The sequence below is a fragment of the Brachyistius frenatus genome, unplaced genomic scaffold (assembly GCF_029030835.1).
Source record: "Brachyistius frenatus isolate BFR_SWC_R1_liver_20210118 unplaced genomic scaffold, ASM2903083v1 Contig_94, whole genome shotgun sequence".
In the NCBI taxonomy this organism is placed as follows: Eukaryota; Metazoa; Chordata; class Actinopteri; family Embiotocidae; genus Brachyistius; species Brachyistius frenatus.
In genome coordinates this window covers 1,350,089-1,477,142 of record NW_027210693.1, presented here as the reverse complement: position 1 = coordinate 1,477,142, position 127,054 = coordinate 1,350,089, and the positions used below count along the sequence as shown (strand labels likewise).

General features: G+C 39.6%; 3 protein-coding genes across 6 annotated transcripts; all 3 read right to left on the bottom strand.

Annotated features, from left to right (window-relative positions):
* Positions 1-47,365: 47,365 nt before the first annotated feature.
* eng (endoglin) lies at positions 47,366-87,327 on the bottom strand. Its single transcript, XM_069710772.1, has 14 exons — positions 87,233-87,327; positions 85,904-86,066; positions 71,453-71,595; positions 63,974-64,084; positions 59,937-60,117; positions 56,760-56,934; positions 56,573-56,675; positions 56,080-56,290; positions 55,637-55,770; positions 55,275-55,505; positions 54,991-55,057; positions 51,517-51,627; positions 51,379-51,426; positions 47,366-51,290 (listed from the first exon to the last, which is right to left on the bottom strand). Exons 2-14 carry the CDS (start codon positions 85,956-85,958, stop codon positions 51,169-51,171), a joined length of 1,692 nt encoding a protein of 563 aa, XP_069566873.1. The 5' UTR covers positions 85,959-86,066; positions 87,233-87,327; the 3' UTR covers positions 47,366-51,168.
* A 7,386-nt stretch (positions 87,328-94,713) lies between these two features.
* Positions 94,714-99,822, bottom strand: ak1 (adenylate kinase 1). Its single transcript, XM_069710760.1, has 7 exons — positions 99,714-99,822; positions 96,444-96,478; positions 95,765-95,800; positions 95,518-95,681; positions 95,190-95,306; positions 94,895-95,086; positions 94,714-94,797 (listed from the first exon to the last, which is right to left on the bottom strand). Exons 2-7 carry the CDS (start codon positions 96,448-96,450, stop codon positions 94,732-94,734), a joined length of 582 nt encoding a protein of 193 aa, XP_069566861.1. The 5' UTR covers positions 96,451-96,478; positions 99,714-99,822; the 3' UTR covers positions 94,714-94,731.
* Positions 99,823-100,794: 972 nt separating this feature from the next.
* On the bottom strand, positions 100,795-122,977 carry gpsm1b (G protein signaling modulator 1b). 4 transcript variants are annotated; one of them, XM_069710765.1, is made up of 14 exons: positions 122,688-122,977; positions 115,085-115,306; positions 113,953-114,088; positions 113,716-113,858; positions 112,655-112,778; positions 111,229-111,344; positions 110,838-110,993; positions 110,651-110,759; positions 110,445-110,559; positions 108,698-108,768; positions 108,401-108,571; positions 103,286-103,445; positions 102,984-103,189; positions 100,795-102,821 (listed from the first exon to the last, which is right to left on the bottom strand). In XM_069710765.1, exons 1-14 carry the CDS (start codon positions 122,747-122,749, stop codon positions 102,621-102,623), a joined length of 1,992 nt encoding a protein of 663 aa, XP_069566866.1. In that variant the 5' UTR covers positions 122,750-122,977; the 3' UTR covers positions 100,795-102,620. The 4 variants fall into 4 exon arrangements, with proteins under 4 accessions (XP_069566866.1, XP_069566865.1, XP_069566868.1 ...); XM_069710764.1 differs by having other exon boundaries at positions 103,286-103,448; positions 122,688-122,976; XM_069710767.1 differs by lacking the exon at positions 122,688-122,977 and adding an exon at positions 121,906-121,954 and having other exon boundaries at positions 103,286-103,448.
* Between the last annotated feature and the right edge of the window lie 4,077 nt (positions 122,978-127,054).

The window sequence follows — 127,054 nt, the reverse complement described above, 5'->3', positions numbered from 1 at the left end:
AAGGGTGTTTGTTTATAAATGTAGTTCCATCAATGGCACAAATGGTAGAACTAGATGAAGCTACGCTAGCAAACATTGAGGAATTGAAGCCAAAGCAAGAACAATGCTCCTTGTATCCATAAATTTACCTTACAAAGTCGGCAATGGTCATTCACGGACATGGTGCTGCACTCTGCCAACAGTGAGGGATGGTCCGTGTTGTTTACAGCTTGCAGTGACTGGAAACAATCCCCACTGGAGCATGGCCAGATCTATCTATACAATAAATGAATTTGGGGTCTGGAAATGCTAGGCTAAGTCAACATCTGATCACGAAGGAGTCTCTGCATTGTTCACGCCCCCCCAAACACATTAAGGTTCATTTGCCAGAACTGTCGATACCATCGCCCTCCCACACAGCATCATGTCTGGCCAGGTGGCAGAATGCTTCTCCACTGACAGCTTTGAAAACATGTCTGAATCTGGTCCTCCTGTGTATTAACTAGAAACGCCTGAACAGAGCACCATGCTGTGGCACATAGATCATTTACAATGATAATATCGCTTTTGCATATTTCATGCAGCCCCATTAAATATATCTGTAATTGCACTTGCTAATCTCTAACCTACAGTATCTGCACGGCCTTATTTAGATGAAGTTAATATCTTAGTGGTAATAAAGAGAGTTGCAGCTCACTGTGCCGACATGCTGACCTTCTCTGCCGTTTCACACACTCAACATGGAATCCCTCACATCATCTGTGGCTATACACCAGACCAGTTGCCCCCTCCCTGACTTAAGTGGCAGTAGCATATGACTGATATGATATATCCCGTTCACATGCCTCACTGCAGAACCGGGCTTCATCATCCAGAGGTGCACGTTCTGGGCTCATGCATGACAGATGAAACTGCAGGATCTCTGCAGAAATTGCTGCGCCGTTGCACCATATCCACAACCTCCATTTGAAATGAGAAAATTACAAAGGTGATTCATGAGACAAAATTATCGTTGTTGCATTACTTCCATTATATGTTGCATCTTCATTTCAATTGTCTTACATGTAACTGCAAAACCGACCAGGCGGTCCCTGTTTTACTGCAGCAGCTTTGGTGTTGTCAGTGTGTCGGGGCATATACTGCGTCTAGATTCTTTTCAATCCTTTTGCTATTTGTCACTTATCGACTGCAGGAAAATCTGTTTTGACAAAGTAAACTTTAGCATCATGTTGCTCAACAAATAAAACAAGATACATCAAAAAAAAAACTTTAACCTAATTTTACATGGTGTAATTACTGCATGCCTCTCTTTCCTTTATGAGCATTCAGCCCAAGATATATAAATATGAGTACCTACGTGATGAGAGTGACTGTGTTGATGAGTATTAGAAGGTAATAATGATCTGTCTGTTTACCTACTTGAGGATAATTTCCTTTTGGACCTCAACAAGAGCATCCGCAAGCTGCTCCAAATGTACAACAGGAGTTGCACCGTTGCATCTGGCATAAAAACAGTGGGCCATGTGCTCCATAGTGAAGCCATCGCCACAGCAGAGAACAGGCTGCCGAACATTATGGACGACCAGCATGACTCCCTGGCTTCAATGTATGATTTTCAGAGCTGGGGTTTTGAAAATAACACACTGAGGCTTTTCTGTTCAGGGAGGAAAGGCCAGTGTGACTAAGCTACCACAAGAAAGGAAAAAAACCTTGTGTTTCTTCAGGGTTGACAACTTTTCAAAAGGATCCATCTTCTGCAGCTCAGCCATTTAATGTATAAAAAAAAAAACACAGAGTCCTTCAACCGATGCAACCATGTCAGTCAGTTCTTTCTATCCTCAAATATGACTCACGGGAGCGTTTCCTAAATTAGCAGCCCTGTTTAGGTTTAGGCACAAAAAAATTATTAACAAATAATGATTAACTGTTGTGCATTAAATCTACTACTTCCTTAAAGTTATGAAACCTTTGTCGTCATGGTAAAGGTAAAATCAGTTTTAAAAAACTGCCCTGACTTGTGGTTGGAAACAGGAAGGGAGCAGCAGTCTCCTGCATCCAAGTCCAAAGTTGTATCAAACCATCCACAGATCCCCTTCATCTAAACTGCATCACTTCTCCAGGACACTAGATGAAAATGCATCAGTGGTGCTTCACGAATAAAAAAAAATTCTGTCACAGTTACAACAGTTTTGTTTTTCATAATTCAGTGTTTTTTGGTTTATCTCTTTATCTCAGGAGAAGAGGCTCAGCTGGAAAATGTCAAAATCTGATAACCCCTCAAGCATATTGGTTGAGTTTTGGCTTATAACCATGTATTCCCAAACATTTCAACTTTAACAGTTGCTCATTTAGTCAGGAATATTAAATATCACTTAAAATTTCTTCAGATATTAAACCAAGTTTTAAAAATAGTGCTGTTTTCAGTGAAAGCTTCCACTACGGAGTTTTGCGACGTGACAAAAACAGCATACTGTTTCCAACTTTACTTCTAACAGACATTATTTGTACAACCACAAGAGACTCTTGTCAACATAATATTAAAAAAAAAAAAAAACATACAGAGGATGTTTTAAGAGGCTGCAGAAATATCCAGTGCTGATGTTTGTCTGGTGAGGACATTTTCCCTCTGAGGTATTTTAGGACAGTATATCCTTCTCTAAATGTGTGTGTGTGCTTTTACTGAGTAATCAAGTTAAACTTAGCACCCCTGCTTTGGCTGAACCAGATCTGGAATCGCAGCTAGGCTGACCTTAAACAACTCCTTAATTACAGCCTTTGATCAATTTGTATAGTCACAATCAGATTAATTAGCCAGGGTGACTGAGAGATCGACTTCCTGTTGTGTTAAAAGCCAATGAAGTCTTCTAACTCAGCATATTAGAATATTTGAAACACTAACTGACACAGTGTTAACCTCATTATGAGACTATTCTCATGGTACAAACCCATTAGTTGACTAAATGATTGTTTGTTTCACATCAGATTTTCTAAAAAAAACAATAATAATTATCTGAATTCTACTGCCTACAACGTATCAAAAACTACAGTATTTGTGGAACTTCTCATGTGTTTTTCTTTCCGTTTTCTTTTAATATTTTGAACACATAAAATTTTTTAGGAAAAAAGCCTGAGTAAATAAAAGGGGAGACAAAACGCAAACAGTCTTTGTGTTAAATAGTACAGAACAAATCCGTCCTGCAGACTCTGCTTCAGGGCCGCTTTGCAACACAGGAAAAAGACTTGTATATATATAATATATAATATTTCTGACTACAACTGTGGGGACTATACAACAATATTAATACTTAGTGGATGGGTTTGGGTGGAGACATCACAGTGCAGATATACGTGTACATGTCTGTCTCTGGATATGACAGGGTAAACATTTGTGTGCAGGAATTGTGAAAGCTTTTCTTGTTCGGTATTGTCTTCAACACCTGGGAGAACTTGGATGGTTTTAAGCTCACTGTGATGGTAATGCATTTCCAAGAGAAACATCTGTCATAAGCAATACATCTCTCTGTGACTGCGGCCCATTGAGCAACACCTCTGCACCACAGCTTGATCCATGGACATCCCGCTCCCCTTTATGCTCTCAGTCCATCTCCCCCCCCCCCCCTGTTCTCCACATATACTCCTCCAATGATCGTGGCGCATGGTGACTTCACCAAGGCCACTATCAAATGCATTATTCTTCGGGATCAGAGCCAGGGGAGTCTTGGTTGGACAGATATCGGGGTTTCAAGTAATATAGTGTGTCTTACAGCACGACAGCTTCTCAAAAAGCAGAAGACTTTGCAGTTGTTCATGGATGATAGCAGATTTTTAAAGCTGAAAGGTAATGTAAGTGGCGGATCCACTGTGACATTTCATTATCTCTTTGAGAAATACCACAGTAATGGAAACACTTTCTCCTGACAGGATAACATGGCTGGTGCAGTTTTATATTTCATATTATAAATACATTCACCTAATGCTTGGATTTGAGACCACATTCCTATTATTCATAATTTTCAGGCATACCCTTTACATAATACGGAACGACCTTTAGCATGCAAGCCTTACTCTCTGGGTAATCTACCCCATCAACATTAAAATCATTTACCAGGTGGGGGGCTGATAAAGCTTACCTGGCTTTGATGATACCACAAGGGCAGCAGCAATTTGCAGATACAAATCAGAAAATGATTCTGCATTGGCAATCATCTCTGGATAGGTGCAATTACCCTGGAGAATGCAGAGGAAAAATATGATTATATGCCATTTTCTACACTTCAGTCAGTTTTTAATTGAGGTAAAACTGGCATTTAATTAACAATTGACCAAAAGGAAATGAGTTTTATTGATTTGTTTGCTAAGGGACAACATTCATCTATGCATTGTGCAGCTCTGTGGTTCACTCCTTGGAGGAAACAGACAGAGACTGAGGTGTTTATCAGCAAATATTGCAGCAAACACTTCATGGTGAACACCCACGGTGTGAACATGTGCCCTCAGGGAAGGGAAGCCATCTGAATAATACTAAAATTACAACAAATTTATATTTTGAATGTTACACAAAGAAAACCAAGTCTTACAAATGTAATTCCTGCTCTTATTGAAAATGTATACAAATTCTGTGTCGAGAGGATTTCTGCAGGCTTTTGGTCATATTCAATAAATATGTTTATTGTGGGCATTGTGCAATTTAAAATGATCTAACATGATGTAAAAAAAACAAACAAACAAAAAAAACGATCTATATCACAATGTGGATTAAAAGCATGACCGTGGCCCACATGCTCATCATTTTAGTGTGTTATTGCTCTTGCTCTTCATCATCAGTGTCAAATATAGAAACCACACGGTCAGCAATAGCTCGAAGGACTCAAGGTCACACAGGTCCCGGTAAGCTTGCTCTATTTTGACAATTTATCCTGTTTCTATGTAAACTGGGGTCACAGCAATAATGTGTTTATGCATTAAAAGGGGAATTATTTATTTATTTTGTGGTTGTTGTTTTTTTTTCAACCTCTACCTGAAACATATGCATTTTAGATAGACTTGTGAGGCAACCCAGCAACAGTAAAAGAGAGAAAATGATATTGTTTGAGTGAATAAAACAATGAAAATTCCTCTGCCTGTGTTTGTTTTTCAATTTTAAAACGTGGTGTAAAGGGAATATAAGCAACATACCCGTAATTTAGGTCTGTTGAATGTGTTTTATACATATTACATGCAATGTTTATGTATAAATCATTCAAAAATTCAGGCAAATAAAAAATAAATGCACAATGCTTATCATTGTAAGGTTAGAGTAGTGTGTAAAAAAAAAAAAAAAAAAAAAATATCGGCACAAAAGAAGCTGCAACTGAAACACAAACATCAGGTAAAACAGCTGCAATTCCAACTTTTGGAGCAAAAGGGTGTGACAGTGCAGAAAGCCACTTTGATACTTTATTGCTATGCTTTATTAATACACACACACACACAAAGACACACACACACTACACATCTACTTGTTAAAAGGTTGCTGGGTGGGTGGTAGGGATGGTTCATTCCAGATCTCCTCACCAGCAGAACTGCGTGGGTGGAGGAGCATGTCTGGAGTATAAAAACTGTGCCAAGGTTGTAGCTCATAACACTGGGTAAACACATGGCAGTGACACACAACAGCTCATGCACACACACACACATACTCATAGGGACACAAACTGCCCCTCGACATGAAAACAGACATTTGCTCGCGCACACGCCGTGCCTTGTTCGTGTTTGTGCGCTGACAGGATGCCTGCCTTTAGAAAATGGGCAACAGCATTTTTTACCACCAGCCAGCCTCAGGTCGGATCATTGCATTCGAAATTAACTTGCCACCCCTCGGCCCAGAACCTCCTGCTTATCCTGCCTTTAATGTCTTTTACCACATGTCTATCTCTCTTCTGTCGGAAAGGCTTTGAGCCACACCGACGTAAAGGTTGTGGACTAGAATAGAGGTAAAGTGATAACAAAACTCGACTCAATAGCCACATTTCGTGACATTAATATGTTGTCTGCTGTACAGGATTAAGTTGGAAAAAAAACATCAACAAAAAAACAACCCATGGAGAGTGAGAATATACACAGAACATTAAAAGCAAGTAAAAATGACTGATCTCTTGGCTCTTTCTTGAGCTGGTGTTGACTGCTGATTAGACCAACAGAGCCATTCTGACTCGGACTCACTGAGCTGGTTTCAAAGGAGCCTACAGTATGTGTGCGCTAGGCTGCTTGTCTTTTTTATGTATGTATGTTTGCATAAATGAGCTGTCCAGTCATTCATCATGGCTTCATTTCTCAGCTTCATGAATAACATCAGTGTGCATGCATCTATTTGATGTGTGCCAGTATAGGACTGCAGTGCAGCTTAGAGGATGGCTATTCATTGTAAATCCAAATTAATCAATTAAACTGAATCGACTCACTGCACCACATGCCATGTTTATTTTGTTTAACTGTGCATCCCACTAATATGGAAATTATCGAGCCAGTGTTTGAACACGTATTAATAAAGCAGGAAGACTGTTGCCAAAATATGAATTTATCTTTTACTCATACTCATGTCGGGGTAATGGGACGAGAAAGTAATGAAACTTTCAACTGAATTTTAAGTGAAGAATAGAGCAGTTTTCATAGCAATGTGATAATAGTTGGGAGTAAATAAACAAGACTGGCCATAACAGGAAAAAGTCAGTGGCTTTACACACATTATATCCTGGTTTTAAATCTTATTTTGGTTTTGATAATACTCAGTTTAAGGTGTTTACATAAAACATGAGAAACCAGGTTTCACAAAACCTAGAAAAGGGATTAAACCGGGATTTTCCAGGTATCCTGTTTTAATTAAGTCTTGGTTCGGTTTCACAAAAGCAGTGGTATATAAGTTGCCATGGAGATTTATTCTGTGAAACTAGCCTGGTCCAGACCAGGCTAACAGCCAGGCTTACTTAATCCTGGTGCCTTTCAGTCCGTGTTTACTCTGATCAGAAACCAATTTCTTACAGTCATTCCCTGTCAAAGAGAAGCTTCTCCATAAAATAAATAATAAAAGAAGTTTCCCTTTGTGAAGACTACTATTCATATTATCACTTGAGGTTTGATTAATATTGTATTGCAGTTACTGAGATGATTAGAAACAGACAATAAAGTTACAATGGTGTTTTAAATGAAGTCATGAAGGCAATAAAGTATTAAAGATGGCTGTTTCTCCCTTTACAATCGCGTGTCCTTGATGACGTCATCGATGATAACACTCATACGGGCTTTCTGATGGAAAAAGGTGTTTCGGGACAGGTTGGACCCCTCGGATTTTCTTAATGACTGCCTGCATGAGTGTTCCCAAGATTGAGCCCCGCAGAGCACGAAGCCCTGACCGTCCCACTGATGATCTCGGGGATTAATAGAGTACAATAAAAAAAAATTAAAAAAATCTGTACCGGGCTGAAAAAACTTCAAGTGACATTTTTTCTCTTTATGCAGCAGGAGATGTTGAAAATCCGAGCAAAGCCAATTTGTCTCCGTTAGAAGGTATGTTTAGCGTCAAAACACTATTCTCACATCTTTATTATCTTCCCACAGAAGTATGTGTTTTATTGAGAAGGAATTTTATTAAATTGCAGGTACAATGAATTACAGATTATGTGTGTGTATATACGTGTGTGCACACACATACACACAAACAGATGAAGCCAGGATGCACTGACTGGGCATCCGTGTGCAGTTTGTCTGAATATATCACCCTCTTATCCTTTTTGTCATGTACCCACAAAGAATATTCAGAAACCTGAATGTGCTTACATGACACAGTTTTTGTTTTTTTTATCTGAGTACTGAAGGTAGTGTATCCAAGTAATCAAACTGGGATAAGTGCTAAATCCAGTTTTCTAAAACCAGAAAAACAAGACTGTCACATCTAAAAATCCAATCATACCCAGGTTACCAGAGTGCATAAATAACAGGCATATATAACATGTGGTGTAATAGAAATATCTTGAAGATCCAGTCCAAATGTGCCCAGCACTAAAAATATACTCCTAAATAAATATCATTCAAGAAGGAAAATATATAACTGACAATTTGGTGAATATGCCCCAATTAAAACATTTCAATATTAAAACAAAACTATAATTATACTAAAAGGTAGAGGCTAAATAAATTAGTGACTGTAGCCAATGAAGGGGGTGTGGAGTGTGGGTTACCTCCACATATGGTGGTTCCCTCACCATACACCCATGCCTGTGTCCTACACAGTGTGAAGGAAGTGCACAAATTAGTCAAATGCATAATTAAAGGACTGCAGGGCTGGCAAAGGGAACCTCCAAACACCCCCTCTTGGAAGACGCTCGCTTATAGCATATATAAGACGATAAGAACACAAAAAGTAGTCAGAACCCAATCGATCAATAATATCACAAAAGATGCACAGACAATCTTCTATGCGACAAAATGTGTGTTGGGGAAGGGCAGTTTAATTAAATAGCACAATGAACGGCCGACCCGGAATACCAGAAGAAATATTATGCTTCGACCTCACTGAAAAATTCACGACATGAAACAAAAGAAAGCAATCAAAGGAAATTGTGCAAAACAAGTAGAGTAAACAAACAGGAACGTGGAAGAATAAAATAAAACAAAGCCAAACAAAACAGCAGAGGCAGGCCGTCTTGGTTTTTGTCGTGAATTGCAGAATAGCCTGACTCGTCTCAGCGGGGTCAGGACGTGGAAACAAAACAGAACTATGGAGTAGGACCAGAGCAGTTGAACATTAGCCCATCAAAAGCAGCGGTCACACCAGGAGCGAAAGCACTAAACAACAGGCCTCCCCACTACATGAATTTAATGAAAAGAAAGTGGTAAGTACTACTAACTCTCTAGTTGTACTGTAGCCCTGTGGAGACATTTCACGGCAGGATACGTTGGCAAAATTCATTTATAACCTGCTTAAAAAGGTATTTTTACTTCAGCAAATTTATAGATTTGATTGACGTGAATTTGTCAACGTTACCTTCGCGTTGCACTGCAGTCATTCGAGACGCAGCTCGGGCTCGGTTCTGAACTTTGATACTTTTGCAGCACTCGCTGAATTGCTTTGATACCATCGAGTATTAAAAATACCTTTTCATTCGGTACTAAATTTCACTTTCCAGGATACGTCCACACTAATGTATTTCTGTTAAAGAAGTAGAAGAAGTACATTTCATCAGCATCAGTGAGCCAATACAGCATTATTAATACATAGGCTCTCCTTGGGCGGCTGCACAGGTACATAAAATCACTCCGTTTCAACTTCGATAAATCTTAAATTAGAACGTCTTAGTTCACACTTTTCACTCTTGGGACTGGAGACTTTTCTATGGTACCTGATCTACTGGTAGCCTCTTCAGGAACATTTGAATTATTTAAGCCACTTGTGATAACTTGTGTGGCGTTTAAGGGACATCTGTAAATTGTAGCAACAGGAAATGGCCTTGGTTATATTGCCCCACTCTAAACTGCATGAAAACTAAAGTAATTTTGCTTTTGTTAAAATTAACTTTATAAAAATGTTATAGAAAACAAAAAGTCAAGGTATATTTTGGATAATAGCCAGACCGAGACACAGCTAGCCAAATGTATACGAAGTATGAAAATAAGAACTCCCCATTTTCCTAATGACACAGGTGTCTGTCACCACTGAGTGTCTGGATAAAGATCACGAGTATTTGAAAGAGGCAGCGTCTATATATCCTCAGCAAAGAACAACACCTCAACTTTGAGAACAACCCTCAGAACATCATTCGCGCAAAAGACTGAAAAACATGACAAGCAATGTTGATGTAATATCAAGATAAAGGAATGGCAGATGGATGACAGCCTTCAGCTGTCTTCAAATCCCAGTTCCAACAGTAAATCCTTGGGTTTGAATCCAAAAACAAGACAAGAAAAGATGTATGGAGTTCAAGGATGGCTGACAGATGGACTGTATGCAGGGTTAGCCCCTAGCAGTCGTAATTAAGTTGCGTAATTGAACAGATAATGAGTCAGGCTGCCTTTAAGTCCAAATGCTGCATGACACACAGCAGAGAAGTCTTTGCCATGTTCCAGCCGAACTGCAAATGTCATTCTGCAAGAAGATGTTTCTGTGTTGTCTGCTACCAGTGAATGAAGACTCTACCGAAGCGGTGGCAGGCTTTACTGTTGGTGGATGATACAGTCACCCCGGTTACCGTTGGCTTTTCGCAAGAGAAATGTATCCACGAGAAGTTTATAACTCTGCCTGTAACTCAGGATTAGTGGTGAAGGACATGGGCCATTATAAAAAACAGCCCCCTAAATCTTATGGTGTGTAGTCACAGAGAGAAAAGGCTGTTTTATAGACACTTGGCCTACAAGACGGGAAAAAGGCTTCACATAACAGGCAACCACCATAAAGCACATAAGGAAGAAAGGTCAAACAGAAATCCACAGGATAGAAAAACTAAATGTGTTCGTTCTCTGAATCCACGGGCGAGGCAGGTGCAAGCTGACAAGGAAAAATATATGTATGCACAGTAAATCTTTTCTGAATTCTGAATTTGTAGTTTATTAAACAAGACAGAACGGCACAGTGGAAAAATCTCAGCTCATGACATTATTATCGATGATGTCCAGGAGGAGATGCGTGCGGTGGAGAGTAATGTGTTGAGGTCATTAGCACACTGTCTGCATCAAACCTAGAGGCTGCAGAGTAACTGTAGATCCATCAAAGCCGATGCCTGTGCCAAGATAACCTGGCAATGAACTCCACAAATATGACTGGGGGCGACCCGATAGCCCAGTAGTTAGTGTGGCTAGACCAGGGTTCAATTCCCCACCGGCTGGAACCTTTCCCCTCCTCTCCACCGTGTCATTTCTTGTCAGTCTCCACTGTCAAACAGTCATAAAGTGCATTAAAAAGTGAATATGGCTGGCCATAAAATGTTAATGGAGATGGTCAGTTTCCCAGAAGACAGACAACTAACAGAAGCCATGTGTATACCGTGCTGTGGTGAAGGTATCCACTAAAACATGGAAGCCCTCTTTCTCAAATCTTAAAAGCATTCAACTCAGAGCACCACATCACATGTTGCCCGTCTCATTCTTCTTGCCTTCAAAAAGGCATTCGCACACAAGTTAAAAGATGAATGGGCATTTTGATAAAAATTCAATGCCGAGCAGCACAGCCTTCAGCTTTCTTGATGCACAGAGTGGGAACGAGTCCACAACTAAGTTTAGGTTTCTTATTACTGTGAATGTTTTGTTGACTGAAGCTTTGCCTACATCCCCGAGTTTTATTTTTAACGGCATTAATGCCATCTCGTTTGCAAGCACACCTGTTGAGGTAAATTCTTTTTGGACAGTTTGTTCAATTTTCAACCCAAACTATAATACTATCGATGCCATCTGCATTAGCTAGTCTCATGCCACAGAAACAATGAGTTTTTACTTCACTGTTAAACAGTCAGTTTACCATTTTATGTGGTGAACAAGAGAAATGACATCTTACATTGCTGTTATACGATAATAAGAAAAAAACAGAAGAAAAATTGCTTCACATTCTTCAGTCTTGAATTTTTTAGCATCCGATAACTTGATCCAAAATGTATGAAGTGCATAAATGTGATCTAACAAGCATTGAAACTGACATCTACGACAGTGGCCATGCATTTTCCCTCTCTGTAAAGACCTAGAAAGACGCCGGGGAGTTCTCAGAGGACGCGTTTGTTGTTTATGCTTCAGACTGAGCATGTATCAGGATAAAAGATAATTATGTCTTACAAGACATTCTGCATGTGTTTACCATATGCTGGAGGTAGACAACATAATGCATGAGCGTTGAGTAGGTCTGTAACTTTCTCTGCGCTCATCTTACTGGAGATTTGAATGTTTGTTTCCATGTGATTAATGTGGAGGCTTCAGCTCTGTCAGCAAACTCATAGCAGCTACAAGATGGAAAAACAGGTCTACTCAGTGTCCTCATCACTAAAAGTGATGCAACCCTCAAAGGATTCCGTTGTTTCAAATGAGTCATGGAGCACGACTACAGAGAACACATGATTGGGGCTAAACAGATATACTGTATATGCAGAGCAAAAATAAAAACAAGGCACCGTATGGAGACATGAATGTGAAAATATGGATTTTGCAAACAGACTTTATTGGGAACTATTTGTGAACAGAAACAGTGGGTACTGGGCCACGGCATGAGTGAGTGCTGACATGGGGTTATACTAATGATGCAATGCCTGAGGCATACTGACAGGTCTGCTGTAAGGGGTCAGGCCTGAACTGCAGGTTGCTGATGCTTACTGCTGACAGATATTGACTTCTTCTGAAGAAAGGCTTTGTGCGGTTGTTGACGATTTCCATGTACTGCCCGTTGACATGTGAATGCGCGTCAGGCATATTCAGAAGTTTGGGGCCCCACACCACGTCACTCGGAAGTAGTCTTATGGGGTAAATAAGCTTCGGCTAGAAATTGGTTTTCCTTTTTATAAATGTTTTTTCACCAACATAATTCCAATTATGTTCTCATTTCCTTCAGAGCAAAACAGTGTTGACTCTCTTACACATCCTGTGCTCTTTTATTCTCAATGTTTTGAGGTTGGAATAAATTTCAGATTTCCATCTTTACTTTATTTCCTATTTAAAGGAACCAACATCAAACCAACTTGCACATCTTCGCTAAATGTTGTGTATGCAGTGGTTAAATGTTTTCGGTGGTTCAATTGGGGCTGTAGGACATTTAAAATTAAATCAACTTATCACATGCATATATATATATATATATATATATATATTTTCATTTTATTTTATTTTTTTAATTAAAAACACAGATTGTTAAAACATTGATGGTTGCCATGGCTGCCTTGATTCACCGTAAACTGTGATGTGAACAGCTGCAGTCTATACAGACCTGCTGCACATTATGTGGCCAGGTGCTCAGCCAACACCGGCTATCTTGTAATGAATCTGGATGTCGCATCCATGAGTGGGACAGACTGACTGCACAGTGATCAGAGCCCTTCGTTTTTGGTCGAAAAACGAAAGCCAGGACGCCAGTCTGAGACATGTCTGACAAATAAGTGAAGTTAAGAGCAGACTCGAATTCCCAAAAGGGACGCATGAACTTGGATTTGCTCCCATCATAATTGTCATAGCCATTAGAGGGTGCTGTCACAAAGAAATGTAGTGCAACTATAAATTGTTATAATTCAGCAGTAACACAAATTACAGCTTCACAATGACCGTATAATAACATTACATTACCACAACTCCACGCACTCAATAAAAAATGACCCTACTAAGCAGGCCTAATCTATAGAGGAGATTTAGCCACCTTTATTTAGTAAAAGGGAAACTCTGTCTCATAGACTTGCAGCAAACTGAACCGTTTTTAAAGATAGAAAAACTACCATCACATTCCTGAAATAATATCATCCAAATGTGTATTCAAATTTTTAAATCTGAAATTTTCGAGAATGCTGAAATGACCTTTGACAATTTTCCACTAACTTTCAAAATGAATTTGGCCCTCACAACAATAGGCAGGTACTATAAATATGCTCATTATGTGATGAACCTGCCTCGGGTTTCATGCCTCTAATACTTATGCAGTGATAACAGGCAAGAGGAATTAATGGGATTTTTTTATGCAAAGGAGGGATGAAAGATATCTTTTTTAGAAAGATACACAAGGAGCATTAAATGATAAGAGGCGAGATACTGAAGCCTAATATAATATCCAGCTAAAGATTCCAAGGAATCAATCTGTAGTTTGAGCTCCATTCCCTGTTGTTGCTAAATGACACTTAGAGACTGACACCGGTGTAGTGAACCATGAATGAAAGGGGCTCTTTGTAACGGTGACCATGAAAACTCAAGGCTTTCTTACCTAAGTGCCGTATAGGTGTATACTGACAACATTTATTCTTGGTCACTGTATACAGTGATAAAAAAAAAAGCTTTATCATACTGATACAACAAAACTATATGTTTAGCCACCATAAAGAAAGACACAATAAAAATCGCAAATTAAATTTCACTCACATAAAAAAAAGAGTGATAAGCAGTTCAGTTGAGGATTACGAGAAAATACAGTATTGATGGCAAAGGTCAGCTGTAGCAGAGATTCAATTTCTCTGCGGGAAAACCTATAAAGTGGAACCAATGTGCAGTACAGTATGTGACTGCACTGCTCACTGTCGAGCAGCAGGATCTGATTGAGAGGGGCAAAAGCTCCAGAAGTACACAAAAACACACAAAACTCAGGAGTTTTTTTTCTTTCAAGTTCCCACTTCAGAGAGAATTTTGTGTCGAGCATCTCGGCTCACCTCAGGGAATACAATAGTGTGCAGTCTATGTAAACAAGTGCACTGTAGCATCTTGGATCTCAGACAGACATAAACTGCAAACAGGACGGAAGGGAGGAAATAAAGAGAGAAGGAAGGATAGTACATAGATGCATAGATAGATATACCTGCACCCAGTTATGCTGTCGTATGGTGTGAGACAATGTTAGAGAATAAAACACATTATAAATGTCCTTTATGAATCTATGTAAAACCGCCTGTCCAAGACTGTCAAGTTTGCAATTTCTTATCTGAAACTCAACACAAAATAAAAGAACTGTGAAGGGTAAATACAGAACTGTATGTAGGACAGAAGCGACAGATAGGAAGAAATGACAGATAATAGCCTTGAAAAAGAAAGTTGACACATTTATCTTCAGTTCATAAATAAATAAAAGTAGTGTCTGAAATGAAATAAGCAGCTACAAGGGTCTAGAACTTTGCACACAGCAGTGGAAAAAATTGCATTTTCAGCTCTGTGATTAGTTTTTAATGTGAGGAATGACGGTGGCACAAAAACCTCATCAGAGAGAGAAGTTGCTTGAGGAATGTATGCAGGGCCTTTGTCATCATATCATTTCTGTGCATAGAAGTCCTGATCTGGAGCATTGTCACGTCTCATCAGTATGAACTGATCTTATCACTTTCCACCGCTTGAAGATAATACACAACAGTTCAGATTAGCGGTTTAAAAAAAATTCTAATTAATCAGGAGTTTAGCGGGAAAGAGTTTCATTTTAATCTCCCAAAGGAGGAGGCTTCATGTACCTTATTGAAGCATGTCAGAGTTCAGGGGTTTAAGGGATTGTGGCACAGGCTTACCGCGTCTGGACAGGGACAGTTATTGAGTGCACTTGTCCTTGGGGTCGGACAAGGGCTTACTTGCGAGTGATGAGAGTGACAATGGCAGTTGTCCCTGATTGTGTCCTATAGTGTTTGGTTTTGCAAAGAAAATCAAAGGAAACAAAAGAAGAGAAGGACGAGTATGGAACAATCATTCCAACTAATGTCACAACATTTAGCATTCATCAAATTCTATTAATCTATTAGACAGAAAATAGAAAGACAACAAATAGTTTAAGGAATTTTTCAAGCCAAAATGGTATACATCTTCAATTTGCAGTTTTTCTGTTTCATGTTGTTAATTAAATATCTTCTCACTATAAATGGCAAAGTAATTAAGCAAGTGGTGTAACCTTACCATGAATTAAACCTATAATTAAACTATATTAATCCAAGTGATATGGAATAGGGATGAGATATGGTTTTCAAATATTTCAATAATCATTCAAATTAAAAAAAAATCTATCAGTATATGCGACTATCGTCCTTCCCTCTTTACCATCTTTGGGCAGTAATGCACCTAAAAGCTGTTTGCCAGCCACCATTAAACAACATAAGGAGCAGAAGAACAGGTTGCCGCCAGGCTCCGGAGTTTTGCCAGATGAAACTGTGCAGCGCTGAGATTAGATGTGACAGTGCGAACAGGACAAACACGCAAAGACGACTACAGCTGTAAAAGGTTCTTTGTGGACTTCCTTCAAAACATAAATGAAGATGAGCAACAATGCAGGTGAAGCTAGCAGATTGTCAGTCTACCACAGTTGTGCACAGTCATCAGAGAGTGAAGCATCAAACAAGGGTCCATCCATTGATTAATAATTAATGGTCAGGCACCGATAGTCTGTTCTTGTTTGACTAAAGGGTTATAAGACTGTAAATATAATAGGTGTAGTCTCTGGGTCAGAAAAGTGAAGCCAATGCAGAAGTTGTGTGAAGTTTAAACTGCAATATCCCTAAAGGCTGCTGGGAGCTGGCTCCAATAGACTCCCATTCAAAAATAATACCTTCTGTAATGAAATAGTAAGTGAATAATTTTTTTCCACAAGTCCTTATGGGGTCATTCACTAAATGTAATCCTTCTGATCAGTGCTCTGGTGGTCCTTCTGAAAATACATTTCTAATTAAATAGATAATAGGGCTCCAAACGAAGTATGTTTGGTGGCCAGAGTGGTTTGATTGACATGCCTGGTGTGAGGTCTGGGTTTCAATGTCAGCTCACTAACCTGTGGGTGTCGTCAGGATGGGTTACCACTTAGCATAAAATCAAGTGTCTTCTCTGTGCCTTCTTTGAGTGGTTTGTAGTCCGTGGTGTGAGGTCATGGGCCACAGCATGCTGCCAGCAAAAAGGTGCATTGCCTCCAGCTCGATGCCATGGGAGTGAGTTGTTGCTTCACATGAGGAATTAATAGAACTCAGGGTGTTGCTCACCAGTAAGATTGACTGATGAAAGAAAATATTTTTGCCTTTCAGACAGCACACAGTTGCTTGGCCGGACTCCTGGTTGCGTTGATTAAAGATACAACATTCATGCATATGTTTTCTCATGGTTTAAATCTTCAGTGCATTATTACTTTTCTCTCTATGGCTTTCACAGCTGGCAGCATGCTGTGGCCCATGTCCTTCACGGACACAGCTCTGAACATCTGTTACTAAAATTAATATGGTAAATGGAACCAAGTACATTCCACTACGTACCATTCATTTCCGATTGCTTTTCACATATTTATTACTACAGTTCGATGTGGCAAATGGGCAAAGTCGGTGACACCAAAATTTCCCTTCACACTTTAACATGTGCAGAAAGTAGCAATATAAATTTGTTTGACATTTAGTGTATATGCAGTGGCTTCTGGTAAACAATATAACATGCTCTTTCACATCCTGTATTTTGTACTGCATGTATAAGTCATTCCATTTTGGAAAACAATGGAGTGACTCTGATTTATTATGTTTTAGTTTTTCAAACTGACAAGCAGACTTTCAAAAGTTACCGGTGTTGTGGTTTATTAAAAAAAAAAAAAAAAGTATCCCACAATAGTTGATTCGTTGTGTTTGGTTGAACAAATATCATCATCCGCCAACCCAAACAGGTCAGACCCTCTCCCTCGCTTCTCTCACCTACACTCCATTATATGCTGTTCTGTGCAGAGGTTCAGGTTCAGTTGTTAAATCTGCCACAGCTACTCTCCTGCAACAATATTATCTTAGAGTTGATTATTCTCAGTATGTTTCACAGATTTACAATCAGAATGCAAATCTGTACTTTTGTGCAACTCATTTTCTCACTTCATTGTCTTTTTACTATTGAACTTTTCTTTTGCTTTTACACTTGATACTAAGAACTTCCACTCCCGCATTTTTCTGTGTATCATCTTTGTGCTCTATAAACACATTCGTGTTATGGAAGAAGCCTAGAAGTGTTTGTATCTCATGCAGGTACAGCTCATATGGACAAACATTACTACAGTGTAGGCTGAGATGGTGCTTTGGGACTTTCTATCACCTGTAAAAATGCACCATTGCTACGTATGCATGCACACATATTTGCATTCCATGTGTAATATATGTGCCTGTTTTTGTTTGAAAAACTGAAGGGGGCTTGGGACCCTGCATTTTCAAATGAGGGATTTGTGCTGGCGCTGCAGAAGGCACACAGTCATGATTGAGTGTTTTTTCTTGGATCAATAATGCTGGACTATGCGGTATCAAGGACAACAACAGATTCCTAGATCTCCCTCATCCTTCTTCAACACCTACACCAAGCCCCTCATTGTGAAGACAGGGTGCCATGGTTAAACAATGGACATGATGAGCAGTCACGATTAAGCGCTACACCCAGAGAGTCGAGGCAACGGTGGTCAAACAAGTTCTCATTAGTCACCCATTCCCTATTCTGCTATCTTGCATGGAGCTACTCTCACTGCACATGCTTTGAATATATTCACACCTCGCATATACACCAGCATACTGACTTTCAACCTGTTCAAATCCCATTTCAAAAACATATTTGAATTATATTTGATTTATTTTAATGGAATGCTTTATCAGACTACTGGACATCTCCTGAATAATTACTCAGAGCTGTATCATATTAATACTTATCTATAATCTGCTTTGGTGGAGCCCTTAGCTGGTAACCCTGACTGGCTGACTGGCTGGTTTGAATGAGTTTTGTGCAGGCAGCGTGGGAGGTTTACATATTATCAAACTGCCTTCATGGCCTGCAGTTCATCTGCTAGGTTGTTTATCTGTTTATCCCTTGCCATTACTGTAATTAGATCTTTGTACTGGAAGCCACAGCAGTCGTAACAAGAGCTCAGAACAGCATGTGAAGACAGAATGATGGTAAATAGGACAAAAGCAAAATGGACTATGTGTGCAGCACACTCTCTGAAAAGAAATAAGTCAGGGCCCTGGCAAAAGTGAATGCTGTAATTGCTTCCTTCAAAGAACCCCTGCCATGCCAGGACACAATGGAATGACCTTTTAGTGATTGCGAACCTCTATTAGTGGTGAACCAGGGTGGTCAAAGCCATGGCCTTCTCCTTCACACTGTCCTGGGCTGCTGTTGTCATTCTAATCATGTAACTCAAGTGTTTTTACAGCATCACTATTTTCTCATTTATTTTAAGGGGCAGCAATCTACGTTATTTCAATTGAAACAAGACTCAGTTTTGTTCCTCGCTGTTCCTGCTGTGTCCTTGAGTCATTTTGTTGTAGAAGAACAAACTCCCTGCCCGTCAGCTTGCACATTCACCATCTGGCTGTTCTTTGAAAGAGTGACAGTTTTTGACACGGTTCTTTGAATTACTAATTTGCAGTGGAAGTCCTTGTGTGATGTAAGGGTGTGCAGTAAATGAAATTTTAATGCATAACTGCAGCATCTACTGTGAAGGTTTGCTACTTTGTTTGAACTATTGTATGTGCTCAATGCCTCACTAATCAATGAACCATTACAAAAATGTAAGTAATGAGGCTAATACACTTGCTGCCTGTTCCACTAATATATCTCTTCTCTTAGAAAACACTACAGAAAGATGCCAGACTAGTAGTCTTGTTTTGAGCACTTTGATTCTAAAAAAACTAACATCAAGTAGACACCTTTACTGTATTATTATCAGTTTTCATGCCGAGCATGCAGACACTGCTGCAGCAAGGTTGAGACAGTGTTACTCTTACACTTTCACTCCTCTTTTTCCCAGCCAGTGCAAGAACAGCCAATACTCTGAGACTGTTGTGTTCTACCTTTGCCAACATGCCTTGGACTACACAGGATGGTGTTTTGCCACCTGGAAAAACTACTAAATCAATGACGTGGTGGGCTTAACTGGGCTAAAATTGGAGGGAAAGTGTTGTTTGCCGACAGATAACAAACTTTACAGGACAGCGCAAGAAATATTTCACACGATGACTTGATATCTCAATTCAGATGAATCTTCAAGTTCTGCTCTCATCTGGATACATCAACAAGTCAACAAGGCAGTTTCATAGGTTTCCCCAAGCCTGGTGTTATGAGAGCCATAATTTCACGGCGTGAACCGCAACCACTCTACATAAAGAATTGTTTTTGGTCAGAAAGGGTTGACCGCGGGTTACTTTGAAACTACCGGAGCAGCCTTTAACCAATCGGCAAAAAATCTGCGTTATCTATCATATGTTGAGGGAGCTAAAACATTTCTGATATTTCTCCTAATGTGCCAAGTTGGAACAAGAACAAATGTTAACTGGATAGTACGTCCTCTAAAACACACTGGATTACATAATTTTTGCAGATAACAAAGGTGCACTGAGTCCAACTTGCCCTCTGAAACTTATCCCAGATGGCCCAGATAAGATAGCTGAGTTCAGCTTCCATGGGCTGAAGGGGTCCTAAATGAAGACAATGTGTTACATAGAATTACTTAGTACATTATTAAGTACATACTGCACTTCCAACAAAAACTTCCGTCATTTGTGAAGTTTGCCAAACACCATCAACTCCTCCTGAGCTCCTCTTACCAACAGTGTTATCAAACAAATCTTTGAATCATAATGGGCTACAGTTTGTGAAGAAGATAAATCAAAAAAATAAAGGTTGAAAATTCCAATTAATAATCCACATCAATTCCTGGGAAAACTAGGCAGATATTTAAAGCAGAAAACGATATAGCTGGGGTTTCTGACATTGCAAGTGTTTCCAATTATGCGATTAAAATATTGTTCCCTGTGCAGGTTGAAGTAACTTCTTTTCACTAAGAAAACCAAAGCTTTTATATAAAAAGATATTTCCTGAGCTCCTCTGTACCTGTATGTGTATTGTGCAGTCTTTGTATGCCTTCCTTTTGCAGCTGCTGCTTATTGTGCATCAATGGATTTAATTCAAATAGCACCGCTCTCCCCTACCGCCAGTCACACCTCTATTTTCAGAATGTTACGTGAGTTGCATTGATGTAACATCCCCAGACATTGCCCTGAGTTTCTTATTCAGGAGGTATAGGGCCCCTAAGTAGCCATCTATCAGAAAATCAGTACCCTAAAACCAGTTCTAATTGTGCTCAGACTCTCTGGTGGCCACTGCCAATGCTGCATCAGATTAACTGTGTATGACCAACCCATTAAATCCCAATCCATTGTTTTGTGAGAGCTGTAGCCCCGGTGAACGTGAGTCTTGTTTGTTTTCAACCGTTCATCCTCACTTTGTGTCTTTCTCTCCTTTGTTTTCTCTATAACTTTGTTTGGTATCCCTACTTTTAACTTTTTCTCCATCCATTTCTTATTCCTTCTTGAACTTGGATACATGAAAGGAGGGCAGCTAGCCAGTTCCAGCCAAGCTGGAGGACATGCTTGTTTGTCATGGATGCCTCTCAATGGGTGAAGAGAAGAATCAGCAGACGGTGTTGCTCAGGGCAACACGGCTCTCCTTGGGTATGGTGACTCAAGGCACTGGGTACATCCGTCTTTATGTCTGTTATAAGTGCTTTCAAGTGTCATTAGAGATGTCTGTGGCTACACGGACAGAATAATCACATTTACCTGATATGGGGCATTAAATTAATAATTACAAATGCAGGTTGAGTGGTCAACCATTTTTTTTTGTTTTTAAACCAATGTACCTAACTGAGAACACTTTCAAGATCATGAAATAAAAAAATAAAAAAAACTCATGTTTACAGGAAAGTTATACCAACAAAAGGCTCAGTATATTATAATTTTCCACTTCATACAAATCATTGGGTTTTGGCATTGTTTCCTGCATAGAGAGCTTTTCTGCCCATTTCTAAGAATTGTTGATCACTAGAGGAGAGACAGATTCCAAAACAATGACACAGCAAAATAGGCCTGGCAAAGTTTAGGCTATTCAAGGTCGTATGGCACACAATATCAAAGTAATTATAAAGAGAAGTCGCTGACACTCAAGAGAGTCGATAAGGAACAACTACAGAGTGAACATTGACAAAGAACGTAAACAGTTACAGAAGCTTGGGATTGATTCTCAGTGGATTTGCCGTTGACGACAAGCAACCTTTACCACATTATTCAGTGTAATTACACGGACATTTACTAAATGTTAATATCACTTAATGGAACATTAATTGTACCTCTCCCATACCAGTTAATCTTAATGTGTACAAGGTTGTAGCTACCTTCGTCTCCTGTTTTTCTATTGATGTCTCTTTGCCTCTGTCACTCTGCCCTGCTTCCTTTTACCTCTTTGAAGCTTACCTTCCACTGTGTCTCCCCCTTGGATCTCTCCAGCGATTTTATACGCATCTTTGTACCTCCCACTTTACATCTTTTAGCTGTTCCTTTGCCTCGGCTTGGCTATTCCCTGTCTTTGAGTGGTGGCTGTCACGAGATGAAAAGCTAATTTTTTGTTTCTCCCCGTCTCCCCGTTTCCCTTTACTCCATACGTCACCTGTCTATTTGACTGCCTTTTTCCCTTCTGCTTTCCTTGCCCCATCTCACTTCTATCCTGAATCAAGCAGAGACACAGCCAGGAACTGTTCAAACAAAATGCTAATGGTCTGCTAATGGATCCCACTTTCCATAGCTTTGACTGATAGCTGGCAAAACTGTGGAGTCTACACAGGCATTTAGACATGACCCAACCTAAAGATGTGAAACCATAGCTTTATAGGCACACCGGCTTTATCTGGAGTGAACAGATTCTGTTACTCTTTAACTAAACATTTAATGACATATGAACACTGGGTGGTTTCAGTTTGGGATGGGACATGATTTGTGAGCATTCAAATAAACAGTATATGTGACTATTGTCCTTCCCAGCGCCTGGTTGTAATGTGTTACTCCCATCAGAAGGTGGTGTTAATGAACCTTAAAGCTGTCCATCAACCGCCATTAAACAGCAGAAGGAAAAAAAATAAATGTTGATTTCAAACTCCGCAGCTTTGCCTGGTAAAACTTTGTGTTGTTGTGAGATTATATGCTGCAGTGTGGACAGAAGAAAACTACAGCTGTCAGAAACTCTGCAACTATTTGAAAAGAAAAATCAATGAAGATGAGGTGAAGTGCAAACTCTCCCCGGCAAAGCTAACAGATCATCATCCTATCCAGACTCGTATCCATCCACTTCTTTTTTTTTTTTTTTTTTTTTTTTTTTTTTTTCTTAAATCATCATTTTAGAACAAATTCAGTTAAATTCGGAAAACGATTCATATTTTGAATATCATAAAATGTTTCTGCAGCAGCAACAGAAAAGTCACAATAAACTCAACAACATCTCACAAGAAAGAAATCTAAAACTCTCTAAAAGTCAGACATTTCTCAGCTCTCTGATATGTAGTGATTGTGAGAATAGCTGGTCCAACTTGAAGGTCAGTCCACCTTGAGTGAGGTGTTGCTAACCTCCCTCACTTTAATCATCAGGGAGGAAGGTGGCTTTGAGAAGTTGTAGCATTTATTCCACACGTTGCTCTACTGTGTTCTTATAGCCATCATGCTAAGTTCATACTCTGCTCGAGAGAGAGAGAGAGACAAATAAACTGCATTCATTACAATTGTTATGACCAATAAAGTAGGCGGAAGAATAGTTAAACAGGAGACATGCTGAGCGACGGACAGACAGGGAGGGAGAGGGACATGTTTGCTGAGCTCGAGATCAATTTTCATCTGCGATGGTGGTTGTCTAACGATGAAGACAAAACTCCCATGACCCCACGGTACTTCACAACATTGTCAGATTGTCCTTTTCAACTGCTTTAAAATGAGAGACTCGTAGCGACAATTTCGTGGTGGGAAAGCCAAGAAAATGAATAGAGAGACAGTTAATTCCCAAAAGCATTTCCACTAAAATTCAGTACATTTCTGGCTCAAGGTACTTTGACCAGGAAAATGCCCCTTTTCAAGAAAGGTATCTGACTAAGCATTACTTGCTCTTCAGCAGTCCTCCAGCACATACTTTGTCTGCACTGAGGCTCACTTAATATTTCTTGAGTGCCCAAACAATCTTTTCTAACCCGTCTCGCCGTTGTAATGGCTTCAGTCCAAGGTCCTTCCACATCACTACTGTCCTCACCCATTTCTTTTGTCACACCTTTGGATGCTGCAATACATTTGATTACAATAACTGAACTAATAAATTCAACAAAACTACATCAAAATACTAGAAAACTAGAATCAAATGAATATGTTTTCATAATTATCTGGTTATATGAAAATAAGTGGCATAGGATTATTTTTCAGACGTTATTGAAAAAAAAATTTGAAAAAAAAATGGTTAAATACATCCACAAATGTGATCATTTGTATGCACCATGGTGTCTATGCCATCTGTAATTGTGTGTGTGTGTGTGTGTGTGTGTGTGTGTGTGTGTGTGTGTGTGTGTGTGTGTGTGTGTGTGTGTGTGTGTGTGTGTGTGTGTGTGTGTGTGTGTGTTAGACTAGCAAAAAGAATGTAAAAGAGAACAAAAAAATGCATGAAGATAGATTTTGAGCGCATATGCTGAATACTGTATACAGCATCTGCGTACAAGTATACAAAGACTGTAAGTGCTTTGATGTGCCTGAAAGTAAATAGAGACTATACCAATTTGTTTGCTCAGCTCTACTCAGTGAATGCATTACACAAAGATGAGAATGCAAATTTATCGTCAGTAGCAAGACCACTCGGGCCGACCTTTCACACGACCAAACAGCAAGACATTTTCTGAAGTGCTGCACAGTTAACATCACGAGAGGAGATGTCAAGAATGAGGCAGAAGGTACTGTGATTCTTGATTAACCTGTTGTAATATACATAAGCATGCAGGCCCAGGTTGCACTGTAAACAGAAGAAACCTCTCACCCAAGGTGGGCACTCAGTCCTTTGAAAGCCATTTCTCAGCATTATCGATTCATTCCCTGCTCGGTGAACTGAATTACATTCGATCCAATTTGGTTTCCCACCTTTTCTCCTCTGCAGGACAGGAGACTTATTTGCATGAGGCTGCACTTGAAGTATAGTGGGTAGAGACAGCCGAGCAGGGGAGAGGAGGTTAGCTACAGCCATAAAGCCAAAAACTGAATCATGGATATTTATAATGCTAATCAGTATTTTTATATAACCTCATCAAATAAATAAAAACATCAGTTGTACTTTAAATATTTAAAGTTTTACTGAGGCACTGTGAAGACATTGTAAACTACATTATTGTAGTTAAATGTTTTAGCCATTACAGCAACTTTGATTACAACTACAACAGAACTTGGTTTCAAACATTAACGGTTGTCCTTGGCAGTCATCGACTGTATGAGAGGGGGTTGTCTTGGTAACCTGACATAAAAGCTTTACATTAGACGCTCCTAGGTGGATAAGAAGCTCTGCGGCATCCGGTCCCTCAGTCACACAGGTCGCACGTGTAGCTAACCACAGTCAATATGCCAATTATCAAATGCAGTACAGTTTCTTGTGTCATAAATCACACTTCAGGACTGTTGATTGTCTGTTTAAGACGGTCCAACAGTCTCATTATGATGTAAGGATACTCATTCCGTAGGTCCTCCCTTTGAGCAGAACACATCTGGTAAAGTCTGTGGCAGCTGACAGGACAGCAGGCTTATTAATGATTACCTTCAGCAGGTGCCACATCGTATTGTATCCTCTGACCTTTCCCTCTGAAGAAAACAGTCAATGGACTGCAACAGCGCCCAGTCAGATGCCCTCCCTCCTCCTTCTTCTGCCCCATCAAACATATTAGGAACCTAAACAGGCTCAAGCGTGGAAGGAGAATAATAAGTGGTACTTTGAAATCATTCTCCATTTTTCTATGGTTTTAAAAATTGACTGTTAGTTTATTTGAAGGGCATCATTACTCTCTGGGAAAAACACGTTTGGTGAGGTTATAATTTGGAGTGTGAACTTATGCTTTTGTTTCTCCAAATCTATCTGTCTCCCTTGCCGTTTCTTCTCCCTACAGAGGTACTTTTTAAAAATGCTGAATTTAGTATTTTCAGCCATACAATTATGCACAAATGGGTCAACAAATCCCAGGGATGAAAACTAAATTGATTAGATGTCTGGACAAGAACTCCAGCTTTGCCATTATCAAGTATTGCCTTGAATCCCGAAGCAGCGCTTAAGGGAGAGTGAATAAATTCACCTTTCATTTTAAAAGACAGTCAAATGATTTGGCTATCCCCACATCACCTTTATTTTATGCTGACAAAAGCAAATTAGTGACAGGTCTTAACGATGTCTCATCTGTTTTGTACAAGTGTGAAAAGTGAGGTGTTATCTCACACTGGGCTCCCCACTGAAGAGCATTGCATTAGTCCAAGAGTATTTTTTTTTTTTTTTTTTTGTATTATCATTTCTTGTGCTGTCTGTTCCAAATAGATATCACGGGGAGCCACTAGCTGCAATGCTTCTGTCTCTGTTCCTGTTTGAAGATCATGACAGGCAACGTAGCCTGAATCTTCCTTCTGGGAAACCAGCAGGACATTTCTCAGATAGAGACCCTTTAAAGGGTTCCAGTGGTTTGAGCTCTGTGAGAACAGAAGCTCCTATTACTATTTCTATTTCACTCAGACTCCATTTGAGCTCTGGCTAATTAACAGGCTTTGCCTGTTGTGACTGAAAAAGCAGAATTGTTTCCTTGCTAATTGGATAAACATCTTTGTCTTGATTTATGCAGTGTCTTTTTTTTGTTTGTTTTTTTGAATACCCCATACCCCTTAAATATCCAGTGCACTCCAGCCATTCTCTGAACAATGCAAAATATGGTCCCAAATTGTAGTTTTGACTCTACAACACACAATGGGATCTTTTAAGAATACACATTTTTGGTTATAATAGGAAAGGGTAATCAATAATAAATGTGTAATTAATAACATTGACGATGGCTACGTTCCATTTGGATATACTTTTTTCAGGATCCTGTTATTGTGCATGTTTGTTTAGTTGTATAGCTCAACAGGACACTCTGAACTGAATGAAAGATTTGTTAATGTACTCATGCCTGAGCTTTTCAGTCAAAATTCTGCTGTATAAACTGTAAAATTTACAGAGAACGTGAAAAGGATTTCTCATTTTAGGCATGTACATTAGGCATGTAAGTTTAAATCAAAGCTTTATGCTGTATATAAGGATTCGTTGTGAAGACAACTGTGAATTTAAGGCACCTTGTTTGCATAAAAATAATTCTGATATAAAATTTCCAAAAGCAAATATGTTTGAAGGAAATGTAATCCCACCTGGATAAAAAACAATAATGAGAAAATGTGCTCAATTTAAAAGTCTAGCTAGCCACCGAAATGTTGACTGCACCAGTAAAATGTTTTCTGCCAGACTGTCCAATCTTGCAATAAAAATAATACACAAAAGATCAGAGCGACTTCAGCAACACAACACAAGATGATCAAACCAAAATCTTTCCCTAAAGTTTCCCTTTGTTGACTTGCCTTAAGCACAGACCCTGTATCGGTCATTCATTTTCCAATATTCATTAAAGAATAAAAACAATTGGTATAGTTTAGTGATTATCATCTCATGTCTTATTTGTCTTGTTTTTACTGGCACCTGGTAGTAATGTGTTAATAGTGCCAGATGGTTTCAATAATACACCTGAAAGCTGTTTGCCAACTGCAATTTAACAACAAAAGAAGAACATAACATTGCTACCAGGCACCGGTAAAACCGTGTAGTGCTGTGAGATTAGATGTGAAGAGAGAAACATGCAAAGACAACTATAGCCGTCAAAAAACGTTGTTTGGAGCTCCTTCAAAAAAAAAAAAAAAAAAGGATAGCATTTCATAAGACTACCACCGCTAGGCACAGTCATTTAAGAGCCAAGCACCAAGCAGACTGTTCAAAGACAGATCACCAACCAATGGCTGCTAGATTTGTCACCAGACAAACCAAGTTTGATTTTATACGTTCAAACAAAGACCCTCATCTCAAACGTGATGGCCAAAGATATGCTTCTCACCAGCCTTGACCAAACCAAAGGTTTTGAAATTTGATGAGACATTTGTTGAGGCGGCAATGGATCGGCGGGGTGGTCTTTGAATCACAGTCGGATAGTTCCTGGTGAATATCAAATCATATTTTTGCTTGAAATACCACTCCCCACCACAAAACAGAGCCAGAAAGTGGTCTCTGGAGTCCCGTGCTTTGAATGGCTTACCGTCCACTTGGACCAGTTAAACCACACGGAAAAATTTTTTGCTTTGTGGACATAAAGCGAGGATCAGTGATCAAAACATAAACTGGAAAAAAGTTCAGTTTTATATGACTATAATTTCTATGTCAGAAGAGTTTATTTCAAGGCCATATTGTACAACTTCTAGTATGTTTCTCTTCTTTTCCCTATTGTTGGATCACCCGTCTCGACCACTAAAAAAATGTGTGGAGTGCCAGACACAGAACACAGACCAACAACACCCACGCTGACTGAAGGACACTTAGTGTTGCATTCACTTATCAGCACCACAAACTCCGGCTTCATAATTTCCCAGCATTGAATCAACATCTCCCAGACACAGTGAGCACCACCAACAACGTGAGCATTTTAAGTTTCACCTCGATTGTATTGTCGTCTTATTGCTCGGCAATATATTACAATGCAATGTGTTCTCGTTACTTCATCCACCCCATGTATGTGCATCCCTGTCTTGAGGGAGTCTACACTGCGCCTGTCATCCAATTAGGGCTAAATCTGATTTCACTAAAAGGCTGCATCATTTAGGAGGTCTTTTAGGGAGCAGACACTGAGATGCATTACAACTGGGCAATTGTTTGCATTCATTTTCACCACAGTTAGCACATTCTGCTTGAGCTCTTAAGCAAATGCATTTTTGCTCGAGGCAGCTGGCAGATACTGACAGATATGTCTGAAGTAGGAACATCAATATGTTGAATACGGTGGAGCAGGAGTGGACAAAATATTTGAATACAGGATACTCAGAATACGGAACAAAAGCCCTCGCCTAATAGAAACGTATGTTACAGTGTTAAATGTCAAGTCTCACCCGCATGAGGTTCTCTATTCTAATGTAATTATTCCACATTACCAATATTACTGTAAGTGGAAACATTCAGTGTTTTTTAGAATATAAAGGGAGAAGAAATTATGTGATTTTTGGGGTAAGGGCTAAGATGGTGAATAGCATTTATTTCTCAACAGTATGTCTCATCATGTTATCTAACCATTACTCTGTAACCTTAAGTTGTTGACGTTGACTAACAATTAAGCTGTATCTCTTCAATATCAATAGTTCGAGTGTGGTTTCAACTATAAAAGAAGCAGGTGTTTTATAGGGACAAATTCTGTTGTCTCAGAAAATAATGATTCAGTGCTAATCTTTCTTAAATGTAGCCTTTTCAAAATGACAGGCCGACAATTTCAAAGTGAACAGAACTTATCATAAATTGACTGAACTTTAGGAAAGGCAAATTCTCTGAAAAAAAAAAAAAGAGCTATAATTTAGCTTTTACAACCAGCTCTAGTGGTAAAGCCAGTGCCGAGATAAAGTGTAGAGGTAGGCAAGGAAATACAGCTTTATAATACTGCATTTTAAATATATAGACTGTTCAAAGTGCTTTAAATTTAAATAAAAATAATTCAGGAAAAAAAAAATCCGATTTATAGATCAACTGAATGAGATACAAAAGAAGAATGTAATAATAAACTAAATATGTAGATTGAAAAAAATTCCCCTTTGTGCAGTATGGTAGCTGAAAGCAGCATCACCCTGTTAGGTTCTGGTTCAGGGTGCTACGTGCTGAGTGGTTCTTCAAGGAGATCAGAAATGTAATTCGGGCCATGACTATTCAGTGATTTATGAACTAGTAGCAGCACTCGAACTGGGAATTTATTCTATAATCAACTGGGAGTCAGTGTAATGTTTTGAGAAGTGGAATAATGTGCTCAGTTTTCTTGGTTCTATTAAGAACTCTTTCTGAATGATATGAAGTTGTCAGCTGTACGCTCCGTTACAATAGTACGCCCTGCTGGAAATGACTGCATGGAGGAGTTTCTCTATATTTTGTCTGGCTATGAAACCTCTAACTCATGTAATTTATTTTGAGATGATAAAATGCTGATTTAGTTGCAGCCTTGATGCGGATGCTGAAGTTCAAATTTGACTCAAGGTATACCATTTCTGTCTTGTCATTTTTACATAGAGGAAATGTAATTGCATCCCTCTATTTAGCATTAATAGAGTGATTGCATGGGGACATACATGGTGGAAAAGGTATGTAAACCTGAGTGTCGCAAATGTTGGCCAGAGATGAGTTTGAGCTCAGGACCTTTTGGTGAAATGGCAGCTGATCTAACAGCTGAGCTACAGTATCTGTCAGGGAAGCTGATTTGCACAGGCCTAAGGTTTCCTGAAGATGAGTCTAATTAGCCAGACACCTGCATGAGCTGAACATCAAAGCACAAAGTTGTGTCAAAACAACCAGCTTCAAATCTCAGGACAATGACACCAAACAGCAAACACAGGAAAAAGAATAAGTGAAGTCTTTTCAGTGTAGCACGTCCACAAAGCCAATCCCTCCTTTGGTACCTTTCAGAGAGGAAAAAGCATGAGGAAGTTTCTGTCCCTTCCTTTCTTAAAGATCCCTGGTATCAGGCAATTTTCCTCAAAGGAATGTCATGAAAAGGGTTTTTCGCTGAAATATCAGTGTCATCTTGCCAGTGACCCCACTCGAACTTGCTAGACAGATGAAGGAGCGAGAAGATGTGCGAGTTTCAATTCACAAAGCACAGTGTGGCTGAGTTACATTTTGAGGCGGCGTAGCAATGTGTTATCTTACATACCAAAAAAAAAGGTATACGAGAACTTACTATGGATACGACGATCCATGATGGAAACCTACCGCCTCCCACACAGGCAAAGTTAGCGTGCAGCCTCTGCCTACCTGGAGGTTTGCAATACTAAGTCATTTTTGTTAGGCTATGAGAAGCACTGAATGCTGCCACACTAATATCACCTGAAAAATTTAATTTGTTGATAGCCATGGGAGGCCGTGTCTACCCTGCCGGTGGAGTCAGCAGAGAAGGCTAATTAGCCAAATCTCATATGAGTTGACAGATGAAGTTGGAGACATGCAAAATAAAGCCCTCATCCAGATATTACCTCCCCAACAGATATAATTTTCAGCTGTATTATTTTACAATGAAACTGTGAAACTGGTAAAGAAAGTTCATTTGATTTTGCAGTTTTTAAATTAGGCGAAAATTCTAAGTTTGAAAAGTGTGTGCGTTTAACACAAGAACATTACAGCTCAAAGAATATAATTCCTGTGGGGTTTTGTATTTTGAGAGAAGAGGAGGCTTGTAGGGAAAATTTGGAATTATTTGAGCGTGAAACATGAAAACTGAGTGTATTTATCTTAAATACTATGGATTCTCACGCCTGGAACCAGTTTGATATCTTAAATAATAAAAAAAAATAAAAAATAAAAAAAGTACACAAAATGCCCTGTAGAAGTTGAACTTTTCAAAATGTCAATTGGGTTTCTCGGTGAAAGTATGTGGGACTAGTAAGGCACGAAGTTTATGGCCAAAGAATCCAAAAATATGTCTGGGAAAAGGAATGTGCTTTGCTGACGAGCGCATAGGTTGCCATCTGTGAAAGATTTTATTATTTGTACTGTAGTATTCAACTCTTGCTTAATGGCTTCTATTGCTGAAACAACACCCCATTTAAGCACAAATGCATCAGTTTGATTGAGTGAAGTTTGGAGTGACAGCTTGACAGGAAGTCAGTCTGACAGCACATCATTCCAGTCTATTGAATGAAAGAGACCATATCAATCTACCACTTTGTCATGGTTTTATATTCTAAGAACTTTTGAGGACACTGCCGAGCTGTCTTCATCTAAAAAAGAGCCCCACGCAAAAGCCTAAAAAGCCCCATTTCATCTAGAAAGCTGCCTTTTCCTGTGATTCAAGAATCACAAGCATCAATCACAAGCTGTTAGTCCTGATCTATAGATTTTACCTTTGAATTGCACTGAAAGGGCAGAACAATTACCCACTCTTTTGTCACACATGGAGTTATTTTCATACATTTTCATCAAATGTGACATATAATGACATATGTGTCTGTGACTCAGTCATTACATTCTGATAAACAAACCTGACTCCTTTTCACCAACAAAAAGGTCCAAAAGAATCACTGACACTTTTGTAAGCTACAAACCATTATCCAAATTGATTTGGATTTGCAAAAAGGCCAAAAATGCCAATGTGTATCAGCTGCATTGAAAAGGTGAATTCAGGTGAACATTTTGAGTGTCACAATGGACCAAAAAAAAAATCTATGATATTTTTTGACAGTGAAACACAAAAAGATATCTTCTTGTACCAGGAGCTGGCAGCTCAAGGAAGACACTGGCAAAGGAGGCAGCTTCACCATCATATCTTATAGGATTCTATCTCAGTGGCACAGTATCAACTATTACTATCATAAGCCCTCAGTGAACAGGAAATTTAAAACATGATTCATTGTAGTATTTCCAGCTTTATTATGACTTGCAGAACAAATCCAGTTGTGTGTAATGCCCCCCCCCAAAAAAAATGGGCATTATGTATAAGGCATGGAAAAAATGCTGCGACAGTATGCAAGACTATACTTTAATATCTCAGAAGTACACCTGAGCTATCTATGCAGATATAATTACAGCTGCAATATGTTCAGGAACAACAACCATTGCCTGTGGGCTAATATGAATCACAACTCAATATCAGCAGAGCGAATTGTTGCAGAGTGGCTGTTTCAGATACAAGCTTTGAGAGGAGAAAATAGGCCGGAGCAAAGCACCTCAAGAAGAAGTTATACAAAATGTACTTTTGCTTTTCAAATATATGTCTCGAAGCCTGACTTGCGGGTCTGTTTTGGTGGATTTGGTAACACTTTTTTAGCAACAATTTTCCATTTTCATCCAGCAAAAACATGACAATGATGTGAGCATCATGTTCATTAGGACTCATAGAAATATAAATATATTAGTTGAACATCTTTCTTGTGTGTTGTTTACTTGTTGTTACAGTGGTGCAAAAAAATCTATAGCACATCTCAAAATGAGCCAAGGACTCAGCTTCGGTGCTCGGCTTTCTTCACTATTTTTCAGTCATGTGCACTCACAGTGCACTCACCTATCAAGTTGTTGGAGGCAGCTGGTTTTTGGGGCCACAGAGTATTTTCCACTGACTGGATTTTTGAGACTGTATTCAAGGATTTTCCAACTTATAACATGACATTCTGTGACAGCATGTTTCTTGGCCGGACCATATCTGCGGTGAAGACGTCGGGAGACACTTTTCTACTTATTGGGAATTCTAGACAAGGAGTTTGAGTTTAAAGCCTTTCTAATTAAACACTGGCTGAAACCTGAAACTGCCAGAAATTAAGTGCTCTGAAATTTGACATTACTGTCTGTCGTGCTAAACATTTTATTTGTGTATACATGTATTTGTCCATGCATAGCCTAACAGTTTAAAGTTTCATAATCCTTAAAAATAAGATTGAGATCAATGGTAGTGATAGATTCAGAAAAACTGAAACAGAGTATGGAGATAGATCTTTTGGTTTGGCTACACTGGAGAAGCTTATGCTTGAAGATCTGAACACCTGCCAGAACCCTAGGACGCAGCCTGACTTATGCCCTCATATTTTATTACCTCTTGATGAGTAGGCCTGTGGTGCCATTAATCAAACACGGCATGGCAGACATATCCTCTTAAGCCTGGGCTCAGGCTGAGCTCCATCTTCTATCTCTCCGAAGCACCAGCCTCCACTCTGCATTTTACATTTGGAATTACTCCACAGAAATGCAAAGTAATTTCTGCATTAAATTACTTTACAAGTGAGTCCATTAATAGGACAGCTACCAAAGCCAAGCATGGTAATCAATGCCTTGGCCCATCAACACGCAATACTCATCTTCCTATTCCTTGCTACTGTTGAAAGGTTTTCAACGGTAGAAGTGAAAAAATGTAGTCACATACTTTCATAAGCATAACTGTACAAAACTATGAATTCAGAAAACAGCTTTTTACAAGACAATACGACAGTGCAGTTATAGAATTACTGAAGATTAATGCATTTTTTTTGTACAGGAAAGGAAAGGCATGAAAGTATAATGGAATTCCTATGAATGTGTTGTCATTGCCTCACCTGAAGCCAACCAGAAAGATCAACCTGTCCGAGATGCACATTCCCCTAGCAAAGCATGGCTACATTACATCATACAAAACACACTTTTTCCTATATATACGACCACTGGCCTTCATTGGTGAACTCCTCATGCATCTAAATCACATCTTAACATTGACATTTATGTCCAAAAGCAGGTTTTTTTGTTTGTTTTTTCACTACAACATCAGACACAGCACTCTGATGCAGAATGGTCTCTCCACAGTCACTTTCCCTGCTGCCTCTGCTCTTGTCAATACATCTTGATGACCTCCATACAGTGGCATCTCCTCCCCATCTCATTAAAGACCCCCATTCTTCTCTTTCACAATCCAACACGAATAAGCTCCGAACTGGTACATCCTGAGACCTTGGACATGTCTTGAAGTAAACAGGCATTGCAAATTTTAGGTAAATATTTTTGTTTAAAATATGCAAAATACTATGTAATACTAAATCGGAGTTACTAACTATGGATGGTAATGTTGTAATTGTTTCCCGTTTATTCCTTGTTCCTTTGCAACGGCCAGTCAGTTCAAAAACATAACCATGTATATAGACAGTTATATAAATTTGATGAGAAAACCAGACAAAGAAACTGCTTGGTGAAAAACTGCAAGTAAAATCATAATAATATACATCGTAATTCAAATGTAAGTTATGATAAATCTTCAGGTGTTTATGGAGTTGTTTTTTGTGTAGAAATTTTTTTTTTCTTTATAAACACTGCACCAAATAATTAATCAAATTATAAAGCACTTGTGATAATTCTGCATTTATTTGATACCTTGCACAGCCACCAAGAATTTACTCCAAACACTACAATCTGCCTTAGCTTCATTTAAGATGTAAGGTGCTCTGAAAAAAAGCTAATTCCAAAGGAAATAATGAGAAACCCTGACAAGAGGAACCAATAACAGCAAAGCTGTTGCGACAGGTGTTGGCTGTCCATGTGATTTCATGAAACCAGAGTGGTTGTAGCAAATCAAGTGGGACATGTAGCACTCTTGTTGAGTTCCCAGCAGGTTTCACTTTCTGGTTGCTTTGTTTGATTTCACCAAAGTGCCAAAATGCTTTGTTGGACTAGTGTTTCCACAAAGGCAATCCTGCATGCTGACTGGGGCTCGGAGCAGTCCATGTGGGGAGAAGTGCATTGTCAAGATAAATAGTCATGGAACAGTCACTCAAATATTGACTCATCCTGATTTAAGTGTCATCTCTGACTTCTCTCATTTAGTCTAACTCAGGACATGCGAAGCTGTGTGAATCCCTCCCCTTCAAAGCGCTGTGATAGATATAAATGAATATAGATTTATACATTCTGCAAGTCCACTCAACACTCATTGATTCTTCCTGAGAAACATCTGCATGAACCTCAGCCTTCAGTACGCATAGTGTATGTCTTGTTTTACATCATTACAAATGTATTAAATCCCTGTTTAGATCAAATGGTGCATGAACAGAATTTTGTATAGTGTTTTCCAATGACCAACGAAACAGCATAAGAAGTCCAGCGTGAAAGTTGCAAATCAATAGTGAAACATATCACTATAATTTTTTTTTCTCACTATTTATTCATTGAATCGTTCGTTTAGCCCTAATGTTGTCAGACATACATTTCAAAATCAGCCTAAACAAGCAGGACACACGTAACTGAGGCATCATCTTCTATCCATTATAAAGACATGGTAAATTGCTCTTGATCCCTAAATAACTAGGAATAGATCGGACCTCTATGTTCCGAACTAGGCCATAGAAACCTTTTTCTATCAGTGCTCACAAAGATGTCCAATATAATGGAAAGGTACAAAAGGGCACCTTTGAGCTAGCCTCTTCCCAGACCTCAATTATGACTCATTATCTGTGATATACAAGTACAATAGTGTTATTCATTGAAATGGCAGTGATATCTAAAATATGAAGACTCTTAATGCTGTTGCGCTCTCCTTTGTCGACAGGTGCAAGCATTCATTTTATTTTTGATAATTAATGTGCAATTACGATCAAGTATAGCCAGTAATTCATTTTTGTCACATTATAGGAGCAAACCTAAGTTGCAAACACAATTCTATGCTAATTTAAGTTGATGGATGCTAGTTGGTTAATATAGTGTTCTGTGAGGTTTTGGGGTGTTAACATATACAGTAGTTGCTAGGCCCATTCTGCATGGTTGCCAAGAAGTACTGTGAAGTTGGTTGGGTGCTCTGTGTTTCTAGTAGTAACTGTATTCACAGAATAACACTGGTTTTAGGAATGGAGAGAAAATTTGACTTCAGCACCATGGACAGAGACAGAGGAGAGTAAAGCTGAAAGAGATGCCCTTCAAATGGCCGTAACTCAAAAGTATATACAGCAGACATAACTGAACGTAGTGGCCAAAAATCTAAACTGTATCCAGTCAAGTATGAGATTTGTGGCTCAGTGCTGTATGCGGCAGTTGCTGGTTAAGGGTACATCAACCGAGTGCCTTTCTGACGGAAGGAATAGGCTGACACCTTCATGATTATGTTCCGTCTCTTTCTTCACCACCACAAAAGGTCAAGGACAGAAATACTTCAAAGACTCACGATACAATGTTTCCCACTGAATAAGAATCTCTTTGTAGTCGTGTGTGTATCTGGAAGCACGTACACCCCCAACTGAATCGATCATTAATTATTAAAATGTTCAATTCATTATTTAATAATAAATTAACATACAAGGTGAAATACAGTCATGAACAATTGCTTTATTGCTACACTTTGTCAAATAATTAATATAGAAATAATAAAAATGTATAAAGTGCTCCCTTGCCAACATTTTGTGTCAAATAACTACGCTGAAGTGACAACTCCACAACCTACTTGTTGCAAAATTTGCACCCTTTGGTCAAACGTCTCATCAATACTGGGCTTTCTGAAAAAAAATATTCAGAGATCCACCCCGAACGTTATGGCAGTGGACTAGTTGCTTTTTATCAGCTACAGCATGATAGCAGTATTAGCTTTAACAGCTGGGCACATACTGTGCCAATTTTATTGAACATGTACGATGTGTTAACTTGTACTGCAAGTTGAGTTTGAATGTAAATGGACCTTAATGTGTGTCCGGAAACAACCTCTCTGCTCTTTGGTGACCTGACCCTGCGACTTCTTGGCAAGGAAAAGCCACGACAGTTCTTCCTCCCACACGTGATCACTATTTTATTCAGAGCGCAGAGTCGGTTTTCATGCGTTTGTGAGCAAGAGAAAAAAAAACAGTGACAGCAGGGCAAGGAGGCCTCAGCAAACCAACGTGCTTTATAGTGAAATGCGATTTTAAATACAAAAAAAAAAAAAAAAAGAAAGAAAAGAAAATCAATGTGTACGGTTCAATGGTGATAGAGACAGGAAGCCAAAAAATTAATTAATGTATGGGAAACAGCTGGGCGACATGAGCAGTCCCTGGGCGAGGTGCCAAAGCAGAGTCTATGTTCAGGAAATGCTGGTATAACGGTGTGAGTGCAAGTTTGAGCATGCAGTTATCTGAAATGACAAATAAATATACATACAAAACTAATTCATTCAAAGAAACTCAACTAAGTAATTGTGATACTAACCCAGTTGAGATCAAACAACCACCTTGTAACATTAGTACAGACGAATATGCAGGATTTAAATCCACCACAAGAGGGCACAGCGCCCAGATAATAAACAGTCCACAGTTCACCGTAAAGCCCAGATCAGCAACACTTAACTTTAAAGCTGGACTACCAATAATAATCACCGCAAAATATAAATGACGGAAACTAAATATGAACGCTTAACACAGAGATATCCTGCCTGAGCTTCTGGGCTTTAAACATTAGCATCATTCTAATTATGAATTCAATCAACAGCACGGCCAGATAACATGCTCTCTTACAATAAGACAGATGAACTATTACTATTCTGCTACTTGTTAAACATCGCTGGCATTCACAGGTACTTACACACTGACACTGCAAATTCTTCAAACAGCGAAACTACTCAACGATACATCATAAAATACCTCACAAGCTGCAGCACCAGGCTGCTGCTACATCCTTTGATACATGGCAAATAAAACACTGCATAGAAACTCCTTTTTTCATTTTTGTGTTTTGACTCCGAGTGGATCCAAACCTTTATGTTTGGATCACAGAGAGCAACTTTAAAAAGCAGTCAGGGAGCATTGTGGTCGAGTTGAACAGTGGGGAAAGTGTGACATGATGGATGCTTGGGGCCAGCGTTGTGGAAAACCTGATTCCACTTCACACCTAATGGACTGGCGAGCCATCACCGAGGCTGCTGGAGATTTCAAAATAAAAGGCCTAGACATTCGGCCGAGCTGACAACACTACTGACGTCAAATTAAAGCTTTACTTCTCGCCGCTGGGAAGATGGTGAGACAATGACTACGAGTAATGTTGTACAACAAAAGTATGAAGTGATGAAATCAGGGTCCCTTTGTTGCAAAAATTTGAATCACAAAAGCATATTTTAGAAATTTATATAACCCATTCAGAAATCTGGCAAAGCGACATTATCTTGATGTAGTTACTTAATTGTTGCAAACAAAACGACAGCAAATACAGTATCTGGTGTTCCCTCTGTTTGAGAATGGTAACAGCACGAAGCCTTTCAAACAGAGCCACATTTCATATCTTATCTCTATGCAGCGAGCTTTGCAGAAGCCCACATGGCCGCAGAGAGAGAAACAGACATATAGGCAGACAAACAGTGAAACAAAACAACATGCTGCTTCTAACCTTTTCTTGCCGCTCGCCTGCCCCGGGTATTTAGGCATCACAAACATAGAAGAGAGCAGCGGGCAAACAGGGAGGCTGCCCCGGTCTGACCTCACTAGTAATGGGATGACTTTGATATTCCCTGGGCACACGACACAAGGTACTCAGATTAAAAGGCTTTTATTCACCGTGACCTTTCCATCGGCGTCTTTCCTCAGAGAAATCTTCCCTCCTTCTACTGCCATCGCAGTGACAGGCCATCCCCACCAAAACAAAAGGCCAAGTGGTGGGGTGACACAAAGTCAATATGAGAGACTTGTTGACGTTTGAACACATCACTGTGTATCCTCCGTGTTCTTGTTGTTTCTATCTAACTTACAGGGGAGAGGACGCAAACTCAGATTGTAGATGTTGATAAATCGTCATTGTTCAGGACCTTATGCATTTCAAACAAAAGGTAGATTAACTGTATTCATTAATGTCAAAACTTTTAAACTTTGTATTTATCAGATTACTCATCTGAATTTAAAAAAAAAAAAAAAAAAAAAAAAAAAAGTTATATTTCCAGTCTTTTGATTCTTGGCTTTGTTTAAATCATTTACATTTAACCAGAGGCACTTTATCATCCAGCGATGCGGCTGATGAGACTCAGTGTGACACATACCTGATTGGGGTCCGGTCTCCATCTTTGTCCCAAACATCGGCTATTATCACCTTCTCCATGTCGCCGTGGCCCCGCGCCCCTCCATGTGTCACGTCTGTGGGTGGACAAGGAATTGATGGATTTCTTAATCGTGTATTTTGACACATTATGGTGCAACTACAGCTCCCGTGAAGTTTTGACAGCCCACCCACCCAAAGGTGGGTCAGAGGTATCGTTGCTGCACAGAACTATCAGCAGTCACTTTAACTTAACTGGAAAGTCGGTGGGTGAAAGTGATCACTGTTAATCACTCTCTGGAGCTGTGTGTTATAAACTGGAGGGTTTTTTGAAATAAATAAACGTGTTCCCCAGAGTGATGGTGCAGCTCAGTGATGTGATTTCAATCATTTTTTTGAAAACAATGGAGCTCTATGGTAAAGAGGAATAAGCTTAATCAGACACAAAGACATTTCTGTGTAAATAGCATCGAACACAATACATCACTTAATTTGTTTTTTACTTGCATTATTTATGAATAGATTCCACTCAGCACATTTGCACTTGAGTGGTACCTTACAGATTTGGAGCTGTGCTGATGACCTCTTGCTCTCACTTTACAACTTTACCACAAAATAACTGCTTTGACCCCCCCCTCCCCTCCCCCCCAGCTCAGCACACACCCACAACAAATCAATTGTAGCAAACAGGCAGTGGTATGTGCAGCACGTTCATGCACGTAATGACAAGTGACAAGAGTGAAACAGCATACAGTGAAAGTTGAGTTGCTCTGGTGCAAATACGCCGATCAGTCATAACACCAAAACCAGTGGCAGGAGAAGCATTACGTATTAAAAAACAATCCAGCAATAAATCCACCCTTCGGGAGGATTATAATGTTATTCAAACTGATTGAGAGGTGTTGATTTTCTCCCGCCTGTTTAAATGAATTAGGCTGGCAAAATATTAGGAACACCTCTCAGTAAAACCCAATGCGCTTCAACGGCACCACAAATTACAGTCTCCACATTACCCTTAAAATAAATCAACAGCTCTCTCAATCAGACTGAATAACAACTAAACATAATAATGCTAATGAAGGGAGGATTTATCGCTAGGCTGTTGCATTACACTTAGCCTAATGCTTCACCTGTCAGTGGTTTTAATGCTTGTGGCTGATTGGTGAATATGTAACATAACAGAAACACAACAGAATTTTATCATTCAGCCCCCAAGAAAAAAAAATTCTCCTCAATATCGATGCAAGACTTTTTTTTATGAATCTGTTGTTTTTAGTGAGCACAAAGTGATTTCACAGGTTTGTATTCTTCTGGCCTTGTTCACTGCCTGGTAAAAGGTGATTTTCTTTTCATGACGTAATCTGCACTACACTGGCATTCAAAATTATTCTAAACAGCATTATTTTCCCCTTGTTGTAATGCACTGAAATGCTAAGTATTAGTGTGCAAAAGCAAACACACAAACACAAATAAAACCATCTTCTCTCTCAAACGCACACACACTTCACCTCTTCTTGCTGTAGGGCTGAAATATGGAATATAATCATAGTAATTTGATTTGAACGCACATTAACATGTATGTTGTTGCCCTAAATTCATTACGGTTATGCTTTTGGCTTGAGGCTCTGTTTGTCATTGTCCAATTGGTCCATGCCACCCGCAAGTAACTTTATCTCTCAGTCCAGCTTTCCATCCACCGTGGCCAAGTTCTCTCTCCCTACACCCACAAAAAACTGTCCTCTTTGCACAAGGCCCCCTCATTCATTCTAATTAAGCCAACTGAAACTAAATAGTAGAAGCTTTGTTTACAAGCGGCTAGCTGTGCTCAGTAGTCTGTGCACGGAGGCACTTGTCTTTACAGCCAGTCAGGGGTTTATCTAGAGCTACACTTACTGCTTACACTAATTTACATTTGTGTTTTCCTTTCCACTTATTTCCATATCTGCCACTGCGGGACTAGGATGCCTTCGCCGAGGAAATTTATCAATCCCATTTAAGCTATAACTAACGAAAGGCTGTTGTTTGCATCACAAAAACAAAGGCATCCAGAAAAATGAATGGTGATGCAATAATCACAGTCAAGAAAAACAGCAATACCAGACAAGGTCAAATAATAGTTTCGGTCATACAAAATGAGCAAAATAATATTGCAGTGAGAAAAAAATCATAACATTCTGCAAATCTCTTCGACTAGAAGGAAATTCAGAAAATACCAAATACTTCTTGGAGAAACTGGACAAAAAAAAAAAAAAGCTGTGGGATGGCAAGTGCTGCTGCAGCTACAGGTCAGAAGAAGCAATTATAAACCTACAGACATTTTTTTCCAACAGTGAACCGTTATTGAGGTTTATGAAACATTTATACTGTGCAGGGTTTAAAACAGGTAGTTAATACCATAAGCCAACCAAACCATGCATGAAAGGTTGGGCTTTAATATTAAACGTTTACATTATGTAGTTTGTAATGAAAACACAATCAAATATTGAGAACAAAAATGCGAGTATTCATTTCAGTATCAATACACGGACCCCATATCTGCTGTGTAGACGGCAAGAACCAGGAAACACCAACGCTGAGTTATCTAACAAGGTCGGCTGGTCAATAGTATCCCAACGCCAAACCGGAAATAAACAATATGCTTCAGAGTTCTTACCCGACTTGTCCGGACATTTGCTCGTGCGTCCATCTTTTGCTTTGGTGGCATCGTGACTTCGCAATTATGATTTGCGTTTCGTTTTCGAAGTGACACAAACATTGTTTAAAAAAAAAAAAAAAAAAACATTTAAAAAAAAACCATTTAGCGCTTTGCGTACCTGTGAAGTCAGGTGGTCCCGGGTTGGAGTACTTCCGATATTTTTCCCCAAAAACACTGATTGACGTCAGCGGGTGCGCGCGCAGCCTGTTATAATCCAGGATCAAACAGTCATAATGTGCAAATACACCTAACTTTATGGTGGTAGCAAAAATACATATCTTCGTAAAACTTAAACATTTCTTCAAAGTCAGTAATCACAAAGAAAGGTTTACAATTCATGGAATAATCATTTACCTGATTATACAGTTGTAGTTGTTGTTTATTGGTCTGCCGATTATCCTTCTTTACAGTAGGAAGTTGGATTGTTGTTACCATGCTTCACAGATTGGTGCATAGGTTATAATTAAGATTGAGAAGTGGTCCTTTTGACTGTGCAGCATTTTACTCTGCTCTGTGCCCTACATCAGGCTATAACCAATCAGGTCCTGTTTTGCAGTTCAAATATCGTCAAAGTGGCAACAGGCCCACAACCCATAAAATACTGTTTTGCGCTGGCAAAAAAAGTGATTGCAACATCCCCCTCGTCACTGAAAGATTATAGATGCCTCACTTGATTTCATCCATGAGGGTTTTTTTTTTTTTTTAAGATTATAGTTTTCTAGGTCCTTTTTACCAATTGGAAATCCTTTAAAGGGCTAATACAACCCACAAAATGCACTTCTGCACTTTCAAAATAGTGATTGCAGCTCCTTACTGCTGAAAGGCTGTTTCAACCAGGAGGCTGGCCACCTGAACCTTTGCAAAGATAAGTGTGGAGGTGAGCAAAAACTGGCACGCCAACTGCATGACTGACTAGTATATTCTGAATATTCTCTTTCTCTCATGGTACACACAGCATACTGATGTTACTCTGTTAGGTTTTAGTTGTGTGACTCTGCCAGTTCATGATATATGCTTGAGTGTGATTGTGTTTTGGGTCTGCGCTGACTGTCCATCATTCCTCTGAACAACACATTGTCACAGAGTCATGGATCAGTTTCAGTGGTGTCTGTCTAAGGTTACTTAGATCAATTTGCACATGACAAGCAGAAACAAGCCATCAGCTGTGCACTTTATCAGCCTTACCTAGGTCAGCCCGTTTTCCGTGAGAGTGGTAAACATAAACAGTGCTCGCTCATACACCAGCATTAGCGGTTAAAGGAGAGTGCAACAGGATGAAAAAACTGTAATATGTTGTGGCAGCAAGAAGAGAGAGCCATACCAAAAGTGAAACAAAACCCAATGCCTGTAGAGCATTTCGCTGTGGCCAATTACACATCAGCTGGATCACCAGGCAAGAGGGGAAAACGTTCAGCACCCACTGAGTCGATTTGTAAAGCAAAGACATTACACAGTGAAGGAAAGCCATTGAAAACAAAGGTGGGGTGAAGTTTGTAGAACAGCAATAGTTACCTCGCTCATGCAGCAATGATAGCTTTATTGTGAAGAAAAAAAAATCAGCCCAATACTTACCCAAAGGTGTACTGTCAGTTGATGATGAAGTGAGGAAGACAGCAATCTACTCCAGTGCATGAGCAATTCCATAGATTTCGTTTTTTATAAAACTTTTTCAAACATCAACTGTAAAAGGAAAAAGCAGGCGTAAGACAGGTGAGGTAACTGGTAAATTGTGGCTGAATATACACAATAACGACACCTCCTTTTACATCATTAGTTTAAAAAATCTGCATGTAGTTGTAAGAGAAAATTATTTTTATATATACTCAATGAACACACATGCCTTGGGTGTGTGTGTGTGTGTGTGTGTGTGTGTGTGTGTGTGTGTGTGTGTGTGTGTGTGTGTGTGTGTGTGTGTGTGTGTGTGTGTGTGGGGGGAGGGTGGGGGTTGTACCTGTCTCAGCAGGTGTCCAAACAACAAAGGATACCCAGTTTGGTAATTGGATGAATGGACAGTAAATTTCCAGGAAGCAAAAAGTGTTGTGTTATGACGCTAACCAGAATATATTCATTAAATGACAACGTGTCTAACAGTTATTTGCATGTTGGTGAGCAATGTGTGGAGCAAAAATGAAAGAAGAAGGTTTCTGCATTTTTGAAGGAATCGGATTCGCTTCGAGCACACTGCACTGCCTGTAAGTTGGAGGATTACCCTGGACCAGGCAGGGATACTCAGTGAGGTGTGGGCAAGTGTATGGGTGCTTGTGGGAGAGTGAGAGTGAGAGATGGGGAGAGAGGCTGAGGCTGAACAGAGTCCTGAAGAGTGTAAACAACCTTGTGTGCAGCACAGCGCCTCAGGGTGTGAAAGTCAGACGGCTTACTCCGAGTAGCTTCAGTTGTGCTCAGATGTGGCTTCCTGAATTCAACGGGCTCCTAAGGCGTTATGGGCTTCAAGTCAGGATCAGACACAGATTTGTTAACCTGATTCCAAGAAAAGTATTGAAATGCAGAAACATGATAATGTGAAATTCAACCGTGTGTAGTCCAAATCAGATTCTGCAGGCAGCAGCATGATGTCACATCGCTTCTGCACTGCATTGCTGAAGCGGTGTTGACTTCATTCAAGTATTTCTCAGTATATTTGCTTTGTACTTCCCTTCATAAGAAGGCTCGTTGTCTTCTTCTGTTCAGAGGCAGTACAATCTGTGCACTCAGAGGAAAATACAAAATATTGCACCATCTGGTGGTGGCCAGCAGAAATCCATTAATCAGGGTAATTAAATGAAATGGGACATTTCCCTGCAGCCACTCATTATACAGTGTTACCAGCAAATTTAACACTATTATCAAAGCTATAGTGGGATAGCTTATCTTTTAAATTTTGCCGTGGTCGCTAGTTGCCTCTACACAATGGACAGTTTGTTGAGTGCTAAGGCAGTGCTCAGGGACATACGATTAAAGACATGACCTTTATATTACCATATTATAGTCATTGCAAAGATCAGAAAATGTTAAAGTCCTCATGTGGCCAATTTCTCCCATGCTTACTTACTGATTCATTTTTATTCTATTTGCATTGCATATTTTCAGGTTTTTAATGTCTGTGAAGCTTTATGTGAACTGGTCCTTTAGAAAAAAATTAAAAAGTGCCTTATAAATACCACATACTGTACTTTATTTGCATTTGTTCAATATTTGACTGATCATTTGCAATTTTATTTCAAATATTTGCTACCACAGTGGACATGATGTATATTACATTTTATATGTTGGAATTACATAACAGATGGTAGTAGGTAGTAGCTTAAGAGTAAATGTTATCTCATTGGCTGTTAAAGCAATTTAATATGTTAATGGTGAAAAAAGAGGTAACTACTAAATAAATACTATACCGAGAATTTCATACCACTTAATAAATCTAAAAGGTTTTGAGTAACATGTTCACATAAAAGAAGATGGTGAGATTTTCTACAATGCAACTTGTTAAGTAATCTCAATTAAAATGTCCTATTATCAGGTAGGGCCTCTAACAATGACTGTCTCCAGAACATTAATTATTAACGTCATCTTTGACTGAACAAGAAATCATTTTCTGTTGGTCTATTCCAAAACACTGCAGTGTTCCTGCTGCCTTTAAGCACCTAGCAACCTTGCAACGCACTATGAAGAATATACCTGAGAAGCAACTCATTGGCAACGATAACTTTTCTTTTTTTTCCTGTTTCTTCTGCAAATATATCCTCGGAGCTCCCAGCGCCATAACCATATACCACTGACATTCTGTTTATTTATTTACATATAAACACACCAGCTGCATGATGCTGTCAAGAAAAAAGGAAAATCTTCCTCTCTTACCTACTCGCACCTTAATTTTATAGAAAAGAGCTGTGACAACTGGTTTTTGCCCCGAGGCCCTTGTTGCATACTTTATACATAGATAACACATTTCACCAGGCACACTTTTACAGAAAAGAACCGATTTTGTCCTGTGATGCAAACAATTTGGTAAGCAAACACACACACACACACACACACACACACACACACACACACATGTGTCAAAAAAATGTATTCTGTGCAAGGCCAAATTGTTCATATTTAAAGATGAAAGCTATCCATAAACATGTATTGTGTGCCTTCCTTGGCTCCGGTCCTGAACACTCTGACCAAACTGAATATAGTGCATGAAAAGGAAGACTTGAAACCTAAAGAAAGGCCACACAAGGAGAAAAACACCCTTATTTTATTTATTTTACCCAACAATAAAGGTTATACATATATGACTCGTGACATCATTAGAGTATGATGTTTTTCATTCCTCAAGCTCACGGTGTTTCAGGTCAGTTGTGAGTCAAACTGTCCTGAATCAGGAAATAAACAAAAATGACCTCCTTCTTGCAGTCAAATGGGATTTTTCAGGCAGGACTTTGATTTGTAATGAAGTATTAGTACTTTTACTTAAGTAAAGGATCTGAGTACTTCTATCACCACAAGCCTTCTTGAGTCTGGTGGAAGTAACACATACACTTCATTAAAATATAACTTTAAGTTTGAGTCCTCTACACTAATAAATATGTATTTCAATCATACATAGCTTTAAAATTCTACTCCACAACAGTTCACAGTGAAATATTAGACTTTAACATTTATTGAACAGGTGCAATTACTTTACAGATGTTACAGTATAGAATTAACACCAAATCAAAAAGACAATATCCATACTGTACATCCCTGATAAGTGAGCTTTTTCGGTACTTCAAATACTTTTACATAAAAGTTGCAATGATAAGTTTGGAGTCTTTGATAAGTTTTTAAGTTTCACACTTGAAATATGAAAGAAATTCTTGTGATCCAGGTTTTAATCTTGTTTGCTGAAGGCTACACAGCAGGCTGCATGCTTATGACACAGCACTGGGATTTAATGTGTTCAGACTGGGGTAAGCTCCGAGATTCCCTGTTATTAGGATTAAGCCAAACCATGTCCATTTCTTAGGTTGAGAGTAACTGAAGTGTGTGATGATACTTAATGTTATAGTCTCCATACATTCCAGTGCTAATGTGAATGTGGCGTCAAATCAAGAACGAAGCCTTCAACGGAAGAAGCTCTCACTTGAATGCAAACATAAGAAAATATCACAGCAGTTGTAGCAAAGAGGAGTCAAATAAATGTGCATTTTTACTGCCTACAACATATTAAACAATATTTTCCACCAAACTCTCAGGCAAGTACACTATATCTGTCATTGTTCCCATGTTTACACTGGTGTTATGTATGTTAGAGGGAGCAGCATGTTTGCCTCCTTATTCCATGTCAGTGCTCTACAAACTCTGCTGCATTATTGTTCTCTGATATTGCTTGTCCTGGGAGATCCTTGATATCCTGAGAGTTTGCTGCTCCCAACACTACATAATGCTCTAGGTTTATCCACCACAATGCCATGAGGCTATAAGAAAGTCCCCAGAAAATAAAAAGACATTTTGTCAAATTCACTTTATTGAGATAATTTTAGACAAAACATATATTTCTCTGAGACAACATAGCATCAGTAAAGTACTCTCAACAAATGGACCAATTTTAAATGGTAAAAGGCTGCCCACTCTAGCACAAAAATAACATTGGATCTTATACTTTATAAAATGAAAGCAGACAGTTTGACATGTTGTTACAACTTCTGACTTTTTTGATAAGAATTCAGAATTTGGATGTGGAGTCTGGGGAAAGAATCTGTTGTCGGAGGTAAGGAAGGTATTTCCAGGGGGGGTTAACGAGAGCATTAACTGGCAGCCTGTTGGATTTTACTGTCAGTGTTCAGACAGTCACCGGAGCTGGTTGACCACGGGTCAATAAAAACAAAAAGAAGAATATGTCCAATACATCGACCATATAAAATGAAAAAAAGCTGAACTTATACTGTTCAGTCCGATATCACACCAAAGCATGTAATACACCCGTCACTCCACTAGAAGATACCGCGTCGGTGTCACATTTTTTCCTCTCCAGGACGTACAAAGTACACTCAAGTATGACCCAACCTGCTCTCAATTGCAGGGATACAAAAAATTGCTAAAGTCCATGTAGGGAAGAGGTCGCTACATGGAGCTCTTCCTGAACTTTACCAAGTAGTTTTGTTCCCAAACGTGACACTGACACGGTATTCTCTACTGGGCCGGCGGGTGGCTTGCACACTTTGGCAGGTTGTAAAGTTTTAACTGGGAAACTCCTGATAACTGAGTGCTGAATATTTAACTTGGATGCTACTCTGGGGTGAGACATCCCGTCTTCTAAATGTACACTGCACTTCCCCATCACACCCACTGCAGATTGTACAATGAACACAACACAATGTCGGGATGTCAGTCAGCAGAAATACGCCGTGTTTTTGGACTGCAGGGGAAGCTTCGGGTGAGGGCAAAGGTCAAACAGGGAACAACCAATAAACCAAATGTGCCGTCTTAGACATGTTGTGACACACACTGTCTGTGACTACAGTGTAATTCAAAAGTATATGTAGGAGTAAAAAAAGATAGATTACTATACAAAACAAAAGTGCCTTGATTAGGAATAGTCCCAGTTCTTCAAATACATAAAAGAACAAATCAGGTTACGAAATGGCACCATTGAAAAGAAAAAAAAAAAAAAGACATGATAAAAATGACATACAGACATTACATACAAGTTTACCTCATCATATTGCACAAATACTCAAGTGGCAATTTTTACTGGCCCTCTTTGTTCTCTGTCTCCACAAAAATACACAAGGAAAATCCGGCATGAACATAAACGTCCATGAACAAACACTGAGTGAGAGAGACGGGGAATACGCTACATAGCTCACATACAGTAAGGAGACGTTTTACAAATGAAGTTGGTCTGGAACATTTTATTACGTATGAAGGTGAATAAATTATTCTAAAAAACCGAATCAGAAGGTGAATAACTAGTTGGAATTGTGAATATATATTGTGGGTGGCCCTCCCCACCCGCAATTACAACTTCTTTCAAAAGGTAAAGGTTTCTGAAAGGTAAATCAGTGTGTCACATGTATAGAGTTTTAACATCACAGTTTTGGTGCTTGTGTCGATGCCATGTATATTGATGTGTGGTGGGAGTATTATTAAAGAGGTAAAAGAGTGGCAATAAAAAATATTCAAAACATTTACATTTCTACATTGAAATAAAATGTGGGTTCACGGATCAACCGTCACTCTGCAGTTGTAGCCCTCCTTAAAGTCCCCATCTTGCAATGATGCAGCTTATGTCTAGCATTTAGCACTGCAGTGGCTGATGCAGCCTATCAAATGTACAAAGCAGAAGTTAATCATTTTAACAACAAACTCTCTCTCTCTCAAATGTGACAGATGGAAAGGAAGCCAGATTTGAAGCTTTAAAATGGTTTTGGAAGCACAAAAGACAAATACTCCGTGGCAGAACAAACAAATGTGGTCTATTACTCATGTTACTATTAATGGAGTCCAAATAGGCTGTATTCAGAGCTGACTCGGAAAGACAGTTTAAGTTCAAAGTTCAAAGTCAAAAGACAAGTGGGGATATCTTTAAAGGAGGAAATTTAGATACAAATACCTTCTAGTTGATTCATTTAAAAAAAAAAAACTTTGCATTAAATTGTACAGATATAATTTCTGTCCGCTTAACAAACACAAATTAAAGGTGACTAGATCATAATATTCCTTATAGAATAATACAATCTACTCTTTACCTTTACCTCCCCCTGAAGGAAAAAGTCTGGAGGAGTACAGTAACATGGAGTTGGCACATCTCCACTGCGTATCTGGCATCAAAGATGACTTGCTTTTCAAAGCAAAATCTTTGAATGTACTGCTGACCCTTAACATCTGTTAAAGAACTAAAAATTGTTTCCCTCCTCTTCAATCATCTCCAATCACAAAACAGAGCAACACTGAAAACGAGGAAATATGCTGGACTTAATGTCAAGTCTTTAACTGCAAGCATGATATAACATAGCTGTCTGTACCTTGGAAGATGGTTTTACAGCCCTGAAAACACACAAAGGTCTTTTTATGTCTCCACACTCGTAAAAACAATTTGAGTTAAAAGTAACTTGTCAGGCAGTAGTGTTGAACTTTGTAATTCTGCTGAGAATAAATACCGTGCAAAGAAAAATTACTGGAATTCATCCTCTGCACAGACTATTTTTGGGGAAGCTCCACCCTGTGGTCATCACTGTATGAGTGACTCAATATGGGTGTGATGTCTGAAAAGTAACTCCACATCATTGAGGCACATTATTCAGCTCTGAATACAGCCATACACATCTCTGCATCTCTGAGTAATTAGGAAGTGAGGTATTTTTGTTAACAACGAACATGATGAGGGGGGGGGGGTAATTTGATATTAATGGGGCAGTTCTGATACACCTATTTGATAGCCTGCAAATGGCACCATGAGTTTGTTGTGAGCTACAAGTGAACCCAGAGGGTCGTTATAAGATTCAGCTAAAGTGACACAGAATTTTAAAAGAATTTAAAAAGAAGGAAAAAAGAAAAAAATGCAGAAAATAATCAATTCACCAGAGAAATCTAGTTTTAAGTTTAAACTTAGCTCCAGACTTCTAAATAATAGGAGGTAGCTGTTAACCATTAACCTTGAACTCCAATTAAGACAAATAGCCCTTAAAGTGAGCCTTTCATTGACTGGTCTAAGATCCTAAAGAGATATTTTCAGCCCCAAAGATGTTGCCGATACATTTTTTTGGACTGACCGAGCTAACAGCCCTTCATATTTTTGTAGCTTAGATGTGAATGCAAAACAGCTTTTCATCTGTTTTTCAAAGTCTATCTTTTGATTGATTTGTCTCCTGTGTAACTATTATTGTGCTGCCATGACACGAGCACAATTCATTGAAAGGAATGCAGTGAATTTCCTGTTAGCTCTTGGGGGATATGGTTTGTTTTTCCTGTTGCTGGGAGCAAATTTATTTTTTCTTCCTCTTGCCCTCTTTAACTTCCTGTCTACGAGCTTGACTTTACAGAGAGGCTGTAAAGGTGAGCATCAGAAGCCATTGACTAGACTTTGGTTATTGTGGGTGGCCCTCCTCACCCGCAATTACAAACTCCCAGATCACATCTATTTCAGATGTGGTACATCAAAGACATGGGTTGTGCGTTTCTAATACAAATTGAGAGGGGACACGGAGGGGTGAAATGCTTTACCAGCATGAATAAAGAAAGCAAAAGCACAAAACCCACATAGGTGACTTTGAAGGGAGATGGTGGCCCTGCTGGTGGAAAATACCATAATCTCATGCCATGCTGCTGGTCGGTGTGCTTTGGGTGCTTCCAATGCTGGCGTTGGCGCTGCTGTTCTCAGAGGGGGAAGGGTTAGTGGAAACAGGTTGTCGCTTTGCTCCTGAGCAGGGACATCCTGAAAAAGGAGAAGATAAAAGCCGATAAGATAAATCCTGATGAAAAAAAAACAAAAAAGGGATGAAAAGAAAATTAAAATCTCTTACTGGGAAGACTGGCTGCAGTCGAACTTATGTCCAGTCCAGTTGGGTACCCTGAATTAAGCACAGGAAGACAATTTGAAATCCAGACATATATCTGTTCAGATCTATATTCAATCAGAAAAACATTATCCTCAGTCATACCCGTTTTAATTTTGATAAACCACAGTGCTCCAATTAGTAAGACTCCAATCAGGAATCCTCCAAATGCAATGCCCAGAACACCAGGAAGGCCGAAGTCAAAGCACGGCGGGGCTGAAATGTAAGCATAAAACAACAATGTATTCAAGTTTCACTTAAAACAAAATAAAACAGCAACCACGAGTCAAAACTAACCGTTACCATTATTTCCAGCCGAGTACAAGGAGTATGTAGAGATTTGAGATATCCTTGTCTGTAAGTGTCATAAATGTCATGTGGTGATCTAGTTGCAAGTTCGGCGATAGTGATTTATAATCAGTATAAATTATGGCAACAGCAAAAAGATCAAAGAGTCTCTCTTTTTTTTTTTAATTTACAAAGAACCCCTAAAAACATGACGTTAAAGTGCCATTTGTGGTTCATAATGTTCTGCTTCTTTACCATTTGTCTACAATTTCCAGCGTCATTTCCAGTATTAAACTAGTAAAATCACATCATCAGCATAAAATAGTATACTAACTACTTTAACTACAAGCTTATGACGATTTCATATGAAAAGTTTAAATTATTTCCATAAACAGAGAACAGTCTCCTTGTTTCACACACCTGAACACTGACAACAGGTGCTCAATAAAGCAACTTAACGTCATTATAAAGCTTTCCATTAATTCCATTAAGTCAAGTGTCTCCTGAAAATCAATAGAACACACATTCATCATTACTTTTGTAAAATTAGACCTCAGCCCAACTGAAAAAAAAAAAAGTAAATGTGTACTCAACCGTTTGCTTTGTTCTAATGTAACAATACAAATTTAAATGTACACACAAGTTTTCCATTTGTAATGTCCCTCGGAGAGGCGGCGGGTTGGCTCGAAACACACGACGTGTTTCACAGCTAACAAACTTCATAGACAACATAAATGTCTGAGCTGGCAACTATAAAAAAAAAAAAAAAAAAAAAAAAATCACTTTCCCTAAAAGCAGCAGTGAAAGAGTAACAAAAGATGCAAACACTTCAACTCACTCAAGCCTATAACAGAGTTCTGTGGCACAAATATGATATACTACCCTGGCAAGGCCATCTCAGCGTTTTGCTTCACTCATTATGGTCTGGCAAGGCCACGAATGGATTACCTTGAGACAAACATTATCATAAAAAGACTGTACAATAGACCATTGACAGTTTTCTCATTCACTCAGACTCTTGAGACATCTGAATGTACAAATGAACTGTTGATCTATGCCTCTTATAAAAAATTAAAAACATAAAATCTTTTAAGATTCTTGAAAAACTTCCCATGTTTTAAACTTCCACCGGTTCAGTACACTCTGGATACACATTTGTTTCCAGACATAAATGTTTTATCAAAATCTCAACTTGAAGATGTAGGGTGGCACTGCAAGGCAACGTAAACAGAAATTTTGTCTGAAACCAAGTACACTTTTTTTGGAGTGCCCACCGGAGACGAGCAGGAAACCAGTTTTTAAACACATGCTTTGTTTTCTCCCCTTCTTCTGCCACCTGTAGAGATGTTCCAACAAGTATGCAGAACATTTGGGAGAAACTAATCATCACCTTTGCGTGAGTTTCTCTCACCTGCCTCTGCTGCCTCCGGCCTCCTGGTGCAACATGCTAAGCTAAGCACTATAACTGGGCGTCATGAGATTCAGCTCTTCTGCCCCGAAGTACATTTAAAAAAAAAAAGAAAGGACGGGAAGGACAGAAAATACCAAATTTGTTTTGTAGAGACTTGACACTAATTAACACGTTCTGTACATTTGAATAACAGCTGCGTGAGGTGCCAGTCAGTCTGCAGTGAGCCAACATCAAATCATTTGAATGTGGTATCAGAACATACAACATTTAAACTGAACTGTGTGGACATTATGAAAGTACAAACGCTTATTCAGTACATAAGACTCCATAGGGTTAATTTAACATTTGGAATTGCCTACTGCTGTTTTGATATTTGATTTAAAAAAAAAAAAATACAAAACATCAGCTGAAATAAACCAGAGCACTGAAATAGTGACATCTTGTGGGCCTTCGGGCTGACTGCATTTCAGACAGTCAACCCAGTTTGTTGATCTAACAGCGAGGAACATTCCTTGACCCCGAAAGGCCACAAAAACATCACAGAAACTTGAGCGGCTTTTCTCTAGAGACTTATTTTCTGCAATCAGTTGCCGTGTTAGTTTGTACAAGTGTTGCTTTGACAGCAAAGCTGAATAAACAGGAGCAGGAAGCAGAAGCTCCAGTGCAGGTGGAGAGGAGGAGAGAGACAGCAGGCCAGTGCTGCGACTCCCTGTTAACACCCCCCAGGATGAAAACTACACAACAGGAAGGATTGCAGAATGAAGGTTTTACAACATGAATGCAGTCTGCTCGTCCTGTTGATCCACCACACTAACCCTTCTCCCTCTCATACCGGCTGATGAACTGAAACCCTGTGAACAGACCGACCAAACCAGCGTGTTGCTTTCTAACTAGATCCATTTCTGCGTTTCAGTAGGTTTTGCTATCCTGAAGGGGAAAAAAACATCTGCCATTACGTAAGCCGAAGAAAAACAGCAAAGAGGAGGACAAACAGGACATACAAAAGCATGGATGAGTAGTTTAGTCAGCTTCCGCACCACGTACACTGCAACCCTGGCATACCAACTTTTATCTTTCTCCTCTAGAAGGAAAGGGAGCATAAAGGAAGCTTAAGGCATAAACAAATCCATTATCAGTTTCACAGAGATGCTCCATATGTCCCCCCCATTTAATCAGCATCTACTTACTTGTGTTTTCTTGCTCGTGAATTGAATCATCCGAGTTTTCCTAAAAATGTCATCATCATGTGTGGACACTATTCTATCTATTAATAAAGACATCTTTCCTTCTTTGACTCAAACGTGTTGATTGGTCTGACAATAGCACAAGGCCGATGCCCGTGTTTGGACAGCCACACAGACAGATCCCCTGGAAACACAAAGGCCTTCCCCCTCCCTCCCCCGAGGGCCATTACTTCCGATTGTGGTCACAAGGTCAGCCTGCAGACCTTCCTAAAGGACGAGGCCCCGCCCCGCAGCCCCTCACTGGCTTCACTGCATATCCTGACTTCACTGCTATGACAACCGCCTGTGCAGCATTTGATGTGCACTGAAAGCAATAATAGTAATGACAATTATTGCAGCGAGCACCACTCTGACCAAGTAGCAGACTAGCAATTAAGTCCTCAAGGCATAAAAGGTAATTTAAAAGTTTTGTTTTTCCTTCTGACAGTTCAGAGTGTATTGTTAGAGAATTAAAATGAAAAGTTTGTCATCTTAGAACATGTCTGTCAAAAAACTAAATTTTAAACCCAGAGTCACCGTCAGGACAACTTCCCCCACAAAAAAAAAAAGCAAGGGTCGTTTAAAAAACTTGAATTTTGAAGCCTGGAATCCCCAAAAATGAATTGATCCACATTTTGGAGTTAAAACTGAACTCACTTGGTGGTTGCAGACATGGCTGAGAAACCTCCAGATTCCTCTTCACTCTTCCTCCAGCTCCACAATGCTGGGGAAGAGGTCAAAGAAAACAGCTGATCAGCACCCAAAAGGTCACAATCTTACAAATTTCATCATCAACTGCATTTAATATTCTGTAAATCCTACAATGCTAATAATACCCAATACAAAATATATATTAAAATGACTTAATGTTGCTGAGATGTTTCAAAACTAATGTACATGTACTTCACGTTTTATTTCAAAAGTGGTTAATAAATACGTACTTTACTGGAGCACAGTTCGACAACGCATTCAAGGTCCCACGTGGTGGATGTGAGCTCTTGGAGCTGATCTAAGGAGAAGCTCAGTCGAGTGCTGTTGGGGCAGGAATCGAAGGAGCAGGACTCTGTAATGAAGTTCAGCGGTTTCTCCACAGGGCATGAGCCTTTGGACTGCACAAAGCACCTGATCACCTTGATAGTCAGAACAAAACCCCCTAAAGTGTGTCCTGAAATCTACAGGAAAAAGGGAAGAAATAAAATAAACAGCAATTGAAAGGGAAAAAAAAGCACAACAACATTTGATTCAAGCACAAGTTCATGTGTGGGACATTAAATACAAACAAAAGGGAGGAATGGATTTTTACCTCTGCATAAATTCTCTTGTCACTCTGCACCTTTGTGTTGGGGTCCAGGGGTGAAATGTAGTCTGGGGAGGTGTATAGCTGCATCAGCAGAGGCATCGGAATTGTCGCACTGGGGTCTGGTTTTGGAACTTCACCTATAAAAAAAAAAAATTAAAAAAAATCAGGAGTTTTAATATCCGTCTTGGACTTATTCTGAAATAGAAATAGTTGTGTTACCGAGAAGTTTAAAAAAAAAAAAAAACTGCAAACGGTCATTCAAACTGCTGCATCGCAGACTGCAGTGCAATAACAAGGTAACTTTTATTATTACCATCGTAGCAGTTATTATCCTCCTAGCATCTTATTTCTGCTGGTTTTGCGTAACATTATGTGATTCATGGTATTTTGCAGGACTTTTTGCAAAAATGTTCTTTAAAGTAAAAAAAAAGAAAAAACTTTCTTACTTGTCATTGCCTTGTTTAGGATGTTGTCTTTTTGTCCAAGAACCAACTGAATCATGGTGTCCGCCAGTCGGATTTCAGTGTAGCTGGTGAAGGTAGCGGCTTTAAAATGATCCAGAGTCTTCCTTTGCACATCTTCTGCATTGTCGCTACTCAGTGTAAATAACGGTGGGATTCTCTGTGTGAAGGCGGGCAGCAGGATGTCATTGTTAGACTGGAGAGGAGAGAAAGTGGAGAAGTTCAAATAAATCAGTAATAATTTAGAGACTCTCGTGTACAAGTATTAACTCAATAATGAGCACAATCTCCCAGGCACGGGAAAGCTAATTATGTGTACAAAACCATTTACCTGTGTTATTAAGCGAGCTGTGCTACACTGTTGACAACAATGTGCTCGCACAGAGTGGAATCTTTGTCCTCTTAATAAACTGTATCTCACATGTGGTCTGTGTTTTATCTACTTCTTGGACTAATGGAGTTGTATATGTGGACTTACACTAAACTTGGCGTGTTGTGGATTGAGGAAGGTCCACGTGGTGCCCTGAGGTCCTCTCAGGAACACGCTGGTCTCCTTCGTGTCCACACGCAGCAATACATTGCTGTGACATGAAGAGCGAATTATTACGAGAGAAATTATGCCAACAAAGATCGCAAAGAAATACATCAAATGTTTCGAGGTTTACCGAATGCTGGAATTCTCTGGGATGTTAATGATGTGGAGCTCGGCGTCCTCACTGCGGTTTTGGTGAGATGGGGAGCAAGATTTGAACGAAGACGAGATCTTTTCAATATTTATAAATTGCTTCTCTGACGCATCTTCATTTTCAAGTGTACAGTCAGGAGAGCCAGGTTTGATGCCTATAAAACCACAAACATTCATTTTCCATCAGCATACTTTCATTTGTTTTGTGCGTGAAACAAAATTTCACATCACCGTAGATATTACATACACGTTATAAAATTCTTTCCAAATGCATAACACCATGAAACAAGTGGCAGCAGTGCTCCAAAATTTTCACACATTTTGTTTCAAAACACTTTGCCAGAAATGTGGATGGATATAGGTTTTCTAAAGTACCTCACGAAGCACCATCACATCACATCACATCAAAAAACCCACATAAACTCAACATTGTGAAAAACACATCAGTATATCTGAGCCAAGAGTGTTTGGAGCAAAGAGAGTCCATGTGGAGAAGAAGCAGCTTATCTTACAGGAAGGGTTTTTGATTTATTTTGTTTTCCACTCTAAAAAAAAAAAAAAAAATGGCACCATCGAAGTACACGAACTGAATTCAAGCTGGCTGCTACGGTGCCGCCAGGGTCCAGTCACACTCCACGCTGGTTCTGGTCACTACAATTCGTCTCTGGCTTTTATTTGGGTAACTAGATTTTGGAAGTGATTTCCTTAACATTGCTTAACGCTTGTCTTTTGCACAATAACTTGGCAGGAATTTGAAACCACACGAAGACGCTGAAGAAACTTGAGGGAAATGCACATATTTTCTATTCAGCTGCTCAGCGAGCCTTGAAATGGAGAACACACTTTTGCGTGTGGAGACTTTTTCACCACCTACAAACAAGGCCTACGCAAGTTGACCTCACACCTCGATGCAGGCCAAAGGGTATATAACACAAATAACGATGTAAGCTGTTCCAGAGCCTGAGTAATTACAACATCCTGGTGGACTATGAGTCATCTAAAACATTAGCTAAAACTAAAAGTAGTTAAAAAAAAAAAAAAAAACCATTATTTTCCTTAGAATTTAAACAAGACATTTAAAACTGAAAAAGAACAATAGGCCAGTGTCTCACAGGAAACTTGACCTATCACTGACTGTAACTCCCTGTAGTTGATAAACCTGCAGAAGGATGGTGAGTCATGAAAAGAGAAGTTAAATCTAAATTTCTTAAAAATACTGAAAAAGACATAAAAGCAGCCTCCACTATTTCACCGCTGCCCATTTCCTTTTAAACCCATGTCAGAGCTCTGCTTTGGCTCAGACTGCCTCAAGGAGGCTTTTCGAGGAAATAATTGCGCTTGCACCGAGCATCCCACCGCGACTGCTGTTGGCAATACCGTCCCAAAATATCATTAATGTCCAGCCTTCACTCAGCCATGAATGTTCACTTTAAATCATAGTGTTTTTGTGCCTCCATCTTCAGCATCAGCGGCCATTTGTCCTTTCCTTCCCTTTCCAAATGTTCTGTCGTATGCAATGACATCTTGTCAATACTGAAAATGGTGATTTAAGTCCCCAGCACTTTACTTTACCAAAGCCAAATATTTTCACTGACTACTTGAGATTTACTGTAATAGAAAGCTTGTATCGAGTTAAAAAAAAAAAAAAAAAAAAAACCTTCAGCAGTTTTAAGTGTTTCCGGAGCTTTTAAATCAGTAGCTGCTGATTTAAGCTTTAAACTCCTCCGGCTTGTTTTCCTACAAATGCTCAAGAAAGTATTGGAAATGAATGCATTGATGGCATTTAGTGATAGAAAATCCTGTCTATGAAAGATAAACTGTAAAAACCCCAAAAGCTCTATGGTGCGTGGTGCAGTGCTTCATCTCAGTACAGCAGTGGTACATTTACTCAAGTGCAGCACTTCAGCACAATTTTGAGGTACTTGTACTTCACTGTATTATTTATTGTATTTCCATTTGATGCTACTTTAAACTTGTATTTTCTGCTCCACTACATTTATTTGGCAGCTGAAGTTACTTTTACGATGACGATTTGACACAATTGATAATATAACTTTTAGCTTTTAAAACAGGCGACAAAACATGGTTAAAGATTCAACCACTTTTTTAGCCTCTGATGTCTTACAAAAAGCAGTTTGTGGTTGAGGACACATTTCAGATGTGTCCAAGTGGTTAAGAGCGCCACCAAACTGTGATTACTCCTTCTGAACTTCTCTCATGGCTTCATTTCAATAGATGTTCAAATGATCCAATATCTCGCCAAAAAAATCTAAGATGAGAGAAAAAGTCCAAAAACTAAAAACTGATTTTTGGATCAGAACTTTGTTTATTCTTCTTTCAGTACCGGTAATCATCTGACGACCCTTCAGATTAGTCTGCTTTCCCTTTATATAAAACTGAGTATAAAGTAGTTCAAGCTGCAACAGCAACATGCTGCTTGCACACTGATACTTTAGTATTAATAATCTAATGATTTCATATTTAACAATATTCCAGTCGGAGGGACCAAACCAGCACTTGTACTTTAACACCGTGACTACATTTTGCTGAAAATACTTGTGCACTTGTATCCTTAAGTAGGACTTTACTTGTAATGGATTATCTTTACATTGCTGCATGGACACTTAAGTAAAGGATCTGAATGCTTCTTCTTAGTCTGCATTACAGGTTGTTGTTTTTCAGTGGTTTCATCAGAAAGGGTTTTTATGCACACTTCAGATAAGAGAAGATTAGAGATGAATATTACCAAGAGAGCTCTGGAAGCAGCACTGCATCCATCCTTGATTACTATACTGCAGACTCTCTCCTGAGTTATGTAAGCTAGAGCTGCATGGTGTGTAATTACTTTGTTCTCTTCAGCACCAAACACCCTGTTTCAGAACCAAACCAAGAGGCAGATAGCATTCGCTAGATAACGACCATTGTCTCAAGGTTTATAAATCTGGAACACTTTTAAGCATGTAGAAAGTGGTTTACAGTACTGCTGTGATGTGATGGAACTCTATAACACTCTCGTGCATTTTCATTTCATGTGTATGGCACGATACCAGCAATTATCTCTGCACAGCCTGCCAGATACAGCCAACAAGATGCTTAACAGGAGGAATCCTGGTGATGCAATGCACACATGAAGAGAAGTTAAACAATTACATCTCACCTCGTGTTCCTGTCAATGTGATGGTTATCGGATTTCGGATCGTCGTGAACGAAGTCACACCCCCAAATTTCTGTTTCGCCCATTTGACCAGCTCCTCATTTTGAGTGGGGATGTGTAGTATGTGGACATTGCTTCCCAAGTTGCCATTAGTAAGTAGGTCAATTGTGGAATTACTGCTTACCTGGGGGGGGAAAAGAGCCAAAACATACCTATTAGTTTAATTAAATACAACTTGAATAAAGAACAGAATCAGAATCAGGTCCCAAGAGGCACAAGTGTGTGTCACACATTACCACAACAACACAGAGCAAAGTGAGTCATCTTCATATGTATTTATAATTACCTCACACCTGCTTAGAGTTTGTGTTTTCTATTCAACACGAATGCCCATCTTTCTCCTTCTCCTCTAGTACTTTTTCTTACCCCCCCCCCCCAACACTCCCCCTATTCTCTCAGCAGTGCCCAGTTAAAAAGAAATGTTTATTATGGTTAAGTGTCCACGAGCCCAGTTGCACAACCCTGTTGGAGCCAAGGTCTTTCCTTTGCTTCCTGAGTGGGGCCAGGAAATGGGACCTTTTTTAGCTCTGTGCGTCACCACAGTCGGCTGGAATCTGGCTCCATACACAGTATAAATATATACATCTATCCCATCGACTAGACACTGCTGTTTCCTCGTCTGGGCCAATGGGAAATAATGGAGTTTACATTAAGCTATACAGAAACAAGAAGGCAGGAGAAGGACTCGGGAGTAGTGAGCAGGAATTGTCTACAGTAGGCTTCTACACAGTAAAAACATATAAAAATGTCTTTAAATAATAGCAATCAAAGAAGAAAAAAACTTGTGCTCCAGTTATATTTTGGGCTCAAAGTTCAGTGAGGTTTTTTTCTATGCCGATTCGTTTTCTTTTCTTCTTTGGTGTTCCAAAGGCTGAAAAGGAGAATAAAGTGCTGTACAAGCACTGCACCTCTTCATACCATGAACACTTGTACCCAATGATGCTTAAGAACATCTACTTTCACCAAAAGAGCCAGTACTTTACCAGAAAAGCAGGATCAACGATAAAGAAATGTTTTTGTTTATCGCATTTATTTCATTATTCATTATTTATGTTATTTGGTCAGAACCTTTTTGTACTTTGTTTTAAATAAGTGATTTATTTATTTTTGAGCTTCAGGAAGCGTAACACATGGACAGTGCGATACATCCTTACTGGATTCTGACTCAGCGACTACTCAGCCTCCTTTGTCTCATCAGTGTTCCCGTCACTACTGTGCCGATGGTTATCCGGAACAGGAGTGAAAACGGGCAACAGATGTTTTATACCTCAAAACATTTCAGCTAAATGATGTTGCAATGAAAACAGTGATCTTTTTTGTGAGAACTGTAGCTACTTTAAATCAACCTGTTAGTGATTATCAAGAGTGACTATTGTTTTAAAATAAAAGGAGAAAAAAAGAATCCCTCTCAACCTGTCTAGTATGCGTGACTATTTGTGTGCAGGCCCGTGCGTCACAAAGCAAGACAACAAAAATGGTGAAAGCCGAGTAAGCCTGAGGGAGTCATCGGCCTTCCTGCATGAATAAATGATTGACGAAGGATCAAAAATAGTGTGAAGGGAAACCACAAAAATAAAAGCAGGAAAGCCAGTTATGAAAGAAACAGGCAGACCAGGAAGGACTCAAAAGCAGGACGGGAAGATCTTTTTAATGACTACGGAGGAATTTAACTCAAATTAGTATCTGTGGAATCAGTTCGAAATGCTGAAGGCTCCCAGTAACGTTCAAGGAGCCTTCCTTTTGAGAGAAATGTCGACTGGGGATTACAGAACTTTCTGATTTCTGTCTTCTTTCCCCAACAGTCACTGCTGTTATACTGTAGCTGTAAAATGCCAGGTCCATAAACGGGGCTCCACCTCATCAATAACTTAGGCTCCATAAAAGGTGATCTATGCAAAAATGATGTATATTAGGTATCTCTATATAGTTAAATCAGTATTATATACTTACTTCTGGACTTTTATTTATCATACTTTTTATGTGGCATATTTGCAGCTTTATGGTTGTTTATTTCAAAAGTGCTAAAATAAACAAAACAAAAATGAAATAAACATATCGTATATATTGCTCGATGTATAAAATGTAAAAAAAATTTAAAAAAACTGTTACATTATACATTGACAAAATATTGACACTCAAAAGACTTTATAGGCAAAAAAAGTTGCTGTTCCAGTGTGTTTTTATAACGATAACCCCGTGTATTCAGGTCAGCACTGGGAGGCCCACAAGTGCCGTGACACGGAGCCAAGCTGTCAAGCTGGTGACGTACTTTCTCAGATGCTGAACAGATGCTGATTCTCTTCCACTGCAATCTGCAGTAAAGCACTATTATCCCCCAGTGATACAGCTCATCCCACAAAAACATCCTGCAGTCACAGGCAATGTTGTCAAGCCTCTCGACAGGACATGATACAAGATGTGGTGTCTCACTGCTGTCAGCATATCACTAACTGTTGACATCCTTATAAACATATTGTCATTGTGACTTGATTTCGTGTATGCGTTTTTTGCATGTTTTTACAGTTTGGGCCACCGACTGGCAAATTTTGAATTGTTTCTTCAGTTCAACTTTTGAGAACAATCCAAGAGTGTAAAAACTTTAGAGCAGATAATTTAAGTTTGTGGAAAGAAATAAAAATGATAAAATATCCGCTGTGCTTCTTCCTCCCAAGGAAGTTTCAAATCTCATTCGAGGACATGAGCTGACACTGACTACCTCTAAAGTAGGAAAAACATATCCATCCGTCCAAGGGGACACAACAGTCATTTGTACAAAAAAATAAAAAAAACATCCTTGGAAATGAAAATATGTAATGTGTGTTGACACTGGTGCACCGAAACAGCACATTTTCATATTTTACATGTTCAGTCTGAAAGTGCATTGAGCAATAAGATTTGGAAAATGAAGAGCAGTCATGAGCTTATACAAGATTTGCAGTGAGTGGGACAAGGTCTTTACCAACAGGAGATGCTGAAAAAGGCTTTAATATTGGTTTAATCAATGGTATTATAAGCTTTGAAGAGGATAAGTGTCCTGTATCTACAGTTACTGCCGTTCAGGTCTTGAACAAACTGAAACAATCTTCATTCAGAAATGAGCCCTTTCATCAGTAACATATTTAGATATAATACCCCAGTTTGAGGCAATCTCGTTTATTTGGACAACTCAATCCTTTTTGATTAACTTTATTTAATTATTATCTTTTTTTTCTTTTTTTTTTTAAAGTAACCTCTGCAACACTTTGTCCTCATAACAGTATTAACACACCATTTAAAACAAGCAGCCAAATAAAAGTTTTGTGGGCTTCCTGGCTTCCATTCACAGATATAGAAGAGTGTATAAAAGTCAGGATCTCCAGTTTCATTGGAACATTAATTTTACAGCCGACGCCATCAGCCCTTCTCGTTACTGACCACCCTAAAACTTCTCTTTCCAATTTTATAGTATGGATAGTAAAAAAACTAAACATAAACTGCCTCTTACGGAGAAGCCAATGGGGAATATCCATAGAAAATCAACGTGGCTCACTGTCTCCCCAAACAGACCCAGAGAGCCGCCCAGCTGTGTCAGTTTGACTGTATGTAAAACAGCTGGCACCAGTCAGGAGCTCAGTACATCTGGAGAGATGTGAAAATGATACATTATTGAAAACCTACTTACACTGGTGTCCTCACAACCTTATAATTGATCATGATTAGGTTAGGTAGTTACTTTATTAATCCCCGAGGGGAATTTTTTTTTCGCTACAGCAGCATACAGAAGCAATAAGATAAGAACAATAGTTCGTAATTGTTTAACAACCTAGTAGCCAGTTGATACAGTATGTGAAATCCCATATTGTAAAAGAGACTAACAAAGTCACATTTTAATTACCTTTAACAACAAGTGCTGTGCACACATCTGCGCAATACACACCCAGAATGATAGGTGTGAGCAGAAGCCTGAAAGTTCATATGGAAACACAGAGATCATTACTCACGTAAATGTGAACTTCTTTGTTGATGTTGCATAGACCGTAAGCCTTGTCCAGCGATGTCACGATAAGGTTCATTGGCTTCACGTTGGTCATGTTGATGGAGAACATGTAATGCTGTGTAGGAAAAAAAATAGGACGGTTACTAAAATGTTACCTCTTTCCAAGATAAGAATGAAACATGGCACCGTTTCGTTTAAGTTGTATTCACTGTACATTTACATACGTATGGTGCCTCTAACAACTTCTGTCTGAAAGAAAAAAATATTTGGAGTGTTTGAAAGTGTTGCAGGTATTAAGAGTCTCCAGGTGGAACATTAGGACTGATTAGAAGACAAAGCAATCAAGTTTTATGATTATTTACTCACACTGTAAAGCCATATGGGGGCTGCTGTGCTGTCTGTAATAAGTTTTCTGATAAGTGTACCACACCGATGTCTCTGATGTGTTATACAGACAAAGTAGTAAAAACAAAATGCAAAAAAAGCCTATAAAATCTTTCAAGTGATTCAGACAACACATCTAGCTGCTATTACATATTTTTTTAATTGTGCTATCATACAGCACAGCATGAGGAGAAATCTGCAGGATTCTTTAGGATGAATAAAGTAGACAATGACAAATATCCAGCGATGAAGTGCACACATTGTAAAAGTCGTGACCATGTGATTTAAGGAATTTATAAATTGTATGAGAAGTTTGGAGACTCCATCTATCATGAATATGGTCAAGAAAATGACCATTTTACACAGAATCCAAATCTGCCAATATACCAACTTTGAGACATTTTGTTGTAAAGCTAATCACCAATTTGCAAACCTCCCCCGTCGGTCATTTCATTAACAGACCTCAAGTTGACAGAGCAGGAACACATTTCGCTTGCAACACCAAGTTTAAAAATAGTTTCAACTGCAGTTTAAATGTGCTAAAGTTTGATTCTTCACTGTTGCACAAATCAGTGAAACTTTGTGACAATTCTCCTTGTTTTTGCAACTGTGAAATGTCAACACATGCATCTCTGGAAAAAGCTGTGCCAGTCATTTGCGGAGGGTTCATACAAGAGGTAGGCAGAAAGGAAGCGGTCTTTGCTGTCTGCCTTCGTATTGACACAGACATTAATGAGGTAATGCAGCTTGCTTCTATTATTACATTTCTATTCAGTGCAAAAGGGGGAAACAAGTCGAAAGCAAATGAAAAGCTATTCATTAGAATCATTTACCTGACATACAAAGAGCTGCATTTTTTTGTTTTATTCTTGTTGTATGTCTTTGTAGTATTAACACTATTGGAAACAGTCTATTGGGAAAACCAATGTCACTCAAAATTACTACTAAAAAAAAAACAGTTTATTTATTATAATGTTTTGTGTTTCTTCTAACTGGCAACCAACTATCTCACATATGATTAACATTGGTGAATGTTATACAGCTTCCTGTATATAAAACCCCACTAACATAATTTAGCACATACTGTAATATCTCACCAACCATACTTCAACCCGTGTAACACAACAGTGATGTGATTTTCTAAATCACCACCACAGTCACTATGAATCAGCCTTAATGCTCAACATGTGCGTGGGGTAAAGCTGGTGCCGTGGAATTTTATTGTTGTAAGTGGTGGTGAGTAAGCCTTTTCACTGTGCAATAATAAGTCTGAGTTTAGACACTTTATTTTTTTTTCCAAGACTGAGTTAATTCCAATAAATTCCAGTTCTAATTACTTGTACTTCTGTAAGAGTCCCAAGATAATTGGGCTTAGAAAAGTGAAAGAGTCATGGATTTGCAATCTGTTCAATTTTATGACTCAATGCATTAGAAACGAACAACAGCTTTAAAATGTAAAAAAAAACAAAAAAACAAAACATGGGAGGCTTTCTCCAGTGAGGCTTTTATAGGAAGTTAAGATTCATGAATGCAAATTTCTGCTTCATTCCATCTGTGATGCATTTTGACACCAAATATTCTGTTATATCGTGTTTATTCGGCGGAAGGCTGTTTTCAGACGAGGCCTGTTGGGGAGACAATGAGCATGCTGGGGAAACAGTGTGAATCCCTAATATTAAATTCATTTACTTGCTACCTGATGTTGCCGGAGCGTGATCCAAAAGAATTGTGATGAGCTCAGGACTGAGCTATGGAAATTTTCAGGCGCGCACAGAGCAAATTAGGTCTAAGGAGACCATGGACAAATTGCCTATGAGCCAAACACAGATGCATTTTAAAAGAGAGACTTGCACACCGAGTGCAATCGACAGAGGGATCTTTCTCTCTCTCTCTCACACACACACACACACACACACACACACACACACACACACACACACACACACACACACACACACACACACACACACACACACACACACACACACACACACACACATTATCATCAGTGTCTAGGACATCCTGGATTTTGCATAATGACTTTTGCACCACATAAATGTGTTCATGCCCTTCTTTGAAAAACAATGGCCAAAAGGGTCAGTGCACTCCCAGGTGAAAAGATGGTGACATTTGTCAGTGGAAAGACCAGAAGTCAGGATCATTTGTAAAAGTGACATGTTCGCTGCACGTTTTTGCCACAAGAACGAAGAAGCAGTATCTAAAGCTTTTACATATTCAAGCCCTCTGCTCTGTCCATCATAATAACATCACACGTATTTTTTGTCTTCGATGCAAAGACTCTACATTGATTAGTCTGGATATTCTGAATTCCTGCGACAGGAAAAATGAAAGAACTGGGAAAGACACAGGGAGTGAAACAATAATATAACAAAATAAAAAATATATGAGGGAAGGGTGTTGAAAAATAATGGGCTGACAGATATATAATGCAAGTTATCGGGGACACTGGAGGAGGCGAGTGTAAAATATGAGATACTGCTGTATATGTTCACCATGAGTCTGTGCCTGCACATGTATAATGTGTGTGATACTGTGTGAAAGAGACAGAGGTAACGGCATTTTGATAAGACACTCACTTTCCATTTTCTGTGCTGAACATTTATTATAGAAACAAAACAAAAAAAATAGAATAGCGATAGACACCTGACAGACAAAACTAGAAGGGACATGATTTCCAACTTTTCAGATTTAAAATGTAGAAATAGAGCATCTTCCCAAAAACACCACTCGGTTTATAAATCAATTGTGTTGCCTGTACCAACAGCGACTGAATGAATAGCATTTCCTGCTGACTTTCATACAAAGATAACTCAGTGGTGCTTTCCTTAAATACTCCTTTCTAATGAGCCTCATTGTGTCTGTGTGTAGTTTCCCTTCATCCTTTTGTCACTCTCATTCTTCCATTTTGAACTCTGACCCTGATCACTCACCTTAGCCACTTTTCTTCCTGTGCTTTCAAGATACAATTGTTTTCCTTTTCAGACATTTTTCTTTTCTTTTCTCGAGAGCATTTTTTTTTTTTTTGCAGGGCCTTTGCTGATGCAGTTTCCAGTTATTCTTTTGCCTCACTCCCTTAACTTGAATTGGCTCCGTTGGTCTAGTCTCGGCCTCGTGCCAAGACCCTGACTACCAAAGCCAGCGTGTGACATCAATGGGCCCCAAACAAGCAGCTCCTCCCAATGAATTCTCTTGGCCTGCGCAGCCCCTTGATGTTCCCCCTATAATTCTTTGTGCGGTCAAACTGTGAGAGTCAACTGTCCCTGGCAGGTTGTAAATCAGTATGAAAATAAAGGGCTGGGGAAGAAGGTGATAAGAAAATTTAAAGGACAAAGAAAGGTGGCGGCAAGAGCAAGCCTCCCTTCTGAGTGGACGGTTCGGCAAGAGATGAATATGTTCCCCTTCCACTGTGTTTACAAGAAACTCTTTTTCTAAACAGACAGTCAAGAGCAGATAAGGGGTCTGCGTTAAGAGATCTGGTGTTCACTTTCGTCTTTTCATTTGATGTGATAAAGCATCCACTCAGTCCCGCAAGAGAACAGGACACATCTTGCATATTGTCCATTGCATCACAAAGAACCCAAAGCCAAATTCCTTTAGTGAACTCCCACAAACCCCAGGGAGAGGTCAACTACATGCATCTTCATAAGAGAGCATGCACCAGTCTGTCTACATACTGCAATTGCCTTCCTGGAAAGTAATTTTCCTTTTTTCCTACGGAACATAATGTGTCTGATTTTACTCTTCAGGCCTAATAAAAGGCCAATTCCTGCCTAATATGCTTTAAATCTGTTTTGTCATCAAACTGCACTTTCTTATGATTTATAGTCCATTAAATGACACTAAAGACTTGGCAAAGGAGTTCAGCAACATTTAAGCCAGTAACCCAGTCTCCGAGGCAAAGACAATGATCTGCTGCCACAATGTAAGCAATCTTACTTAAAACTGAGTAAGGAAATGCACCTCATACAAACCTGGGGATCAGAGAGGCTTACCTGCATAAAATATTAATAATCAGTATGCTAATCTGCCTTTTTGTGTCATAAAACCTTAACTAGATATCCTTGAAAATCACATTTAGTCAGTTTAGTTTACTGGTGAAGATTTCCCTGAAGAGGAAAAATATGACAGGATTCACTGCAGCTCTTCTAGAAGTGGCTGAAGGGAAGGACCTTGGGTGCTCTTATTAATTTGAAAGAGGTGATGGATGGGCAGGCAGACATCGTATTGCGCCATCCTGTGACAGTGTTTTACCTAGACGGCCCACACCTGCTTCTGCTCCTCATAATCTCCTCCAAATGAGGAAGAATAACCAATAGAGGAAAAAAAAGAAGAAAAAAAAAAGATCATCCATAAACAGCAGTTGCTCAACAAAAGTTATGTGAAAGTACTACATAAAGAACTCTAAGTGAGAACAAACAGACGAAGCAAATAAAGAGAGCACACTGATAAAGAAATGAGTAATGTGAGCTGACCGACAATGTTGGACAGTGAAAAATGAGGTCTGGCACGGCAATAACAACATAAAGATAAAAAGTTTTCTGGAGTTACTTTCCGGTGTCATTTCCCAAAGCTAAAAGTTTGAAAATCAAAATGAGCCAATACACTATCAGCAATTATGTGTGTTTGTTTAGCTGGAAAAAACGAATGATCTAAAACACACAGCCAAATTCATGGGCTGTTACAGAAGTCTGAAAAAACTATGACATATTGGGAAATTTTATCTTTCTGTCTTGTTTGGCATGTGTTAATGGTTAGCGAGTTATCTGTCTGATAGAAGTTGGACATGGGGAGTGTGTGGGTGTGTTCAAATTTGGTATTGTGGGATTATTTACTTTAGAGCCAGGTTTAGTTTGTACAAAACTAGTAAAATGTATACTGACAAAATCATATTCCCATATCAGTTGCGCTATTCTTCCTTCCAGACGTTTCTGCCAGTAGTTCATCTGATAACTGTTCAGGTGGTGCATACTGATATCTTGTTAAGGTGTTCTCAACCTGTTATTTTTCTTCTGCCTGCCTGCCAACCGTCACTATTGAGTTTCCCCATCTTAGCTCATCACATGACCCGCTCACCTACTGACCCAGCTGCTGCTCATTTGAAATCCGCCCGTGTACACACAGGAGAGCTACAATCCATCTCTGCCAGGTCATTCGCATGGTTTTAGGATTCAGTCTTTACACAGTACGTCTTTCTCACAGCAGAGATTTTATCTTTTCAGAGTAGGACACAGATTATGACATGTTAAAATATATTTTGTCACAAAGGCCTGCTCTTTTCTACCCTTTCCTGCTCTACAGACAATCGTAAGACATAGTTTGACAATTTGGGAATTACATTTATTTGACTTACTACAGCATAATGTCTGGATGCAGGGGGAAACCGCTGTTTCCACTAGATGACGGAGCGTGTTGCCCACTAATCATAAGGTTGGCGGATCAATCCCAATTTCCTTCTATATGCATGCCAAAGTGTTCTGGGGCCAGACACTGAACCCCGAGTTGCTCCCGATGTATACAAAATAGAAGACAGTTGGGAAGTAAGACACTACAGACCTATCAGGACACTCTTTGATTCTTACAGAAGTTACAGGAAAAGTAATTGCTAGAATATCTAAAAAAAAATATTTCCTTAAAGTCATCATGGCTAATTTTGGGCAACAGCAGGTATTGAGAGATGCGCCTTTTGGCCTACGTAAGGCCTTCTACACGGTTAATCATTCCACATTTCTTACTAAGCAAACAAAAAGAATCTCTAAACAACATACTAAATTGGATAAAATCGTCATTGTCATTCGTCAAAACCATGGGAGTCCCACAAGGCTAAATACTAGGGCCATTGATGTTTAGTTTGTACATCAATGATCTACAATCTGTGTGTGATGGGGTTGAAATCCTCATGTATGCAGATGACAGAGATATATACACTGATGGGAGAGACACTGAACAAGTGTCCCAAATACTTAGGAAAATAGTCAAGGAATGCAAAATGTAAATTAGGTTGAATGCTTGAGTGTAATTTTGAATCCTACTTTTGGGTTCAAAAGCATAAAAAAAAAAATGAGCCATACACCGAAGTATGTAAGTAAGTCGTGAAAACCTTTGGAGAAGAAGATACAACAGCATCATCACATATAAATCAAAAACACTTGATGTTGAAAATTTTGTTTGAGGATTTCAGGTTTTAGTCCGTTTAAAAAAAAATAAAAAAAAAAAAAAAAAAAAACTTTTCCTCCAATATTGTAAAGCTTTGCACAACTTTATTCAGAACAAATGATCATAGCTTCAAGGTCAACTGCTAGGAGTGATTTTAAAATCCCTGAAGAAGCTCTTTCTTTTTATTTAAGGACATTAATAAATGGAACAAGCTCCCTCATACTTCTGTAGAACATTTTTAGATTTCAACTTCCACAAAAAATTGATTTTAGGGTGCTGGGAGAAATGATATATTTAGGAATTTCTCAATACCAAATTCTGCAGCTGGGCAGTTTTAATACTTGCACACCTTCTTGAACTTCCACAGTTGGCTTTACTTGAATTTAATGCTGTGCCACAGACTCTGTAAATAAGAGTAAAATTTAATTCAGCATTAAGCTCCAAACGGATTCCCTGTGTTTCTAACAATGACTGACAGATTTCATTATCAGAAAGGTGTGAAATGCGAGGTAAACATGTGTGCACTGCTCCTTTCTTATCAGCATGACTGGACTTGACATACTGTTCTCTCAACTAAAAAGTATGATTAATGAGCAGACGAAAACATACCCATGTCAAACAATGGCATATTGGATTTAAATGACAAGAAAGCTGTGCATGACAGATAGCGGTAGCGTTGATTTTTGACATTCTGTTGAAGTGTGGCATTGCAATTACCTGATTTACTCAGAAGGTTTCATTTGCTGGCTTAATTTTACTGCAACTATAGAAGTTAAGAAAGTATTTTGTAAGTATTTCTTTCCATTGAAATATAGCTCAGTGTTTTACATTTTCCTGCCCGTCAAGCAGATTTTTTACTTGTTCACATTTGCACTATTAGTTCTGGTTGCTCAGCATCTCATTTGTGTAACCTTGACATGCTCACCAGGGTGGCAAAGTTCAGGTTGAGGATGTGGACCTCTGCCGTGTCATCTCTGACAAAGCTGGTCCAGCAGCCAATTGCCATCTCACTCGCGTACACCCATGGGTTGTCATTAACCTCCTTCGGCTCGCATGTCTGAGTTGAATCTGAAAGAAATCAAATACAAATAGTTAAGCAAAGTCAGCAGTGTATAATCAAGATACAGTTTAAAAAAAGAAAAAAATATGCTGCCTCCAACACCAATGCAGAAATCATCGTACTATCCAGTCTTATGTGTCACATGATAAGTAATGCAAGATTTCAACTCTATCTGTAACAATTCTGGTCACATTTTGACATGAACAGGCTGTGAATGGAAACCTACAGAGTATGCGTGAAAGCCAAAAAGCCTTCACTTAACAGATAGATAAACCCAGTAATGTTATGGATTCCTTGACTGCACGAGGCTAAATTTGTTATTAATCATTTTGAAAGCTTTTCCCTGGTCTCAGAGTAGGGATGCTAAATGTGCAGGTAGGACTGCATTGTTTAAAAACAGATCTGCCGGTTCACGTTTATCAGACATGTCAGGACGCCGGGCTGCAGTCATCCATCAAGCCCACTCATTCTGCTCTGTGCTATGAGCCTGCTGTTTAACCTGGGGATCGGTGTCTCTGGAGCCTGAATTAATTGAGCCGAGGCTGCACGGTCATGGGTGAGGTTGGGTATAAATGACTGGCATTTGACCTGGTTGATGGGTGATGTGTGTGTGTTCTATTGTGTTGGATTAGATTGAATGTGCGCTTGCGCATGCTTCCTCTTAACTTGTCTGAAGTTGCCCAGGACAAAATATTCCCCAGCAAACTTCCTCTTTCATCAAGAAGAACTCTGGAGTTTGAATATGGTGTAAAAGGTCAGATGTCTTTTCCAACTCAATCAAGGACCTCTTTCCTGTCTCACCTCCTTCCTTTTGCAGACTAGAGATGAAAGAGTCCGACTGAGGCACAGTGCAGGTTCTGCACATTCACAGCCACCAGACTTAGACTAGTCTAGTCTGGATTTACTCCTCAGGACAAAGCTCAACTCCAACCCAGCTTTACTCGGGAATGACCTCTCGTGGGATCGGCAGAAGTCAGTCCCGCACCCAAACATTTGAAATGCATATCCAGAGTAAGATAAATATAAGCAATATACGCCCAAGCATCCATTATGCATGCTTCAATCCCCCCAAAAACAGCTGATGTTGAAGCATATAAGCGAGCAAGTGTGATATCAGAACAGAAACAACTAATTTAGTGAGCAAATGCTGCATGACATGCCGCTCCACTGACTTTTATGATGTATTTGGTCTGTTTACTCAGCGGGCCATCATCCAACAGAGAGAGGAAATGTGGGGTAAAGCAAGGGAGATGAGAAAGAAGGGGGAATAGAGACAAAGGGGTTTATGGTAACTTGCAAAGATTGGAAAAGTTAACCGGATGTGCCTTATTTAGAGGGGGCACTAATCAAAGGCCTTGGTTAAGGTGATGTCATCACTACCGGTGGGGGAACAGTGGACAGAGACGGAGATAAAATGGGATAGAAAGCGATGAATGCCAAGAACAACAGCAAAGCAGAAGGGGCTAGAACACGTTACATAACCAGCTCTTTCTTCTGCTTTTGGTGCCGCCACAATGAAACTGGGTTTGTATTTTGGACTCCGAGTCATTGGTTCGATTCAGTTATTTGTTTATAACATCTGTGAGCCACAATATCACAGATGAAAAGAGGGCTGGGGTTAATTTGATCAGTTACGTAATTTTTTGAATTTCTTTGTCTCACACAAAATTAGAGGCTATTTATGGAAATTGTATGCATCTTTTGTACGTGTCCCATGACGTCTCGATTTTTTTTTTGTCAAATTGAGAACATATTTCGAACTAATTAGTGGATTGAGGGGGCTGTACCATTTGTGGAAAAACACTGCCCTTTAGGTGTGCTCATTTTTTTGAACTGCAACTTTTCTTGCAGATCATGATGGAGAGCCATCCATTCTCCTTGCCCCCCCCCTTGTGTCTCGCCCCAGAGGTCGAGGCTGGTTTCCTGTTATTCTGGCCCCCCTCTGTTAATGTGTGTTGCTCCATATCCACATCCATAAAGTTATTCCTCTCTTGTTCTTCTGTGACAGAGTCAACTGCCCATGACTGTCGCTCGAGAGGTCCCGGTATAAATCACAATGACTGCGTAAGAATGCGCACGTGTTTTTGTGCGTACATACGTGTCACTAGTCTCCTTTTTTTTTTTTTTAAAGAGTGACCATAGGATATGAAGAACATTAATTTTGCCCTCTTGACCCAGGAAATGCCAATGGCCCCGCTAAGTGGTTTGCTGGGAAATGAGCTATAGAAGAGCCATTCCATTCCCTGTCATCTTTATCTTATTATATCAGTCCCCTCCATTTCCCATTTCATGAGAAGACATGTTTATGAATGCTGATGATTTCTATTTAGATGCAAGGAAAAATAAAGATAAAATGAGCTTTAACTCTTAATGACATACCAATGAATGTACGTCCCTGAACTGACTACTGCCAATTGTCATATTATAAACACAGACTTAAAAAGGTATGTTTGTTTAACTGGAGGCATATTAAATATAATTTCAGACTTATAAAATTAACACCAACACAGCAAAAATGCATAATCAATTTGTTGTCAGCCTTTGAAGAGAGCACATTTTTGTGGACTGAGACAATATCTGCAAGCAATAATAACAAACCATGTGTTGCACTGGCCTAAGGCACCCAGGAGTCGTAAATAACAAGGTGAACAAACAAAAAAAATCCCATCTGATCCCTTCATGTGTCCAGGTTCAATCTGCTCTTCCTTTCCTAACCTCCAGGGCATTGCAGAAGAAGATAGGAGACCGATTCACCAAATGACAAACATCCGTTTTCCATGTGTTCAATTGTGCATGGTACCATTAAGCCAGTACTTCAACTGTGGCCATTTTAGGACATCTTAGGATCAGCTTGATGTTAACTGTTCTGCTTTATGCAGTCTATAAGGCATACTTCGTAATGTTTATCTCAACATAATGCATTTCATGTCGTTACACTCATTTTCAGTTTCAATCTGTCAGCTTTAGCTCAGGACCGAGCTGCAGATATGTTGTGCTAACATTAGCCTTTTTAGCAAAAAGTGTGGATTGCATCGGAGTTGAATGGATGCGGCGGTAAAAGCCTCACAAACTAGAGCTCAGACTTTCATTAGTAAAGTCCAGTCTATATGGGGTGTACACAACATCTTATATTGTTGAATTAATCATGTTAATTTCCATGTTTTTTAAGACTACAACAAACTTTGTAATAATCAAAAGTAAAAAAAAATGAAAGTGTTACCTCTATGACTGGCAACTATATATAATAAAACCACCAGTAATCTAAGCATGTAGATTGTCAATGTGTAAAAGAACAGGGAGAGTGGACCAAATGACATTATGTCGTTACGATTTTGTTTTTATAATTCGGACACCCATGGTGGCATTAGCTTGGCTAAATAGCCACTGTAATGTACAGTATATGTTCCTGCAGTACCACAGGCATTACCTCATGCTAATATTCCACCATACAACCTGCTTGGTATTACAACAGAGAAGTAGAGAGCTGCAAGTGGAAAACATAATGTCTTACGCAAGGAAATGAAATGTTGTTGCTTTAAGTCCATTTATACCAGAAGCATCAAAGCATATTGAAGTTTCCAAAATGTATACACTCTGCATCTCATCAATCATTCTTATATATATATATATATATATATATATATATATATATATCTTAAATATATATTTCTGCTGTCATTCAAATCATTTTGATCAAGTCCCGCTTCAATCCACCATTAGTCAAGCATCACTCTCGTACAGTACAGCGTATTTTAGTATAAATGCTTTGCTTGTATCACGCCTTGGAAATGCAAAACTGTGCCTCCTGACTGTATGTAACTACAAAGAAAAGCAGAAGTATCTACATATTTTAAGTGCAGTTCATTTAGTTCAATTAACTTCTTGTTTTGTACATGTTCTCGGGTGTCAGCATCCAATTGGTCAGCAGAAATAAAAATGACAAAATGCTGGTCATAGCAGTAAAAACCATGAAGAGGAAAACAACTCACTTCATGGAAACATTGAATATGGGTGAAGTTTCAAAAATGAAAGTATCATTAATGTCATTTGATAGACTCTGACAAATATTTCTCTTTTTCTTTTTTTGCAGATTGATGTTTTCCATATTTATAGAGTTTTCTAAGTGCAGTATATGTAAAAAATGGCCTCGACATAAAAATAATTATTCAATTGCATTCAGCACCACAAATAAATATTATTTGTGAAATTTTCATACATTTAAATTTTAGAGAAAGGCTTTTTGACGGGTCATTAAAGAAAGGCCCGAGTCCGACAGTGTGTAACACTGTTGCTCCAATTTCTATCGTCCGCACATTGAGTATTTACAGCCAGTGGCGAGCCCTAGATTTCCATCACACCTTAACTAAATGCTGATTTACATTCAAGGGATTGAGCCCAATAACTAGCTGTCTTTTCATCCACCTCAGGAAGGCAAGCTGGCAGGCTTGATTTCATGCCCTGTCTTTCATGCCCTCCTTCATTGTAAGTCACTGTGGAGTGGAGGATCAGCCACTCGCCTCCAGTTTGGATGTAAAATGAAGATTTTGCAGCCGGATGGTGTGGCTGCATTTCAAAGAGAGAAAGACAAGGAGAGGGAAGAAAAACCAAGAAGGGAAACCCTGACAGCAAACAATGTTAAGACCAACTGTCTCCCATGGTCCCTCGGGGTAGAGTAAACTGTTTGTGTCCAGGGTCGGGCGACAGAGTCATGATGGGGAAGAGGGAGGGAGGGAGGGAGGGTCAGCAGTCCTCAGTTAGTCGGAGAGGAAAAGGGGAGCTTCAAGGCTGGCTCAAGTTTCTCTCGACTCCCCACACACACACACACCTATTGTCCCGGCGTTTCCGCGACTGTAGATTGAGGCCTGACCATCCACAGGAAGGTAAACAAGCTCTTATCAGTGCTCTGCAGGGGCCAGCACTGTCCCCTGGCCTCTCACCCCGACATACTACACATTACACACGCCATACGACACACCAGCTTCCTGACCATCTCATCCACCTCCTCGAAAGTCCTGGAATTCTATCCAAAAGAATTTGCTGATTAGTCTTGTCAGTTTAATAGCTTAAGACTCGTGTGCCAAGTCCTGCTTCCAGTGTTTGCTGGAGAGGAACTGAGGATGTGATAGCGGGTCTGGAGACAGCCTGTCTTCACACTAGCTCTGTTTACACCTCCGGGAGCCATTCGTCCGTCGTCTCGTCGTTGTCGGAAGCCGGCAGAACAACAAGTCCGGCGGTGACGTTGTTCACCGCCTCACTTTATGTCACATCCATATTCTTTGCAGCAAATTAACTTGATCATATGGATTTAGTGGTCCTTTTTAAGAAAGCAGCATCTGGAGGCTGGAATAATATATCATAATTTTTACGCTGATGCTCATATGTACCCTCGGGTGATCCATTATATTCCAGACACCATCATTTACCGGGTACAGTGCTTCTTTTCCATTTCTTTATGCGGTTAGATTTTCCTCCAGTAAACTGAAAGAGCACTAGCAAAACACAATTAATCATCCGAGTGTTAATTGGTGGATAGACAGACTAATTTAGCAAGTTTCATGCTAACTGCGTGCAGCTGAAGCAGACTGGAGCGTTAAGAGATTCATTGCACAGTGGCTGCTCCCAATCATTTGAGATTGATGTAGCTTTGCACAACATATGCTTCCTGTACAACCGAGAGAGATTAGCTTGTTTTTCTTGACTGATTTTTGCCAGTAAACATTAATGCTTTCCGTTATGAGGGCGGCATAGTAATGAAGGCTCTGACACCTTTTTAAACATAAAGTGGGTAAAGTCAAAGGTATGGTCCACTATCTATGTGTGAACAAAAGGGTCAATAAAACTACAAACAATTGGCGAGGCGATCACTTCCGAATTTATGAAGAGCTCTTTTAACACTCACACTTTAGACGGCAACTAAATATTAGTTTCTGATGGTGTCGAAGTTTTTAACATTTTCACTTATGATCAGCTGAGAAACACTAAATGTATATTTCCTTTGTATTTCCTTGGGGATAATTTTACATTTATGTTGTCGTAAAAAAAACTTAGTAGATCTCTAAGGACATTAAGGTTTTCGAATCATCTCAGAGGGAGATCTGAGACAGCTTCAAGTTTATGATTTCATTTTCACTGTTTAACTAATGGAAGTGTCTGAACTGAGGAGAGTTCTGTGACAAGTGTAACTTCATTCCCTGCAGCATCTGTGAAACGATTATTAAGTATCCCGAGTTTGACTGTTGGATTTGTTGTAGTTACAGCATATGAGCAGATTAATATAATCTGTCAGATGTCCCGAGGCTTTTTCTTTGAGTCATATTCTGCTTTCTGACATATCACAGAAATACAAGCAAATGAAAAATCCAGTGTCCAAATCCAGTGAGGAGTCGCTTGTCACATCACACACACACACACACACACACACACACACACACACACACACACACACACACACACACACACACACACACACACACACACACACACACACACACACACACGAGAGAGTTCAGCTCTCTAAATATAGATTGAATGGTGTGGCACCTGCATCAACAGGAAAACTACCCACCCAATGCCTGAATCAAGAAGTTCTGCAGTTATACAACAATCAACTGTTCATTGTGCAGCACTGACCACATCAGAAATCCGTGTATGTTCAGTTTGGAAAAAATGTTAAGTACAACAGAATTTCCTATTTTCTAAAACCATCATCCTGATTGCACAAATGTTTTTTGTTTTTTTTTTTTTTTTTTTTTAAAGAAAGGTTCAGAGAAAAGTCTCCATTTGTGGAAAAAACATAAAAAGCTCTGAAGTGGTTCTTGCTGAGAATTTTTTTCATAACGGAGGTATTCAGCCAGGGAAGATGGGGCTGGTTCAGCCGTGCCTGATCATTTATTAAAGTGACTAGTGAGTAAAGCTATAAAAAGAACATGCTGCCAAAGATCGGAGGCACACCCAGACGTTTCTCTAACCCCACTCTGACTTAAAACCTTTGACTTCACAGGTGAGTCGACTGACCAACCCAAAGTTTTCCTCCCAAATTCTCCCCTGATGGACAGGTACATTTCCTGTGTTTGTGTGCAGCCCCAGGGTGAACAGGGCAGACAGACAGACCCCGAGATAAGAATACATAACGCCATGGCTTATCTTCGCAGACAGCAGGCATGTTGACATGAGCACAAGTGGTCGCCATGCTGACGAGGCGTTTATCTCGCCCACCACTAATGAGCCATTCAGTGCTCATGCAGCTGCATAATGGAAAGCATTGGGACAGAGGGCTCACGACCTTATGGTCACACACTGATGAGGTTCAGGAGAAATTCAGACAAGACACAGCAAAGTGTCAGTATCTTAAATTTATATGACGATGTCATGTACTAAAATCATCATGTACTTAAATAATTTGGAAAATTTGACATTTAGAACGAGATGAAAACAGTTATGTAACGTAGAGCTGAAGGCCAGAGACAATATACAGCGTACCCTGTAAAGATTTCCACCCCAGAACACTTTCTTTTGGTTTTGTTTACTGCAATAGGAGCCCGTTCTACACAATTTACCAAAAATAGGGTCTACTTAACACAAAGTGAAAAGATGGGGCGGTAACACAAAAGATTTAACACACTTGAATTGTTTCAAATTCTGAAACTCAAAAGAGAATCTCTCTTTTAGGAGCCAGATAATATCGTCTTTTATATGCCACACTGCACACTTGATAAACCAGTCAATTTTTTGCTGGTGAAAATCATGTGGGAACGAACAGAAGAGAGGAACACGGCGGTGCCGAGGCGCCCCCTACACTGCTTTCTACATTGAAACAGAGGAAAAGCGAGGCAGTCACAAATGGATTGTTATTTGGGAGGGGCATAACATTGGAGGAGATTGAAATCGGTCTGAGGCAGCGACAAGTGGTCGCGTCTCCCTGCCACCCAGTCTGACTGCAGGCAGCGCTGGCTCACTACAGTAAAACAGGGGAAGTGGACTGTTTTGACTCTCAAAGCCATTTTTAACATGACGTCTTTTTTTTGTTGTTTTCTTCCCCATCGACCGTGTGCCTTCTGAGAAACCACAGTCATCTGTTTCGTTTTATTTTTTTAAATCACTGACATCCCATTTCAGTCAGCTAAACAAGTTCCACTTCTTTTTTTTTTGTTTTGGTAGTTTTTGTAACTTTCTCTTTTGTCTGATCTTTCAGTCTTATATATATTTTTTTTTTTTACTTTTTCTAACTTTTAATTTTACTGAGCCTCCACATCTCCCAGTCTTTATCTCATCCTTTTTCCTATCGTTCAGTTTTTTTAATCCTCTATTTACTTCTCTTCCTCCAAATCTTTCTACTGATCCACTTATCTGCTCTTTGACAGTCACATAAATTTGACCCCCCACTTCCTCACTGTCTCCATGAATCAGCCTTTATGAATTCTCTTATCTCTGTTTGTGGGCTGTCTCTTTCCCTTTTCCCTCTTTAAGATCCATTTTCAGACGGCTCTCCCTCCTTCTCCAGTGCCTCGCTAATCACTTTTGTACTTTTCCCACAGCCCGTGGAGGGAGACTCTGGGGTAGGCAAAAGTGCAGCAGGAGGTTTGGCAGTTAACATCATGATGCCTGACTCCCACAGGGAAAGCTGCTGCAGCAGGGGGCATGTTCAACACTATTTCCCTGCCAGGATATGCCGCACACACAGTGGATAAAAAAAATCACAAAATACAAAGACTTCAGCCAGACGCAAAGATAATTGTTTATGTGTCCAACTGCCACGATCAGTTTAAGTGGAAGCCGTTATTGTGATTGGTCTGGAAATAATAATCTGAAAATTGTTTTCTACCTCCCAGAATCTGTAGAAATGCCTTTAGCTACAAAAACACGCGAGTATACTAGAATTTTAGGATTCAAAAGCCTTATAGGGGAACGCCATAATTTTATACACAAAGTTCAGTAGGCTCATCATTAAGAGCATAAACAGCCTTTGAAAGCCAGTTGCATAATGACCACTGATGACATCATCAGGGTTATCTCAGTTTGGCCTTGGAGACTGAAGATTTAAAACAGAAAGGCCTTGCAAACTGAGGGCGTGGGCTTTTTGGGTTTAAACACCTTAAATGCGTAAAGAAGGTCTTATAAAAGACAAATTTAGACATTTTTTCTTGTTTGAGCTTCACTAAGACAACAAACTAAAAGTCTGGACCTTTGCTGTGTTTACCAAACCAAGGCTCTACTTGGATGTCCCGCCAAAGTAGGTAAATTCACTTGGTTTTGGTAAATCTTAAATCAGGACAGCTTATTTGACTCTTTATAAACTACGTTTTGGTCACACTTGTCTGAGCTGCGTGCGATACAGTATCTACAGTCTTCTCTGTGCGCAGTCAACCAGCTCATGGCAACTGGTATCATGTGAGGCATTTTGGGAACATTTGTAAATTACAGTGTCTAGCGATAGCATTTGAGGTGCTTGGAAGGATCAGTATGTATTGTAGCTCCCCTGCATGAAAAATAAAACATTGTACAGTAATGTGTAATGTAATTTTGTGTTTGTTAAAATGGATTTTATAAAACTGATGCAAGAAAAAAACCATCATCCAGATGGTACCCAGCCCTAATCGGAGACACGTCCATGGAGAAAAGGTCCCACTTTATCTGCAATAAATGCCTTGAAACAACATAGTTGCATTGAAGTGTCACAGTAACAGTACTACAGACCGACTGGAACAAACAAGACTAAAAGAGGCTTATGTCCAAATCAAATATAAGAACAGGCAGCCAGAAGACAGAAAATGGCAGATCTTGAGCTTGTTTATTAAAAAAAGAAGGACTCAGCTAACCGAACAGAAATGAATAACAAATTCCCTGTTGCAAAGGAATCACTGTCGATATGATCTTGCCACAAAGAAATACCCCAGTAAAGTAACTAAAGGCATTCAGATCAATTGTGGCACCACAGGCGCACCGAGATAAACATGTAGGCTGGACCATGTGAGGCCTTCAAAACAAACAGCAACATTTTGAACACAACTATCCTCACAGGGAGGCAGACTAGTGAAACTAAGACCAGTGTGATGTTGTCTGCTTTATTGGAGCCTGACAGAAGGCTGCCCAGAGAATATGGATGAGCTGCAAACAAGAAAGAGAGGCCTCACTGATCCCCAACACAAAAGAGAATTTGGTGTGAGGTGAAAGATCCTTTTTAGGTTTGTAAGGCATAGGCAGGGGTTGATATCAGATATCCAGAGATGATGAAAACAGGACTTCAAAACCGAATTCATCTGCGTTTGTCAAATTGCAGGGTAAGATTAAAAATTGCGTCTCGATTCTTCTGCCTGAAGCTTAAGAAAGGCAGACAGCAAGTCAGTGTTAGAGCAGGAGAATCGAAGTCTGGTGGGCTTAACGAGATAATCACAATTTTACTGTGATTTCACCCATAGTTGGCTGTGAGGCATCCAGAATATTATATCATCTGTAGTCTGTAAATTTTGCTGGATTAGTGAGATAGTGTAATTTCAATGAAAGATTAAATGAAACAGGAATAATATTTCCATCCTTTGGTATTAGAATGATTCAGCAGTGCATTGATAAGCCAGTGGGAATATTAAGGATCAAGCCATCGTCTGCAAGTATTGTATTACTAAACTGTTGCCAAGAAATTTAACAGCGTAACTCCACAATACCAATTCCTCAATTAATTCATCTGTCTGACGGTACATGAATACATAACAAGAGACCAGGGGGAGCTGCAGGGAGCATTAATCATGCCAATATTAGAAAATGAGCAGGATAAGTATGTATGAGTGCAAACATATATAAATGTCCCAAATAATGTACTTACTTAACACTCACTTCTTTGAGTGGATAAGTGCATTCACACTGACAAGTATGGAAATGTGCAAAAAAAAAAAAAAACGGTCCAAAAGTGAAGTGTGAAACACTGGACACTTTCTACACTCCATGGTTGCCATCTTGGCTACGTACAAATTACGGCTTTTGAGGAAGCTACAGATGTTGCGTAACATCACAGTAAAGTGTTAATTTTTTTACGAGGTACCAACATGGATAGCGGCCATCAGTGTGTTTATTCCGTGCTAAAGAGAGGACACAAAGTCACGTTCATTTAAGGGTAAAATAATTAAAGCCAGCAGAGTTGTCGGCAGGCGATGCATTCAAATGCTATGATTATTTCCTGTAAGTGTGCAACTTGACAAAACACTACCAAGTTGAAATTCAAGTACTCCACGAGTAAGTGTACTAAGGTATATGAATACTATATGTTATGCGTATGCCATGCTGCTGTTGGATAGAAGCCTTCGGTATGCTTATTGTGTGCATCGTTTCTGGGACTAATATTTAAAGCCAGCATATGTATGTTGGCAGGTGATGCATTCAAATGTTACGCTAAAAAGTGCAGTATAGCAGTGTACAATTTGAGACACTACTGTGTCAAAATGTGCATACTACACAAGTGTACTAACATGTAAGTGCACTTCATATGAATGTACTAAGGGAAATACGCTATTTCAGACACAGCCTCAAAATTTCATCATCTGGCTTCATAGGGTCACTTAGCAAGGTTTTATATCTATCATACAATGTGTATATATATGTATGTATACATATATGATGCATCTATGATATCTATAGCTATACAGGCAATCTGTCCAGAAGGAGGTGGAGGGGGGGGGTTGTATTCCTTTAATAGCTGCTGTGCATTCAGACCACGCTCCAGACATCACAAGATGAGTTTATAAGTCTGATGTCAAGGAGCTGAGAGGGGGTCACACGTATAAAAAGCTTAAATAAAGTTAAAGCAACACTGAGCTCGAGCAAAACACAATATACCATTGCCTGCAGTTGGCCAAGAGTGTCATGGGATTTGTGGCCGACTGCAGGCTATTTTTGATTTACTTTTTCTATGTTTACTTCTTCTTTTGAGTAGCTTTCATATCATGCCCGCTCCCACAGCGACTTGCATCTGGCTGGGATTCTAATAAATAAACAGCCCTGGAATCACAGTGGTGATGTATTTTTTTTTTTTTTTTTTCACATCTCCATATTCAGCATCAGTCTGGAAATATGATTTCCTATAGCTCGTACTCTTGGCTGTAGCGTGCCACATGTCTGTGCTTGATTTGCTCAACAGAAACACAGTAATGAGCCTGGGAGATAACGTCAGAGAAAATGACAAATTAATGAGAACACTGCACTAAAAATGATGACTAAACCGAACTTGAGATACAGGAAATCATACGTGTCACATCCATGTTTTGATTAATGCTTCAAACCTACAGTACACGGGGTTGGAGTACCCTGCTGTCTGAGAACAGAGTCACAGCTCCCTCTAGGTCTTCATTTAAAGCTGCTGTAGCAGATGCAAAAATAAAGAGGAGAAAATTAAAATCCTTGGAGCCTCATTCAAGACAGAAAAAAAATTATAGCGAGTACAGAACTATGTGTCATAGAGGCAATTAAGGCTGAGCTAAACAGCTCCTTACAGACTCCACCAGCAGACAGCGAGACTGATCCCCTGCGGTGCAAGCTACATAAGGTCAACTCTCCATAGGTCTGCCAGTTGGCAAAAAAAATCCCTCTGTATCCCTGCCACCGGCACCCCTGCTGAGAGGGTGTTTAGCACTAGTGGCAATATTGTGATTTGTCATACAGTAGGTCAGCAGTGAAGCCAGATTCAGGGAACATGCTTGTTTTTCTGGCACGTAATCTTAACAGTGATGTGTGCTTGCCAGGGACATTTTGCCTTATTTAAAAGGCAAGTTGAAAATGCCACTTTATTTTTCTGGTGTGTGTTTTTCAGAAATGAAGCACAGAAAAGGTTATTTGGCACCAAAGTGTTTGTTTCACCTCCAAGTAGCTCACAGCATTTACAAATTAATTTAGACAAGTTTATTTTTCTGACAGTTAATGTTGAAACTGTCTTCAATAACAGCAGGGTTTCTTCTTCTTTCTTTTATGACATTTAGAGCATGAGGGAAAATTTTACTTTATACTCCCGTTAAAAAAAGATGCTTGAAATGGAAAGATGTGTGCAGTTTTTCATACTTTTAACATTTTAAACTTTATCACAATCAGACTGAATGCAAGGAAAAATCAAACTGATTTTCATGCAACAGTGAAACGGTGTAGCAGAGGCCCATTAAGCATTGGCATTACATTTTGGAGGCAGATCCACGATTTATTTTGTTTTATTATATTGCATGCTAACTACAGTAGATGCCACACATGTTAAACATGTTAGTAAAATTCAATAGTGACAAAACATAGGCCATTCTCGTAATGCAACGACTCCATGTTATAATCCACGTTCATAGGTGTACTCGCTCAAACTCAAACAGAACCGGTACAACTGCTGAGATGTGAGGCTTCACTTAGGCACAAAACATTTTTTTACATCATTCTAACAGCTTTGAAAATATGTCCCAACATTTATAGTTGTTTGCAGCTGCAGATTTGCATATCATAGAAGAGTGCACTGTTGGCTTTTTTGGAGTTCTGCCCTCTCCGAAAGCCTTTCTCGTTAGCGGTGTTTTATGAATTGAAAAGCACACGGACATGTGGTCACCCTGAAGGCCATATTGCTGCAGGAAAGTGAGGCACAAACACCCCGAAGCAGCGTTGCAGAGCAGTGGTAAGACTGTGAAGTTGGATTATGGCCTGCGGGGAGAGGGAGGGTTTCTGATCCCTTTGACACCTTGTAGGATTACAGGTTTGAATTTGATATGGGCAGCCACATGCAGCCAATGGAGGGAGTGTGCCACAGACGGATCACATAAAACCTACGAGCATCCAAATGTTTTCTTGTTTTTTTGTACCCGAACTGTCTTTAAAAGAATTTTGGGTTTTTGTTGTTGTTTTTTTTAAATCACTGAAATCTGAAAAACTACACAAGCAAATGCGTCCCAGGGTGATTCTGTGATTCAGTAGTCTGAACACCATTTCGAGCTACATTGGTTTTGAGCTGTGTGTCTAATCTTTGACTTGCTGGGAGGATAAACCATCATTGTAGAGTCTCAACAACAACTGTTTTGCACATAACCTCTCCCAACACACCAGCTGTAAAATCCTGATTTAGTGTGCAAGAAAAACCAAAGCAAATAATGCTCTTTTATGTCTTGAGATTGAAATGACGTCAGAACAAAAGGCCAGGACAAGATTAATATCTACCTTTGAACTCCAGGTTGATGGAAATATTCCATGGAGGCATAAAAATATTCTAAAAAAAAAAACCATGGCCTTGAGTCTGCAAACTTTTCACTTAACAGTTTTAGCAAAACACCATAAAGATGAAAAAAAAAAATGAAAATCAGCTGTTTGACTTACCAGATGCTGCAATGGTGCACAGAAGCAGAGCAAACCGTGTCACGTAACCTTCCATCTCCGTTTCAGTTTCAGGTGACGGTACGAGCTGAGTCTCAGTCTCAAGGGTGTGGAGACACTCGGTCGGTGCTTGAAGTGTCCTTGGCTGGTGGCGGAGCAGCAATGACTGCGGTAGTGGAAGAGCAGAAGATATCAAGGTTAGAAAGGTTGAAAGGTGAAGGGGGGGAGGGGGGGGGAGAAGGTGGGGAAACAGTGAGGAGAAGTGATGGCTGATAAAGACCAACTTCTAATCTCTTGTACATCACTCATACTCAGCCTGCATGTTGAAACAAGTATCCAAACCCAAGACTGTGTCATGAAAAGGTTAACATAACATAATACAAATATACCCCATGGTGCTGATTAACCATACATGGAGTCATAATTGTGGTTGATTAACATGAATATTAAAAGTCTAGTTTTCCACCGATAAAATACTCAAACTCTCTTGACCTGCACCAACATGATTACAATAGAGAACCCATAAAAGGTCATTTATATCCACAGGTCATTTATACAAGCTGTTCAACACTGACAGTGAGAGACATGCTGCTTCCATTTCTTACATTCCCACATAGGATGGCAGGAATTTCCTCATGAGACAAACCCACAATATTTCTGTCCGTCTTCCTGGTGCACAATGAGGGTCTGACACCAGGGGTTATCTGCTGGTCACTCCACTTCTGGGCCGACCGTTTCAGGAAGCACTACGGCATCGCTTTCTTTAAATAATATCACAATGCCAAGATCAGATAAGAGGGAGACGGCTCTTGTTATATAATTCATATAGAGGGAGAGGAAGAGCCTGTGTAAACTGTTTGTGCAGCTCCACAGGAAAACAAAAAATGATCGTTATGTTTCTCTGGACATCTTACTGGAAAAGAAAATTGTCTTCAAGTGTAACTACAAAAAGGGTACTTTAGGGATTGAATAACAAAAAAAAATCTCGGTTTAGTTGATAAAACAAGCAGTTGAGTTCAGTTGATGAACTAATAGCCTAATAACGGAACTAATGAGGCGCAATACTGATACGGGAAGAGCTCTTAAAAAGAACTACAAGCCTTTTCGTGTATGATTTCTTACTTTCAAAAGTCTAATAATTGGCATTTCCCACCGTTACTTGAACTCATCATCGGCTCTTTTAAAACGGACATTAAAAGTTCTGGTCGAGAATCAAGCAAAAAGATTGGCTACTGCCATCTGGGCTGACAGGGAAATAAAAAAAAGGGAGCACACATCCCTCAGGGCTCAAAACGAAAAGTAAGCACACACTTCTGAATCAGAAACACTTACTTTTGAAGCAGGTATCTTTCTTGAATAAAGTTTATAATCCACGAGCGAGTATATGGCTATATTCAGCAATGGAGCAATGCCAGGACTTTCCAAACTTTTTGTGCTGCGCTGGGCGGTGCAGATTTACTTTAGCACCCCGCCCACCGGAGGGTTTTTTTCCGTTTAATAAGCGATCCCCCTGTCCCAGCACTCACTGTCAATCACTTTAAATCGACTCAGCAGGAATGTATACAGCTTTAAACCCATGAAGAATGTCAGTCAAAAATACTGCAGTCAAATCTTATCAAGTGTAGGTCACAGTTAGAATAGAAAGGATAAAATGTCACTGCTTTTTTGGGAGGGGCTTTATGATCATTTTTACAAATGGTAAAATTAACCCACAGGATGATGATGATGATGATGATGAAAGAAAGAAAGAAAGAAATTCTCCGTATGCACTTGTGGCAAATTGGACTTTCCAATGTGGACTAGGATTTGTGGACACAAGGTGAATAAACTAGCCAGGATTTTGCCATAAAGGATATAAATTATGTGGACGCACGTTAGGAAGTCATAACAGTTCAACTTTTTTGGGCAAGCACTAAACATCCAACATTAATATGGCTGTCTTTACCTGACCAATAGAGTAGATGCGTATTCATTTGTTTGCAACTCAGCATCAAGGCAAGCGTGAAATAGACACGGCAGTCTACTACCGCAAAACGTGACATAGCCACGCTTTGGGCTGTCTAGGTGTGAAAGTTAAAAAAATGTAAGCGTGAAATTTACAAGTACGTAAATGGGATGTGACCAAGGTCCCGCAACAGAGGTTTTCGAGACCAAGTATGAAGGAAATGTTTTGGCAGAATTACGAGGCAGGATGAGTTGATCTTTTTCCTAACCACAACCATGTGAATATTTCCTAACCACAACCACATGAATATTTACAGAACCACAACCACGTGAATATTTCCTAACCACAACCACGTGAATATTTACGGAACCACAACCATATGTTTTTGCACAAACTTTCATTTTCCTGTAAATCACATGGCTCAAAGAATGCAGCCGATTTGATTTTTGTCTAATACAGGAAACTGTGACTTTCATTCTGAGACAGCCCAAAGCATCGCTACCTCACATTTTGCTCAAACCCAAATGTTTTGTTAGATTCTTTTGAATATATTAGTGTCCGTGTGATGAAATGCCTGAATATTCCCTTGTATTTAAACAACAGTTGCGAGTGTGGCAACACAACAGATAATGATAAAAAAAAAAAAACATTTTTAAAGATGAACTCTACATTGTTCTACATGAACTACATTTAATAGATGTACTATTAGTCACACGATGATCTGTATGTTTGCAGACCTCTACTTGCACAGTACACGACACATCTGGCATACAACACAGTGAAACACATTTTGCCGACGGCATGTTCAATGAGTATGCCGAGTTAATATTGTCTTGTGTGGTGACCTCTTGTGTTAGTGTCAAGAGGGTTCAGATTCTGACCTGCAGTTTTTCTTCACCTGCATATCTTCAAATAGTTCTTAAAGTCCAAGCTGCCCTGAGCTGATGATTTCATGATGTTAGAATTTTTGCAGCATCTACTTAAATTTTCTTTTTTCCATCACACATCTGTTCACATAGTTTTTTTCCCCCAGACTCACGTATAATCTTTTCATCCAGAAGTGAGTTTTGTATACCTCAGGGAAGCAATTTTATTGTCATTACAGTGAAGTTACGAAAATTACACACCTATTATCAGTTAAAGGTCGTTGCTATATTTTATGGACTACCCTTAGGAAACAGATGTGTAATTAAAAAATATTGGCAAGTCTTATTTATTCCAAATTATTTAGCAGGTGCCGTTACAGATGCTATTTTTAATGACACTGTTTTTCAGTAACACTTCACTTAAAATGTTATGCATAAGACCAACATGACACCATCATCTGTCAGGAACATGAAGGACATTTTATGAGTGTTTATGAATGTTGTCTTTAAGTTTTATTCAGCCAATTATGTCACTTTTAAAGCAATAAGTTTTTTGAAAGTTTTTGTTATGAAAAATGAAACTAACTCCAACCTTAACTATTTCTTTAACTGTAGAGTTAAACATGGTGTTCATGAAGGGGTGATTTGAGGGAGGTTACAGTCTCCTTATGGACGCACAAATCTAAAGTTCACATCTGCCTTCATTTTAAAGTTTCTTTGGCAGAATCATAGATGATGGTTGAGTCACTACCGCTGTCTGTTCCCACTGCACTTCGTTTCATTTTGTTGTTATCAAAACACTTTTCATAAAAACAGTTTTTTTGCATTACACAGTTGGGCTTTTATGTCTAATCTTTGGCTTCTCCACAGCAGCTAAATGGAATTTAGCCATCATTCAAGTTTATTACTCACACTTGTGACATGCTAAAACGTGTTCATGAAGTAGATTCATCTAGTTCAGTTCAGTCTGTTCATGCACAGTCTTTGATAGGAGATTCGATCAGTTAAAATAAGATAACTCATGTAACTGCAAGAACGTTTTTTTTTTTTCCCCAAATGAAATCTGTGAATTTGAAGTAACATTTAGAATTATATGTGTATATATTAAAAAATTATTTCGATTTTTGTCATAGGTTATTTACTTTATCCTTATCCCTACGTTATACTTATGAAACTCCAAAACGGAGAAAAAGCTTGAGCTTATCTTGGACCGGTGTTTATCTTCAGTTGCTGCACGGTCACAAAGAAAGAGTAAGAGCTGCACACAGTAGACACAACATCCTTTCTGAACTGAACAGACTCGGAGGAGTCATCGTCCCATCAAATCAGCTCCCCACAAAGTCTACTGGAAGACAAACAGAAAAAAAGAAAAACAGCAACAATGCTACAAAAGCCTTTATAATTTAAAAAAAAAAAAAAATGCTGAAGAAAAAAATATTACAACAACCGTTTCTATTTACCTCTCTTTCCCTCTGTGTGGGCTCAACAAGTCTGTTAAAGTGTTAACACAAGTGAAAAAAAGGCAGTTCAGCTTTTTTTTTTTTGGATTTGCTCCTGTTCCTGAGTGCTATCTGCTTTAACATCGTATCTGCACATCAGAGGAGAGAATTACAGTTGAAGGACAAAACAAGAAGTGTTTGTTATAGATTGAGTACAGCTCAATATGGTAAACACAAACCTTCAGTATAGGCCTGCAAAGGAACCAGTGATGCCTTTGGTCTGCACCTACTATAAATTAAACATCATTGATGTCGACGTTAATAAATTTAAATCGTAATCTCATAATTCCCATGTGCAAGGCACTATAAAAAGAAGAGTGTTGGGGAGTAACCAGTTCCATGCAATTAAATGACAAAATAAACAAAATTGTAAATCAATTATATTACTGAAAACTGAAATGACCTCAGTTACTATTCAAAATGTTGGTAATGACATAGGAGTGACATCTAAATATATTATTTTTGGTAAAAAGCTTGTCGAAGAATATACTGTAGTAATCCTTCTATTGCTTTGCATCTTTTCTCCAATCAGGAATGTTTTCTGCGTACATCTACACAGGCTCCATCTGTTTTCTAATATGTGCTTAGGCGTTTGTTTTTGATTGGTCAAATCAATGTCCATTACTCTAACCAACCACGCCAAAGTAGTCGATGAATAACACAATGAGATATCTAAAAAAAAAGCCATTCAGGAACTAGTGTCAATACTTTGTGAACAGTACTCGGCTCCAGACTTAGTTGAAGGTTATTGGAACATTTTTCCTTTACTGCAGTCAGATGTGATCGACATACTTGATTTGCTTTAAAATCTAAACATTCCGATCTTAACTGAAGTTCTACTGAAGAACGTTTCATAAAAGTTTGATAGCAATCAGTGCTGAGTACCGTGGTGAGGTTAGCACAGCCAAGGTTACATGTACTTTTACGACTTTCCCACTTCAACACATTGGTTGGAAAAGTAATCAAATATAATAAGTTACATGAATTTGATGAAGCAAAACGGTCCTAACCTGGAAATCCAAGCAGATCACAAGCATTTCATGAATAACTAAACTCCATCTTGGAGAACTCTAGAAGCTCCCACAGTCACACAAAGAGCCCTGTTTTCTAAGACTAGTTGATATTCTGTCTTGACTCTAAACTTGACTTCATTCTTTCCGGCAGCACGAACAAAGAAATGCACACGGGATACGACACTAAGTGGAGACAATTTTATGCTGCTTGTGTTCTTTGGTGCTTAAATGACTGCGGTCCTCTGGTAGTTCACACGGCCTGCATTCAGCAGCTGAGGAATACGTCATGGTTGGCATTCACCTCGGGTACTCGATCACATCTGAGACCGGCTAAAGGACGCTTCTACAGTAGCACTATTGGAGCCTGAAATACTACCCTCCCTCCTCCTCCCCCGACTCGCCACCCCCACCCATGAGTAGTTTTTCAATAACAGGAAACAATCGGCCATCGTCTTTCATCGCAGGTCGACGCTGGTTCCCGCACGGTGCCACTGGGTCTCTGTGGTGCCAGCCACCACACCAGTCCACAGCAGGGCGAAGACGGAGAGAATAAAGAGTATGCGCCGGCTTAGTCGTTTCCTTATCGTCCTCCAAGGGGGGATCTGACGCATGGCCTCGCACTGGTAATATCCCAGTCTGATACAAGATGAACAAAAGCTTATCGTCTTTACAGAGTCATTTATGGTACATCTACAATCCCTTAAGGAAGCTAAACTAACTCATTATGGAAAAGTCCCCTTCGCAAAGTCATATCTCACTTTTCAATGTAATTCTGGGTTTTCGCTGGAAGTGCAGAGAGGTTTGCGGTATGCGAGTGGTCCTGGTTAATTCCAGCTATAAAGTTGCAAGTAACTTTCAGCCAGGGTTTTAAAGGTGGAGGGGAGGCAGGGGGGGGGGGGGGGCAGAAGTACAGAAGTCTAAATCCCAACCTGGGTCGAAGGCAGATATTGACAAAGAAACAGACCTCAAGAAAACGTAAGACGTAGTCCACTAGCAAGCTGACAGTGAAATTACTGAGCGGGCTGATTGCAAAATGGCTGCAGGTGAGCAGATTGAGGAAATTGGGAGCAGGTGAGGTGGGTGTGGCAGATTGGCTACAGAGAGAAAGAGAGATGCTGGGGACCTCTGGTGGATGGAGGGAGCACAAGTAAAATGATCATGCATACAGTATGTTTGAGGCAAACTTAGATTTTTTTTTTTTAAACTGCCACATGCTACGTTTTCGATCTCATTCATTTTGTGTTACTAATTGAATTTTCTTCCTGGTAGGGGATACCAAACTGTGGTCTTCATAGCTGATGCAAGACTGCTGATGTAAGACTCTGCAGCTACAAATAAGTGAACACACTTTTATAGCCTGCAGACATTTTTTTTCCCCCCTTCGGATAATCTTATCTAGCTTGGTGGAAGTCTTACACTGAGAAAGTTTTTTTTGAAAATGTTCTTATTAACCTCCATGGTGATTGAGAACATTTCCCAGAGCTGGCCATTAGGTCTGTTGGTAGGTGAAAAACGAATTATTTTGTTGACAACTTTCTGCATGCAATAACACAAAATCTGCTCCACGCTTTTTATTCATGTGGGTCCTAACATTTATTGAATAGTGTATTATTACTTTACAAAATCATGATGCATTGATCATTTAATATATTTGAGAGTTTAAAATGAATAGATGAGTATATCTGGAATTAATAAACCTGGCTATTCCTTTATTGTAGGCCTTTTGCATTGCTGTTGTATTTTCATTTGATCACAGACTGGATGGCACTGAAAGTGGTGACTTGTCCACTGCTGTCGTTTTTTAGATGACCACAGGGGGGCGCTAAAGTAAAAAATGTTTTCAAATCCTTCATACTGTGGTTTTAAACAAATTTTCAGTTGTCTTGAATGATTAAATGTTTTCTATTAAATGTTAGTTCATGAAGTGTTTCTCAGACTTTATAAGGGGTTAACCTGGGTTTAATGGCCCAAACTGTAGGAATGTTGTGAAATCCACACACATGGTGACACTCTGTCTCTCTCCCACATTCACAGACATGTACCTCTGTCTTTCTTTGGTTGTCGTACGTGATAAATTCCACTGCACCCTCCAATCTTCCCCTTTGTTTTGTACCTTTATTAGGTAAGAGCGGCATTCCTCGCATTCAAGCAGCATCCTCGATGACTTTATGAAAGTGCACGCAGACGCCTTCTGTGACTGACATTCCTCTGGACACATCCTGTGCGCCCTCAGAGGCCGTTTTCCTCTTCCTCACCCCTGCAGCCCGGAGTCATGATCAGAGCTCTCCTTGGAGACTAGTCCGGATACCTGCTGCAGTGCTTGCTCGTCCAGCTGGAAGTGTGTGTGTGTGTGTGTGTGTGTGTGTGTGTGTGTGTGTGTGTGTGTGTGTGTGTGTGTGTGTGTGTGTGTGTGTGTGTGTGTGTGTGTGTGTGTGTGTGTGTGTGTGTGTGTGTGTGTGTGTGTGTGTGTGTATGTGAGAGAGAGAGAGGAAGGTGAAAGGTGAAGGAAGACCAGTTGGTCATCAGGTCCTCAACAGAAAAAAAATGATATTAACAGCAGTTAAGTATGGCCGTCGCAGCATATCCTGCATCCTGTTGTGTCTACAGGCTCCGGGACCTTCATCCAGCTGAATAGAAAAGTGTTTCCCTTTCCAACTTGGAAACATTATCAAAGTGTTTTTTAATGTGAGTTTACGTGTTGGTCCAGGACTACTCACAATGTCAGTCTGGAAATATTAGCAACATATTTTGCAAAGTGCAGCTCTGAAATGTTTATACACAGTCACCACTGATATATTATCAAATATTTTCCATTATAGGCTATTTTAATTTTCTTTTTTTCACATTATAGACACCCATGTTACATGTGTACATCTTAATGAAAAAAATAGAAAAACAATAAAACATTTCTGTGTTTAAGTCCATGGTGGTTGAGAAAAGTAATTTAAAAGGTCCTGTCAATGGACATGTAAACAGAGTTTCATCAGTTGTTCCACAGTGGGGGATCTCTCCTGTTGTTCAATGGCACGATGATAAAAGAGTCATGAACTCTGGTCTCTACATGGCAGCATTAAAGAAGGAAAAACAAGATAGTGGAAAGTGCTGGTTTGTCCCAGAGCGTGGTGCCTTCAGGGTTCAGAGGTGGTTGACACTTCCTGTATAGCCGACACTATGAGCCACAGTAGAGCCATTGACATACATGTTCAGCACAGAACGGAAGCAATACTTATATATAATAAATTATATATATATTTAAAGAAAAATATATTCCCAGATGCTGCCTTAAGTACTCATTGTTGTGTGACTTTTAAACTTTAGATAGTTATTGCTGGAGTAGGATTAGAGTTAAGGCATCTTTGATGGCCTTCCATTTTTTTTTTAAGCCAGATAAGTACTGGAAGTGTATTGTTGCTGTTGTTGATCATGTTTAGTCCTTATAAAAATTACATTGAGGAAACTCAAAAGTGAAACAACAACCAGACACAGCTCATCCAGTTATGTTGTTTTACTACAATGCATCAACAGCCTTGGAGACTTGGGTGAAGACTTCATCCACTGGCAGCTCCGAGTCGACCTGAGCGAAGAGAGATGACACCATGAGTAAGAATTCATGTTCGATTTTACACACGATTCACATTTTGGTTTTCCGCTGTCGTAGCTGTCATATGCACCTTTCTGACGATACCACGGCCCTCGTAAAAGGCGATGACTGGCTCAGTTGCTTTGTAGTACAAGTCCAGGCGCTTCTTGATGGTCTCCTCGTTGTCATCAGAGCGGCCGCTGGTCTCACCGCGCTTCAGAAGCCTCTTGACCATGGTCTCTCCTTTGGCATCAACGTACAGCAGCAGGCAGGGTTTGCCGATCTGGGATAATAAAAAAAATTAAAAAAGAGTTTTCTAATTGAAGTTTTTATTTATTTATTTTTTCCATTGATGCAGGGATGAATTATAATTGAACATCTCCTACCTTCTTCTCAAACTCCTCTCCCTGCTTCACCTCACGGGGGTAGCCATCAATAAGGTAGCCCTTGGAGACATCAGCCTTGGCGATCATGGCGTCCTTAATCATGTCTAAGACTGTGTCCTGCAAGCATCACCGAAACATTAGGATCAGCCTTCACTATGATATGGCTCTTCTGACACCAAAAAAACGTAAACTTCTCTTCTATCTATGCACACATTTGTTTGGAATTGCAGATAAAGAAAGTGATCCTTGCTTATCAGTAATTTGCAAAAGGTAAGAGCAATATTTTTTATGAACATCATTACATTAAAATGTAATTTCCCTGTCTTACCAGGGGTACGAGCTCTCCCTTCTGCATGATGGCCTGGAGCTGCTTGCCCCTCTCAGAGCCAGAAGCCACCTCAGCACGGAGCAGGTCTCCAGACGACAGGTGGGTGTAGCCGTACTTTGTGACTATCTTCTCACACTGGGTGCCCTTTCCAGAGCCGGGCCCACCTGAAAAAGAAAGACAAAAAGCATCACTGCAGCACGAAAGAGACGACTGCGTTCTTGCGTTAAGCGGCTCAGTGCATACTCACCCACAACAAAGATGATCTTGGCATCTTTAATTTTGTCTGAAATGAGAATGGACAGAAGAGGTTATAAATCCATACACGGTAAGAGATGTTTTTTTTCTCCATTAAAAAAGTTAAATTCGCAAGGAAAAGGAATTTTGTAACAAACCATTTCGAGAGTTTAATGTGGAGGAAACAGCACATGTATTTTCCATTTTTGACTGCAGACCACAGCGTCAGTTGGTCCAACTGGTTTGCTTTGGTGTACTTTTGTGTTATTACTGAGACAATGTTGGCATGGCAACTGTTGCCACCTAATGTTTCGATTAGCCAGGTGTTCACATGGAAATACAGGAAAGGTCTGAACTAGAAATCTGAGCATGAAAACTAAAAGATCATTTATAATAACTATTTTATATGATTAGCGCAATGTATTTCAAAACTTGTTTCTGACAATAAAATGTAGTATCATAAAAAAGTTTTTTTTTTTCTTGCAGTCTTTTTAAATGTGAAATGTTGACTTTGACTGTATTTTCAAAAATCACCAAAAGAGGGCAGTAGAGTTCAAGAAACTACAAAAAGACAAAAAGTCTACTTTTAACTCCATTACATATTAATAAAGATACAAGTGAACTTGTTCCACATAATGAATCATCATAAATAAAACATTTATAACCTTATTGAAACACTTTATAGTAATTACCTGCCATTGTGTTGCGTTTGAGTGTTTTCCTTCAACTGAAAAACAAAACAGAACAGACAAGACAGATTTAGTACAGCAGGAAATGTGACTGCAGCAGAAACACAAAGTCCATCATATTTTTTTGATTGGTTATAGTAAACTGACAATAATTTTCTAGACAAGGCTTTTATTATAGTCCTATCCCATTTGTTTCCCACCATGAATGCAAGATTGCTCTACGTTGTGGGAGCCGGATAATCAGTGTCATTCTATCGTTTCCCCATGTGGATTTGCTTTTTTTGTAATATAGCTGTTTTATCCATCAAGAGAATCAAAACTGCAGAATTTAAAACATTCTTTATTTCAAAGTGAATAATATGAAAACTATAACATAAACAATTTGCTATCTTTTTTTTTTCTTTTCTCAGAGAAAGTCACCTGCTCTTTGTAGACTGAGTCCCCTTTAAATCCAGACTCAGTGTGCTTTACTCACAACTCAAGTGTAATAGCAGCAATTGTAATAATAATACCATTCCTGGCATGTATGTATGTGTGTGTATGTAGTATGTGTGTGTCCACAACTATGTATATGTGTGTATGTGCATAGAGAAAAATCAGTTTCCAATCTTTTTATTAATAGAGACTGAACAATGAAGCTGCACTGGTGTTATATTAAACATAACATTATTAATAAGTCTTAACTGTATGTCTCAACACTTTCAATGTCAACCCTGTTTTTTTCTCCTATGGTGTTAAAGCTTTTTTAAATAAGTTTTGAAAAACAAATAAACCCTTTGTGCTCCCTGAGATTCGGCCAACCTGCTGCAGAAGAGACAGTAGAAGCTGCTGCTTGTAGCAAATGAGGTAATTAAATACTGGTAATTCTAGTCCATTAAGATTTGACCGGCACTGAATGCCTCTTAGTTTTGTATTAACAGCGCTGAGTTTTATCGAAATAAAACAACAGCCACATGGTTTCCTGTTTACACTTCTCTTTTTGCTGTCTCAAAGACAGAGGAATGAGGAAGGAGGGCGGAAGAGACATCAGCGTACATGGACATCTTCAAGTACATGCTTGTCTGCGTCATGTGCTGCAGGTTGAAAATGAGTTTGAAAGAAATACCTTGGAAGCTGTCATTTTAGGTGTTTTAGGTGGAGCATGTGGACTATGTACCATCAGTCTTTTACTTTCACCTTCATAGCTACGCGTACTCCACTTTTGGCTATTGTGCTTGTTCCTGGGTTGCATACGTCCCATGCTGAAGTCATCAAGTAACCTGAGAAGTTGCTATTTGAAACAAGATTTGTACCTGGATTGAAAGGGCTAATTTCTTAGGTTACTTGGTGACTCCAAAGTTGGCAGGGTCACCAGGGCAGGACATACTGACCCCCAAAACATGCTATAATTAGACATTTTTCTATGAAGACTTTATTTTTTTAAATTCCATATCCTTCCTATATTTCTCTTAGCCCTCCTTTAGAAGAGCTACAAATGGAGGAGTGACGTTGGATTAGATTTAACAAAACTTGAATTTGACCTGGTGACAATGCGCCTGTTTGCACGATTCCACATGCCTGCTTTTCAAACCAATCTGTTAGTATAGCGCCAGATTAAACAGGCTTTCAGGATTGTAGGGTGTTGGAAAGGAGATACGAGTTGTTTCACTATAACTACACTGCAGCAAAGGAAAATATAATATATACATTTAAATATACTATATGTGCTGCGAATGGTCAATTTCTATTATCTAAAACTAACATTTGTTTCCTGGTTTGCCACTTTAACAGAGTTTAAACCAAAGCTCCCAGCTTGTTCTCTACTTCTCACTTGTAATACCCCTCAGTGGTGCTGGTGCTGCTTCTCAGGTGACCAGTTTTATGTCAGCTGCCATTAAATCCTGGACTCTGTAAATGTCACTGGGAGGCTGGCATCTGAGTCAGCACACAGCCAGTTTGAGAATCCCCCTCTGGCCTATTACGGTGCCATCTTCATGGGTCCGCTGCTTTTTTGGCATGCCAGACATGTTCTGGTTCCAATATGGTGCAAATAACTTTGGAGGGCACTTGGGAGTGCAAATTATATTCAATTCTGCAAAGAAGTACAAAAGGGAAACTATGCAGTGAAACAAAACATGGCTTTCCTGCATCACTATTATTATATATGTTATATAAGAGAGGCTGTGTCATATGTGAGATGTGCCAAGGTGTTTGAACTTGACTCCATCACATGTAGACAGAGCTCTCTGAATTTGGTACTAGAACTGGATCCTTAATATGCATGACTATCTTACAAAAACATAAATAATGCAATACCATGCACTCAAGTACAGAATGTAGAAGTAGTTTAGAGAACCTGATACCATTGGTCCCCTCATGTCTTATTGCTGTTTTTTAACATGCAACCCAGCTAAAAAAAGACTCAGTCAGTCTGCAGCTGTTAAGGGGTATCGTGTCAACCATTCTCAAAAAGCGCACGGTGATGGAGCTCTGACTGACTGACCGACCTTAGAAGCAACTGGAGTGAAAACACAGTGCTGAGCACATTATCCATTAGTACATTCTTCCTGCATACTAGTTGGTTACTAAGGTACTCTGCAGTTTAATTAAAGGCACTGTTCCTTTAAGGGAGAACAGGGGAACCTTTGACGTCAGTGCAGAAGGAGATATTCCATGTTGTTTGTGAAAGCTGTGACTGTTGTGGACATGTTTGTGTTTCAAATGTCAAGCTTTGGTCTCTTTAATGTGCAGCGAATATATAGCAGAATCAATAGCACTCAGCCACTAATCAGCTGTTAGTGACCGTTACTGGGGCTGAAAGCCTGAAAGCCTGAAAGCATGGCATTGGACTTGAATGGCTGGAGAAAGCTGGTATGAACATGCCTGTTAATGGCTGCAGGTTTTGGACAACGTTGACATGTCATTAAAGTGCATGCAGACCATCTGCAATGATAGGTCAGAGCAAAAAATAAGACCGAGTGACAGTGAAACATATTTTTAGCTTTGTAATTATGTAATCCATTGAATACCATCGCTGTGAATGACACACTGGACCTGTGCAATACACCGTTTTCTCTTAAGTGTAGACCATTTTAAACTATGTCTCTAGAAACCAGATGATAGTTTACTATTTCCGTGTCTGCCTCTGTCATTTCCACTCTCCATCCCATGACACAGCCCTGCCCACTCTTTCTCTCTGACATCTCCTCGTCACTCCCTCTGACTAATTCAGACCTCTTCCTCAGCCGTTCCTGCCTGCTCTTCCCCTGCCGAGCCTTTGTCCTCTGTACTGACCTCTCTGTCCTGCTGTGGCTCTAGGTCCCAGTGCAAGGGGCTGCTGTCCCTGGATCCCCGTATATGTGTGTCTGCACAGTTACTGCTGCACTGCAGCCCTCCCTCCCCCTTACTATGCCTTTATATAGCTCAGCTGAGCCTGCTCAGCCTGCGTTGCATTCTGGGAAAGAGGGAGGAATCACGGACAAGGAAAGGGAGGGAGGGAGGGAAGGCGGAAGAGAGGGGATGATAGACAGGAGGAAGCGGGGCTTAAATTAGAGGTGTGGGCGGGTGAGAGCGGGGCGGAGTATCCACACTATTTCAAACTTAAAACTTTGAGGCATTTTTGTCCTTTTTCCTCTTTGATGCATAAAAAAGTGTCACATCTGTGAATGAAAATAAGAAGCTGAATAAGTGTCTTTGTGTTTTAATAAATGTTTACATTCCTACTCAATCTGGGTTACGCAACCACACAGGAAGTTCGTCAACAAGTTGGGTCACATTGTGTGTTGTTTCACCAAAGATTGCAGCTTGACAAATCCAATTCAAATGTTTGTGTGTTTCTTAGTAGATGGAGGAATAATCTATGTTACTTAAGCAATTTTCTGAAGTTTAAAAAGATGAACCGATGTCTGCAAATTTGACAAAAGCTACTCTATTCATTTTGGAGACTAAACTAAACCACAATTACCAACTCACTCCTTGTCTGCCTCCACCAACCAACCAAGTTACCGTTTACCTCCATGTCTGTCCAGACAGTTGATGCCATGACAGCAGACTGCTAAAAATATGGATGTTGCTATGAAGAAGACACAAATTCTAAAATATGGATGGTGAGTATTGGCTTAAAAAATGTCTTATCATTTTATACTGTCATGTGAAATATTTTTCTAAATCAGAATATCATTTTTTGTGTACAGTGACCTTGACCACCAAAATCTTATCAGTTCATCTTTCAAGTGAATGCTTGTGCCAAATTAGAAAAAAATGACCCCACGGCCTTCCTGAGATATCGCAATTATGAGAATTGAACAACTGAACGGTCGAATGTACGAATAAACAACCCGAAAACTGCCTGTGGAGACATGATAAAACCCAAATACACATCTGAAACATTTTATTAAAAGCATGAAGGGACATATTCATGTCCTCAAAAGGAACATAAATACAAAATATATTTATTTGTACAAATTATGGCAAAGACAAATAGAAGCGTACCAGATACTTTCTAAAAATGTTAATTCACAAAAAACAGGAAAGAAAAAAATATTAACTTTAACTCCCAATGTGTGTTTGTTTTTTTTTTTTTTTTTTTTTTAATCAAAGTGAGATTAATTACGATCCATCCTGGTTTACCACTCAATATATCGAAGGTTCACAAAAGCTTTGAGGTACAAATATGAGGTATGCACTACTTTTTAATAAAAGGCAAGCCACTAAGGTCAAATATGTTGTGTACCATTATACTGATGCTCCGTACAGCAAATTGTTTTCAAGCTCTTAAGTCTATCGAAATATACTTTCTGCAGTTTGTACCTCTCTCGTTAATTGTGTGATTCTCGGAACGGTCACACGTGGAACAACAACGTCATCATCAGTGTCGTCCAACAGCTCCTCAAGAGGAATGCCTATGATCCTCGCCGGACTGCACTCTGCATTTCACAGAGGTAATACAAGGTTTTGGCCACAGAGAGGCAGTATACCAGCAAGAGAAACCAAGAGTTAGCTGTTCAACATTGTTCATGAGACCAGAATCTCCAGGATATGACACATCCGTCTTCTCCATCTGTTCCTAAGTCTATGTTAAGTCATAATAATGGCGTTAAGCAGTAGTCTGTTATCAGATGTTCAGAACGTTATGGGCAGCAGATAGCGTCACTTTCAAAAAGCCAAGCAGAAACGTCAACTGGAACTTAAATTATCACACACTCTAGTCTTTAATCTATAAAATAAGCAGCTATTTCATATCATTTGCACAGTAACCTTGGTTACTGCATACTGTGTTAGGAGGTGCATTTCAAAAATGCGTAAATGCACATAAATAACATTTATGTGGAAAATCAGTCTTTCGATTTCAACTCCTCGTACTATTTTGTCTAAACTGACAAAAATGTGTGTGTGTGTGTGTGTGTGTGTGTGTGTGTGTGTGTGTGTGTGTGTGTGTGTGTGTGTGTGTGTGTGTGTGTGTGTGTGTGTGTGTGTGTGTGTGTGTGTGTGTGAATTATTAAAAATTTTAAACTGACCAAAGCACTTAGTTTAACACTGGATGGCCAACCTTAATACTGTTACTGCACAAATAACACCACTTTTCTATGAGCGGTGGGAACCACAAAAATTCTCTGATAAAAGCAGCGTTGCCGAAGTTTAAATACATTTTGTCTAAAACTCATGTCATTAAAAAAAACAAAAAAAAAACGCTTAAGATTTCAGTGCAAATCTGTCATTTCTCTCATATTTTCCTCAACACTGTTTCTATAAATAAATCTTTGTGACTTCCACAACTCATATTGTAGGTCTCCACATGAACTATGCACGGTTTAATGTAGGGCCATCGTGTGCTTCTAAAAAAAAAAAACACATCTGACAGCAGGGAAATACAATCTTGAGTCTGAAAAAATGCTGAGTAAGGCATTAGATTGAGTCTTCACGTATGTTGTTATCATGTCGTCCCAAACTTATCTTCTTCTCCGCGCCACCGAGCTTAAATTCTGCATGTTTTCCCCGTTATATTTACACACATTTAGAACATAATACATCCAGCAACATTTAACAGGGCACCACCTATTGCACATCTTGTTATTAATAATCTTGTTAGTTCACCCTTTAGTGCCGTCTTTAAATGTTGGCTCATCCTCTCGTTTCTTCCGCTTTTTAAAAAAAATTTTATCTCTCTTTGACATGAAGTTGTGCAGCGTTATTCACCAAGTCCTAGCTGGAGAGTCCACCGGGCGGCTCGGGGTCGGGGGAGGGAGGGTCGTCCTGCTCGTCTGTGGGCAGCTGGACGCGCTGCTCGTCCATGCGCTTGGCCTGCACCCTCTGGATCAGGCTGAAGAAGTCTTCATCGGGCACTGTGGGGGCGTGGGGGCCTGCTTCTGGAGGGGAGCACCGCTGATCGTCGATCCTAGACGACTGGGATCGCAAAGATTTAGAGTGAAAAGGCAAATATGACAACACAAACGCCGAATACATGACTTGACATTTGGTGAAGAAAAACAGAATCAGGCTTCCTGCAGGAAACGGCCAACACAATGTGAGAGGATTAAACCCCTGAGTTTAGAGTTGTGGTCTTACCTGGCACTTGATAAGCATGTTGAAGAAGTCATCGCTGGGTTCTTGGTTATCTCCCTCGCCCACCAGGTGCCCCAGGTTGTTATGGGTAATCCTAAGGCCTGGAAGGTTCCCAACATTAACACGCTGGTCGTCGAGACGACGACTCTGAGAGCTAGCAATCAAATCAAACAGCTCCTCGGTCTGGGGGGAGGTGGTGATGGCAGGATCTAAGAGAAGAAGAAGAAAGAAACGCAAGTTCAAAAGATCTTGTAGTCTTTAGTTTGGCAGAGTGAATGCCTGCGGATATTCTGTTCTCAACCAACCTATCATCTCGTTCAGGGATGACATGGAGTTTGCAGCACCTTCTCCATTGTCTCCGTTCTGTGGCTCATCAAGATGGCAGCGCTGGTCATCCATGCGGCTGCTCTGGAACTTGCTAAGGAGGTCGAAGAAGCAGTCTTCATCGGAGGGATCACGGCCCAGCTTCTGAAACAAACACAAGAAATCCTTAAAACAAAAGACCGCCTCTCTCATCCCTACAAATCCTGTCATTTGTTTGTTTTTCTGTTGCTGGAATCAAAATCTGCTTTAAAACATTTTCCACAAAAAATACAGACAATCTGGTTCTGTTCCCAGCTCGTCTCTGCTCCACTTGTCTCCACCCGTCAATGAATTTTCTCTTAAGAAGATTCTTTTTTTTTTGTTTTGCTGCTGCTCTTTCTGCAAAGCTTCGACAACACTGGACTTTTCTGTCCTTTTTTTTCTCGACATTACGACTTCAGTATTTCATGTTGACGTGAGCGGATATGGTTCACTTTCCTGAACTACCTGAATATGTTGAACTGCTCCGAGATCCAAAAACATGATCTGCAGGTGAAATAATTAACCTCAATGCCATTATGAGTTTCATAATGAGGATTTTAAAGATAGCCAGCTTGTAGAGGAGAAGAATAATCTGATTAACTCTCAAGGGAAGGCCTTCGTGGTGAGACTACCTTGGCCTAGATACTGAAGGTGATACAATGTCATAAAATAAACAACATTTAAAGTAAGTAATAATTGCCCACACGGCAGTGAAGTGTTAAATCAGATGTAAATATCAAGATATATAGCTGTGGCTCCTATAAACTGCTTTAGAGGAACCTACATGCACCAGATGACCTGAGTTTCAGATCAATGGTTCAATCACTTTCTGTGTTACACTGACCTCCCTGCTAGTCAGTCCCTCACACTGGTCCTTCCACTGTTGAGTCTGAGGTAACCCAAAGAGGTGCAGAGGCTCCATAATACGTCCAGTGGATAAGTCACATATGAAAGATGCTATGGCAACAAATACACTGAGCTAGCACAGCAGTTGTGGAATTTATTGCTACTGAAATATTCTGGCACTTAGGCTGCAATAATATGAGACTGAAGGAGAGCTAATCTACAGGTACTGGACAGCACCACTCAAATGAGTCAATAACACAGATTGATTCAAGTCAAAATGACGCTCCTGATCCAGAAAAGATCTGAATGAACGGTCTGCAAATGTTCGGCAAAGCGCTTTACGATTTGCATCTTATTCCCCGATTCACACACACATTCACACACACATTCACACACACATTCACACACACATTCACACAGAGCTGCCATACGAGCTGCTCGCCTGCCATCAGCAACTTGGGATTCAGTCGCCCCACAGCTGAACATAAAACAAATAAAACTAGTCATTAGCCAAAACAACACCATAAAGAATGAGCTTTCACTTTTATATTTAAACTAAATATGATATTTCTGTACTGCAATGGGTTGAATTGTACTGCTGCTGTCTGTTCTGAAAGTATTAATACAAAGATATCTGCAGTAAAACTTAAACACCATGTCAAGTATCTCAAAACAAAGAGTTCAAATCTCCTTGCTTGTTAAATTTAAACTAGATATGATGAAATACAGTAGAAAGAAAAAGCCTGATGGTTTAAACATTAATAACTTTAGTGATAATGTAATATACTAAATAAAATAAACTTATATGCGTCAGTCTATTTTTAATCTAGTTTTTGTAAAGTCAAAATTATTTTCAGATTATACGACAGCATTACCAAAAACATCGCTCAACATAAAACAATATGTCACAATATCTACGATGTTTTCTTAAACATTGAACTCCATTCAGCTGAACTTGAGTTCATTAAAGTGAAGATTAATTCGGACTCCTTCAACAACAACTACGCTTTAAAAACTATGAATTAAATCCAAACATCAACAACAGGTCCCAGAGCAGGTTAATGGAAGACAAGGTCAAACGGAGCAACAAAGATCGAAACAGGTTGGTCGTGCTCACTTTATAAAAGCTGTCTGATTATTCCAACGCAAAATGCTGCTCTGAGTATTTACTGTTCAAACTATTCCAATGTGATAGAACAAGATAGTCACCTTTAACATAAGAGTTAAAATAATTTAGTCTCACGAGATGTGAAGTAGGTCAGAAGAATTCTGTTAACTCGGTACGAGAAATCTCTTCTTTCCTATTTCAACATTTGTTTTGGAAAATCATACCGAACAAAACACAAAGTTTAACTTGGAATAAAATAAATAAATAATTTTTTAAAAAGTTCTCCACTTCCAATGAATCTGCCTTCTGAAAAACAGTAAAAATATCTCTACGTGCAGAAAGACAAACAAACCGCAGCAACATTCACACTTACGCGTATCGGGCATGAAAAAGTATGAAAACCCTGTTAGTCTTTGTTAATGTCAGCCTGTAAAACATAAGTGAAACATCTTACCAGCAACACTTCTTCTTTGTCCTCTAGCTACCCTTCTCTCTCTCTGTCCACGTCTGGCTCACACCTCCTCCCCCTCCTCCTCCTCCTCCTCCTCCTCTACTTTCACCCACCACTTTACATCCCTCTCTCTCCCCCTCTCTGCTGTACAGGAGCACCTCCCTCTAATTTCCTCTCCTCTTGTATCCTTCTATTCCAGCCTTCTTTTAATCTCTACCATCCAGTGCCTCCTCTCTCTCTCTCTCTCTCTCTCTCCCTCTCTCTCCCTCTCTCCCTCTCTCTCTCTCTCTCTCTCTCTCTCTCTCTCTGCTCTCCAGCAGTCCATTTCTGTCCTGTTCACCCACTGTGGGAAAACAACTCATTATGGGAAGCTGGGGGTCTAACCGTGTGGGGAGGGTAGCGGTTCTGTGATCAAGGTCACATTATCAGTCGGGAGGGGGCGCCGGGGTGGACAGAGGGGAGATGGGGAGGTAGTGGGGGGAGGAAGACGGGCGCGGGGGGGCGGTTATGAGTAAATTGCATGCTATCACCCGCTGCCAAGCAGAGATCAGCTGCCCTCTGAGGGCGACGACCGTCAGTGTTCGTTCTTCGTGGCTCCGTGGAGGATATTTACACTTTAAAAAGTCACTGAGGAGAGTATTTACTCGCCCTTTGTAACCAAATCACCTGTGACTTATAGCAGTCTCTGTCCCGTGTCCTCGGCCCCACGGTCCCTGTGTGGGTCTCGTCACTTCCCTCTCTCTGTTGTCCAATTAATCAAGTAGGCCAAAGGGACAGAACAAGAGAGAAAGGAACACGTGACCATGATGATGAAAGAGAAAGAAAAGAGGGAGAAAGAGGGCGAGAGAGGTGGAGAAGTGAAGCTTGTGTGCGTGTGAAACAGAGAGAGAGAGAGAGTGAATGAAGGAGAATAAGAGATGAAGGTAGTTCTTCCTAAATATATCACTATTGTGTTTTCTGACCTCTTATCTTTTACATTTAGTAGCAGATAAAGAGGTTACAGTAAAAAAATTGTGATTGAAAAACCAAGAGCCAAAATGAAGCTCATAATTAAACCCCTCCTCCAACCAACGACTGACCAATCACACTCCCCCTTCTTCAGTCTTTTTCCCCCCTGATCATTCTTATAAGTCTTCACAGACTTCAATACAACAATAATGCTGTTTCTTTATTTTCTTATTTCCTTCATGGATCATCACTTGATGAGGCAGCTGACTTTTGCCTGGGACACACAGTCAGCACAATATCCTCCTTTTACATGGTTCTCATTTAAAAAAAAAAAAAAAAAAAAAAAAAACGAGTCAGCTGGAAACATCAAAAAGTCAGACAGAGACAGTCAGCCACGAAGCTAACGTTAGCGTCATCACACAGCTGGTGCAACAAAATCAACAACCAAATGCACGTTTGTCTCAATTCCAGGACTTGATTAAAAACTCACCATGAATTCCAAGTGTTAAATCTGCAAGCTGCATATGTATGCAAGAAAGGAAAGCTTGAACCAATCTGCTAAGTAGTTGTTGAGTCAGGTTGAGTTTGGTTTTTATCAGCTGCTGTTTCCAACATCAAGAAAAAACATCCTACTGACAACACAAGGTCAAAGAAGTTCTCTAATTTCACCAAAACAAAACCTTAAAGGCCTTTAAGAACTGTCAGATGTAAAGAAGGGTATTTTTCACTGTCATCGGGATCACCAACATTTACCACCTCTGGATGCCATTTCTTCTTCTTCTTCTTCCTGCGGATGAACTATTATCATGCAGCCCAGTAATTTTCCCTCTTTTCTGGCATGTCAGCTTGCTGATTACAACAATTAGCGTTGTCACAGAACCCGGGCGTGATTAGGTGCTGAGGGGACACAAACTTTAAGGGACACAACAGCTGGGGAAAAAAATATTCATTAGGAATCTGCTTCACAGCAAATGAAGCTCTTTTACACGGTAGATTACATCTTGTACGATATACTTTGAAGGAAATGAACGGAAATGGAATTTCTCTATACAGCAGAAGCCCAGACGATGTGCTGAACAGGCATGAACAGACAAGATTGAAAAACGTAGTTCAGTGAAGTTAAGTGAAACGTGCTGCACGATGCTTCCTATGAGAAATCTGAGCTCCGTCTTTTCTCAGATGAGCTTTCAGTGATTGAATTAAAGGTCTGGTACATCTATCTGTAAGGTGAGTGTGAACTAGACATTTTACACATTCTGATAGGCTGCTTCATACTCTGAGGTATGAAATTTAATTTAGAGTTTGAGCATTTTTTTTTTCTATTGTCTGGGAAAGAACACAAAAAAAGAAAGGATTTTACATATAGTTTAAGTCCCACTTAGGGTTTAATCAACTTAAGCTACAATAATAACTTCCATGCCGTTGTATGCCATGTTATGTGTGCAGTCATGTAAAAGTATAATGTGGAAAAAGGATCTCTTCTTTCACTGTCCTTCACTCTTTGGGGACATAATCATAAATCAGGGTTGTTGTTTTTTTTGGTTTTTTTTATTGTTTGATGAGCAAAACGCGTTGCAGCAGCTTTTAGCCACGGTAACAATAGGAGTTTTCCAATTTGGTGGCAGCACTTTTTACAGCATTTACTTTCACCCTAAAATGAGACATGGTCGATCTGACGACAGGAAACGGACGTACGCTTGCCGTCATGCGTAAACTACTTACTGGCACTGGAGGTGGAACTTGCACAGTGATGTCATCGGTGTCTACGGGCGAGTCCAGCCACTGCCTTTCGTCTGATGACTGGCTGTCGGGATAGCCTTTTCTTTTACCCGGCTGCGACAGCTGACTCTTGGATCTCCGAGGTATACTCTCCAAGTCTTGATTCTCACCGTTCTGCAGTGAATGAGCATGTCGTTAGAAATACGTGTTTGGGGATCACATCTACAATTTTTTTAAATTTTTAAATTTTAAATTTTTTAATAATCTAACCTTTCACTCTAGTGAAATAAGAGTAGTTACCTTATCTGAAGAGTACTTCCACAGCTCTACGCTGTCCACACTGTTTCTCTTGGTGAATTTGGGTCTTGCACCTACAAAAAAATAAAAAAATAAAAAAAAAAAAAATAGATGAGTAAATAAACATTTCATCACAACAGTAAAATATTTAAAACTTTAGAATCAATCTCACAGTCTAAAATTGATTCTTGAGATAATTCAAACTCTGTTTATTTCTTTGTTTTTGCAGCGGTCTGTAATATCACCAGAGGCCCCATGATGCTCGATGTGGATATGAGGTTCAGGCAGACGACCAGACAAACAACCTGAATAAGAGTCTGTTTGCCAGCTCTGCTCCGAAGAGGGAAATGTAGGACATGGGTGTGAGTTTCTGCCCGGAGGAGGGTTCATGAAAGCAAACATCACACAAAGATCAGGCGGATTTCACCGATGCTACACTTTCTCCACGCTTCATTATATAAGGCTCAAATGTCTGATTGGATCATTTGAGGGGAATCTATAAAAACAATCAATTCTATTATTTTAAAACAGACTGAGCTTAAGAAAACGAGCTCCTGGGACCGAGAGTGGAACAAGAATCTTGATCCTGCCCCCAAAAATATACACACACCGTGTGCTTTCGCTCACATTTAGCCTCAGTTCAGACATAACACAGACAGTCTCACCTTAAGTTAGTTTTTCATTTAATATGGCCACTTTGTGTACACATACAATTTTGTAGTTAGCTTGCTCAAGCCCACACCCGCTATTTTTAATCACAAAACTTAAAAGAGCAAAATCTAAAAACATTTGAAAAAAATATAGATTAGAAATTGTTTTGCTATAACCCTCTGAGCAAAGTTTCTACTTGATTGAAGCAATATCATAGAGCTGTATGATGCTATTTATTTGTTCCAGTTTCTATGAGATGGAAAAGCAAACACAGCTCCAAGATAGTTTCCCCAAAACCACAGTCTGAAGACGGCAAACAGACAGATCTCTGTTTCAGATGCACATTTGGACACAAACACAAAAACACGCAGAGCTGCGCTTCCTGCACTCGTTCTCATTCCATGCTTAAAGAAATTGAGTAACTTGCTGACACAATTTTTAAGAAATCAGAATAAATAAGTTAAACTGTAAAACAGTGGTGGAGAAAGAAAGTGAATGAAAGTCTTCACTTCAGCATTTTACTATTTCACTCCTCCGTCACAGAATTTGACTTTTTTGTGTCCATGAATTTCAACATGCAAAGATGAATTACTGAAATCACCTATAATCAGTAGACATTTGACACTGAGCTTAAATAGTTATACAAACTAAATGACCATTTTACAGGGACAATGTACTCGAGCACAAAAGAGCCGTCAAATCACCACAGTGTCAAGGCGGACACCTCAGATTAACATCACTGATTCAGGACCCGAACAAATGTGAAATATGATCACAATCCCTCCTTCTATTCCTGAGTTATGGTGTTTATAACGGCTGGAAAAGTGTTTTTTGCAGAACATCATGAGTAAAGGTGACTTTTGACCTTTTAGATATAAGATGTAATCACTTCACTGTTGTATACTATTACACCTGTGTGAAATGTTGTCATAATTAGTGTATGAACTCTGGAGTTATGGCCACAAATATGTTTTGAGGTCAAAGTGACTTTTAACCACAAAAGTCAAATGAGTTAATTGTGAGCGCCAGCATCTTTAAAACTCACTCATCATCACGGTAAATATCATCTAAGACGGTAGAAAAAAACATTTGGTGCTACCTTGCATCTCAAACTCTGAACTGGAGGGTGAAAGGTCGCTCTCGTCGACGCCCAGAGCCTCCATCAGCTGCTCCACGTTCATTCTGGCTGTCAGCTCTCCGTTTCTGTCTCCGATCTGAGGATGAAATTAAGAGGCGGACACAAATAAATCAGATCAAAGAGACCTGGAAGAGTTTACCGTTACTGTGTTTGTAAAAGTGTCTCACTTCTTTAGAGATGTCCAGGTGCTTTCGGGCATAATGGAGAGCTTGTTTGTGGTTCCCTAAAGACACATAGGCATTTCCTAGACTCCAGCAGGCACGACCCTCACCGACCCTTTTGAGAAATGAACACGCACGTAAATGATGAAAAGTGCTGTTGATGGATTTTATTCTTGTTTCTGCCTCCCTCTACCTGTCAGTGAGCTCCTGGGCGATGTACAGGTGTTTCAGGTGGTAGTCTATGGCCCTCTCATACTGCTGCAGAAGAGTGTAGGTGTTTCCCAGGCTGTAGCAGGCCTGAGCCTCCATCACCTGGTCTCTCAGCTGCCTGGACAGCTGTAGAGTTTTCCTAGAGGAAGAAAAACAAGGTTATAAATATGGAGAGTCAAAGTAAAAATGAAAATTTAAGAGACACAGTGAAAAAAAGTGAAATAGATGTGAATACTATTCTTAAAGTAGTTGTGTTTTAAGAGTTCATGACACTCATCAGATGCAATTTACACTTCAATCCCATTTTCTACATGGCCAAAAACAGTTCACTTCACCTTCCCTCCACTAGATGTCAGACTTCACTCTTCCCTCACCTGTAGTACTCGGTGGCTGTGTTGAACTGTCCCAGGAATATCAGAGCATTCCCGAGGTTACTGTAGGCTCGCCGTTCAGCCGCCTTGTCCCCAAATTCTTTGGCAATAGATAACCGCTGTGAAAGAAAAAAAAAGCACGACAAAGTTCATAATTTTGCGTATTAATTCTATTAGTTAAAGTTTTTAACGATAACAAGTTAAATCCTCACGTCCTGCTGCTTTATTTGGGAGCCTTTTTTTTTTACTGCGTGGACGACCGGAGGCAGTTAAACAAGTTGAGGTTGCACCCTCTATCGGGCAGATTATTTCATGGCCAGAGGCGCTGCTGCAGCGCTGGTGCATCAAATCAGCTCCTCTGATTCCTCTCATAGGCAGTGTGCTCCCCGCTGTGGCTCACTGATAGATTTGTAATGGGGGGGTGGAATAAAAAGCGAGAGGCCGGTTTCTCACATGAGGAGACAACTTGAGGTAACAATGAAGTGTGACGGGAAACATGGAGCGGGAGAGCCTGAAGCTTATACCTTCCCGTGATTCGCCAAGAAACTAATTTCCTCCTTTTTCTCTGCGAGGAGTCATCCATCTCGGCCTAGCACGACAAGCTATTTGTTATTTCACACTATTGTCTTTACCCTCTATCACAGTCCTTCCTGTCACCACCACCTGCACCATCTTTTCTATGCTGCTGTTTGTTTTAAATCAGACTCTATTAAACAAAAGCACACATAGTAAAATAACAGAAGCAAAAACTATTGAAATGAGACATTACTCCTCCTTCCATCTCGAACTGACTGGGCACTGGCGAGTCTAGTTGCTTTGCATGTTATATTTGAGCCGGCCTGACATCTGTAGGCAAACTAGGCAAGATCTTCTCTGAGCAACGAGTACGTGCACACTGGTTGCTGCAACACTGAATTAAATTACAGCAAATGAATTACAGTCTGGTCTGGTTGCACTAAAAGCTAAATGCTCAAGTCATTCAAACTTGTTTGATCACAACTCAACAGTGAAGCATATTTTGAGCACTTGTTTGCTTCTGGGCTGCATTTTAATAGAAGCACACACACAAGTTTAATTTGTGTACTTGTCATTTGGCCAATGCAAACAGAATGTGGTGATGTGTATGAATATGTACTGCATTTTAAATTCTCTTTATGCATTTTTTTTTTTTTAGTTTAATTGATATGCAAACCCATTCAGATTCAAAGACATTCTGTGCAGAGCCTGATGCAGTTAATACCTAAAGCCTGGGCAGACCTCAATGTGACTGAACAGCCACAAAGTGAATTACCTTGTGTCACAAGCAAAGCCAGGCTGCTACTCTGCTGATGTAAGGTCACTCTCCTGGCTCAACAATGAGGCTGAGAACTCGTATCTATGCACGACAGTAGTGTGAACATGATGCTGGCAAACATTCAGGTTTTCTCACCTGACGGTGGAACTTGATAGCTTCGACAAAGTTACCCAGCAGGTAGTGGGTGTTGCCCAAGTTCCCGTAGGCCCTCCCCTGAGCAGCTCGGTCACCGAGCTCTTTGACCAAACACAGGTTCATCCTACAGAGGTGAGCACACAGTAGTTTAGAAAAAGATTGTTGAAACTCAAACTATTTTAATAATTTCATTTGTCCATCCAGAAATACAAGTCCAGAACTTTTTTTTCCTAAATATTGGGGTGAAGCACTGTACATATAGATGAGGAAAGAATCAGAAAGCTCACTACATTTTCCACATATAAGTGTAAATGTTGATGTAGGCTTATATATCCACTGCATCACCTTTGATATTGTTGCTTTTAAAAGTTTCACTGGAGATGAGCCGTTGTTATCGGTAATTATCTTGTATTTATCCTGGCAACAACTAACATGCCTGTTCTATCTTGCTTCAAATTACACACATTTCCAACTGTAGGTGGCCTTTTTCTAGTGTAACATTGTTGTTGCTCATATTTCCTGACATCTTACGACTCCGAGCGATTTTCTTTCTTTGCGGAGGCAATCGGCATTTAGTTTCCTTTAAATGTCATTTAGAGTCTACCCATAATCGATTCAGTCCAACGTTTAGAGAGGAAATGAAATAACGTTGTGGACACGTGCTATTTGTATAATACTTCCTGTGTTAGGAGAGAACACCATCTTTACAAAAGATATATTCTGTATAAAACCTTAGACGAAGCCAGTTAAACACACCAGCCAAAAAAAATTGGTAAAAAAAAAAACTGTGAAGCAACTTTAAATTAGCCCTTTTTTTTTTCAAACATGTTATCTTTCCACATTAATTAAGCCTGCAAGAAAAAAATAACCTACCAATGAGAAAATGAGATTTCTGTATGTAATTTTAGGAAAAGCAAAATATACTAATAATGTTGGAAAGAGAGTTTCCTGCATTAAATCCATTCTGATGCTGCAAAATGGAGCTAGATCCACCTGTCAAAGTTCCCACTGTGGTTCTGATGTTGTGCTGTGTACGTCAGTGCACCGTTAATAATACATACTCATAGAATCCAGTAGCCCTTTGCAGAGTGTCTCTGACATCAGGAGGCAGGTCTCCTGGTTCCTGGGTGCAGCCCCATAACTGCTGTTTTCCCTTTGCATGAAACACGTTCCCGATGTTATAGAGTGCTCTGGCCTCCCCAACCTGCAACATGACAGGAAAAATTCAGATGTCTGTTTGTTTGGACACTTCCAAATTTCTGTAAAGCACGTTACAAACCGCAGACGCAGCACGTTACCTTGTCGCCCTGCTCTTGAGAAATATCCAGATGTCTTTGGCAGCAGACGACTGCCTCGTCGAAGCGCCCCAACACTTTTAATGTGTTACCAAGGTTACCGCTGGCTTTTCCTTCGCCGATTCTATCTCCTATTGTTCTGAGAAAGCAAGTATACATATGTTTGCCGTTTCATGGCAGAGGCAAAGACCACACTTTTTCTGTGTAAATTGTTTAGTTAAACCATAACCATTAAAGCACTGCATCAAGATTTAATTGGGGGATGATGTTAAGTGCATTTTCAGTTGCTTCCTTCCTACGACCCGGGTCCCAGGGGCCCTGGTGAGACTGTAATGTAACAAGGTACGTCTCCCTGGGGTCTTTAATCACTTCCCTGCTGAAGTACCAGCTGCTCTCACAGCAGGAGACCAGATTACATGCAAGCTAAATATCCAGCTGGTAGTTGCCAACTGTTACGATAGAGAAGTCCCCTCACTTTTTCTTGGACTTTTCAGCATCTAACTCAGTGTTAACAAATTACAATTCCTGATGCTTTCTAATGCATCTAATTCAGTAAACAAAATCTGTTGGGAGATGGCAACATGAGTCCTTCTCTTCTGAGACTGTCTGTACATTAAATAGTAGAATCATTAGCATATCATCCCTGCATACTGATAAACAGCTCAGCCCTGAGGGGAATGCCCAATATAGAAATAATCTGACTGCATTCATATGAATAATTATCTTTAAAAGGGTCTTTATTATGCAGAACTATTCTCAATCAGGCTTCATAGAAGCTCACAGCACGATTTCTTTCTTCATTTGTTCAAAGTTTAATTTGCAATAATTGCTGTTGTCTTAATTAAAACAGCATTTAAGAACCCGATAAAAACCAGAGACGAAAAGTTCCCATCTTAACGATCATGTATGTGTGTATGGATTATCAACACATCAACTATTTTTAAATTCCAGGTGCTCAATTTTAGCGCCAACCCCCAAATGTGTCACCTTGACAAAGATTTGTCAAAAACACAGTTGAATACTGTTGTGTACTCTGCAGTTCATAGATTGCGTTGTTCCCCAAACCATTTGGCAGCTTTAAACAAGTAGAGACACTATGCAGGACGCAGCAGCGATTAAAGGGCACAGTGCTCACCTGGCCAAGGTAAGGTCATGTCTGTGGTACTCTAGGGCTTTGCCATACTCCTTGAGATAGAAGTAGGCGTTGCCCAGCTGACTGTAGATGGCGCTGAGGGTCTTCAGGTCTTCTGTGCCGACCTGTACGGCTGCCTCGAAGAACGCTGTCCCCCCTTTAAAGTCCCCGGCCTTGCACAGCCGCTCGCCTTCCAGGGCCAACTCCAAGCAAGAGGCCTCCATCCTGAACGGGGCACACACAGGTTCACACATGCAGGCAAGGACCAGACATCGAGCAGCGCCAAGACATTAGCACCATCAGAGGTCATGTACAATGAATATGGACACAATTCCAGTGGCTGTGCAACATCATCTCACGGTGAGGAACAAATTGGCAGTATCGCCATGACAACAAGGCCTGTAACCATTTCTGCGGACTGTTGCCTTAGCAACTGAGTCTAAGCGCCGAGATGAGCACCTTGAAAAGGTTTTGCACTTCTCACTCTACTGCTCGTCTGCTTGACTTTCAGACTCTGGTTAGCTGTAGCTGGTGAAGCCGCTCACCCTTCCACCCTTTGTGAGTATATGGAATTCATTTTGTGCACAGTAACGCTTTCCGATGAGATGATACGTTCGATATTAGCAATTAATTGGCCAATATTTGACACATGTCCGAGAACATCGAATACAAAAATTGCTGAGGCAACACTCGATCAAAGCCGGCTCACCGCTGCTGCTACGCTGAAATGTGACAGAAACTACACATTCCAGAAACATTTATCAGACGCTAAATCAAGAGGAGTCTTCCCCCAACATTTACAAGGTCTTGGTTACCATGGCAACTGCTGCATCTATCAATCAAATTCTATTTGGTATTTAACGGAATTTAGTTCATTAATTTGAACACATGATGCCGTGCCGTAGGAGGCAAAGACTCTTTTTGAGACAAAATAAATAGTCCTGTACCTACCAGTGTTGATGCATGCAGCCAAAAGTGCATGTGTGACATGCACACTACAATTAAGGTCCTTTTAAGGCTATTCTTCAAACACACACGGCAGTCAGAAGAGGCACAAGACCTCATCAGTGAGTTGCATCCAGAAAGTATGAACCCCCAGATTCATTGTATAATCCAGGATGAGTTTAAAACCAGGCTCTAAATTCCACATAAGGTACTAGAATGAAGAGTTAAGCAAGGATTATCCCTGAATCTAATCTGTTATATTACAAAAGGCTCCATTCAAGAAGTATAGGAAAGAGCTTCGTGTGTAGACCATTTGCAGTCCAATGAAAATATAGATGTACGCAAATACATGTCTTTCTGCTTTACCAAAACTTGACTATAAATGCAATGGTAAGCGTTTTTAAATGGAAAAAGGATTGATTGTAATTTATTGTGACCACAATTGTGGTAATTACCAGTAAATTACATTACCAGCATGATCTTCTGGTCATACTTTCTCAATTTATCCTAATATAGAATCAGTGTGCTCACCAAGATCATTTGGTTTGTAAAACTACAGAAATTGTTCCTTTTCAGTCTTTGAACAGTACCTGTGCTTTTGCTTGGTTCGTGTTTTATCCACATACAGTTGAAGCTCCAAGTGTAAAGGCCTTAGCATAGCTTGTGGTCGGGCTCCATGGTGGACCAGTCTACACATAGCTCTCTCTGCTCCAGTAAGAGGGCACGGATCAGACGCCATGAGGGCGATGTTTAACAGGACTAGCTATATATATATATATAAAAACTCTCACTCAAAGTTTGCAGTTCATTCAAACAGTACAGATTTTTCTCTGATAACGCAACGCTGAGCTTTCTAGTGATATCTGCTGATATAACGCATTCACATAAAGTTCCTATTTTTACAGTTTAAAAAAAATGTGTCAGCAATGTTGAAGCAAACCTGGACACATTCCAAATACACGTTTGAACCAAAGTCCAAGAGCAGCCAAGAATAACATCTGCTTTTCAGGTCCTCACGCACGTTCCCAAAAACTGACCGGCAAACCCTCCACTCCCGTAGTCGAGACAGTCAAAAGGGAATTGTAGTAGTTTCCACAAAAGAGACGTTCCTTTGACAACATTTCTCTGCAAAAACATGTCGATTTAAAAGTCTATACAGGCCGTTTTTTGGTTTTTTTGGGGCCACTAATCCAACTGAATGTCTTTAAGAAGTCGGGATGTCCTTTGCCGTCATGTCATTCAGTAATTCCTATCCTCAACAGAATTGTGTCGTCTCTCTTGATCCTCTTCAACCTGTCCTCAGCTGCGACAGCGAGGTCCATTGTTCTACCTCGCAAAACAACGTTTTAAAAGAGGAGGGTGGCGTGACGAAGGGAACGTTCTGGGCGAGAGCAGGGGTACAGTCGCTGATGTCAAAGCGAGTGTAATACTTCTAAGCTTGACCATTGCCCCAATGAGAGACGGAGAGAAAGGACGAGGGAGACAGAGAATTGCTAATCCCAGAACCTGCACCTCCTCGGTAGAGACCATGCAGCGCGGTGACTGGCCCAGACTAATCCTGCTATCTGCTGACAATGGCAGAAACATTATTAGGTCACCAGACAAGACAGATAAGACTCAGTATGGAGGAGGTACGGGACCTAGTAAGTTAATATATGTTTGATTACTTTCACTAGATAGAAATAAATGTCTGTATGAGTCTCAGGGTCACATGTTGAAATTCAACTTTTGTGTCATTGGACACAAAATGTCAGTAACTGAACTCTAAGAAGTGGGAGTTTTTTAGGGAGAGAAAGCCATTCAGAGTCCGCAACTCTCTATAGCAAACTGACTTTCTATGTTTTAAGAGCAAAAGATCCAGCCCTAAAGCTGGATACCGAATTTCAATACTTTTATGGCATTGATCGCATTGTTAGTTTCAGTTTATAGTTCAGGAACCAATACTGGTCAAGTTATTGGCACCCGTATCAAACATTTTGAATGGTAGCCAGTCCTTTTCAGCCCTCGGGCAAAAGCGCTCAACACATCTATTAGACGGGCTGGCAATAACAACCAGAACTCCTGACTCTGGAATGTGCATGGAATTGGTTACCACTGTAGATAACAGTCCATGAAAATGTGCAAGGTCATTTCTTGGTAAACTTAAAATAGCAACCGCTATTTCTGCAGCAGTGGAGGAAACTCTCCACCTCTGTAATTCTTTACTGGAAACTCTCCAGCTGTGAAAGGATAATTCCAGCAGGCAGATCTGAACAATTCACCCTAAAGATGCAGGAAAGTGGAGCAGGCACTAATAGCTTTAGGGATGAAGGGTACGAGGCCAGAGTAGTTCCTAAAGATTAGAGGGAATAAATTGAAAATTGAGCAATCATCTCCATGTAGGACTCTCCACTGTTTTCTTCATCTTAGGACATGGTGCAAGTCTCTCTGATGCCACACACAAAGGTTTCAGCATATCCTCAGAAAGCAAGATGAACTATAAAGACAAAGGAGAGGTCGCACTTACTACCAGAGTCATACAATCAAATCTGACAAAAGCAAGAGGATACAAACAAATGGCAAAGACGAGAATTATTCAGTAAGGACTGTTTCATGGAATACAGAATATATATGTAAGCAATACAGGATGGAGGCAGTACACAATAAAAAGTGGAGGAAGAAATGAATCAACCCAATGAAAGTTGAAGGCTAAAGCTTTACAAGACATGAGCGCAGTGTCTTCGTGGGAGCGAGACAGTGATAAGAATACGAGTTATGGCATGCAAGTACAGAGGTGTTGTCAAAGAGAAAAGCCAGAAGATGAAGAGGAAGACACGGGGATCGTGAGTCTAGTCACAGATGGTGATGGGGCCTCTCTAAACCACTACTGAACAATAAAACCCTGAATTGTAAAACAGGCTGTGGAAAAGGGTGTCGCCTAAAGAATCCCTGGCAACACGGTTAAAAAAAAACAGAACTATGCTGTGCAGCTGTAAAGATAGAGGACAAAATATTCTCACTCAGACTAAAAGTACTTCATAAGTAGGAGAGGGGGGGGGGGGTTGAGAGCTGCCAGACAGAAAGAAGAATGAAAAAGAGCCCAAAAGACATTTATGTAAAAAAGATGTCATAGCAAATACACACTAAAACAAAGACAAAAGCAGTTTAGTCTCCATGACATGATTTTTACAAAGTGACCTTCATTCTTGTCATCTTTGTGGTCAGAGTAGAAAACGGATTTGTGCAGCAGCACAGTCTGCCATTCTCGCCTCTGATTACCCCTCTAATCGGTCTGTTTGGGAGACACTCATCCCATAATAGCCAGGCTGTGGTCGAACAGAGAAAGTCTCCCAGTACTGTTGCGATGGCAGCACGGAGTAAGATGTAGCACACTGGACGCATTTCAGGGAGTAAGTTCAGGAGGTAGAAGTGAGGTTTGAGTTTTAAGCGGAAGTATGTCATGTCTAAGCTCTGTCCTGTCAATGGAAAACAATCACGTGAACAGCGAACCTATAACGAATAGTGAATCACAATGTGCTCGTTCCTTCATTGGGCATCTGAAAGTTTGGGAAGTAAGTTTAGGGGATAGTGTAGCGGCACAGACATATTAACTCGTGTTTTATGAGCTCGTAACAAACAGCTCGGACGAGTCAGTGGAGTGCCCCTAATAAATAAAGCAGACTCTCTGCAACCCGTTTCATATGATGCTTCTTTTACATCAAAACCAGGTCTAACTGTACAAAATGCCACAATCTAGAGCCTCAATACTGTACTCCCTCTCTTCCAGTGTATTTTATATGAATAAAAATCCAAGTCAGGATTGGCCACGCCTACTATTTAAGAGCTACACTAATAATCCACAAGTATTTGAAACCCTGTGACATAAATTGCTAAATTACTGGAATGGTACATTATCTTAACATGACTGTGAAAAGGTCTTAAAATAGCAATTGGGTCGACAGTTATAATGAACGTGTTCCTGGTCCAGTTTTAATTCAACAATAAACTTTGCATCTCTGATCTGCATACAAGAGATGGAGATGCTCTGATGCTATCTTTGTTTTCATTCATTTGGATTTTATTTCATCGTTACATTGCGTAACATTTTGCTTTTATGTTGTTTTCTTGGGGCATTTCCTTTGAATTGATGGATCCTTATTTCAGATACATGCATCTACACTACTGTTCGAATGATTCTTGGCTTATAGCTAAGAAACCCTGTGCTCTGAGTGGTGATCCAGCCATAATTACAGAGTGCTGTAGCCCGTTGTCACAGTAACCAAAGTGAAACTCTCTAGGAATGTTTTTCCTCTTGCAGTGCATGTCTCCTTCAGTTAGAGCGGCGCTGTCTCCTTTCTTCTTTTGTCTACTTCTCCTGTAAAATGCTTGTTTTATGCTCCACGATTCTGTTCTCATAACCATGTTTCGGTGTCACACAATACGACCCGAAATACATCGAGAGAAATAATATGGCATAAAGTTAAAAAAAAAAAAATTATTAAGAGAGTTTTGCGATTTCCAAAATGGGTTTGTTGAAGCATTTGGTTTAAAATGCAACGATTCAGATGTTTTTACATATAATGATTAATTTCTCAGATTTGTGATATAATCTTTCTGAAGAACCTCACATGGATTTAAGGAAATTTCCAGTGTTGGCATTTGTCCTTTCACAGCGGGGTGACTTTCAAGGACACTCTCCTTTTGATTGATCATATTATGTATCCAACTCTCTATCTAAATAAAAACAGAATAAAGCTTAATGTGTAAAAAAAAAAAAAAAAAAAGATAAACATGCTTTGCTTTTTTCAGTAAGCACAAAGATGAGAGGATAGAACCACTAAAAACGAAGGTTTCAGCCTGGTGATCACCATCTAATTTAACAAAGGCAGTTGTATAACGTAATGTAAGTAGTAAGCTTTGAAATGCTTCTTCCAGAGTTGTTTCTCTCTGCAGCCTGAATCTGTTTTTGTTTTGGCAACAAAACAAAAGGATTTTACAGGAATTATCTGTTGACAAAAACCCCACAGATAATATCCCTTTTTTTGGATACACATAATACACAAAACACCGTCACAACCCTCATTGTGGAAAGGTCATGTATTGACTTCATCTGTTTGTAAAATAGAAGAAAAGCCATTGCATCATGACTACAACTCCTCTCATGTATTTAGCTTTGTCTGTGTGTTTTGTGTGTGTGTGTGTGTGTGTGTGTGTGTGTGTGTGTGTGTGTGTGTGTGTGTGTGTGTGTGTGTGTGTGTGTGTGTGTGTTGACAGAAATGCATAACAACCTTGCAGGCTTTATGAATGTCATCTCTCAGCTCAACAGTTATTAACATTCCCAGCAGCCCCCTGTGTGTCACAGACAGTGGGAGAGAGGGGGTGGGGGGTGACGGGGGAGGGTGGGGGATGTCACAGTGTGGTTTTGGTTTCACACAAGGACATAGTGTGAAAGTCTGTTTTTGTTATATGTTAGTTTAACAATTGATACACTTTCAGAAACGTAAATGAAAAGTATATTACACTATTATAACTTCCTACCCCCCCCCCAAAAAAAAACAGAGAAACAAGTTATGAACTTGCAAGTCAGCTTGATTTAACTTGTACTGATCAACTCACACCATTCCTTTAAAAGGTGTAACAATATACTCATTAAATACACCATTTATATAATTTATTGCATCATCCATGACTGATATATCTAATTTATTCTTCTCGACCGATTATGAAGTGCGGAGGGCCCGATGTCTAAATGTCCAAATGCAAGCCAGAGACACGTCATTTTCACAAGTGTTCTGAAATCCTTATCAGTGCCCTTTGATATGCGACTTGACAAACTGTCTCATGCAGCCAAACTGTCAAAACAACAGTGATAAAGAGAGATAAAACAATTAGTCACTCACTTGATTAGACGTAAAGCAGACATCGTATTTTATCACAGGCAAACAACTGAATAAATGAGAAAACATGGTTAATAAAAAAACTATAATAATAGTTGGCAACCCTTGTAATGCATGGTATAAAAAAATATAGTTTTTCAACAGTGTGAGATATTGAATAATAAAGGATTTGTTAAGCTAGTTAAAGTGGTTTTATATGTAAATAGTGATATAATACAGATAGTAGTGAGGCAAGAGAAGACATGAAATTTGCAAATGATAGGGAATATGGTCATGACACCAAAGTATGTAAATATGGGGTTAACAATCACAACGTGATGTGCATTGGTGTTGATCTGTCATTCATGTGATCCAAACACAAGTCATCACTCCTCTGCACATGTGGTGGGATTGTGCACCCACATCACGGCGCGTTTAAACCAAAGCCATGTGTGCTGTCAGCGTGTCGGAACCTGCAGACGGACTCTCCTCGCTGCGTTCCGCCCGCGGTACGAGGCTCCTCTCAGTCTGTACACCCGCAGCCGCAGCAGCTCCACGACCCGAGCCAGGAATGAGGCTTGGAACCGGGCTTCGGCTGCAGCTGTGGCTGCGTCCAGAGCTTTGAGTCAGTGAAAGCTGGCCATGTGTCTAGCTCCTCCTTAGTAAGCAAAGCCCTGAGCTGGAAGCCTCTATTATTCTCCCTCCTTTCTGTCCCTTCAGCCGCTCCCAGCTGTCTCTCTCTTCCCCCCCTTGTCTCCGTTTGAGGACCCCTCCCTCCCTGTTCGTGTGCGCCCCGGGGTTCCTACCTTGAGTGCAGCCTCTTGCTGGCCAGATCCTGGTCCACACCGTTAGCAGCCGACTGAGCCATGGAGCCGCTGCTGGTTCTGCCTGCCCCCCCACCCGCCCCCCTCTGAGCTCGCTTCCTCACGCTACGAGGCGACTTCACAATGATTTCCTCCGGAGGCAACGACCCCCTTTTCCTTCTTCCTTGAGCCGTTCCGCTTCTCTGTCCCCCCCCTCCCTCTCTCTCGTTCTTGTCTCCGGTCCCTGTCTCTTTTTCCTCATGCACCACAGTAATGGCAGCTGCTGAGGAAGTGAGGTATTGTGCAAACAAACCATGAAAACACAGGCCCGCCCCCGACACGACGTCACGAGCCGGGTTCCTGCTCGTGCTGTGAGCTGGTGAGCAAGAGGCCAAGTGTGTGATTCACGTTTGGAAACATATTTCATCCATAAACAGGCTCAGATCATGTTTCTCGTTTTATCTTGAGAGTAACTTACTATGAGTAACTAGTGAAAATTAAGTGTTTCATCTTCTTGGGTTTAAAGGTGCACTATGCAAGATATTTGGTTTAAAATATATATAAAAAATCAATTTTAAAAAAATTATCTTCACAATATGAGGAAATAGCAGTTTTGATGTAATGTTAAAAAAAAAAACTAAAATTAGAATTGTAACCAGCTAGCTAGAGCAGGTCATGTCTCATGATACCCCCCCCCCTCCAGGGAGCCACTGGAGCATCCAGGCTGCCCTTATAGTCAACATGCGATGTGAACTGCTGTTTTGAAACCTCAAATCTGCCATTTTGACTTCTGTCATTTTGATGTTTTGAAGCCAGACCTGACCATTTTTGGACGAGCTGGGGATGAACGAGGGGTGGATGGAAAGCGAGAATCTGAGGACACCTCCACCCATCTATACAGGAAACCTGATGGATGTCGATGAGACCGGGCCGGCCTAAAAACCTGCCTCTCTTTCAGATTTAATGTCTAATCATTTATGGAATTATATTCAGAAGGACCACCAGAACACTGAGCAGACGGAGTGAATTTAACAAATTACACTACAATTACTGGTGGAAAAAAAAAGTTGTATTTCATGAGAAGTTGCATGTGAGTGTATTGCAGCCAGTCCCTGGTGGTATCGCTCTTTAAATAATTATTATTTGACAAGTAAAGAGTTGCAAACTCTCAGCTACAGCTTATGAAGTGAATATATAACATTACTGACCGTGTTAATATATTTAGTTAGCTCTTTGTTGATACACTGTTCAGACCAATATATGCTTTTGCTGTGGCTGTTTTCTGACTGAGGTCTTCCTAAAAAGAGATGAGCAAAGTTGTTTTTTTGTTTTGTCTAAATATGTTTAACCAATTTCACATCACTCTGCTTTTCCATTGAATTTGATCCACTTGTTACGGGGGGTGGGGGGTGGGGGGCGTCTCTCTGCAGTACTGCAGGTTTACCATAGGAGGGCAGCATTGTACTAGTGAATGACAGGGAAGCAAGATTTGTTTCCTAATCCTGGAGCATCTCTGAGACACAGAAATACATTACAGTAAGCACAGAGCGTGGACACAAGAACATGAACTAATCTTGTGATTGGTCATATTTCCTTATTGTTTATCTATTTACTGAACTACATCATTGACCTGTCACTGAATCTGTTTGAAATAAAAGACTATTCTGCCTCATATAAATAAAAAAAATAGATAAGTAAGTCATATTATGCTTTTTATTAAAAAAAAAATTTTTAAAAACATTTGCCTATTATTAAGTTTGATGCATGTGAACATGATTGTATTGAAAAAAATACAAATTATGTAAGATTATATCTCACTCTTCAGTTAGACTGCTTATTTTCTGTCACACTGAAATACAGCACACACATCTCCCTACAGCTGTTGTGTTGTGATGTTGACAGTCATGTTGTTTTGGCTGCAGACCTTTTTAGCACTTCTTAATACGCCTCTTCTATCATATCAATATTGTAACAGCCACATTACAATTTATAACGAGATTCATATACTGTATGTGAAAATGATATTAATGTACAACAGTCACACATCAATGCATATTCAGCCTCATTCATCCACCACAACAGGAAATCAAGTGTAAACAGATTATATGACAGAACAAGTACTATTTATATATGATAAGCTTAAATAATTTAAGGGTCCTCTGTGGATTCTATATTATGCATGTGAAAATTAAATTAGCCTACTTTCTATTTTATCCATATGCATTATTTCAGTTACATAAACTATTTTCATGATTCAATGAGAAAATCACTGTACTATTTACACTATTATTTTGTATTTAAAATTGTGAACTCTTTGTTTGACAAACTAAAGATAATAATAATAAAAAATGTTCAGAGAGGATAAAAGAGCAGCCACTAATATTCAGAGTATGTTTATGCTTTGTTTGTGTCTGATATTGATGGCAGTGGAAACCACTTATTTTAATGAATTTCCATTTGTACATTCAGAATAATAAGCTCCTCGAGGCAGCTAGTTTAAATTCATTTTTTTCTCACCCCTCAAAAAACATGTTTTCTTCTGTTCTCACTTGTGTCACATCATGTTGTGTGTTTTTGCGTTAATCCTCAGTTGGATCTTGTGCATAGGCTGCATGAGCAACTGCTCATTACAGACAGCAAGGAGCAACAAAAGCTAAATGAGATTGAGGTAAGCTGATTTCAGATTTAAACTGAGCAACTCAAATTTGACAAAAACAAAACCATCTGCCTGTATCTACGAGGTGATCTTTACATTTCTGTATTGTTGTTTTACAGGGTTTGGGATCAGTTTGTGCATATGTACCAAAGGGACATGCATTTTCCTCTCTCCATCTGTACAGTACTGCTTTCCAGTGGGGAAAAAAGTATAAAACACATTTGTTCTGTTTCGTGATTGATCATGAAAGCAAAATATGAGGGTTTAATTTCATCATTGATAATGACTCATAATGTTCATATGATTCTGAAATGTTTCAAACAAAGGTTTTACTCATTTTTAATTGGCCGCCTGAAAAACTACAGCCACACAGATGGACAGAAATAATTTCTGAACGGACAGATATTTATATGACTTTTGATGGTCTTCCCTGTTAATGTATCAGCATCTGGGGATTAGTTCGTTTAAAAAAAAAAAAGCTGTTGCGGGTTCCAGCTTATGTTTTCTATGCGACAAGAGAACTTTTACTTTTTTATGTGTGTGTGTGTGTTGAATGTACTCCTACAAACAAAAGCAAAATATTGCTTATTTGAAAGGTACACTATGACAGAAAATAAGAAACTGTACTTTATTTACATTAGGGTTCAAATGGGCCATTCAGAATGTACAGCTTGCTAAATATGTAAAGCTTGAGCTTATCATATAGGATATATACATCCACTAAGCCTATTAAAAAACACTTGACCTCTCTTGTGAGGCAGCCTGAAGATTACCTTCAATCTGTGCCCTTGTTGATTTTAATCAGTGTGATTTAAAGTCTTCTGAAGATATTCATATAAATTTGTTAACTTGATAATGATTTCCAGATATTGTCTTCTTATTTTTTTGCATTCAATCAAAACCATTCCCCCATGAAATAAATATACTAGTAACTTCATTACTGTAAATGTAATGAGTTTGGAGGTTACAGTTTATTTGAAGATTATCATTATACTAACTTTGACATTTATCAGAGTATTGACCCAACTGGACAGGGATTGTCAAAAATAAAAAGTAAAATATGTTTTTTATTCAAATATGTAATTAAAAGAGTAATTTCCCCCCTCTAGAAAAGCTTTAGTACTTAAGAGTGTTCTTTATTAATGTAATGTACTATGTCATGTCAAAACACCAACCAATAACATCAATGATATCACTTTGTGGTCCAAACACATACAACAGATATTCATGAACCTTCGGTTCAACATGGTGAACATCTGAAGACTCCATAACCAGAGTGTTATTCTCTTTTGCAGCACTGTTTCTCTTGGAAGTACAATTACTTATCAAACCTCTGGCCTCTTACAGCAGGACAACAGGCCTGTGTCTGCAGTTGTAATACACGAAATCTAAACCTGCCTATTTTCTGTGAAGTTTGGTACTAATGATAAAGCAATCTCTCAACAAAACTAAGTGATGGCCGAGGGGTGGGAAGGAGAAAACAATTTGCATAATGGAAAAAATCAGACCTAATCTTCTCTAGAAATCGGCTGTGGAGCTTGGAGGGAAGATGAAGAGAGGAAGGGAGGGAGGGAGGGAGGGAGAAAATCATCTCACCATCAATTGTGTCTTTACAATAAAGTCTAAAGATCCTGTGTGCATGAACTGCATAAAGTTCAGATCAGATTATGGCTGATTATATAATTACTTGTTGTTTTTTTTTGCTTTAGTTTGG

Bases quoted from the DNA above. Each gene is read 5' to 3' on its own strand.
- eng (XM_069710772.1), bottom strand. From the start codon at position 85,958: ATGGAAGGTTACGTGACACGGTTTGCTCTGCTTCTGTGCACCATTGCA. The intron at 56,291-56,572 runs GTAAGTCCACAT...TCTCCTCTCCAG, and splicing joins CACAACACGCCAAGTTTAGT to TCTAACAATGACATCCTGCT. The intron at 51,427-51,516 runs GTATGACTGAGG...TGCTTAATTCAG, and splicing joins GTTTATCAAAATTAAAACGG to GGTACCCAACTGGACTGGAC.
- ak1 (XM_069710760.1), bottom strand. The intron at 95,307-95,517 runs GTAAGACAGGGA...TGATGCTTGCAG, and splicing joins AGGGAGAGCTCGTACCCCTG to GACACAGTCTTAGACATGAT. The intron at 95,087-95,189 runs GTAGGAGATGTT...TTATTATCCCAG, and splicing joins GAGAGGAGTTTGAGAAGAAG to ATCGGCAAACCCTGCCTGCT.
- gpsm1b (XM_069710764.1), bottom strand. From the start codon at position 122,749: ATGGCTCAGTCGGCTGCTAACGGTGTGGACCAGGATCTGGCCAGCAAG. The intron at 110,760-110,837 runs GTAGAGGGAGGC...ATTTCTCAAAAG, and splicing joins GCCCAGGAGCTCACTGACAG to GGTCGGTGAGGGTCGTGCCT. The intron at 110,560-110,650 runs GTGAGACACTTT...TTTCATCCTCAG, and splicing joins ACCTGGACATCTCTAAAGAA to ATCGGAGACAGAAACGGAGA.